This window comes from Silurus meridionalis, chromosome 5 (assembly GCF_014805685.1).
Source record: "Silurus meridionalis isolate SWU-2019-XX chromosome 5, ASM1480568v1, whole genome shotgun sequence".
NCBI classification, from domain to species: domain Eukaryota; kingdom Metazoa; phylum Chordata; class Actinopteri; order Siluriformes; family Siluridae; genus Silurus; species Silurus meridionalis.
The window spans coordinates 14,538,029-14,681,768 of NC_060888.1; the positions used below are offsets into that span (position 1 = coordinate 14,538,029).

At 36.8% G+C, this 143,740-nt stretch overlaps 4 protein-coding genes and 1 long non-coding RNA gene across 13 annotated transcripts in view; 3 read left to right on the forward strand and 2 right to left on the reverse strand.

Moving 5' to 3' along the window:
• gdpd2 (glycerophosphodiester phosphodiesterase domain containing 2) overlaps window positions 1-14,159 on the forward strand; it is a 21,060-nt gene extending 6,901 nt beyond the window's left edge. The window contains exons 2-15 of the mRNA XM_046850375.1: window positions 7,955-8,166; window positions 9,226-9,329; window positions 9,470-9,563; window positions 9,661-9,720; window positions 10,383-10,481; window positions 10,647-10,740; window positions 11,019-11,158; window positions 11,608-11,690; window positions 11,769-11,928; window positions 12,024-12,221; window positions 12,500-12,639; window positions 13,016-13,163; window positions 13,307-13,389; window positions 13,666-14,159. Of these exons, the coding sequence (XP_046706331.1) occupies window positions 8,080-8,166; window positions 9,226-9,329; window positions 9,470-9,563; window positions 9,661-9,720; window positions 10,383-10,481; window positions 10,647-10,740; window positions 11,019-11,158; window positions 11,608-11,690; window positions 11,769-11,928; window positions 12,024-12,221; window positions 12,500-12,639; window positions 13,016-13,163; window positions 13,307-13,389; window positions 13,666-13,729 (1,554 nt within the window). The 5' untranslated portion in view covers window positions 7,955-8,079 and the 3' untranslated portion in view covers window positions 13,730-14,159. The remainder of the gene's footprint in view (window positions 1-7,954; window positions 8,167-9,225; window positions 9,330-9,469; window positions 9,564-9,660; window positions 9,721-10,382; window positions 10,482-10,646; window positions 10,741-11,018; window positions 11,159-11,607; window positions 11,691-11,768; window positions 11,929-12,023; window positions 12,222-12,499; window positions 12,640-13,015; window positions 13,164-13,306; window positions 13,390-13,665) is intronic.
• Window positions 14,160-28,936: 14,777 nt separating this feature from the next.
• dlg3 (discs, large homolog 3 (Drosophila)) lies at window positions 28,937-102,265 on the forward strand. 8 transcript variants are annotated; one of them, XM_046848926.1, is made up of 24 exons: window positions 28,937-29,172; window positions 29,881-30,012; window positions 36,212-36,297; window positions 39,058-39,177; window positions 66,522-66,575; window positions 68,071-68,121; window positions 69,121-69,245; window positions 69,930-70,099; window positions 70,226-70,362; window positions 71,156-71,300; window positions 71,857-72,031; window positions 79,895-80,051; window positions 80,503-80,605; window positions 89,485-89,599; window positions 94,286-94,462; window positions 95,697-95,772; window positions 96,199-96,301; window positions 97,882-97,923; window positions 98,593-98,643; window positions 98,738-98,839; window positions 98,949-99,121; window positions 99,267-99,376; window positions 100,602-100,693; window positions 100,825-102,265. In XM_046848926.1, the coding sequence occupies exons 1-24, from the start codon at window positions 29,157-29,159 to the stop codon at window positions 100,929-100,931; spliced, it is 2,619 nt and encodes an 872-aa protein (XP_046704882.1). In that variant the 5' UTR covers window positions 28,937-29,156; the 3' UTR covers window positions 100,932-102,265. The 8 variants fall into 8 exon arrangements, with proteins under 8 accessions (XP_046704882.1, XP_046704880.1, XP_046704878.1 ...); XM_046848924.1 differs by lacking the exons at window positions 28,937-29,172; window positions 29,881-30,012; window positions 36,212-36,297; window positions 39,058-39,177; window positions 96,199-96,301 and adding exons at window positions 44,117-44,945; window positions 72,759-72,845; window positions 96,831-96,876; XM_046848922.1 differs by lacking the exons at window positions 28,937-29,172; window positions 29,881-30,012; window positions 36,212-36,297; window positions 39,058-39,177 and adding exons at window positions 44,119-44,945; window positions 72,759-72,845.
• On the reverse strand, window positions 79,319-81,235 carry LOC124385703. The gene is made up of 4 exons (XR_006925788.1): window positions 80,885-81,235; window positions 80,536-80,599; window positions 79,863-80,024; window positions 79,319-79,507 (listed from the first exon to the last, which is right to left on the reverse strand). It is a non-coding gene; the product is annotated as an uncharacterized LOC124385703 (long non-coding RNA).
• Window positions 102,266-104,015: 1,750 nt separating the features above from the next.
• On the reverse strand, window positions 104,016-118,176 carry tex11 (testis expressed 11). Of its 2 annotated transcripts, XM_046848781.1 has the most exons (29): window positions 117,758-118,176; window positions 115,607-115,722; window positions 115,016-115,100; window positions 114,782-114,861; window positions 114,501-114,581; window positions 114,270-114,389; window positions 114,059-114,139; window positions 113,881-113,966; window positions 112,108-112,165; window positions 111,930-112,025; window positions 111,188-111,269; window positions 110,866-110,944; window positions 110,629-110,780; window positions 110,237-110,322; window positions 110,000-110,137; window positions 109,803-109,905; window positions 108,808-108,932; window positions 108,085-108,170; window positions 107,918-107,971; window positions 107,533-107,573; window positions 107,295-107,381; window positions 107,123-107,193; window positions 106,332-106,448; window positions 106,090-106,162; window positions 105,830-105,979; window positions 105,612-105,720; window positions 105,398-105,518; window positions 104,568-104,735; window positions 104,016-104,225 (listed from the first exon to the last, which is right to left on the reverse strand). In XM_046848781.1, the coding sequence occupies exons 1-29, from the start codon at window positions 117,783-117,785 to the stop codon at window positions 104,154-104,156; spliced, it is 2,745 nt and encodes a 914-aa protein (XP_046704737.1). In that variant the 5' UTR covers window positions 117,786-118,176; the 3' UTR covers window positions 104,016-104,153. The 2 variants fall into 2 exon arrangements, with proteins under 2 accessions (XP_046704737.1, XP_046704738.1); XM_046848782.1 differs by lacking the exons at window positions 107,295-107,381; window positions 107,533-107,573; window positions 107,918-107,971; window positions 108,085-108,170; window positions 108,808-108,932.
• An 8,792-nt stretch (window positions 118,177-126,968) lies between these two features.
• The window catches only part of kdrl (kinase insert domain receptor like), a 42,591-nt gene continuing 25,819 nt past the window's right edge, over window positions 126,969-143,740 (forward strand). The window contains exons 1-11 of the mRNA XM_046849450.1: window positions 126,969-127,473; window positions 132,330-132,411; window positions 133,433-133,629; window positions 134,982-135,103; window positions 135,752-135,914; window positions 136,044-136,180; window positions 136,640-136,811; window positions 136,901-136,979; window positions 137,091-137,257; window positions 138,876-138,957; window positions 141,300-141,496. Of these exons, the coding sequence (XP_046705406.1) occupies window positions 127,410-127,473; window positions 132,330-132,411; window positions 133,433-133,629; window positions 134,982-135,103; window positions 135,752-135,914; window positions 136,044-136,180; window positions 136,640-136,811; window positions 136,901-136,979; window positions 137,091-137,257; window positions 138,876-138,957; window positions 141,300-141,496 (1,462 nt within the window). The 5' untranslated portion in view covers window positions 126,969-127,409. The remainder of the gene's footprint in view (window positions 127,474-132,329; window positions 132,412-133,432; window positions 133,630-134,981; window positions 135,104-135,751; window positions 135,915-136,043; window positions 136,181-136,639; window positions 136,812-136,900; window positions 136,980-137,090; window positions 137,258-138,875; window positions 138,958-141,299; window positions 141,497-143,740) is intronic.

Here is a 143,740-nt window from a genome sequence, read left to right on the forward strand (position 1 = left end):
CATGCTTTAAACAGTTCACCATTGTTCCTGTCCCAAAGAAACCCCAGCCCACTTGCCTCAAGACTATCGCCCTGTAGCTCTGACCTCAGTAGTGATGAAGGGCTTTGAAAGAGTGGTCGGAGACATTACAGCTTATTACCAGACACACTGGATCCACTACATTATGCATACCTGGGCTGCAGAAAAGGGAATTATGTGAAAATGCTGTTTGTGGACTACAATTTAGCGTTTAACACCATAATTCCCTCCACACTCACCTCTAAGTTTGAGGTCCTGGGACTCAGCCTGACGCTGTCTCAATGGATCTCCAACTTGCTGACTGACAGACCACAAGCCGTACAGGTGGGCAAACACACCTCATTCACCCTCATCATCAGCACTGTAGCTCCTCAGGGCTGTGTTTTAAGCCCCTTGCTGTACTCACTGTACACACAAGACTGTGTGGCCACTTCCAACTCCACCACCATCATCAAGTTTGCTGATGACACTGTTGAGGTGGGCCGCATTTCCAACAATGACAAGACGGCCTACCTACAGGACAATAAAAACCTGGAGAGATGGTGCCAGGAGAACAATCTTCTGAACTTCAGCAAGACTTAGGAGTTGATAGTGGACTTCAGCACGAAGCAGGAGCGGTCATACCAACCGCTAAACATCAACAGGACCCAGTAGAGAGAGTGGACAGTTTCCGGTACCTAGGTGTTCACATCACACAGGACCTGTCTTGGTCCTGTCACATCGACACCCTGGTAAAGAAGACTCAGTATCGTCTGTACTATCTGAGATGCTTAAGGGACTTTAAATTACCCTCTCAGGTGCTAAAGACTTTCTACACCTGCACCATTGAGACCGTCCTGATGGGTAGCATCACTTCCTGGTTCGGGAACAGCACCATGCTCCATACAGGACAGACAAACCCTCCAGAGGGTGGTGCGGTCAGCTGAACCTACCATCTGCACCGCACTCCCTACATTGCAGGACATCTACAGCATGTGGTTGCCAGGAAGATTGTGAAGGACCTCAGCCATACCAACAATGGACTCTCTTATTTGTTGTGTTCAGGGAAGTGCTTCCGCTCCTTAAAAGCAAACACAGAGAGAACGAGGAGGAGGAGGAGCTTCTTCCTGCAGGCCATTCGGATGTTTAAACCAAGAGACACCCAGCAACTAGTACGTGGACTTCTCTCTGTCTCACTTCCTTCGCTGTATTATTCACATTAATAGTGAATACAAATATTCACTTTTATTTGCATTACTTCCACTAGTGGAAGTCTAACTGAACTAGACTAGCACAGTGTTTACCTTTTTTTTTTTTACACAAGCACATAGACACTTTAATGGCAATTACATCACATCAAGTCACCTTAATCCGCACTTTTGTTTGCCTCCTTTAGTACAAGATAAAACAAGTGAACACAAGATGCAGTTTTTAAATTAAGGTTTTTATTATGGATGGAAAACAAAATCCAAAACTACATGGCCCTGTGTCCCAAGTGTCCCAAGTGTCCCCCTGTTAAAACTGTGGTTTATCACACCTGAGTTAAATTTCTCTAGCCACACCCAGGCCTAAATCCTGCCATACCTGTCCACAATCAAGAAATCTCTTAAATAGGACCTGCCTAATAAAGTGAAGTGAATGATCCTCAAAAGCTAGACATCATGCCGAGATCCAAAGAAATTCAGAAACAAATGAGAAAGAAACTACCGTATTTTCCGGACTATAAGCCGATAATTTTTCCCCACGCTTTGAACCCCACGGCTTAAACAACTAAGCGGCTAATTTATGGATTTTTCCTGGGTTTTTCCCGGTTTCACAAGCTTCATGCCAAAAAACTGAGCCCCATAACATTAGACCAATGAAATTGGTATTAAATTGGGTGCGCTCCCACTGAATTGGGCCGCACCACATCATAAATATGGATGAGGTTCCTCTGACGTTTGACCTGCCTTTTACTCGGACTGTCAACAGGAAATCCGAATCATTCATCACGCTGAAAACAACCGGGCATGAAAAAATGCACTTCACATGTGTTCTGAGCTGCATGGCATCGGGAGAAAAGCTTCCACCGATGGTGATTTTTAAACGCACAAGATGCCAAAAGAAAAACTCAGGAGTGGCCGGCCGACCAAAATGACCCCAAGAGCACAGGGACGACTCATCCAAGAGGTCACAAAAGACCCCACAACAGCATCCAAAGAACTACAGGCCTTTACTTGCCTCAGTTAAAGTCAGTGTTCATGACTCCACCATAAGAAAGAGACTGGGCAAAACATTTCTGCATGGCAGAGTTCCAAGATGAAAACCGCTGCTGAGCAAAAAGAACATAAAGGCTCATCTCAGTTTTGCCAGAAAACATCTTGATGAACCCTAAGACTTTTGGGAAAATACTCTGTGGACTGATGAGACAAAAGTTGAACTTTTTGGAAGGTGTGTGTCCCATTACTTCTGGCGTAAAAGTAATGCCGCATTTCAGAAAAAGAACATCATACCAACAGTAAAATATTGAGGTGGTAGTGTGATGGTCTGGGGCTGTTTTGCTGCTTCAGGACCTAGAAGACTTGCTGTGATAAATAGAACCATGAATTCTGCTGTTTACCAAAAAAAAACACACTAGCAAGTCCACCTCTGAATGGCTAAAGAAAAACAAAATGAAGACTTTTGAGTGGCCTAGAGAAAGTCCTGACCTGAATCCTATTGAGATGCTGTGGCATGACCATAAAAATGTGGTTCATGCAATGTGGCTGAATTACAACCAATTCTGTGTAAAGGAGTGGACCAATAATCCTCCACAGCGATATTCAATTCAATTCAATTCATTTTTATTTGTATAGCGAACATTGTCTCAAAGCAGCTTTACACAGATAATGTGGTGATTAAATGTAAATATGTTCTTTGTAAGTATGTTTGTCCCTGATGAGCAACTGTGGCAAGTAAAAACTCCCCGAGATGGCATAAGGAAGAAACCTTGAGAGGAACCGGACTCAAGAGGGAACCCATCCTCATCTGGGTTGCACCAAATGTCCATTTGAAGCATATATGCAAAGTTGCGGGGTACAGTGATGATGATCAGAAGCAAACTGCACTCCCGAGTCAGTGCAGCAGACCGCCGACACCGACTACAGTCCAATCCGTCCTCAAAAGCACCCGTTCTACTCCGGAATTATATGGAACCACCCAAGGTGTTGATGAGAGACCGTCCCGAGCTGCACAGAAGTGTGAAGATCCATGGAGGGGAGAGGGGCAGGAACAGTGGTCACTGGAGCCTCAGGAGCATGTTTAACTCGACCGAAAGAGAAAGAGAGAGAGAGAGAGAGAGAGAGAGAGAGAAGGATATGGATTATTAAGTGTAACTATTGGTGTATGAAAGTTAATGTCACTGTGCAGTTTGGACTCCGGCAAGACTCGCTATGGCAGCATAACTAAAAGGGAGAACCAGAAGGTAACACAGACATGAGGGATCTCTGGGATAAGAGACGACCCACCACACCACCGTCAACAAACCTGAGTGAACGTGTGAATGTGAGGGGACGACAGCATACAAATATACCAGTTCACCAAACACTCTATATCCATGCTCCCTCCAGATCTGTGCCTTTACCTAAGAAAAATCTACTGATAAAAGGCTTGACTAAATAAATAAGTTTTCAACCTCGACTTGAACACTGAGACTGTGTCCGAGTCCCGAACACTGATTGGAAGGCTGTTCCATAACTGTGGGGCTTTATAAGAGAAAGATCTGCCCCCTGCTGTAGTCTTCATTATTTGAGGAACCAACAGATAGCCAGCACCTTTTGATCTAAGTATGTATATATATGTGTGTGTGTGTGTGTGTGTGTGTATATGTGTATATATATATATATATATATATATATATATATATATATATATATATATAATTCATACTTATGGTCAGATTATATTTTAAGATTTTAAAAGTGCGAGGCGGAGACTAAACAAACTTGTAGTCCGCCACTTTATACGTTCCTGAGGGAACGAAAATTTTAACTTTCTGTTCTGCATGTTAAAAGGATTGCATTCGTTATACATGTGTACCGAAATAAAAAAACCTGTACCGAAAAGTTCAATATGAATATGTATACCGTTACACCCGTACTATACCAGCATGATAATTGCTTATCTGGACATTTATAAGCAAATACTTCTATGTTGCAGGAACAAACCTGTCTAAAGGACAATTTTAAAAATGGATATCATAATATACTTGCATAATCATCATCGTGTTAGAACAGTGGAGTTGAAATAGATACCTTTGAATTCAAAGCCCCTATTTTGTATAAAGCTCAAAAGTTTGAAAAAATGTCTGCATGGAAGCATGAAAGATGCAAGAATCCATAGCTAAGTGTAGTTTTTGAAAACAGTGTTATTTTTACTGTTTTATTTTTTTCTTTTTGTTACTTGAAGTATGCATACCATGTTTTAAAACTCTTGTAGCCTGCTTGTTATAACTGATAATTGTTTTTTGAAGGAATCCACACATGTATAGCATGCCAAACTTTTTTTGACTTACTGTAATCAAAAAATCTTTTATCACAGGACAAAATATTGGCAGTAATTCATCCCCTAAGGTGGAACGTGTCCGGTCGTATATTTCAAGTTGCTTTTGCTATTGTATGCTTAATTAAAGATAAAGATATGTGTTAAATTAAGGCATTTATTTTATTGTTTTAAGGCATAACTCTTTGTATCCACTTTTCTTTCAGCGTGTGCTCCCATACAATTATATTGGTATTTGTGTACAATACTATTTAGACCACCTTCACTTTAAAAAATGTAATGTTGCAGCCTGTTACTACAATTATTCAAATAAATTTTTTTCTCAATAATCTACACTCAGTACCCTATAATGACCCCATAAATTCAAGGCGGAGTTCTAGAAATGTCTTAAATTATTTTAAACAATAAATAAACATAACAACGTAAGTATTATGACAGAACAGCTGCTGGATCCCCTACAGTTTGCATACCGAGCAAACAGATCGGTGGATGACGCAGTCAACATGGGGCTAAACTACATTCTGCAACACCTTGACTGCCCAGGAACATATGCCCGGATTTTGTTTGTTGACTTTAGTTCGGCTTTCAATACAATAATTCCGGGAATCCTCCACTCTAAACTCCTAAACCTTACTATACCCCCTGCCATCTGTCAATGGATCACCAGCTTCCTGACAGGCAGGAAACAACAGGTGAGACTGGGAGGTGTTACCTCCGGTATTCGGACAGTCAGCACTGGTGTTCCTCAGGGGTGTGTCCTTTCCCCACTGCTATTCTCCCTTTATACGAATGACTGCATATCAAGTGACCCAACTGTCAAACTCCTGAAATTTGCAGATGACACCACGCTCATTGGACTAATCCAAGATGGTGACGAGTCTGCATATAAGCAGGAGGTGAAGCAGCTGGTGCTATGGTGCAGTCAGAACAACCTTGAGCTAAACACACTCAAAACTGTGGAGATGATAGTGGACTTTAGGAAACATCCTTCAACACTACTCCCCTCACAATATCCAACATCCTGTGTCACCTGTGGAGAACTTCAAGTTTCTGGGCACTACCATTTCCCAAGACCTGAAATGGGAATCAAACATAAACTCGATTCTGAAAAGGCCCAGCAGAGGATGTACTTTCTAAGGCAATTAAGGAAGTACAGGCTGCCACAGGAGCTGTTGATACAGTTCTACACTGCAGTCATTGAATCTGTCCTGTGCTCATCAATCACCATCTGGTTTGGAGCAGCAACAAAACAGGACAGAAACAGACTGCAGAAAACTGTTAAAACAGCTGAAAAATCATTGGTGCCCCCCTGCCCACTCTCCAGGACTTGTACCATACAAGAACCAGAAACCGGGCAGGAAAAATCATTAATGACCCTTCACACCCTGGACACAACATCTTCCAGCTCCTCCCTTCTGGCAGGCGCTACAGAACTTTGTTCACTAAGACTGCCAGACACAGGAACAGTTTCTTTCCCCAAGCAATCACCCTCACTAACAACTGACCATAATTATATTCCCTGCTCATATCTATGAGTACTGCACAGAACTCTCACTCATCACATTATCTGCATATGTTGCACACACTATTGCTTTAAGTTATAAGTTTTATAGTAAACTCTCTCATCATACCTGGCACACAATACTGTCATTTGCACTGCCATGCATTCCCACACTTTATGTACATTACTGGTCTGTATCCCTATTTAATACCCACACTGTCTATACTGTCTCATATTGTCTGTATGTCTGTATTGTCTTGTATAGTCTGTTTTTGTCTTGTTGTGTCTGTTTTGTCATGTATAGGTTTTTATTTATGTCTGTACTTTTGAGAGTAACAAACAGCTGGAACCAAATTCCTTGTGTGTGTCAACACACTTGGCCAATAAACCTGATTCTGATTCTGATTCTGATTCAGATGCTTTACTCAGTACTTTGACCACTGTTCCTGCCCCTCTTCCCTCTGTGGATCTTCCCACTTTGTCCAGGCCTGCCTCTGGATAGTCTCCTATTCGTTTGGAGGCCACTCTGTGCAGCTGGGGACGGTTTCTCATCAACGACTTGGGTGGTTCCATGAAATTCCAAAGTAAAAACGGGAGCTTTGAGGATGGATTTGGACTGTAGTTAATGTCAACAGTCTGCTACATTGACTCAGGACTACAGTTTGCTTCTGATCACATCACTGTACCCCACAACATCGTATATCTGCAATAAATGGACTATTCTGTGCAACCCAGATGAGTCTGATTTCCTCTCAAGGTTTCTTCCTTATGCCATCTCGGGGAGTTTTCCATTGCCACAGTCGCCACCGGCTTGCTCATCAGGGACAAACTTACACTTATAAAGAACATATAAATTTTTTATCACCACATTATCTGTGTAAAGCTGCTTTGAGACTGTTTGTTAAAAGTGCTATACAAATGAAAATGAATTGAATTAAGTTGAATTGAAAGTACTTAGTTTGGCTGTACTTACAGTCTTGAATCTTTATGGGTATGATACAACAAGCTTTGCACAGCTGCATTGGGGAAATTTCTGCCATTCTTCAAGACAAGTCAAAGAGTCATTGGACAGCCACTTTTCAGTCTCTCCAGAAATGTTTACTGATTGTACATGATTTAAACAACCATGTACAATCAGTAAACATTTCCATAGGTAGACTCCAGTCAAAGGTGTAGACACATCTTGGCAATGATTAATTAGTGATTCACCTGAGCTAATTTTCAAGTGTTGTTGTAAAGGATCTGAATACTTGCAAAGGGTCTGAATGCTACAATTCTGTTTCTCTTTGTCATTATGGGGTACTAGGTATAGGTTAATGAGAAAATGAATCTATTTAAAATATTGTAGTATCATTAGATCGTCTGAATAATACCACTGTGGACCACAGAGCAAGTTAATTAGTTTGCTCTGGTTTGAGGGGGCCAGGTGTACTTGGATTAAAGAAGTTTTGCCAGTAGTCCAATATTATGGACTAGGTGACCACAGGATTGTTGAATTGTTTTATGTTTATTGTATCTCAATAAAATCTAGCTATAATTGCTGGTGTGCTGTGTGTTTTCCATAGTCGATAATTTTCAGAATTTTTTTTCTGGCCATGAAATACTCTCTAGTAATGTAAACCATATACTGTAATCTGTAGCTACACAGGATGATATATAAACATGGCTTTAGATAATTATGAAATAAATGGCATGCAGATCTCTTCTAACTCATAAATTTGTTATTTGACCACCTTTCCCTGCATTATGTTGTTAAAATTAGGCATTTTTAAAATGTTTTATCTTTCATAATAGATTCATCACTATGTTTGCTGCTTCTCTATTTAACTGTTGATCCACAGCTGTATTTAGTCATTCACAAGTGTTAAGTAACCATTGTCAGCAGCCTATTAAGTTGGGAGGTGTGTTTCATTAATATATTGCCTTTCTGCCGTTCAGGTCTGGCTTGTCATTTAACGGATACCTACACAGAGACGCACGCACGCACACTCTGCCCTGAACTAACGAAGGAACTCTTATTCACCTTTCACTCTGTGCGTGAATTTGAGAAATAAAACAACGCAATGCACTCAAGAGAAGGCATCTCCAGAACCTGCCTCAGAGGGATTTACAGTTGCTCCTGGAAGCGTTCAGAAGAACGAAGACAAAAAGTGAGCACTGATCATTTTCTCTCATGTTATCCTTCAGTAATTTCATTGAATACTTCCTTAATGAGCATTCACACTGTGTTTCTTGGTTTAGCGCTCCCGGACAGATGATTTAGTCTTCATGTGTTAATTGAAAGCCTGATTACTGGAGCACGGAAGATCTTTTTTTTTTACAAGTTAATTAGAATGTATTCAGAAATTTCAAAAAGCTTATGTGTAGTGGAATGCATCCAGCATGTTGTGTCACATCACTCATGATTGAGCGAAACTCAACATGAAGAAGTCAGGGCATGGCTGTATGAATTTTTGAGACACAAACGTTAGATATTTACACAATAAAGATGAGAGCATTTTGTGAATGCCATATTTAAATAAAGGTTTAGTGGGGTTTTTAGTAGGAAGTGCATCAAAAGAGAATAGTCATTTTAGGGTTTAAAAATATTTCTAAGAGGAACGTCTCTTAACCGTGTCCCAGAAATAGACAAAAAGGCATTACGTTTATTGGTACTTGATTACAGCACTGCAAAAATGTTATTTTAGTCTATGAAAATATCTCTTTCTATAAATATCTATTCTATTTTATAAATATATTTTATAAATATCTCTTCTCTTCTCATATTGCTTTTTTTCTAGAAATAACTGTTAAAAAAATTTTATCTGTCTCCGAAATATGACTAAATCAGTCTAAATAAGACTAAAACAGGTGTAAAATGCATTTAATAATTTTATATTTGGTTTATCCTTCTTTTATATTAGAATGAAATTCCATATATTTCTGCTGTGTAGATCTTAACTACAAGTCAAGAAGGTGGAGGTTCTTTGCAGTTATTATTTAATTCATGTAACCTGAGCACATATTGTAAAAGACAAGAATGTGTTAGATAGATTTTTTTTTTTATCCATAAATTACTAATGCATGTGAACTGTTAAAAGCCAAACAGAAAGATTGACGTGTTTGTGGGAGTAATGGAGTTTACCTGTTTAGCCGGTTGTATGATTTCAAGTGAAAGTTCATGTAGAAACTTGTACCATCTTTTCTCTCATCCTTTTTTTTTTTTACAGTGTGGCTGCTGTTGGTTTGCTTTCCTTTTCTTTGTGTCCATTTTGACACTAGGCTGGATATATATGTGTTTCGTTGCCTATAATGACCATGACGACGTCAACTGGTGAAGACAGACAGACACGTGCACACAGAGACACACAAACATATATATATATATATATGTGTGTGTGTGTTTTATACACGTTTTAAATCTGTTTATCTTTACATATATTTGTTCATTATTTCTTTTTCTTTTTTTAACAGGAAAGCCTTTAGTATTTTCAGTGTTTGGGTGAATTGGTATATGATTATTACTATCCTGTCAGCAGTATTAGCTACTTACTGCTTCCTGATCCTGGTGAGAATGAAGAAGAGATTTGTAACAATAATTCTCTTTCTGTAAATGCCTGTAATGCATTGTTTTTGTTGTACTAAAAGTGGTCTACCTGTTTCAGGTGTTCGCACTGGTCCACATTTCTGTCAAAGAACCTTTGGCGTTACACTGGCTGCACAAGGTACAGATATGTATTTTTGTAATCAGCGGTCCCCAACCTTTTTTTTGCGCCACGGACCGGTTAAATGTCAGACAATATTTTTTTACAGACCGGCCTTTAAGGTGTGGTGGATAAATACAACAAAACAAAATGATACAACTGGCATTAAAAACTGGTATTTTCTAAATATAATAATAAATGTGAATCCACTGTGATGTTTTTTGTTCATTTTGCTAGCTTGGGGGGGGTTTCAATTTAGCGGTAATGTATTGTGTGTTAGCGGCCGGAGCAGCCCCTTGAAGAAGGTAGCGGATGGAGGTAAGACATGTGACCGAGGCAAGTAACATGACATGCATCAAGAGTGAGTCATAGACAGATGTGGTGGAGAGAATCCTGTAATTTTACAAAACAAAACCATTCAGAATCAGATAATACATTAGACGGAAATAATGTAAGTTATGTATTCTTTCTGTGCGGCCCCGTTACAATTGACCCATGAATTGGTGCCGGTCCACGGCCCGGGGGTTGGGGACCACTGTATTAAAGGATAAAGTTTAAATCATGACCTTTAACAATGCACTAAGTTCAGACTAGAAGACTTTTCAGTTAACATTCTTTCCTAGACAGAATTAAATGATTACTAATTGAACGACTGCTTACTATTTGTTTTTTTTACTCTGCAGGTTTTCTTGTTTGTGGGTCTGATTATAGTCGTGCTTGGTGTAGTTGCACTGAGCTTACGTTGGGATACAGAATGGTCCACTATCCACTTATCACTGCAGGTAATCCCTAAAAATTTTTTGCTGTATACTGCTCTTTATTAAAGCATTTTAAGTAAAAACTTAAGGCATTTTTACAGCTTTTGTTTGCACATGCCTAAAATCTTGACAGTACAGAAATAGAAGCATTTTGTTGTACCACTGTCTCTGTTATTCTGTATAATACAGGCCACAGCTCCATTTCTGCATTTGGGTGCTGTTGTGGCTTTGACTATCATCAGCTGGATTGTTTTCCAGAGTTTCTACAGAGCTCGGAGAACTAGTGAGTTTTTTCTCCCAATATGGCCCATAAATATCTCATGGCATTTTGTAGATTGCAGTTGGTAAGGATCTCAACAGCGTTCAGATCAGTTGTAATTACCAAGACGGCAGGGCTAGGTGACATGACATATTATATTTTAATACTGTGATTAATTATGTCACATTTTTGCGTTTCTGAGATATTTTTTTTAAATCTTGATAAAGTTTTACATTTTTCACTTTTATTGTTACTCTGACAAGCACTAAACACTGCATGTTGGTGTGTTTGTGTTGGCACAGTTTCCCAGATCTTCATAATTGGCATATTCTTGGCAGTTTTGCTCACAGTTTTCCTCAGTCCTCTCTTGATTCACAGTCCATGTCTTACTGATACACTTCCCCCGAAACCCAGTCTTGTGGGCCATCGTGGTGCACCTGTGGTAAGCACCGCTTCATTGAAAAGTTCATTTATGTGGTGTTGTATTTATTTTGACAGATAACAGTAGCCAGTATCTTGTTACACCTGCTTATACCTGACGGGCTGTTTTGCAACAGTGTATCTGTTCATGTGTTTCATGTTTAGTTATTCTAGTGTGACAACCTTTTTTTTTTTTAAGCAGTTGTCAGTTTGAAGCCTGTTAGAGTGAATCACCTTTGGAATCACTCCCAGATTGTAAGACAGTAAATCAAAGTCATTATTTTATAAGCCTGTTGTCTAATGTGGGAATATTCTTTAAATCGGATGGATTTGCAGACACGATTTGCGTTATGTCACTTACAGTAGTTGATTTTGTAGTGTAGAAATTTCATAATGAGAAAATGTTGTGGCATTATATGCATAGATTAAGAAGATTAAAGTATTAAATACATTGTAAATCTCTTTATTTAGTTGGCTCCAGAGAACACCATCATGTCATTCAATAAGAGTGCTGAGTGCAGTGTGATAGCCTTTGAGACAGACGTGCAGCTAAGGTACATCGAATCCAAGTGATATTTTTCTACTATTTGTCTTGGCTCTGCTTTCTAATTCGACTTTTCCTTTCTTTTCAGTAAGGACAATGTTCCTTTTCTGATGCATGACCATGGTAAAAAATTTCTGAAGAGGACAACTAACGTAGATCTTGTGTTTCCAAATCGAACTTACAACACAAGCAGTGACTTCACATGGGACGAGCTACAGAGGTTGAATGCAGGCGAATGGTTTGTCAAGGTAAACCAGGGGATTTTTTTCTTTTGTTTCATTACACCTGAGTGAGATGTGAATCATTTTTCTAAGAATACAAATGTTTTGTTTTGTGCATGCAGACAAACCCATTTTGGTCATTGTCGTTACTTTCGGAACGGGACAAGGCTCTTGCACGTGAGCAGAAAGTACCATCCCTCGAACAACTCTTAGCTGTTGCAAAAGAGCGCAACATCTCTGTGATCTTTGATTTAAAGAACAATGATGACTGCAATCACATACTTATGACCATCCAGAAATCTGGCATCTTAAAAAATTTGGTAAGCCGAACTTAAGAACTGTATTGCATTCATTTTCAGCTATCTGGTTTCAGAGTAGCAGATCTCTGCTAAATATCTCACATACCCGATTCTTATTTTTAGATTTTCTAGATACTGTGCATATCAGCTAATCACTGTGACAATAAACATTGTAGATCAAATCAAAATACACAGGTGTAGTGCCTATGGGCAAGCTTTTTTTTTAATTGTCTTTTGAAATCTTGCTGTGCTTTTCTAATTCTAAAGTTCTAAATCCTTCACTCTGTACTGCCTTTCAGATATGGTGGCTTCCTTCAAATTGTAGACAATATGTTGAGAAACAAGCCCCAGGGTTCCACCAAGTCTACAAATATAATGAAGGATTGGATGTACAATTTGTTAATGCAAACTACAACGCAATGAGTACTGAAAAGATTAGGTGTGTAATAACTTGCACACTGTTTGAGGCAAGCATAGACATGATCATAATAGAATGTTGGCTTGAGAGACTGTATTTTGACACCATGAGGAAATTCCGTGAGCTGTATGTAGCAGAGAAATTATTCAGGTTATTTAGTTTATTTCACTAAGCATGACGTGAATCCATTATATCTATGTGATCTCAGTAGTTAATTTTTTTTGTTTGTTCTGGAGCACTGTCATGCATGTTTTTTTTCTAGAATAAATCAGCTTTGCTCTTGTATTAAAAGATCTATTATCTTTATTCATATGAAAATTGTGAGGTTGAAATAGAGACGAAAACAGTTTTGGTGAAAAGGTATATTAAACATGTTTGTTGTTCATTTATGGTACAGAAACATCACAGGGAATAATGTGACCGTCAACCTGTGGGTGGTGAATCAGCGCTGGCTTTTCTCATTACTGTGGTGTGCAGGGGCCAGTTCAGTGACCACTAACACATGCCATCTCTTTAAAGACATGTCTCAACCTGACTGGCATTTGGTAATTTTCCACTTTACCTGTTTAATTTCTGTTTCATATGAAATTAATGTCATAGTTTCATTAGAATAAGACATCCTTATAACAAGGTGTGTATCTGTGTGTGCATGGGTCGGTGGGTGTGTTGTGAATATGAAACTCCTCAGGTTCCCAGTGTTTACAGAATCATATGGATCACTGCTGATGTGGTGTCTTTGCTTGTGATGATCACCATGTTTTTTGTTCAAGGGTAAGATTCATTTGAATGTTACACCCAAATGCATCACTACAATTTATTCGGAAATTAATTTATATTTCTTTTGTAAAAGAAAGTAAAAAAAACAAAAAAAACAATGATGCTATCCATCAAAGAAAAAAAATCCTACATGTATGAATGTTAAAACATTTTTGTGTTTTACAATTACTCTTTTTTTTTTTTTTTTTACTTTAATATGTTCAGTGAGGATAGTATAATTACACCCACTATGTGTAATTAAACACAATGTGTTTAATTGTTTGTGTACAGGAAAGCAAGGAACCAGATTTTTGTCCTGGAATCGGAAAGAACTGTCCCCCTTCTTCCCTTCTGAGTGGTTCTATCACAGAGGAATGAATAAATACAGTGCCATAATGAAAAATGAGTGCTTCAAATCAGAGGTGTAGATGGGAGCTAACAATTGGCTTCCAGTTCACAAACCCCAGTTCTCAAACAATCACACGTACATCAGCCACATAGTTTCAGTGTAAAACACAAAAAAAGGACCTTTGACCTGTTTTAGTCCTTACTATCTATTCATGTAATCAGTGAGTGGATCAGAGATGCATCTCTGCTTTACTTATTCATCTCCTTTCTAGCATATCTTTTTAAGAATTCAAATATATGTAGATGAAAGGACTTCCATTAAAACATTGATTTTGCTTAATTTTTTAATTTTTTTCAGGAACAGATTAACTAAAATTCAAGTAAAATTAAAAAAAAAAAAAAGCACATGACATTATATAACTTAATATAAAATAAGATAAATATATGCTGAGATATGCACTTAACTACTATTATAAAGAAGCCAATTATACAGAAGCAACACAATAAAATCATGTAGATACAGGTCAACATTGGGGAAAAATGATATCTTAATGATTTTAATTATGTAAAAAACACATTCAGTGAGTGACAATGCTTGTCATCAAAGGACAAGAATTTGTGGCTATCATGGATACAGACTTAAAAAACTGGATATTGAAACATAAAATAATTTTAATTTGAAATGTTTAGTTTGAAGTATTTCAGTGTGTGTGTGTGTATGTATATATATATATATATTATAAAAATGCTTTAAAATGCATATACTTTACAAATAAAAAAATAATATAAATAAATAAACAAATAGTGAATATATTATACACAAACACATTTTATATATACCAGGGCTGTCAGTCGTTTAAAATATTTAGTCGTGATTAATCGCACGATTATAATGAGTTAACTCACGATTAATCACAACTTAAACGCACATTTTTATGTTATAAATGTAATTTAAGTTTTTAATACTCTAATCAACATGGCCATGGACAGATATGGATGCTTTATGCAAACGTATGTTAATTATGAGTGAAACCAAACTCAACATAGAGCATGAAGACAAAATATTCTTGTAAATGTTTTAAAGTAACTATGGTATTTTCAATTAAGTAAATCATCAGGACACCAAACTTAACTTTTGCTGTGTTTCCATGTTTCCACATGGACGGCTTTAGTTGACTGATGTTTGCAGCATGGCAGATTTTGGTGCTTGATCCAAGACTTCAGTAAAACGAGTGTTTTTCAGTAAAACGAGTAAAACCAGTAAAAAAAATTTTTTTGGTGGATTTTTCATATATGTATAAAAATATATATATATATATATTATAAAATATACAATATATATATATATATATATATATATATATATATATATATATATATATATATATATATTATAAACATAAAAAGAAAGGACATCATAAATAAATGTTTGTTGCACTGAAGTGTTTTATTTTCACCTTTTATATATATATATATATATTTATTTATATTTTCAATAAAAATGGTCAAATAGAAATGCACGCTGCATTAATCAAGCGTTAATAGAATTACTGCCATTAAAATCAATTTGAGTTAATTTTGACAGCCCTTATATATATATATATATATATATATATATATATATATATATATATATATATATATATATATATATAATGTATGTATTAAAATATTAAAAAGGTATAAATATTTAATATGTAGAAATATTAAGTATTAATGAGCAACTGGTTACATTTTTAATTTTACACATGGCAAAAGTATTCATCCTAAATTCTAGAATAATGTGAAATTATTCCAGTGTATATCTGGATTAATCAGACGCCTCATGACACCTCATGAGTCTGCTTGTATCGTAAAACCTATTTTAGATTTTTTTTTTAGGTTTAAATGTTTAGGCGTACTCCATTCATCCATGCTTGAAAGCTGCTGTTAGGGTTTTGCTCTGAGTAATTTGAGCAATGTTTATTTTTTTTTCTCCCCAGACACCACTGGACTAAATGACTAATGGACTAAACTGCACCAAATGTTGGTGGCTTGTGGATTTATTTTTTCTATTTCTGCTTAACAGGACTTCTACAATTTTTTTCTTAATTTGCCATTAATTTATAGGATTTTTATGCCTTTTATACATTACGGTATTTTTTGAGCATTAGACTAAATAACTTGGTATTTCAGCTTGCCTATTTTTTTTTAGATTGTTCACTAAAACAATTAATGTGTTCAGAAGAAGGGCAATTTAACATGAACAGTTCTTCTGGGTGGTTTTTTTTTGTGTGCATGATCTGTGCATAGAATCATAGCTGCTGCACCTTAATGACAGAATAATGTAGAAAAAAAGGTTGAGGAAAGGTTGTAAAATGCAACTGAATTTATTATGTGTCATAAGGGTTTTTGCATCACTACATTTTCGACTTTTTCTGAGAATGATATAAAAAATAAAAAAAAATTTGTTACATTGTCTTTGTTGTTACAGTGGTATTTGTTTTGCAGATTAATTTACATTTATTCAATCATTCATGTTTAAAAAACCGTGGTTATTGAAACAGTGACCTGCTTGGGAATGTGTAAGAAAGAAAGTGTTAGTCTCCTGTCACCAATATTACTTTAAGGTAAGGTTAAACATTAAAATAAAAGCAGAACAATAACGAAAGTCAGTACACACTGACAACCCAATGATAACCTTGTAGCCGAATCTAAGCATGTGAAACGTGAACAAAATTAATACCATTCCAGTATACTCCAAAATGTTTTTTGCCTATTTTTTTACAGGATAAGTTCGAGTCTAAACACCTCGAACTCGAAAGGTTTTCTTTTAAATGCTTAAGGTTGTTTTTTTTGGTGAATATAAAATTTGTTTATTATCTTGATCTGTAATTGAAACTATTTTCTTACTGGCACTGAATCCTCTCTTAAAAGGTTGAGTGGGTGCATACAGGTGTAAGAGGTTTATTCTTGTTTTACCAGTTGAAAACCAGAATTATCTGTTGTTTTAATCAATTTAATTCATGCATTAAAAAGCCGGTTTTAATCTTAGTGATCAACACGTTTATTTTATGCCACTATTTAAACAATCTACCTGCATTTCCCAAATGCATTCCTCATCTCAAAACACTTTTTTGCAATAGCAGGGTGGAAAAAGAATATGGAACACTGAAGACATGACATAACTACACTCTGGGTGGGATACCAGTCCATTTGCAGAGCCCTATGCATACACAATCATTTTACAGTGCAACTTGGAGCCAGTCCACATACTGGAATGATTTAGGGAGGTGGAAGGAAACCAGAGAACCTAAAGGAGACCTAAAAGACATGGGGAAAACGTAAAACTCAACACAGTATCCCAAACTCAAGATCAAACTGGGAATATGGAACTGCAAAGACAATGCAATGGTATTTCTTGAGCTATAGCAAACGTGCTATGGCCCAGTTAAAGTGAAGGGAAAATCCAAAGTCATCCCATAGAATTGTGTGCCTCCAATTTTGGGGAAGAACCACATATGAATTGAAAACTCGTGTCCCAATACTTTTTTCTAAATCTAAATAAATCTTATGATACTACTACTAATACATTTTAATTCTTCAACAACACACACATTGGCGATAAACACATTTAGCACATTGATATTGACATTGAAAAAAAATTTCCCATCTTAAAGAAACCTGCTCTGGACCCATCAGACATCAACAACTACAAACCGGTCACTTCTCTCCTTTATTTCAAAATCTATGAAACGCACTGTTTATAACCAACTGTCTGTCTATCTCTCACAGAACAACCTTCATGATCCAAACCAGTCTGGGTTCAAAGTGACACATTCCACAGAGACTGCCCTTTTGGCTATTTCTGAGAAACTGCATGCTGCTCAATCAGCCAAGCTGTCATCTGTACTTATCTTCCTGGACCTTTCAGCAGCATTTGACACAGTCAACAACAAGATTTTCTTGTCTACACTGAAGAACCTCGGTATCCGCGGAACAGCATGGGAATGGTTTGCTTCCTACCTGGAAGGTCGCTCGTACCAGGTAACATAGAGGGGATCCACATCTGCCTCGTGCAGACACACCACTAGTGTCCCACAAGGTTCGGTATCTGTTCCCCTACTTTTCTTTCTCTGTACCCACTCTATTGGTGAAGTCATATCCTCACATGGGTTTTCTTACCACTGCTATGCAGATGACACTCAACTCATCTTTTCTTTCCCTCCATCAGATACCACAGCTTCCGCTCAGATCTCGGCATGCTTGACAGAAATATCTTAATGGATGAGTGCTCATCAACTAAAACTCAAACCCAGCAAAAGAGAACTGCTGGTCATCCCAGGTGATTCATCTTCAAAAAACTCTTCATGACTCTCTGCTCTCCCCTTCAGCCACTGCTCATAACCTTGGGGTAACTATGGACAATCAACTGTCCTTCTTCTCACATGTCGCTAATGTGACTGGTTCCTGTCGATTTCTTCTCTACAACATCCGTAGGATTCGACCATTTCTGTCCACACAGGCTGCCCGGGTGCTTGTTCAGTCTTTTGACATTTCAAGACTGGACTACTGCAACTCTCTGCTGGCAGGTCTTCCTCTGAACGCTATTCATCCACTGAAAATAATGCAAAACGCAGCTGCACGACTTGTGTTCAATCTTTTTGCACTTTTGTACGTCGTCTGTATAAGGCCATCTGCTAAATGCCACAATTCTAAAAGTAAATGTAAATGTAAAACTGGGCAAAAACGACAGACAAAATTTTTTAAACCAGATATGCATAACGACACAGAAACAGCAGAAGATTGTTATCACAAAGAAAGGAGAATGAGTGTAATCTTAATAAAGAATGGAATGACTATAAGTATGTACTGTGGAGTGTGATTGTGAAATTGAGTCCAGGGGTGTGTAGTCAGAAAGTGAATGTGAAAGTTTGTGGAGGTTGTTGTTTTAGTTTAGTTTTTTTCTGAAAATTGTGATTGCCAGTACATGTTTTACTTGGAGTAAAAAGCAATAGTGTTAATAAAAGAGTTGATTCAGCATTTACATTTACATTTGCGCCATTTAGCAGACGCCCTGATCCAGAGCGACGTACAAAAGTGCTTTGAGTCTCAGATTATTTTATACAGATTTTAACAAAATTGAGCTTACACTTAAATTCAATATTTAATTTAATGTCACCAGTATTATTGTTATATTATATTAGTGCCATACATAATTTTATTACATTTTGAGGGGTTTATTTTTTGGTTTGTTTTTGAGACTACCACCACTTTGGCCCTCTGTTGGTGAAAATCAGCAAAATTTAAATATCATTGATTTCAGTCAGCAAGAAACAGTGAGCCATGTAATATCAGACACAAAGCTGTTTTCACTGCTATCATCAAGAAGTGTTTGTACTGTTAATTTAGAAAGGTTCCCCTCTTGCACCTAGCATTCAGGCAATTTGATCATGACTACATAAGTGTTGGCAACACAGCATCATTGTATAGCATCATTGTATAGCATAGCATCATTTGTATGTTTTGAAAGCCATTTGGTTGAACTGAAAGTTACCGAAGTTACTGAAAAATTGCTGGCAGTCTGCACAGAAGATTACACAGAAGATCTACCTCTTACCTGATCATTTTAATCACCCCTGCTCCATACTTGGAGTGGCCACATTGCTACCTTAAAAGCAGCTTAACATGTAACATCAAATGTTTTAAAGTGATGTTATTAACATTGTACAATTTTAAATTTGTGTTAATTTATTTTACAGAAGTATATTTATTTTACCATCGGCAGGTTTGGAGTTTATAGCTTTAAATCAGTCATGCCTGAACTATCATCTGCTAGCTAGCTGACATTAGCTTATCTATTATGTTAATCAGAGTAATGCCAGTAGCTAAGCTGAAAATACTGATAAGCAGCAGTCAACATTTACACAAAATAAACCAGGACAGTTTGTTTGGAGTTTGTTTAAAAATGAGTGACTAGCTAATCTTCCCAAAGTACCAAGTGTTTATTTATGCTCACTCATGTCAGTTTGTTAGTTACAATATCAGTAAATTGTGTCTCCATCTTCAGACTACTATAGGGACACCATACATGTTTGCAGCCCTTTCTATTGCTATCCATCTCACTTCCTGTGTTCATACTCATTTGTTATATACTCCTACTGATTAGTTGCTGTTTGTTATTTTTGTTTCTGAGCATGTTGTTTTAATGAAATAATAAATGTATAAGTAGTGTATCTGTTAAAAATTAATTCCCAATGTCTTGTCTTGTTTTGTTAGTACTCTTTGTGTTGTCTTAGTGTTTCTGGGTCGTTTATTAGTTAAAATAAAATATGTCTGCATTTGCTTCTGCCTTTTGGAAAATCTTTACAAAATGCTTAGCTCACCAATTGACGACAGATGTTAGAGCGCTGGTACGGAAGGTGACAGGGCCTTAGCTGTATGCAAAAATCAGCAGCAGCATGAGAAACTGGTTAACGGTTAACAGCTTCATTGTTCAAACTGGTTAATTGTTCATTTCTTCAAGTTTTTTTCCCTTGCATGTTTCTGCATCTGGACACATCGATTGCCTTGATCTTTGGCAAAGGCAACACTGCAATTTTCAATTACAATTACAATTATCAGTCTGTGGCTCAACATGACTTTTTTTTTTTGGTACAACATAATAATAATAATTTTTATTACCACAGCTCACCTTTTCCACCTCATCATCATCTCTGCCTTCTTTGTCTTTGTTGATTTCCATCATCATGTGCATGATCAATCATTCTTTATACATTTCTCAAATACATTATGTAATAAATTTAGCTGTTTGTGAAAGCCAGGTTGCAGATTGTCCCTTTTCTTGTATCCCTGAATATATTCTTGCACCTGTAGCCTTCCTAACCCTAGCTAACCAAACTATTTGTTTAACAGATAATGGAAACACTCTTAATTTAGTAGCAGAATCAAGGGTTTAGAAACCACACATGATAACAGCAGAGCAAATCTTGAGAAATTTAACTCTTACCCTGTACACAGATAAATATTTGACAAATTTCTATTGTTATTAGAAAGTAAATGACTGCCATTTTCTATAGAAAGTACAGAAACCATTATATGCTAACACAATGTGTGTTTTCAGATTGCAATGTAGGGTAGAGAAAAGCTCAACTTGTCTCTCAGGCAACATGTGGTTTTAATCAGTGAAGTTTCTGGACTGGTTTTATATTTGGATCCTGATAGGGTTATGATATATTACTTCAGCCCCAAGCCAACTGATACGTGCAATGCAGTATTAATCATACATACAGATTTAACAACATATTTTTGCATTTCTGGCTGAAATATAACTTGGTGACTGAACATGTTTACCTTAATTTTTAAAATTATTATAACTTTCATGAGGTTTTTTGTTTTCTTTTAAAGAGGCCATTTTTGTAAATATTTGGTAAACCATTTTACAATGAGTGTATATGAGGTATATATCTATAAATCTGTAAGTTCTGTCTAAAAAAAACCTTGTTCTTATAAACATCAGGCATATTATGTTTATCCATGCTTAATATTGTTATTTCATATATTCAGCATTTTGTTGTTTATGTTGTTATATTGTGATGATATGAATATATTTCCATTAGTAGTGTATCTTCTTCGTTCGGCTTCTCCCATCGCCACTAGGGGTCGCCACAGCGGATCATCTGTCTCCATACCACTCTGTCCTCTACATCTGCCTCTTTCAAACCAACTACCTGCATGTCTTCCCTCATCACATCCATAAACCTTCACTTTGGCCTTCCTCTTTTCCTACTTAATGGTGGCTTCATCCTCAGCATTCTTCTATCCATATATACCCCATGTCCCTCCTCTGCACATGTCCAAACCATCTCAATCGGGCCTCTCTCACTTTGTCCTTAAAACTTTGTAAATGCGCTGTCCCTCTAATAAACTTGTTTGTAATTCTGTCTATTGTCGTCACTCCCAATGAAAATCTCAACATCTTTAGCTCTGCTACCTCCAGCTCCAAACCATAGAATACCATCTAACCATACAACATCGTAGGTCTCACCACAGTCCTATAATCTTTCCCTTTCAATCTTGCAGATACCCTTCTATCACAAATCACTCCTGCTATCACTCTTCTCCACCCACTCACTCTTCTGTGGTGCTCATCCTCAGCATGAAACCATACTGTTGCTCACAGATGGTCACCTCTTCATTCAGCCTGGCTTCCACTACTCTTTCCAATAACTTCATGGTGCGACTGTAAACTTTATTCCCCTGTAGTTACTGCAGGTCTGCACATCTCCGTTATTCTCAAAGACCGGTACCAGCACACACCTTCTCCATTCCTCAGTCATCCTCTCACCTTTCAAAATCTTGTTAAAAACTCCACTGCCATCTCTCCTAAACATCTCCATGCTTCTACCGGTATGTCATCTGGTCCTACCGACTTTCCATTCTTCCACAACCCACTTGTGGAGCATAAGCACTGATGACATTTATCATCACCCCTTCAACTTCCAGCTTCATGTTCATCACCCTATCAGAAACTCTCTTCACCTCCACTACACATGTTATACTGGTCGGTGCTATCTTGTGCTATGTGTATTATCCCACAACGTCTTGTGTTGTCTGTCTGTCTGTCTGTCTGTACTGTTTTTCATCTGCATTGTTAGCACTAGGTTTCACTCGATGCACTTTATGTAGCTTTATGTTATGTAGCTTTATGTTGTGTGTTGTAGCTCTATGTTGTTTGGTGTAGCACCAGGGTTCTGGAGAAGCGTTGTCTCGTTTTTACTGTGTGCCACTGTGTATAGTAGAAATGACAATAAAAGCCTCTTGACTTGACTCTTACAGTCCTCTTCCTTCAGAATCACCCCTACACCATTTCTTTTTCCATCCACACCATGAAAGAACAGTTTAAACCCCCTCCAATGTTCCTGGCCTTACATTCTTTCCACTTGATCTCCTGAACACACAACATATCTACCTTTTTCCTCTCCATCATATCAGCTACCTCTCTCCCTTTACCAGTCAGAGTGCCAACATTTTAAGTGTCCACCCGAACCTCCACTCCTCCTTTTCCTGCTGTCTCTGTAGTCATTTTCCTCCTCTCCTTCTCCTCCTTCAGCCAACAGTAGCCCAATTTCCACTGTTGGTTAACGATACCTGTGGCGGTTGTTGGTAATGGCCTCGACCGATCCGGTATGAATTTCTGATTTGTGAGCCGCATATTTTATTTGGCACATGTTTTATGCTGGATGCCCTTCCTAACGCAACCCTCTCCATTTATCCAGGGTTGGGACCAGCACTAAGAGTGCACTGTCTTGTGCAACCTTAATGGCTGGGTTCCATTAGTAGTCTATCAATTGTCAAAATGGACTTGCTTTTCTTGTTTTTCATTTTGCTAATACTTTTTATTTTTTTAATGTTTATTAGTTGGAATAATATGTCTGCATTTGCAGCCATCTTCTGGGAAAATCCTTACAGAATGCTCAGCCAACAAATGGATGCAGCAGATGTTGGAGTATTGGGATGGGAGGTGGCCCTGTTGTGGATTTTACTAGTTAAACTTCTCACAGATTATTTGTTTTGCTTGTCATTAAAATTAGCAATATATTTGAAAAAATGTGAACATCATTGTTAGAACATTGTTTACAACAAAACTTTGGAACTGCCAATAGCTTAAGGTGAGTGCTGGAAAGAGCATACCCACTCACAAAGCAGATCTGTTTATTACCTTATCAAGCATGATTTTCTTTTTCTTTTTCTTTTTCTTTTCTTTTTTTTTTTACATGTACTTAAATAATTTACACAGTTTACAATAAAACACATTTATAGAAATATTCAGGGTGATACAAAGATAAGCTGACCTTAAAATTATTTGTAAAGGTGTGAATTAAAATGTAAAGTTTGTCTTTGTCTCCATTTACCATTTGTTACATTTAACCATGCAGGGTTAAACATTGTAAAAAGTAAAAAGGTTTTATTGTCAACGGATTAGGAGTAAGAGCAAAGAGAAATAAAGAATAATACCAACTGTACTCTATGGTGGGTCAGAAATAACGTGTATAAGGTTCTGATCTTAATTAATTTAGCACAGTGTATTATACAAGAAAATTATTATATTTAGCTGTACATTCGAACTCTAAACCTTATGTTAATCTTCAGAATAAACACGTTTTGTACACAAAAAGATTGTACCTGCAAACACATAATATACTCCATGGATTCATATGAATAATAGATTTTCTGTATTAAACAATGATTCGATTATGTTTAAATCCTACAATAAAGAAGATCATGATACAAGCTGGACATCCAAAAAGTACAGTACATGGGTTACAAAGTGCTTGAGGCTCTTAAGGGTTTCTGTCATTCCACTGATTAAAAAAAAAAGTTTTATTGTTTAAAGTTTTTCTACATATTATAATATAGTTTTGGTTTAAATAATCAGTATGTCAAACCTGGAGCCAGAGCATGCACATATCTTAGATTATAATATAAAAAAAAACCCAATGTACTGTAACTACTAGTTCAACATCGAACTACCTGGGTGTTATTTTAGCCAGCAACTTGACTTTTGGAAATTATATTACCCATATCACAAAAACAGCCTTCTTCCACCTTATATTTTTGCTAAGCTAAGAAACATGTCTGATGCAGAGAAGCTCGTCCATGCATTCATGACCTCCAGACTGGACAATGCATTACAAGGTGGTTGTCCTGCATCATTAATTAATGATTTAGTTCCCACACATCTATACTCAAAACTAGTAGTCCCCAGAATAGCAATGTCCACTAATGGTGGTAGAACGTATTTACATTTAGCTACTAAACTTCGGAATAGTCTTCCTTAGAGTGTTCGAGGCTCAGTCACACTCTCCCACTTTAATGATGTATCTCTTCAAACAGGCAATAACAAAACACAGAAGAACCTTGTGTTACATCTGATCAAATGCACATTATCATCTTGTGCTTGATAATATTATGAGCAGCAGCTACACTAATTCCTTTCCACTGCTTCTATTCAATTCAATTCAATTCATTTTTATTTGTATAGCGCTTTTAACAATGAACATTGTCTCAAAGCAGCTTTACACAGATAATGTGGTGATTAAACGTAAATATGTTCTTTGTAAGTATGTTTGTCCCTGATGAGCAACTGTGGCAAGGAAAAACTCCCCGGGATGGCATAAGGAAGAAACCTTGAGAGGAACCAGACTCAAGAGGGAACCCATCCTCATCTGGGTTGCACCAAATGTCCATTTGAAGCAGATATACAATGTTGCGGGTTACAGTGATGACGATCAAAAGCAAACTGCACTCCCGAGTCAGTGCAGCAGACCGCCGACACCAACTACAGTCCAATCCATCCTCAAAGCACCCGTTCTACTCTGGAATTACATGTAACCCCCCAAGGTGTTGATTAGATACCGTCCCAAGCTGCACAGAAGTGTGAAGATCCACGGAGGGGAGAGGGGCAGGAACAGTGGTCACTGGAACCTCAGGAGCATGTTTAACTCGACCGAGAGAGAGAGAGAGAGAGAGAGAGAGAGAGAGAGAGAGAGGGTGACGGAAGAGAAGGATATGGATTATTAAGTGTCCCTATTGGTGTATGAAAGTTAATGTCACTGTGCAGTTTGGACTCCGGCAAGACTCGCTATGGCAGCATAACTAAAAGGGAGAACCAAAAGGTAACACAGATATGAGGGATCTCTGGGATAAGAGACGACCCACCACACCACCGTCAACAAACCCGAGTGAACGTGTGAATGTGAGGGGACGACAGCATACAAATATACCAGTTCACCAAACACTCTATATCCATGCTCCCACCAGATCTGAGCCTTTACCTAAGAAAAACCTAATGATAAAAGGCTTGACTAAATAAATAAGTTTTCAACCTCGACTTGAACACTGAGACTGTGTCCGAGTCCTGCTGTAGTCTTCATTATTTGAGGAACCAACAGATAGCCAGCACCTTTTGATCTAAGTAAGCGTGGAGGATCATACTGGTACAGAAGTTCACTCAGATACTGCGGTGCGAGACCGTTAAGTGCTTTATACGTCAGTAGTAATATTTTATAATCAATGCGAGATTTGATTGGGAGCCAGTGTAGACTGATTAAAACAGGGGTGATGTGGTCGTATTTCCTAGATCTAGTGAGGACTCTTGCTGCTGCATTCTGAACTAACTGAAGCTTATTTATGCACTTACTCGAACACCCAGACAGTAAAGCGTTACAGTAGTCTAATCTAGAAGTAACAAAAGCATGAACTAGTTTTTCTGCATCCTGTAACGACATCATATTTCTATATATTCTATAATATTATTCACGTGAGACTCAAAGGAAAGACTCGGGTCAATAATCACACCAAGGTCTTTGACAGCCGTACATGCTGAAACAGAAACACCATCCAGAGATGCTACGTAATCGGAAAGTTTACTTCTAGCTGCATGTGGTCCTAGTAAAAGTACTTCCGTCTTATCTGAGTTGAGCAGAAGAAAGTTATTAAGCATCCACTGTCTAATGTCCTTTACACACTTTTCAACTTTGTTAAGCTGATCTCGCTTATCTGGCTTTGCTGAAATATACAGCTGTGTGTCATCAGCATAGCAATGGAAGCGAATCCCATGTTTATGAATGATTTCACCAAGAGGCAGCATATATAAAGAGAAAAGCAGTGGGCCAAAGACAGATCCTTGAGGAACACCAAACTTTACCTCATAGAGTGTGGAGAACTCACCATTTACATCAACAAACTGATAGCGATCAGTCAAATAAGACCTGAGCCAAGAGAGAGCTGTTCCCTTTATTCCTACAACGTTCTCAAGTCTAGCAAGCAGTATAGTGTGATCATTGGTGTCAAAAGCTGCACTAAGGTCGAGCAAAACAAGTAAGGAGACAAAACCCTGATCAGAGGCCAATAACAGGTCATTTACCACCTTAACTAGCGCCGTCTCTGTGCTATGATGAGGCCGAAATCCTGACTGATACATTTCAAAAATGTTATTCATAAGTAGGTGTGAGCATAACTGCTGTGCTACAACCTTTTCTAAAATTTTAGATATAAAGGGGAGATTTGATATTGGTCTGTAGTTGGACAACTGACATGGGTCAAGGTCAGGTTTCTTAATAAGGGGGTGGATAACTACCAGTTTGAACTGCCACTTCTCTTTTTCTACCCATCCCAATGCATCTTGAGATTGGGTAAGCTCTAGTTGTATGCCACCTCATGAAGATTCTGGACTTTAAAAAAAAAAGATGCTGACCCCACAAAAATCCCGAGGCATCTAGAGGTTGTGCTAGCTACAGTTCTATCCCACCTCATGAAGATTTTAATGATTAGTTTAATGAAGATTAATGATTTTAATGAAGGAATACATACATATCCATTCGTTTTTTTAAAGGTTGTATTTGCTCTTTCAAATGTATATTTGGCTGAAGAAGGTAACAACCTTGAATGCCACACAAGGACATTCCTCTGTTTGATACATAATGTTACCCTGATGCACTGATTGTCTTGATATTGGGCAAAGATTGCATTTCAATTTTATTCTGAAATGTCAACATTATTTGTTATTTTAAAACAATAGATTATTGCATAATCCTTAAGAAGAAGACAGGAACCCTTGCTAGCCTCAAGAACTTTGCAACCTATATACTGCTCAAAATACTTTACTTGTATCACAAGTCTACAATTAACACAACTCTTGGATCACACTCCTTTCTATTGTAGAATGCAGTCCTAATTGGTAAAAGGAGAATCATAGTTTAATATAGCCAATCCCTTAAGTATATTATGTGCCTCCATGTGCATACTTTTAACTTGTGCATTGTTTGTGTGTGTTTGAAAATAAACAAAATGCTTATAGTTAAAATGTACAGCTTAATAAAATCTAATTTCCTCGTATAATACACTGTGCTAAATAAAATAAGATCAGAATCCTAGCTTATACATGTTATTTCTGACCCAATTTATACCATAATGGGTATTATCTCCTTTTCCTTTAGCTCTTACTCCTAATCAGCTGAGATTTTTTTATGTTTTCTTGGCTGTTCATCTAAATCCTCATCTCCTAACTGCACTAGGTCTACGTTTGCAGTACCCTGTTTCCTAAAGAATAAAAAAATTAATAAAAACCGGTGGATGTTCAGATTTAAACTACAAAGGATGTTAAGTAAACGTTTTCTAATAGTTAAGTGAATATAATAGTGAATATACCTTTATATGCCTTTCTAATGTCTTGTAGTTGTATTTAATATACTTTGTATTATAAAAAACATTGAATATCAGCCTCAGAAACAACCTATCCATGTGAATCCAATAATTTACCACCCTTGCTACCATTAAAATAATGGCTAAATGGCAGCCTTATTGGAAAGGTCATTCTATGATGATACACATCCCTAGAAATATGACATCACTACAAAACTCATGATGCCTTTTTAACAAAACAGAAAAATTCAGCATTACTACATATATGAGTCCTTACACTCACAAAAAAGAAAAAAATTAATGTTGATTAGGATACTGCCATTGTTTTGACCTTACAGCGCACAGACAAGTGTAGATAGATAGATAGATAGATAGATAGATAGATAGATAGATAGATAGATAGATAGATAGATAGATAGATTCATCCAGAGGGAAATTTGCATGTTGTTGGAGCACAGACAGTACAAAGTATACTGAAGCAATTTGCATAATACATGAAAGATAAGAATAAATATAGATATACAATATATAAAGGAGTATATAAGTATTTGAAGAAAAGCAGATATGGTGTTTACAGATACAGTGAGGATGGGATGTGGTAGTGCAGTATGGTGTTTGCTGAAACATAAACATTGCTGATACTAAAATTGCTTTACATTGAGACTGCCACCACTTCTGACCACTAGATGGCCCACGTGATCTGTTTATAATCTAAAACTACATAAGGTCTGCCTGGTAAACAAATTCCACCCTTAGCTCAGTCATATTTACAAAAAAAAAAAAAATGCTTTTGTTCTCTAACAGTTTCGTCACCTGTGTAAATAAAGGGAGTGAACAGCAGGAGCAAATGACTGCTTGAAATCTGGAATATCTCCATAAAGCCAAGTTGTGTTTCAAACAAAAACAAAACTATACAACAGGCATTAGACATTAACCTCTAGTAACAGGTAGTTAGTCATGTGAATCATCTGTGACTCCGTGTAGCGCACTACACACCCTCATCTCTTATAAACCACACACACACACACACACACACACACAGAGCGCTGAGCTCTGCCCCTACCTACGTGTCCGTGAAGCGGCCAGAGTGAGTGTGTTATGGCCTCAAAAGTGAAAGAACACAGTGGGAGTGTAAAAAGTGTGAGACACAGCGGTGTTTAAGTGACTCACATGAAACCTTGAGAGTTCATTTGGGAATAATAAGGCTGTATCCGAGGACTGGGTCAGGACTCTCAGGCGCTTATTTCACGATGGTCCATAAATATGGTAAGTTCCCTTCGCTAACTTTTGCCTACTGTACCTTTAACTTTTAACTTTATTTGTGTTGGGTTTTTCCTTGTATGTTTGGTGACTAATAAGTGACTGATCCTATTAAAAACTTCGCCACAGTATCGGCAATGGGTTTCTTTTCATCATTTTGCGCTTTTGGGAGAAGTTTATTAGGAAACAGGAAGTAGTGGATACATTTTCACCCCCATAATATTTCAGGATTAGTTTATATAATCCTGGATTGGTTGATGATGGAGTAGATGGTGTGGTGCTCAGAGCTGGTGTGGATGTGGATCTCTGCACATTAATGAACGCCCACTTTGGGTAAAACAGCTGGACCACGCTGTCACACCACTGTTTGCCCTGAGCAAACAAAAAACTAATAAATACAACAGTAGTGCACTAGAAATGGGTCTTCAATATGTGCAAGAGAAACACAATCCTAGTAGAACCGTGATTTGTGCATTACTAAGAATTTAAAAAAACGACTGATCCGTTGTTTTGACGTCACAAAGTTGCCCCGCCCCTTTGACCACAGCATTCTAAATCTTGATACAGAGTCATTCTGTGAGTGGGTTTAGAGATAATGAAACAGGTTGTTGATATATTTCTAGTAGTCTGGATGTATTTATGTCCACCATTTCGTGTAGATCTAAGGCTATAAGCAGGCAACGCATAGCCAAGTTTCTTTCCCTCTATTTGCAGATACTGAGAGAGCCGTTGGGCTGCTGAGGCAGTATCAGGCTAGTCTGACCAGTCCAGAGGAACAGGCTCTAAAGACCAGTGTGGGCAAGGTTTCTGCTATCTTTGGCAGCCAGCTCTTTAAGGCTCTGTTGGGTAAGATACGTCTCTAGGTGAATCATGTCTCTGGACACATTACGCCTTATCATTTTCGTGCTGGACAACACTGACTTCAGCACATTCCATGTGAAATCACTATGGTGCAAGAAAAAAAATTGGCTTTGCAAATAATCTCTTTCTATGGTATGCTCTGGTTCATAACTCAACCCTGTATTTTAGTTATTATGTAATCATCCAGTCTCAAAAAACTATTCTGGTATGATAAAAATGCCATAGTTCCACAAGCCCATGTAGCATACTGCTCATGCTTATTTCTATTTCTTCAGGTTGATTCAACATTTAGGGGTGTTTCTCTGATTTTACATTAATAAACGTGTAATTTAAAATATGTTGTATTTTGTAATATCTTATGTGCATTTAAATACAATACAATTACATTTTTTTTTAAAACCCACTAAGGAAACACAATATATTCAACTTTATTTCCTGAATATAGTTATGATAACTATACTAACCTGAATACTTAAAATATTTAAGAATCTTATTTTGTGTTAATGTGAACAAAGTTTAAAAATGTGCAGTTTAGTTCCTTCCCACTGCATGTCCTTAAGCCTAATACCTGACCACATTCACTCCTGTGGAGTATTGTCACATGGTCAATAGGAAGTCATCGGGATTTCCATAGGGATTTCCTGGAGACCATAGGAAGAAGGAAATTAAGCAGAGCTCTGTTGAGGTGTGGTCCTGGTCAAGTATAAATTTGTGAATGAGAAAAGTGAGTGCTAAAGCAGGATTGTTTGAACACGTGTGTATATTTTACCACTCATTTCCTGATTCCGACCGCCATTCACAAACCTGAGTTTGACCTTTCCCTAAACTCTATGTGTTCTATTTTTATTACTGACCGACCAAGGCTGAGCTTCCCAAAAGCACTGAAAAGTGCAGACTATCTTCTCTGGGAGAGAGATTGTTCAGAGTAATGCTTGCTATCATTTTGTTTATGAGATTTATGCTGTGATGATTTTGAAAACTCATCCCAGGCCACTTTGAAAGAAACCACAATGCCACCCCTGGAAGTACATCAATAGGTTACTCTTAATATCCTGCATCAGACGAGTGGGTGCTAGTTAACCACATTTTGTGGATTTGCCAATTCTATTTTAAACTTGTTACTTTCAACCCATGTAAGAGCAAAATGCAGCTAAAGAAGCTCTGTATTTGTAAGATATTGGACTTTATTAAACCAGACAAAAATGTTACGCTTGGTTTAAAAGTTTGTGGAAATGCTATATTTTTGATGTACCCCATCTGTCCATGTAAATCACCTGTGAAGTTAAAAGGGCATTTCTGACTCCCATAACCCTGCATACAATTTTAAGTTAATATTTTCTCATTTTCATGCTAATATTGTTTTTGTAATTAATGTTATATAATATTATATAAACACATGCTAAATCTTATGACAGCTTTTTGTACAACTGTGCCCAGACAGACTGACCCATATTCTCAGTCTCTGTCCTTGTGCATTAGCATTTTCATGAATGGCAGGTTTCTTGATATGGGTGAACACATTTATTCAATTGTTAATTGAATGTTTTGTTAGATTCAATATAAAAAAAAAAAAAAAAGAAGGTTTGATTTGAGGTTTAAGGGTTACAGTCTCAACTGTGGGTTATTCTTCAGTACATGTGAATTTATCAGATTGATATTTTCTTGTATGACTATGGGGACTATGATAAAGACAGGAATGAGCAACCTGTTCATAGGTGCTCTTTGATATTTCTTTTTAACTCTCTTCTCTACTATGGCTGCACATGGCTGTGTATTTTTTTTCCACATTATGAACCCTATTAGGAAAAAACAACAAGGCACAGTGTTAGTTGCCATGAGCCTGTAGTGATGAAGGGGACAGGTTCTTCCGTCATTCAAAATCCCAGATGACATTAACAGGTATACAACTTAGTTTTTGCCCTCACTAGATAAGATTCTGATGAAGCAAAAACACATTACTGGGTTAGGGACTTACAAAGCTGCTTTTCATATATCTATTATAACTTTTAGAATTAAGTATTTATAATAGATCCTGAGGTGCTAAGTGCTCTTGTGCTTTTTTTGTCAATAAAATAAAGACATGTGTTAAAGCAAAAGATGATGTAAATGCTCTTTGTTCATTAGCTGTATCAAGCATTTAGAAAAGACACAAGCTAACCCTATATTTAAGCTGTTAAATATTCTGCACATGGATTGTTATTTTTGTATAATGTATGGCTAGCCATTCTCTATAGGAAGGATAGAAACCGGAATATTTTCACACAGGGTGTATTTTCAGCTTCTACTCTAGTTTGGAGGAGAGCTTTAGTTGTTTCAAGTGGAGAAGAAAAAGCGGTCAAATTAGGTTTAGCTGCAAAAAAACGTGGTTTTAATCAGCGCAGTTTCTGGACTGGTGTCATGTTGGGAGCATGAATGAAACATGATCTTACTTCTAATTATATTTCTCTTTAGGTGGGTTTTGATACATTGTTCCAGGTATCAAGCCAATTGTTATAAATACCAGTGATGATTTTCATCATGCATGCAGTCAAATTACTTAAAAGCATATTTTTGCATTTCTGGCTGAGACTTTTCTCCAAAATACAACTTTGTCACTAAACTCCGTATTGCTTTGAAATTATTTCAACTTCTATCAGTTATTTTGTGAAGATGCCATTATTGTGAATATTGTATATTTTTATGCAGACTGCATAAGAATTAGTCTCTGATGTAAATGCCTGTAAATTTTATTTATCTGAACATCAGGCTTATTATTCAGTTATTCACCGTGAAGCACCTACTATGAATTATTCAGTAACTACAGTGAAATTGTTCGGGCAGGTATGAAGATATGAGAGTAAAAAATGTAAGTCCTAGGAGTTTGCATTTCTGTATGTTTTATGCAGCCTTCTGTCATAGGTGACACTGTAATTATGGTAATGGTATCGGAGAACTGCTCTCCTGGCTTGTAACAAGCCAACCTCTGTGCTATGTGGGAGGTAGGGATAGCGGCTGGGATGCTTGATGGCATGTCTGCATGATTGCGCAATTTTGAACAAAGGTTTCCTTAACGGCAGACTCATCTCTTTGCTCTCAAACACAGAAACCAAAGCGGAACGCACAGTTCCGACAAGCGAGATGCCATGGTGACTCCTGTCAGGGCATTATTGATTTGTACTGTATGGAAGAGATTTTGCCAGGAAAATATTGACTACAGCTTCTTCTAGCCATGAGGATATATATATATATATATATATATATATATATATATATATATATATATATATATATATATATGATTTTTTTTTTCTTTTGAATGAATGTAGATCTGCTGTTGTGGTAACTGCAACTGGCTAATTGATGTGGGAGACATTTGTATAAAATGTTGATTTGTGTCCAGAAATGTATGTCAGTTTAATTGGGAGTGGAAATGTGGATTCCGAAAGATTGTTGGAATTATTCATTTTTTCGTTTTTTAAGATAAACCATGCAAAAAGATTTTGCATTCGACTGTTGTGCATAGCATAGATGTATGTTTCTTGAACATTCCTATATGCAAGTAAGGAAATGTGTGATGTTTTAGCATTTAATGTATTCAGCTGGCACATGCAGTGATGAATGTAGCAGAATTACGAAAATGAGCTCATAAGAACCTGTGTAGGTACTTCCTGCCATTTCTATTCCAATTAGGGCTGAATTCATTCTCGGTGCACTCTTTCCTGGTGTACATCATTACTGCCTACAGTACGTTCTAAGACAGCTCTTAGAACTTCCCTTAACACCCATGTCTCTTTGTGACACATTTAAACATTTCTATTCATTCCAAAGCTGAATGTTTTAATCATGCTTTGTTTTGAGGCGAGCCCTGCTCATTTAGGTTGCAGTTTACTTACTTTACTTTGTCTCTCTGTCTCTTTTATCTCGCTCCCTTTCTCATCTCACTCTGGCCAGCCGGGCAACATAACTACCTCCTACACAGTGTTCTCTTCCCACACACACAGACTTACAAAGACACAACCACGATGAGTCACATAGCCCCCATTCTTCTACTGTCTTTCCTAATGCACCTCTGGGGGACATCGACACGGCCCCCAACACCCGCTTATGCACAAATAAACACAGACCACAAATCTTAGATTTTTGTTCCCTAACACTTTTAGGTCATTGCAAATGTGGCCTTTCTGGAGGTACTTTTGTAAATGGACATATTTATGGGAGTAGTAAAAAAAAAAAGCATGTTTTCACTTTATCATGATAGAGCAGCAAGGAAGACTATATCATTAGTTCTGTGCTGCTTTGTATTTTGAGTTCGCGCTTGGCAACCACATGCTATGTATGTTTAATGAGTGGAGAGGTGTGGAATAAAGATGAGAAAGATTTATAGCTTGAAATAAAATCCAGGTAGGGGAATAGTAAATGGAAAAAGCGGTAGAAGTCTAAATGGGGAAAGTGTAACGTGGCCTGGATCAGTGTCAAAAGCATTTTATTTTGGTAGGAAAAGATTTTAATTTGCTTATTGCTTATAATTCTCTGTTAATTGAAGGTCTCTAAATGTACAATGACCAAAGATATTTCTCATATGACTGTACTTCACATCTCATATGGCTGAAAACACAACTTTTCGTTTATAGACAGATGTCAAATTAAAAGTAAAAAAACAAAGAAGCATAAAATGTGGTTGTAAGATGTTGGGCCACCATGAACTGCCGGAACAGCCCCAGTGCACCTTGGTACAGATTCTACAGACTGTAAAAGAGTGGTACTGGAGGGATAAACCCCATTCTTCCAAAACATTCCCTCAGGTGATGTTTTGATGATAGTGCTGGAGAAGTACGTCTGCAATATTTCAAACAAAATCTCACATAGGTTTTTGAAAGGATTGAAATCTGGTGACTTTGAAGGCCATGGCATATCACTTACATCCTCATCAAACCGTTCAGCGATCCCTTGTGTCCAGTGGATAGAGCTTTGTCATGCTGGAAGAATGCACTTCCATCAGGCTACACGTGCACTATTATGGGATAAACTTTATTGTATCACTTTTATGGGATGACTTTAATCGCTCTTTTTTTTAAAGGACCTTTGAAGCTGAACTATACCATTGGAATTTCTCAATAGTATAACTAAGCCACTGATTTTATTTGAGTTGGTAATGTTTGTTTTAGCCTGTAATGTTTAACTGCATTCAAGCCACAATAGCAGCAGTGTGGGGCAAATAAAGCTTTGGAGAAACCCAACAAAAGGTGGCCAAAAAGAAGGACGGCACGGGGCGTTCACAAATGAAGATAAACTTGCAATACAAGTTGAACATGGTTGTTTGTTAAAAAACGTTTAACAGTGTTTTAAAAATAACAGCTGGAGTGGTCAGAATTCTGGCAATGAACTGATGAAAGGACCAGGGGCATAGCCATCATTTCAAAAGTGGGGGGACGAAATGTGTAGTGTTACCTGTTTTTTTTCCCTCCACTAAAAAAGTGAGGGGGACGAATTAACTTTTTATAAAAAGTGCGGGGGACATCCCCCCGCGTCCCCCGCGTAGTCTACACCCCTGGAAAGGACGATATACACACAGAACTAGGGACTGTACAGGCCTCTCCAGATCCCCAAATCTAGAGACAAAGAAATAGTCTGTGCATCTGATTTAGATTACATTAGTTTTGAATGGTGTCTTGGTCAAAGTAATGTATCCTATCTATATTTTTTTAACATAGGCTGATATAGGAATCAAATCGATCTAAAAAAAAAGACAAATATAAATATAAATATAAGATGTCATTAGTATTTCCAGTTTTGCTGGACCCTTAACATTTTTGTGACCTGCAGTATTGACACTGATGATTTTCCAGCTGTGGAATGTGTAGTGTACTTTACTGTTATCAGCAGTGAATCACATTATCAGTCTTTCTGTTGGTGAGTGTGACTGCTGCCCCCATCTAAACTCAGTATGGGCAGGAAATTTGGATGGAGCTCCGGATGATATTTATAGATCTGTACAATTGCAAGCCTGATGCACAGGTTGAGCCATGACTTTGTTTGTGACTTTGTTCTTGACATTTTAGTCTCTTTATTCACATGGCCTGGAAGTCATAAATGTTTAAAATTTTATCATTGTTATTGAAAAAGCCCACTCTAAAATGACTCATCTTTGACAATTAACAAACAAAGAAAGAGAAGCATGATAATATTTTGTGTTCATTATTTTCAGATATTCAGGAATGCTACGAGGTGACTCTACAGCTAAACGCAACAGAGGATGCAGCAAAAGACAATGGCCCTATGGAAATGTTAGAGGTAAACATCTTAAAAATATTGGAGAAGAGCTCTTAAAAAAAAAAAAAGAAAGGTTGTTAACAAACAGTAAACAAATAATTCCTAAACAATATTTAATACTATGACTATGAATATGCACATAACAGTCAATTTGAAGTTTCACCTACTGATTACAGGTTTATGTTCAGACACCAGTCTGTCTTGTTTTTTTGTTCGGTGCTTGTCATCTGCCCATAGAACAAATATGTAAAAAATGAAAAGGATTTGGTGCATTTCGATAATCAAAGCAGAGCGGAGAGAAGACGAACGAGAAGGAAGTAAGTGTGAAAACAGATGGAGAGCAGGAAAGAGGGAGCCAAGCATTAGTCATTTCTAGAAAAGACTGCAGTGGTAATATCTACTGCTCATCAGTGGGATGCATAACAATGTCACCAAGAACTTCAATTGTAATGTCTAGTCACATGGAGCAATATAATATTTTTAGGCACGGTGGAGAAAATAACCCCAACTTCTATTTGTAATATCTAAGGTCACTGGGGATGAAAAATTGCCGGAGTGCAGATTCTTTCCTCAGTCCACTCTGTAGTAGAGGTCTGTGGTGTAACTTCCTGTCGAACTAACTGAAACAAAACAACTCATTGCTGACCATGAGGTTTTAAAACCACCTCGAATGACCAGACAATGGTAGTAAAGAGCATTATGTATTTGTCAGTAAAAAACAGAAAGTGTGCTAAGTTTGTAAATAATAATGTTTGGATTACATTTGTATATAATTGATAAACAATATAAATGTGTGGGTTTTGGATACAAATAAGAAGAATTTGTCCTGAATTTCATCACTTTAAATAATTCATTCTAGGATGAAAATAAAATAATACTGCAATAATTTTGTTAGTAGTCGTGACAGGTCATTAGTAATATTACAAAAATCATATTCATGATTTTTCATACATTAACAGCTAATGTATGATAAAATGTAAATATTTAAAAACAATCTTTCTTGAAAATCAAATTAAAATACTCTGTTGTTTTTAGCATTATGTAATTAGTATGTAGAATTAATATTTAAAATGAATAATTTTTGAAAAATTTACTTTGAGGTTGTTATTGGGTCTAAACAGACTTTCTAAGCATTTATCTTATTCTGATCATGAATATGTACCAGGAGGTTTCACAGTTTTTTCCACACATTTGTGATTTTTACATTTTTGATTCACTTTTGATTCAGAGGTTTCCGTACTGCTTGATTGGCCCGATCTGAAGGTCTGCGCACATTTATTGCGTCTCATATTAAGACTAATTTTGCCCTTCAGTTCCACATTCCACTGTTTTCAAAAACATCAGCACTGTGTGACAAGGGCCTCCCTTCCGTGAAAATACTGCAGGGGTCACTGACTCACTGTGTTATCTGTGGTGAAGAATGTTCCAGGCGCAGCAGAGCTCAGTATGACTTTGTAGAAATGCAGAGCCGTGCTGTGGAGAGTTGCTGGCTGTTGAGTGAGAAGCAGCAGGCAGGGAGGGAGGGCTAGAGCTGAGAGAGTCCAGTGCAGTTCTTATTAGCATTCACCACACATTGTCACCTGAGTGGAGGAGAGTTAAATGAAATGAGTCTGCAAATTCACTGATTTTGTGCAGAGGTTAGAGAGAAAAAGACATCAGCAGCACTAGAGCCACCATTAATGCGAGTGTGGAAATGGTGACGTGCTATTGCTATTAAAAGGATTCAGTGTTAATCAGCCTTTTGGAGTTTTGGAATTAAAATGATTTTGAGAAGATCTGAGTTTAAATATACATCTTTTGCCTTTAAAACAAATTTGTGCACAGTGAGAACTATTAGTGTGTCTATTCACTTTACCGGCTCTTCAAAAATCACTTTGAACTTACACATTTTAATTATGATGTAGACGCTGAAGAAACCCTATTGCTTCCTGAGTGTGAAATGTGGTTAAAATGTTTTTTTTTTTTTTTGCTTAAATATTTTTTTAGCATGCCCATGAACTCTTGTTGATAGCGTTGTGCTTATTAATCTGGCACAGCGACAGTAAATAAAAAGCATGTATAAAAGCTCATTGTTGTAGTATTAGTTATATGAAACCAGTAAATGCTGCCTTAGCATTCACATGTCCTCTATGTTAGAAATGACCAGATTCAGATGTAAGCCAGTGCAAGTCTATATAGTGTTTCATTCCCAACGAAAACATACTTCATTAGACTGAATTTACTACTGTACTTACTAGTGGTATCTGAATTTTGCTTTGTTGCAGATGTTGCAGATTTCTGCATGTTTCAGGTGACTTAGAATGTTGATGTTGTTTGAGCCACATTGCTGAATAACTGTTAGTAATAAATGCTCATCTACTACTTAAGTGAACTAAGCTTATAGCAAAGAGACTCACAGTAAGGCTTTTTTTTTGGCTAAAGTAAAGACTGTCATTTCAATAATCATAAAATAGGAATATAAGCAAAGGCAAAATTGTGAATGAAAAAACTGAGATCTGAGAAAAATGAAAATAATGATGACTGATTGATGATTGATTTCTTTTTTTTTACATTAAAAACAGTTTGGAATAAATAGTAAATATAATTCCTTTTACCTCCCTTACACTAGAACCTGGTGATATCGTGTACTGAAATCCATCCAATTTTCACCACAGTGTTACAAGATGTATATAAATTTTTCATTGAATGTCTGCTGTTTGCTGAATTGTTAATTATGTATTGATTTCATTTAATGATTTAGTGGTCGTTATTTAAAGTTGTTTTTTTGTACATGTGTAGCAGAACTCGGAACTAGAGGGTTTCACGGGGGTTTCACGAGTGCGAGTGACCAGCAGGAGGAGTCTACAGAAGGTGGAGAGAGTGTCCGGGCTGGTGAGCCGTTCCCATGTGGAGACACCCAAGGTTAGTGGCAAACTGGGAGCAGTTTCAATGGATTTTGGTGGCTGTTTAAGGATTCATGGAACATCTTAAAGGAATTCAGTATTCAGTGTTTAATTTTGTTCTGTGTAGAATAATTGCAGTTTGCACAAAACATTTCAGTCTCTGTCTATGAAAGAATCAATTTTAAAGTGGAAAACCTTTTACCACAAACACTTCTGGTTTTATGATGAAAATACCCCAGATTGCTGCATGTTCATGGTTGCATAGTCACACTGTATTTTTCAAAATATATGTTATTGGTCATTGAAATATTCCTCAAATATACTCTAGCTGATGGTTTAATCTCAGTTTATCCTCTTTCAGCTTTTCCAAACAGTTACAGTACTGTAAGGCACTTGAATCTTTAGCAGTACTTAGAACATTGTGCTTGAATAAAAAAAAGAAAAATACACTTTTTGTGATTTGGGATATAAACGTAATGCAATGAATGACAAGAATTGGTACCATTTTACTGTAGATGCTAGAGCGAGGGCAATAGTACCAGCTGCTCTCTCCTCATAAAACATAGTGTTAATCACAGTGTCAGAGTTGTCTGAGATGTCACTGTTTTTTTTTTTCTTTTTAATGCTCCAAATACATCATGGTTGAGTTACACTGTATCATGGCAGACCTCATTTTCACATGCCTTCCCAATTACAACACGCCCAGAGGCACATGGCAGCACAATGCCTGCAGGCACTGGCTTTTGAGATGAGTGGAGAACTGAGCGAGGGGTGTGGGAGTGTGGAGGAGGAAGAGGAGTGTGCAGTGGTCTTTGCTAATGCTGTAGAAAGACTTTGCATGTTTTTTAAAGCTATGTCAAGTGTCATTTCTCTAAATTAATACCCTATGATGGATAATCCAAAGCATGCTGTGTTGAGAGAAAAGCTGGGTAATGCTGAAGCGCATGTAGTGTTATGTCACTTTCCATACATTGTTGTGAAAATTTGGGGATACAAGGTGCAGTGCAAGGATGGAGAGAAGCACAAATAAAGATGAAGCAGCGGAGATAGAGAGAGAAAAATAAAGAGAGAGTGGGGGAGGATAGAAGGAATGAGCCGACTGAGAGGCGAGGGCCGGTGCAGTGCAACGCAGTCAGAGCTGGAACGGACACCCAGAGCTCAGCCTTCCGCAGGTTGCCATGGAAACCACATTCCTCCCTCTGCTTGCATCCCCACAGACTGACTGCCTCGCTTGCTCTCCCTCCCTCTGTCTGTTTTCCCATCTCTCTTTCTCATCTCTGTACATTACGCAGTCATATGTGTTTACCAGTACAACATGGCCATTAATGACAATTGTCACATTTTTTGGACATGATAAACCAAATAAACAGTCCTATTTAAAGAGGCTTAACTTTAAAGACAATTCACTGTGAAATATTGTCTTATTTAATATTTTTATGTATGTGCAGTCAGTTTTTTATGCCCATTTATTTGTCCGTGTTTTACTATAAACAGATTTCTCATCATAGTTCCATACATATTTATTTCAGTCATTTACAACACTATTAACATTCTGCATGTAATAAGCTTCTCTATATGTTCCCTCTCCTCCCATTATTATGCCGGCACCTTGCTTCATCCTTTCCCTTAGCTTCAGAGATATTCCTATTAACCATCCTTTTCACATGATTCCCTTCATTTCCAGTCACTATCCATGCACGTCATATTCTCCCCTTTCCTCCATCCCTCTTTTCCTTCGTCACTATCTCTCGTTTTCTATAGCTCCCCCCTATCATTAGACTGTCACTCACATGTGCACGGTTTGGTACAGCAGCTGTTTTCTACCACCAGTTCTATTAATAGGAGTCACAGCCTTCATAGGCGCTTTTGTTTAGGGTCTTAGGGAGTGCGTAATGTGGGAGCCATGGCAGAATCTGTATGTCTATAGAGTCATGTTCCTACCTTCAGCTGTCCAAGAAAATGGAGAATTGCTTGAGCATGATTAAATTGAGGTCAGCACACTGGGAAGAAAACTGTTTAAACAAATCCTTTCCCACACTGCTACCTATCTTCTGAACACCACAGGAGGAAAGGCATTGCTATTTATATTTAACATATCTTTTAAACTGTTTTAGAAATCTTGCTGTATTTTATCCAACCTTGCCTCTGCATTTCATTCAGATGATGCTTAGTAATGGTGCTGCTGCGCCTTTAAGTCTGCCTGTGTCTCATCTTACCTTATATGGGCATGCATCCTGTTAGGCGGTTAGAGAGCAGTCACATGGCCTTCTGTGAGAATGCACAAAATTCCAGAATTTTTCTATAGATATCATTTTTGTGAGTTTGCATCTAAAAGGGTTGACGTATAAATATTTAACTAAGAGGGATTGAAATTAGGCCGTTTTCTTTTTAGATGTAAGAGCTCTGCCTTCTCTTTGAAATCATTGTATGAATTGGTAAACCTTCTATTTTGATTTATCAGGGTGGGATAGATTATGGTAAATAGTTATGCTACATCGTGTCCACATGATTTATCAGAACTCTTCTAAATATATATGAAGACCAAATTCAACCTGTGTACTGTGTACACTGTGAAACATTACATTTCAGATATTCGGAAGACATTTTGTGACTGGATCTAAATCTAGAGCTGTATGAATGCATGCCTTTACACTATACGGCTCTACTAATGGCATTATTGTTTTTAGAAATCAGTCTGTGACTGCATCTGTCACTTCTTTCTCATTATATAGTATTTTTTGTACATTAGTACTGTATACTGTGCGATTCTGAAACGTATTTTTGTGACAATCTGTTATAAGAGCTATATAAATAAAAATTATTTTATATTGTATTGAGTGCTGCTTGCAAATATACAAATATGCTAAATGACCAGAAGTTTGTAAACACCTGATATTACACCCATATGTGGGCAAGATGGAAGCAGGTGTGCAGAATGTTTTTGTATGCATTACGGGAAGAGGCACAACTTTGGGACGAATTTGATCGCAGACTGCGCAGACATCGTTGTCTGACCTCGCTAATGCTCTTGTGGCTGAATGGGCAAATCCCCACAGCAATGCTCCAAAGTCTTTTTGGAAAGAGATTTTCAAAACAGAAAATGCTTGAATCTTGATTGGGATATTCAAAAAGCACATAGAGATGTGATGGACAGGTGTCCAAAAACATTTGGTGTGACAGTAAAGCATTTTCCCTGTTGTCTGGAGATGGCAAATTTGAACCCTGATGATGCCACAGACATTTGTAACCTTGAGTCTAAGATAGCAAAATTGGCTCTCTGAGTGGGAGGGGTGGTATACTCTTTCTGCCATGTCAGTCACAGTGACACTAGCCAATCATAGCCATCTGTGGGGTCATGCATGTAGAACTGTATGATAAGAGCGTTCCTCCAAATGTGTGACGCAGTCCCTAAATGTTTGATTCAGTTGGCAAACATTTGCTCTCATTACTTCCCTTTCTCCACGCCATTGTTAAATATTACAGTTAAATAGAGCTCTAACAATTGATTGTCTGTGCTGCAAACATAAGCGCTTTTTATATTTTTATATTATGTAATCTTTGAAGGAGTAGGACTGTTTCCCTGGAGGTACTAGAAACGCCCACATGCATTCACACTCTGAAAGATGTAACAAACCCCCATGATCTAATGCAGGCATGTTATGCTTGAGTATAAGCCCAATCTGCTTCTCTATTTTCTCCTCAAATTTGCTGCTTGAGTTGTAAAGATCATGTAGATTTGAACACTGCTCTTCTATAGCGAGCTGAATTGTGCACCACTGTATGGGGTGACATCTGTAGATGAGAGCTATGGAGAAAAGGAAAGAAGAGAAGGAGTCATGTGGCCTGGGATGGATATGCTTGCATTTTAATTTGTAGCTGCAAGACACAATCTGCTTTCTGGAGCAGATTTTGTAATCAGTAATTTTTATAGAAAATTGTAATAGTAGTAGGGATATTCCCCTTCAGTCATTCAAGTAACTGCTGTTTCCTTCTTCCGTTTGGCTAGAAAGTTAATTTGAACTCTATGAAAGAAACATTTTTTTAATGGTTTGGGGATGATTTATTGTGTCTGAATGCAGCCAAACTCCCAAAAACATGACTGTAGGTGGAATGTGTGTATAATATTCTGCAATGGACTTTTGATATTCAGATTTTTTTTGCAGTCTGCAATGATTCACATGAGTGTGATTATTTGAAATGTTCACCTGACTCATTTTGATTTGGCAGCTTTAACACTTTAAGCGTTTTATTGCAAGACCCATTTATTTCTGATATGAAGCCAGCATTCGATGAGTGTTGGAATCTTTGCATCTTCATTCTGTTTCTGTGCCTGTGCTCAGTTTATGGAACGCTGCCCCTTTAAGAGCAGCCACTGAAACAACGAGTCCTGGTGGTGCTGCTGCTGAGGCCGTGCTGCAAGTTGATTGGCTGCGTCTCTCAGAGCTGAGGTGCTGGAGGGATGCTGCTACGCATCTCCCTCTCCCCCTCTCTGCCTTGCTTCCTCTCTCTCTCTTTCTCTCTCTCTCTCTCTCTCTCTCTCTCTCTCTCTCTCTCTCTTTCTCTCTCTTTCTTTCCCCCTCTCTCTCTCCCTCTCTCTTGCTTGCTTGCATCCCTCTGTATAATTTTCATCTAGGGCAAGCGAACTGAGAGGCAGTTCAGTGCTCAGCTCCTATCTGCAGGCTGAGAAAAGGGAGAGGAGGAAAGAAATCGCTTCCCACCACAGGAGGAAGATAAAGAGGAAATCTTGCTGGTAAAAAGAAGAAAAAATACAAAGGAAGATTTGGTCACGGATATCATCCATAGATATATACAAATTGTTTATTATATATATTTGTACACACGCCTTTAGATATATATATACATATATATATATATATATATATATATATATTTAAAAGGAAAAATATATATATATGTGTGTATATATACATTATATACCTGTATATAACTGTGTATTTGTGCTTGTCCCTTTATATTGATATTTTTATATGTACTTGTGTGTGTGTAAATATATACATATATAAACAAATGATTTTATATATCTATGAATTTATTTACTCATCACTGTGAAGCAAGACAGTCAAGAAGAAAGTTCCGTCATCGGGGCTGGTCTCTGATTGAGAGATCCTATACAGTATTTTCAGCTTTTCCTTCCACATTTTTTTACATTGAAGGGAGGAAGACTATAATCATTTTTGTATTACTTATTTCCTGGCTGATACCTCCTTACTTCCTTTTCTGGATTGGGAGGAACAAAGCGGAGGATAACACGGCTTAGAAGACAGTGAGATTCCTGTGATTTCTGAGCTTTTCAACCGCACTGCTGTTCTCTGAGCCGAGCAGCGTTGCGTGCTGTGTTTGATCTGAGGAGGCAGCGGCAGTAGTGAGAGACAGTGAGAGAACATCGCGTCGTGTGAGCCGGTCAGCATGCACAAACACCACCACTGCTGCAAGTGCCCAGAATGCTATGAGGTGACGCGCATGGCTGCCCTGCGTAGAATGGACGCCCCGGCATATGGAGACTGGCAGCCGGAACCCTATGGATATCCGGCCGGCTATGGAGGTGGCCAGACCTTACCGCCTCAAACCTCGGGTGGAGGAGCAGGCATGGGCGGAGGGGGAACACTGGGCAGAAGTAAAGGGAAAAAGATGTCAGCCGGGGGCCCTGGAGGCCCCACTCCCATGAGCCAATCCAAGGGTGGCCCCAAGGTAAATGGCAACAACTCGGGAGGGCAAGGTGGATGGTGGCCAGAATGCACCTGTACCAATCGGGACTGGTATGACCAGGTAAATGCATTTGTCGTGCTTGATAGACTGCCCGTGCCAGTGGGGGCGTTGAAAGGAGGCAGGTGGTGTATGTGGTTGCTGGGTTGGGGCTCTCGTTTTTAGAGGAGCTCATCCTTCTACTGGAAGTCTGTTTTACCACAGCCAAAACAAAGCCTGTGTCAAATCCCTCCTAATCAGTGGTCTTTTTTTGTAGCACAGATGTTTTCAGTGTTTGCGAATAATTCAGAGTGGATCATTTCATGGTGTTTTTTTGTGGTGGAGAAGATGGAGGAGGGGAGTGACAGGATGCTGAGTAGCTTTCTTAAAAACGTCTAAATAGCTTCACTGAATGTTGGTGCAATTCATATTTGAGGAACGTTGATATCCATGGAGCCGTGGTTCACTAAGGACGATGTGAAATATTGCATAAGATGCAATCTTGTGTTAGATGACCATTTTTTTTTACTGATTTCTATATATGTCTCTGTGAATCTCTTTTACTGCCTGTATTCTGGAAAACCAAATCATAAAAAAAAAACTGTGAGTGTGTCTTTGAGAGAGAGGGAGAGAGGGAGCAGGGGTGGGGGAAGGGTCACTGTCAGTGTAGGAAATGACAGAAACAACAGTGTGAGCAACAGTGTACACGTATGTACAGTGCATACAAACCTATGCTTGTATGCCATGCCTGTTAGACTGGGGACGGTTTAAATCTGTACGTTCTGAGTTACTCAGAAAAGGTGAGAGAGCAGACTGCAGAAGAATAGCAATAACATGGTGGTTGAAATATTTTTGGGTAGCAGAGAAAGTAAGAGAATCCACCAAGCAATGAGATAAAAACATGATGAGGGAGGAAAATGTGAGCAGTTGCCACTCATTGGCTACATCTGTCTAGATGAACATCTTTATTTTCGGCGTTTCAAAAAAATATAACCTTCATGAACACTATGTGCTTTACTAATTTGTCTTCTTTTTTTTATATATCTCCTATATATTCACTATGTTAGATTTAGGTTATGCAGTGGCATTGAGGGCAGTTTTTAGAAAGTATATTTATTGGGATTATGGAGTTGGTGTCTAAAATGGATGGAAGTTAAATACAAGACAGTGAGAGAATTAAAAAACGCTTGAGTCAGGTGAATACTGTACATTATTGGGCTGAATATCATGAGGTCATCTTTCCTGTCTGTTTTTTAGATGATGCTTTAATTAGTTTTGAAGGCCTCCTTACTTACAATTGGCCATCTATTGTGCATGTGAATTAATTAGTTTCATCTAAAAGGACAGCATTATAAAATCCATTATTATTTTGTTATATTTCAGATCCATAACAGATAAAGAATGGCAGTCAAAAAATGGCAGTGACAAAGGTGAAATGTGGGGAAAGAGAGGAATATGCTCATAAAAGCAGCCAGCCAACCAGGAGGGGGAGGGGGTTATGTAAGATCAGGCGTTTGCAGGAGATGCGTAGAGAGCAGCCATGTAGCTATGAACCAGCATCTGTCCCAGCCCTCAGTAGGGCAACAGTTAACAGCTTACTAGCTCAAATGAATGTGAATACTGCACTTGCACAACATGATATTTGCTTTTTTTCTGTTTCAGATATAGGTGGTTAATTTTTACCTTTCTTATCCTTAGTGCTTTTGGGTTATTTGAAGCTAGATGACTACAACTCCTGTCAAACATTGACACATGGGTGGGAGGCTCTTTCCCACCCTGCATGATCTATCTATATATATAGTATCTCACAAAAGTGAGTGCACCCCTCACATTTCAGCCACCATTTTAGTATATATTCTCAAGGGACAATACTAAAGAAATTAAACTGGAATATATTTTAAAGTCGTTAATGTGCAGCATGTATAACAGTATAGATTTACTGTCCTCTAAAAATAACTCAACATACAGCCATTATTGTTAAAATACCTGCCAACAAAGTGATAACAGCTGTGTCATTTAACGATGCAAAGCCACATGTGCTATTTATCATGTTCATGTTTCTGTCTGCTTGACAGGACCATACAAATTTGTGTATCTTGTATCAGAGCAGTTAAAATTTGAATCTTTAAGTGCAATTCTCTTATACTGACCACTGGATGTTCAACATGGCACCTCATGGTAAAGATTTGAAAATTGGAATTGTTGCTCTCCACAAAGATAGCTTAGGCTTTAAAAACATAGGTAACACTCTAAAACTGAGTTACAGTAAGTGGCCAGGGCCATACAGAGGTTTTCCAAGACAAGTTTCACTCAGAACAGGATTCTAGAACTGGTGACGCCATGGTGAGGAGTACCTTCCTAGTGTATTGCCTACAGTCAAGCATGGTGGTGGTAGCATCATGGTCTGGGGCTGCATGAGTGCTGCTGGTACTGGGGTGCTGCAATTCATTCAGGGAAACATGGATTCCAACATGTACTGTGACATGCTGAAGCAGAACATGATGCCCTCTCTTCAGAAACTGAGCTAAACAACAGTTTTCCAACAGAATAATGAGCCCAAACACACCATCAAGATGTCAGCTGCGTTGCTGAGGAACTGAAGGTAAAGGTGAAGGTGATGGAGTGGCCAAGTATGTCTCTAGACCTAAACCCTGTTCAGCACCTGTGGGGCATCCTCAAGTAGAAGGTGGAGAAGCGCCATTTGTCTAACATTCAGGAGCTCCGTGATGTCATTACAGAGAAGAGGATCCCAGCAACAACCTGTGCAGCTCTGGTGAATTCCATGCCCAGGAGGATTAAGGCAGTGCTAGATAACAACGTTGCTCACACAAATTATAGACACTTTGGACATGTTCACATAGAAGTACTCACTTTTGTTGCCAGTTAATTTGACAATAATGGCTGTATGTTGGGTTATTTTCAGAGGACAGTAAATCTGTACTGCTGTACAAACTAAATCTCTACCTCATGATTATGCTAAACATTTTCTAAAGACAGTTATGGGGTTGCCAGATTTTGATAATTCGAAAATATCCTACAGCTGCTAGGATGAATGTTTGTATTCACAATTAAATCTAATGCAAATCTAATGTAAATCTAATGCATCTAAGTGCATGTACATAAATTGTGTCACAATTATCCTTTTCCTGTGCCTCATTCTTATGGTAGTTTGAAATATTTAGGTGTAGCTTTCAGATGTAGTTGTACTGTAAATTTTGTTGAAGCCTTGTAAACCTGTACACAAACCTGACAGGATACACACCTTGCTGAACATGGTCTGAAATTGTTCAAAACCTAAAAGATGTTAGAATGTATGCTCTAGCTACTGTTTACTCATAAATAGTTACTTAAAAAAGAAAAATCATTAATAGTAGCCTATAGCATGTCAAACTTGATATCCTCACCAAACTTATTGTCACAAGCTGCTGCCATTCTCCCATTTCATGTTTTGACACCAGGTGGATAACGAACTTTAGTTTAAACAAACATAGTTTGCGCTGACTCTTCAGTGGCAGAAGAACCTGAGGTAGTTTAGATGCATAATCAGTCATTTACTGCTACACTCTGCAGCCTACAATTAATGTGCAAGAATAAATTAATGCCTTAAAATTAGCTGATGCTGTTCAGGGTTTAAGTTAGATTGCTTTTCTGCTTGCATTTTGTTTTTGTTTTTTGGACTGTGTAGATGCACCTATTATACCTAAATCTATTAGCTATTTATTATTTAAAATGTCTCTAAACAAAAGTATTTTTTCAATAATCATATTATATGATAGTGGAAATAAATTGTATTAATGAATTAATTTGACATGAATTAGAATTTAATAGAATTTTGTGGTTCTAGGAATCCAGACATTCATAGGAGCACACTTGCACTGACTGAAATGTAAATCTAAAAATAAATTCTACACAAAAAAAGATTTTTATTTGACACAGCCTTGTATATTCTGTATAATCACTGAGCTCTTTATTACAAACACTGGAATAATACTGGGTAGGACCTCTTTGCTGTTCATTGTGTCATGGAAATGTCTTCTGCATTTCCAAAATGACATCTTATGACATCTACTACAAGATGCTGGAAACACTCCTTTGTGATTTTGGCCCATGGTGACATGATTGCATCATGCAATTCCTGCAAATTTTTTCAGGTGCCTTTTCATATTGTGATTGTCTTTTCTTGTGCATCCCATAGGTATTTCTTTTGGATTTAAATATGGTTACTGAATTGGATTTAATCCAATTGATGAACTCATTGTCATGTTTATGAACCCACTTTTGGGAACTTGTTATAGACTTTTGCTGTGGTGGCCCATCCACTTTAAGGTTTGACTCTAGCCTTCTGGTCAGCTGGAACCAGTCTGGCTATTCTCCAGGATGAAATCCCTGGAGTTCAGTACTATAAATATTTAAACCTGCTAACAGCAGTCTTCCACCAACTTACCTGCCACGGTCAAGATAACATTTTCCCATTTTTATGGTTGTGAACATTACCAGAAGCTGCTGGCGTATATCTGTGTAATTGTATGCATTGTGTTGCTGCCACATGATTAGCTGTTGCACGAATGAGTAGTTGTACAGGTGTTGCAAAAAATAACCCTGGATGTTGGGATTTAAATTTGCAAAAGGTTATCAGCATCTGTGGAGGTTGGATTGTGTTATATTGTGTTAAATATCTAATATCTAACAGATTTGAATAATGAATGGCATAATTTTATGCTTGCTAAACATTCCTTCTGAAAAAAGCTATTGTTGTGAGCTATGTAAGCTAAAGTAGTAGTGTAGCTACTCTGGAAATGCAGGAAAGCAACTAGTGTGATTTGAAGTTTGTTGAATTTTGTGTGCTAGGGATTACATATTTGGTAGTGTTGCAAATGGTAGATGATGTTCGTCTATGTAACAAGGCTTTACTTTAATGGTTGCCTGCATTTACTTTTTCAGGTAAGGTTACAGCTGTTGTTACACAAATAAATTATTTAAAAAATGTGGGTGTGCAATGTATTGTCAACCCACTGAAAAGGAGGTTTAAGATAATTAGTGGTATGGTCACGTTGTGTTGCAACAACGTCTGCTATTTCTTCATTACGTCATTAGAAAACACCAGGGTAAGTGACACATTAGTCAACATGTCTACATTCTGTCTGAACAGTTTTTAACTCCTGCCTGAGTTTTCTACGAGAAACACAAGTTGTGCATGGAAAAATTATTTCATACATACCCTCCTAGAACAGGTAACACCCAAGATATAGGCCACAAAAGGACAATCAAGCACTTAAATGTGTAATTGTAACAGGCTTAAAACAAATACTAAATTTGTTGTGCAAAATGCAACAGATGCCAAACCAAGCAAGATATTTTATCTCAAAAAACAATATATTGTACAGTACCTGTGTCCAGACTAAGTGAGGCAAAGTATTAAATACTAAATTCAGGCATGTACAGAGTTTTCCCAATTATAAAAGACTCTAATATGTCTGCTTGTGCTTTTCTGACTTTATGGCTCACATACAGTGTTTAGTTTAAATGTTAATTTGACGTTTTACAGATAAAGTTGTGCTTTACAGTAAGAAGCTTTGGTATAACATTAATAGTAATACCAATACTGATATATTTTATTATGCATGTAGTGTGATGTATACATATTTTACTTTTGTTTACATATTTGTTCTTGGTGACCAGATTTTGTTATCAGAGTAGGTCTTATGAAAAAGGAGAGACTTATTATTATGTTCTAATACCCTCAGCCATAACTGCTTTGTAATATTTCTAGATCTTACAGCAAGGTCTTAGTATCTCACTGAACATTTTACCAATGTAGATTATTTATAAAAATTTCTGCTACTGAAAAAACTCATGTCCTTTGATATGTTTGGTATGCTCTTTGTATGAACAAGTTCTGGCTCTAAGACAGAAATAATGACCTCCTTAAGACTTTTCATAAGACCTACTATGTCATCAAGAAAGGATACATCAAACTACATTAGACTACATCCATATAGAAATCCTGTAATCCTTTAAAAATCATTGTATATTAGCATATTAATGAAAGTAAGTACATTAGACCTGCCCAAAATGCTATTTAACAAATGACACCTTCCATAGTAATAATACATATAATATTCGGATAAAAACGATATCTGTGATAAAAATATAGCCTGCCAATCATATACCACGTACCACGTGTTTTCAAAAAACATTTACATTTTCATTATGACTATTCAATATAAGATGATAGTCACAGTATTTTTGTAATAAGCATACAGCGTGCAACTTGCCATGCATATGATTTGTGCTGGAGAATATTTTATATATCATTAAAGAAAGCATGAACATGTAAAGAATGATAGACAAATCATGTAAGGAATCGGACAAATTAAAGGGAATTTAATTTGTGCCTATAGTTAAAAAATGCTCTCAGATATGACACTGCAGAACATATTTGCATGTATCCAGCACATCTGCAGCTTTTTTCATGATTATTTATTCATCATTTTAACAGATGATCATTCTTTAGGTGTCTCCTTCCTTACAAATTTTCAGTCAACTCCACAATCAAGCTGTGCTCACACAGTACAGATTTAACAAATTTTTTTAACTATTTAATTTTTTAAAGAAGTAATAATAATAAATGCTGTAAAAAATATATTTTTGTTTCCTAAACTTGTTAGCCCATTTTTCATCAACTTCAACTTTGTGCCATCTGGGCATTTCTTTTCGCTATGTACATTACTGCAAGTCATTTGGCTAAATTAAGCAGGCATTTTTATTGATATTTTTAATTAATGTTGTTTAAAAGGGCATGATGTACTTTTGTAAGAGCCAGTGCTCTGAGCTAAATGCTAGTTGTGAGATATATGTGCATATAGGAAACATGTATTTGACTCCTCCAGTTCCCCAACTGTATCACTGAAATGTTATGTTAGCAAACACCTATACTTTTAGACATAAGACTCCATTTGGCATTAATGTCTTGCATGTTCATAGCACTGCTGTATCTATACATTCTTGGTTTTTCCCTTCCCTGACCACTTGCTAAATCACCTCTCCCTTTGTGTTCTGGTACCTCATGTTTTTCAAATTAAGCAATGTTTGTGGATGCATATAAATGTTTCCCCTTCTTCCATGCATGACTGATCCACCAGTATCATTGTGGGGTTTTTTCTCATTCCTTTAGAAATGTGTTTTTCCTCGTTCCTGCCCAGAAACTTACAGGCACCAAGCCGACGTTGCCATGGTGACACAATGGAGATCAGAATTTTAGTGCGGTTTGATAGTCTAGCGTTATGTTTTGGTGTAGTGACTTTGGTATGTGCAATGAACTTTCCACTGGCACAATAGCTACATATCTGGGTAGCATATATAATGTACTATGTATATACTATGTATACTATGTATATAACACGATATCTATGTAGCATACAAGAATTTGTATTTTTTTTTTCTGCTGTGGTTTTACACAGGAATCAGAATGGAGTGCCTTTTAGACCTTGGAAAAAAACGTTTGTGGTTGTATTTTGCTGATAAGTCCACAAAGTTTACTTGGGTTAATGTGTGATTATTTTGTTCCCTGTTTTGTTGAACTGTTGAGAGAACTAGCCTCACTAAGAAATGTTATTTTACAGATTACCTGGCTGCCCCCCAAAAGTGTCTAGAGGTTCACATGTGTACAGCTCCCTCCAAAAGTATTGGAACACCAATTCTATTGTTTTTGTGGGGTTTTTTGCTATACACTAAAGACATTTTGGTTTGAGGTCAAAATATTATTTTGAGATGTAGAAACGTTTTTTTCTGTTCTTTTCATCTAACAACATCTACCTTTTGAAACATGGTTCCTCTTTTTTTAACGCAATACATTTTTTATAAGGTCAGAAATATTGGAACATGTGACTAACAGGTATTTCTTGTCCTATTAGAGCGATTATTTAAACAGTTAATAGTGCTGAATATCTGCTGTTGGGTGGAGGTGCTTCAGCAAAGTAAAACAGTTGTTTCTTAATGGAGTTTGGAAAGAGAGGAATATAGGTGTGAAAAAAAAACACCATTCACCACTATACTGGGTGGAAGCACTATGTGTCAGCACTTTTTTCAAAGGTCCACTTGGCATCCTAGGTGTGAGTAAGAACTCTGAAGCAGTTGGCAAACAGGAGGTGGGAATACCGGAAAATAAATGCATTCGATTTCACAACTCACATTCATACAGCTGCAGTCCTGGTAGGAAGGTCAGCCATTTTGCAAGTTTTAATCTGTAGTAGCTTTTGATGGGTCCTCCACTTTTGCTGCATAATTCAGGCTTCAGCTACTGAGCAAAAAGTGTACAAACATCAGCAGTTTAGATATTATCATTACAATTAATGAATTGAAGTGCCATCGAAGTGTGAAAATATTGCCTACATCAAAGTACCTCATGCATTACAGAAGTATGTGTTTAAGGAAGTTTAAAATGGTTCATTATATGAAGTTGTTGTTTCAAATGTCATTGTCTGAACTTTTATTGTAAAAACATATGAAGGCATGCACATATGAAATCAGACTTTGTAGCTACATATTTATATCACATTCTTCTCATAATATAAATATCAGAAGACCATGGGTTTAGTGTGTCAGTGTTTCGGCCCTGAGTATTTTCTCTGCAGTATTATATACATATTAAAATGATCAAATCCTAAAGATTATAGATTTTATCAGTAGTTCAGGAATCTTAATTAGTGCACCATAAAAAATTTTGTCTAGCAACTTTGCTCAGTTTTTAGTCTTGTAGTCTGTTGTATAACACTTACAAAAATATTTTATTTAGTAGTAAGACACAAAGGACTAATCATATTCTACCATCCTGTCAAAGATTTTCATAAACAGGCGCGCCTGGGATCTGAGATTTGAAAGAGGCTCCCGGGCAAGATTATGAAAATTAATTGAGCAATGCAGAGGGCTGACATGTGATTGACTGAGCCAGGACAGCGTTGCCATGGCAACCACTGCATGCTTAGACTCCTCTGGTCATATGGTAGCAGGGCTGTCTAATCTTATTTATTAGTATGCAAGTCTTTCATAAATATTAGTATTGAAAATGTATATATATATTAAAAAAATAAAAATAAAAATTATATATATATATATATATATATATATATATATATATATATATATATATATATATATATATATATCCACACACAAGGTCCACACTACAATATTTATTCCTGCAGTTAAAGAAATTGCCTTATATCCACTTTGAGATTGGGTAAAATGTCTGTTCCTGAGAAAATGATTACAGAAAATAGACTGTTTCTCAAATGATACAAGAACGCTATGATCATGAATGTAGTTTCTTTGCTTCAAGTGTTAAGTAACAGAAATACATCTATGTACTTGTGTATATTTAAATCATAAGGCTGTCCAGATTAATTGAAATCTAACTGTGCAGATATTATAACTAATAGTTGTGTTTGTATATTTTATATAGTGTTTTTGCAAATGGTAAAACAACTGCCTACTCCATGTTTTGTTGGATCTGTTATGAGACAACAGGCTTCTTCTGGGTTTTCTGGTTTCCTCCCACCACCCAAAACATGCCAATATGTGGTTTGGTTAAGCTAACGCTTGAACCTAGGTGTGAATAGGTGTGTGCATGTACTGGCATCTGATTCAGTTTTTGTTTTTTTTAATATAGGGTCCCATCCATAATGGACCCTGATGCACAGTAAACAATCAATTTTTAAATTTGCATACAGTAAGTGCAAACAAAAGTAGGGACAACCAGAAGAACAGAAGCTCAAACTCATTAGGTAACTGGCAAGAGTTTGAAACAAACCATGAAGTGAATAGCGTTTATATAGGCAATACAGTCCTGCCCTCCACATGAGAATAATTAGTAACCATGACAACAGGTTAGAGCACTGCTAAATGAGACCTCTGGTGGACTGGCCTGGAAGTGCAACCATTTTGATTATGATTCAGCTTTTGATGCTTTGACTATGTTGACAGGAAAAAACAGGTGTGCATGCATGTCGATAAAAGGCCTTTATTTTTTGGCACAATTACAGCTTTTGCGTTATGGCATCCCATCTCTTCCACCCATCAGTTTAAAGGTTATCATCACAGTGAAATATTGCACCAGGTTCAGACCAGCAATGTGCTGGGGATTCATCATCCTATTTTGGATACTGTTTATACTCCAGACTGTGGCAGGCTTCATATAAAATAAATGTGCATCTGCTTCTAACTGTATCATCGCTCCCACAGTTGCATTTGTTGCAATCAATAACACTACAGAGTGTCCTTAAAACATTCCTCCTCTTTGCTTAACACCTCTTCAGCTTGTGGGCGTCTGTGGGTGCTTATGCTTTGCTGAACTGGTCACAATTCTAGGGTTTATTTTAGACATAAATTTTTGTTTTATACTTTATTCAACCATTTAGTATATGTACAGTTGAATTTTGTTTTCCTTTTTTTGTTTTGCTACTTCATGTAGTTGATGTAACTAAAATCATGTACATGAAATAACAGATTATTTATTTTTCCTTTGCAAATATATATAGGTATCAGGATCACTCTAATAATTATAATAATAATAATTCTTTGGTTTTTATATATATACATTACTGCACAGTAAAATGAAATTCTTTCATCTTGTTAGTTGGGATCAGAGCAAGGTAAACTTTAAGATGTGGCTCTAAAGCAAAGCGGGTTAAGGGCCTTCTTCAAGGACAAAACTCACCAGTGCTGATGCTTGACCCCTTGCTCTCCTGAACATTAACCCATCACCTTAACTGTTAAACCACTCATGTCTGGCAATTGTAGGTTACCTGATAAACTGGTAACTCACTTATAAGTAAGTGTGTGTGTGTGTGTGTGTGTGTGTGTGTGTGTGTGTGAGTGTGTGTGTGTGTGCACTATTTGCACTATTTTCAGACACCTGGTGTATTCAAGACAAAATGAACAAGCCTGTAACAGTACATAATGTGAGATAGATAGATAGATAGATAGATAGATAGATAGATAGATAGATAGATAGATAGATAGATAGATAGATAGACAGACAGACAGACAGACAGACAGACAGACACATACACAACAATGCCAGGGGTATAAAAAATAAACTACAGTGAGCGCAGTGCCACTGTGGCTACTGTATTTTGTATTGGATTTGCTTGATTTGTTTTGCACATGCATGAAACGGCTAAAGAATCCAGGAACCAGGAAGTGTCATCGTCTCAGCGGCTAACGCTAGTGCTATGGATTATTTAGTTTAACAGTATGTACAGCTTCAAGTATTTCTCCACATACCGAGGAAGTGAATGAATGAAGGATGGAAGGCATGAAGACATTTGTTAAAGTATGCTGAAATAAGTAGAACAGTAAGATCATATCTTTAGAATATTGAATGTAAAACAAATGTAAAATTTAATTAGATTAATACATAAATTAAAAATCCATTAATCCATTAAAATTTATAAAATATAATTTTTGCCAAAGTAATCAAAATAAAGTGTATTGCATTAATTTTATTTATTATACATATTTTTGTTATAAAATATTATTTTATATATTATTTAACTAAGCAGGCATTTTAGTTTAAATTGTTTTAAAAATTGTTGATGTTCACAAATGTTATAATAACATAAAAGACGACGGGCAATTTTATGTTTTGCATTTCTTCCCCTAAACCGTACTGAAATCGTACTGAAACGTGATTCAAAAATCGAGGTATGTACCAAACTGTGATATTTTTTTTTTGTGTTACACCCCTGATAGATGATAGGTAGATAGATAGATAGATAGATAGATAGATAGATAGATAGATAGATAGATAGATAGATAGATAGATAGATAGATAGATAGATAGATAGATAGATAGATAGATAGATAGATAGATAGATAGATAGATAGATAGATAGATCTAGATAATAAATTACCAGTACAATATAATGTACAGTTTCAGTCTACACACACATCGCAGACTTACTCAACATGTTAATTCACCACATAACTTCAGAGAGATGCAATTTAAGAGGGCCATCTCTTGTCTTGGAGAGTCTCAGCTGCCGGCACTTACCGTGAGAGGATTGCGGTATGTAAAGTGTAAAGATTACATGCTAGATTAGCATGCTGCATTATCAAAGCTTTTCCGCTTTTCATATATATATATATATATATATATATATATATATATATAGTTGCAATTACATCTAAGCTTTAGGGCTTTGATTGTTTTTGTAATTGGCAGTCATAAATTAATTTTTAATTATTGCTCTTCATTTTGGATTTTTAATTGTTTGGTTAGTTTACAAGGAAACACGTATATCTTTGTACAGAGGGGTGAATTAAAGCTGGTGGCCATGTTATGCCTATGGGGCATTTTGTTCTCACTATAATGCAAAGTAATTGATACATACAACTAATTGATCAATTGGCCATTTTTATTCTATGATAATACATCCCATTATTAATAGGATGAAAGATGATAGTATCCCATTCACAATGCATAAATGGTTTGACGAATATGAAAATGATGTAAATCATATGCTGTGTCCTTCACAGTCACTATATTTTAACCAAGTTGAATACAGATCTGTGTCACCACCATCAACACAAATCAATAACTTTGGCAAAACCTTTTGGAAGAATAGTGTTGGTTTGTACAGCACAGTTCCAGACTTCCAAGGTACAGTAAAGCTGTTCGGGCAGGATGTGGTGGCCCAACCTTAACTACCACTCTATCACTTTTAACTTTTCTTTTGCTTTGTCTCTTGTTTTTGAGATTCTATGGCTCATGAGCGCACAGTCAAATATGTAAGTAGTTAATAATCACACAACACTTTATGTGATTTCTGGTGTATTTTCTTGTGCATGTGGAGAAAAAAGTAGTTATGTGATATTAGTCATCATGACTTCGTGATTTGTGGCATTGCAGAAAAGCAGGTAATAACATACACTGTTAAGATGTTGTTACAGCATGTACCACACAGGGTTTGTGGTTGCCTATTTAGCCTTTTTTATGTGTGTAATTATTTGTCCTGGGTGTTATGAGAAGTACATCACGCATCTTAATCATGCAAACCTACATCACATATCACAAACACACACACAGTTTCACATTAATGCTGCATCCACTTTGGTGCTGGGTAGGAGGGAAGCTTTGCCAGACACTGCTGTTGTTGCCATGGTGCAGTCTGAATTGAACTTCGTATTAGCCTCGCTCTGCCTAACAGGAAGAGACTGCAAAACTGCATTCTGGATGTGTACATGAGCACGTAAATAAGATTATAGCATACGGTATATTGACTTTTTATACACACAAGCAATGATGTTTATCAACAGATAATCACGTGTTATCTCCGCTTTTTAAGTAATTTATCTTGGGTGGGTCTTCTGCATCATTGTCATGTGATACTTGTGTAACACATCACACTATGAACAGATTGATGAATCCAGATAGTAAAATCCCAATACAGGTCCTTTGTGGATTAATATTTGCCATTAAAATCCTAATTATGTAATCAGTTGATTCCAAAATGCTGTTAAGGACGTTGTCAGTGGGTTGGGTGATGCCCTGGTTGAGAGAGAGAGAGAGAGCGAGAGAGAGATAATGATGCAACCAAAGGCTGTTCAGACTTTACTCAGATTTTTTTGTAATTAGTTTGCTTACTTGCTGCGAACATCATGGAGTTAAAATATAATACTTATGTACAGCATTTATATAAAAGATGAAATCTATAGTGAAATTAATTTTGATCTTCTTTAAAATATGTAAGGCATCTCAAAAGCACCTTTGTAATGCACAGAATATGTAAAGCACCTTATACTTAGTTGTAGTCTGTTTGTAATAGTTGTTAAATGTACATTTCTGAACTTCCATTCACATCTAGTTGATTACGTCTCTTCTCCAAACACTGTTTAAAAATATTTACCCTCTCAATCCTGTCCTGGGGGAATATGGATTGTGCAAGAGTCATTTATGTAATTACCTTGGGTGATTTATTAAATTAAAAGTTAAAAAAATATCAGATTAAAAGAGAAAAAAAGACGTAATACCATAAATGCTGTCTAAAGCAGGACTAGACATAGATGTCTTTGTCCGGTTAAATAAAAATAAGTTTGTGTTTAAATAGATAAGGGCATTTACTAAATATTGTTAATGTGAATTTAAACTTTATGGAATATTCCTAATATAAATGTGCAATAATTTGTGCAAACTATGAAATCTGATGTTTTTTAAGTCGAGGTTGACTTTAGGTTTTCTACCTTAATCGGCTTTTCATGCCATATGCCAGTTTCTTGTGCAAATGCCCGAAAGAACAGTTTACACAGCAATGTTTGTGTCGAGTTTGATAAACGTGGCTCAAGAATGTGAAAGTATAAACAAAGGAAATGGGAAAGCGGGGAAAAAATTCAGGATTTGATTAATTGGAGTGATAGACCAATTATGTGCATACTGCCTCATGAAACTAGTTTGTACCTCACTCACTCAAAAGGCAATATTCATGCTATGTTGTGCAGTGTTTGTCTGTAATCTATTTAAGCCTGCATATTGTACACTGCAGTGGTGCACAATCTCACCTAAGTTTCTAGTTGTGGAACTAAAAAAACGTAGTTCCTATTATCACAGCATCTCACTCACTCTTTATTTTGTTCTCTATCTCTTTATTTTTTTAATTAACACAGTGCCATTTTATCAAGAAACCGGACAGTGTAACTTTCCTGACTGGGGAAAAAATGATTAAGATGATACTTAGACTAAGAATGACTACACTTTATTATGTTGCATGGCCACCATACTGTGTCATTCCTGTCGATGTTTTGTTATATAGCAAATTGGAAACAGATCACTTGAAATATTTAAATACTTTTAGATGAACATGTAAATATGTAAATCACTAACTTTGTGTGCCCATGTAGATTTATAGAACTAATGATTGCTGGTCATAAAATTTCTCAATATTGTGTTTTGATCTCGGTTGTATCAGGTGATCAAAATACACGGATTATATAACAAAGTACACAGAGAACACAGATTGAATTGCAGTAAATGTAAATGTACCCGGTAACAAAATACCTGCATTGAAAGTGACCAGATGTGATCCTTTTGTTCTCCAATGTGTAATATAGCCCTCTAGCAAAACCTCTATGGTGTACAGTACAGATAGATGTGAGTATACATAGCAAGGGATTGTGAGATTACATTACAGGAAATGAGAGATTTTGGTCTGTATTCTGTAACTGTGACAGTAACAGTAATGTGTTCAGGAAAGTTCTTGCAGCACCTTCTCTAATGTTGAGTGAGCAATAAAAAGAAAAAATGCCTTGGTCCATGTATTATTATAGTGCATACTAGCATGCTAGTTTGTCAGTACACTTTCATTAGTATTGAAGCATACTTTTTAGAATTATATGGTTTGGGACTCAAATAGCCCTAAATTTTCTCTAAATGGAGAAATTGCATTTTTTCTATTCAGGGCGGCAAAATTTCTAAATCCTACATGCAGGAGATTTAATATAGCAAATCTGAATTAACTGTTGGTTCAGTGTTGTTAAATACTGAGTGTTCATGTGTTTTGAGTGAGCAAAACCATCATTTTCTAGACAATGGACATACTTATGTATCTACAAATTACACCACAGATTTGACAAATCAGGAGAAAATATAACAGACTTGTTTTTAGTAAAAAACAAAGTAGACTGAGTCAGAGCTTCTTCAGTAGGTGTTTTAGAATACATATGCAATATACTTTACACTCATTAACCACTTTGATAAGTATATGAGCAGGTGTTCCAATTAAAATGTACAGTCAATGTAGAATAAATATGCAAAAAATCTGTATAAATTTTAATATTATTATTATTTTTTTTAAGGGATCTGTGTAAAATTAAATCAGAATGGTACCTGAAGTTCTGCATGGTCTTATGTAAGTAATTTTTTCATTGCCAGCTGGTTTCCGAAAAGGACTACCACTCAGAATTAAATAAATAATTTTCTTTGTTCTTGGTACATTGAATTATCACAGCTCTTCCTCTCTGACGGTGACTGTGTGAAAATTGTCAATCTGCGTGATTTCAGATTGGTGGGTGTGATACTTGTGTGTGCCTCAGCAACACGCGCTCTGGTCTTATTGGATATACGTACATGCTGTAGGCTTGTGTTCTGAGGCTCTTCTTTCCATTTGAAGGTGTGCAAAAGAGACTAAAATCTGGCCCCTCTATGGGAGGCAGATTGTTTTGGCAAAATCTGATCTGACACAGATATCTAAAACAAAAGAATTCTTTGACCTTTTGGCAGAAAATATGCCAACATATGGATGATCCATAATTTTGTGGAGAAAAGTAGTGGCACAGCTCTTATTTTCTGCACTTTTTGGTTGCCGTTGTCCTACTTACTGTAAATCTTCATTACTTTCCACACCTACACAGATTTGTCAGCCAAACTCAACACAAGCACACTGAGTGAATGGAGCTATGTGGGTGTGTTGGAGTGAAAGGATGGAGAGCAAGTGCCTCAGGCATGTCAGGAAGGATAGAAGAGATGATTGGGTCTTTCTTCCATGCTAAGAGCAAGACATGTCCCTATCATCTGTGCTTGTTTGTTTTAATAGCAGATCCCATAGAAGCCCTCTATGTTTTGATGACCTGCAAGCTGCTTCTGTCTGCTCGCCTGCCAAATGTCTTTCTGTCACTCCCCACACTGCCTTCAGGGGGTCAGAACCATTTTTCAGGAAGGACTGAAAGTTGGAGTTTTTGAATTCTGAATTATTTTATATATATATATATATATAAAATTCTAAAGTAACATACATGTGTTAAACATGCATTACTGATTACACATAAAATGACCAGTAAAAAATGATGTAATTTGGAACAGAAGAGAACAGAACGCTAATCCAAGGTGCACTCAAGCAACATTAAATAAGGGGGAGAAAAATACCGATATTGTAGACATCCTCTCAGTAGTCACTTGAGATATTATATAATAATTCACTTTCAGTGGTTTTTACTTGCCCTAATGTTTTGTTGCCATCAGGAGGGGGAAAAAATGACATCTTCTGTTCTTGGTGATCACCAGAACCAGCACAGAACAAGCAAACAGTGCTTTTATCCTAGCAACCAAGGATAGCAGCCAAATAAGAAGCAACATGCATGGTCTCATATTCGTATCTTTACAGCCAGACTGTTATAGTCTTAAATATATTGTCTTATTTTGGCCGCTTCATGCTTAGTGTCTCTTAAATTTACAAATAAATGAAATATAAGGAAAGCAAACAAATTCAATCTACATGAATTGATTATATATCGCTGTATGTCATTGAAAATCAGGTTCAGGTTCTGCTTTGTGTGATGAATAGACAAGCAAAACAGCACGATGTTTTATTTTAAATGCATCCTCATTGTAAAGCTAGAGATGATTACAGTGTTGCTGCTAATGGTTAAAATAGCATGGAAGCAGTGTGATCAGACATGGCAGGGTAGATTATTAACTCAGAGAGAGTCAACATGCTTCATATCATCTTCGGCCAGGCTGCTTGTGACAAATATCGTAGGAGCTCAGAAACTCAATTCTTCTATAAAAAGCCTGTTGAAATTATTTCAAGGTTTCTTCTGTATTTACCTCAAGGTCAAACCAGTGACGTTTTTGAAGTTAAAGCTCTTTGGAGTACACTTCATTAACATTATACGTCTAAGGGATATGCTGCTGAGGAAAGCATTATAATTACCAAGAAAATGTACTTTATTTTTTGATTTTTCTTTTAATTACTATTAGTTGAAAGTGTTTACTTTTAAACCATGTAAATATGGTTCTTAAATTAGGAATTATAATTTCAGGAATTATTAAGGATGTTGGTGGGTTTGTGGGAAAACTGAGATTAAGGCATTAGCTAGTTTCAAACCTAAGAATTATACGTTCTTCAAAATGACATTTTTGATTAATTCCTCATTTATTTCTCTCTCTCTCTTTCTCTCCCTCTCTCTCCCTCTCTTTCTCTCCTTCTCAGCAACTATGCCTCGGCATGAATGGGATGTTGGGTGCATTGTAATTGGGTCTTTATTGATTGGATTGCAGTGCGGCTTATATGAAATCTTACTGAAAATAGTCTCTCTCTCTCTCTCTCTCTCTCTCTCTCTCTCTCGCGCTCTCTTTCTCTCTAGATATATTTGTCTATATATCACAAGAAAACATAGCATGGAGGCTCAAGAAGCATGGATATAACTACCTTCAAATGATACTATTGAATATTACTTAATATTATCTAATAATCCAGTATTTTGGGGTTGACAGCAAAATGTCCAAACATTTATGGACCTGCCTATAACCACTTTTCAGATAAGAAAATTATAACATTTAAGAGTTAGATGTGCGGTTGTTCTACTGAACTGATTTATTTTGGTCTGGCCCACTTAACACAAGGTGAAGTGTGATGTGGCCCATTACCTAAATTGTTTTTGATCAATATTACAAAAGAAATGTTCTAGTTTTGTACTGCAAAATATGTGGGCTGATATTACTTGCAGTAGCTATTTTCTTTTTATAAAGCATGAAGCCTACATCCTTATTTAGATCGATATTTTTAGAATAAAAAAAAAAATGTCAAGTGTGCTTTTACACATGGAGTGCTGCTACACCCAGAAGGTATCTGGCAGGAAACGTCGTCAACTGCAGATGTCTAATGGGTAGTCGCCCTTACCTGACTATTGTGTAGCAGCTTTAGGGCAAAGTTGGGTGGATGTGATACAGCTGGCCTGGCAGTGTATCACATCAACAGTGATGCTTACCCCAGAGTAAGCCTCCACCAATTCCACCATTAGCAGCACTCTGCAGTGAAAGAGACAGACAGGGAGGAGGATTGTATCCATTTCTCCACAGAAGCCTGGGTAGCTGTTACCATGGGAACACATTGATTATTTAACAATTTGGCTATGGCACGTCCCACCATTCACAAAGGTTCATTGAGAGCTCACATTGTAATCCCGCGGGTCTGTAACCAAGTCCAACTGGGAAAGGCAGTCAGGGATGGGCGCTAGTATTAATTCATTTTCTAAATAAGCAGCAGCTGCAATAAATCAAATAACCAACCAGCATTTTGTGGGTATGGCCCTGATTCCTGTACTGCAGCTGGAGAGATGTGAACAGTGACAGCTGGCCAGAGAATAGCCTCTTAGCATTAGTTTTTGAATTAAAAGGAAATTAAGGGATTTATGATCATTTTATCCAGATTTGGTTAATTCCACCCATGGTCCTTCTCTACCCTTCTGCCACATCAGGACACCTTCCAAAATTGTACTCATTGTGTTTTCCTTGGTAGGCAATGTAGTGTTGGCGATGTGCAGCAATGTTCTGACCATGTAAGCTTCATACCAGGTCATGGCCTCTCTGTGTTACATGTTGCTCTGGTAATGCTGACTGCTCATTCACCTTCTTCCGAGACAGATACAACCCACGCTGGTATAACTTATGTATTGCAATAAAGATCTAAAATTTATCAACTGAATCACAGACTAGGTTGTTGGCTTTTACAGGCATGAAATGATGTGTGGTTTGTTGGATAATTTCATAACTAATGAGCAGGCTGGGCCGTTAACTCTACATTTTTCTTTTGATGCGCAAAGTGCTGTATGCTGAAGTACTATTCTTGGAGAATGTCAAGAGAGAATAATGTTAGAGAAAAAATTATTGTTATCAACCATTAGAGTGCGGCTCATTTAAAACAGGTAGAGTGATGTTCAGACAAGCATCAGTTTGAAATCTTATATATTTGATGAATAGTCAATTGTGTGGCTCTGGTCCATATCTGCTTTCAAGTAAGCATTCACTTTTCTTAAATCACTTAAACTTTTCATTCGTTGGTTGATTGAAATTACAATAAAAACAAATCTTAAAATAATATGAAATGAATGAGAAATCAAATGAAACATTAAAAAAAGTTTTTTATTTTTATTTTAACAAACTGCTAGTTTTAGTGCAATACTCAGTTCACTTATATCTAAGCCTATGCATTTTAGGAATCATGTCTCCTACAGTATTTTAGAGAATGTAATTGCAAAGTATCACACTGTTATACTAAACTGACTGCCTTTGGCCTTAACATGATCCTTGTTTGCAGAGTATGATTTGAATATCTTCTAAGAAAGATTGATTAGAGACATGAAACTACTAACTAAAATACATAAATTAAAATCAAGGTCATGAAGTCTAGATTTAACGCACTGTAGCTTGTTACACTATTTATGAAGTATTGTAGGTGATAAATAGTGGGTATTTATTTGGTTTGGACAGTCGACCTGGTAATCAGATTATCACCAAGGCAGTTCTGTGGTTGTACATTAGCGAGGAATCTTGGGACGAACAGTATGTGATTGTGCTGATGTACCTGTTAGGAAACAAGAGATGGAAGATGACACTAAAATCTATGAGACAAAAAATAGTTTGAGAAAGGGCTATTGTATTTCATGTGGCTATTGTTATGATGTGAAGACGTTATTGTGCAAAACCGAAACTGGAATTACAAAGAAAGAGAATGTGAAGGGTGAATGTCTATGCTGAAAGGTAAACTATGGTGAAAGGTGAGAGTCTATTGTGAAAGGTGAATGTCTTTGGTGAAGGGTAAAGATTTTAGGTGAAAACTTAACTATGGTGATAGGTGATTGTCTGTGATCAATGGTGAATTTTGGTGAAAGTTGAAAGTCCACAGTGTATGGAAGTATGTTGTATTTCTGTAATCCCACATGATGTTGTTGCACTTTTTAAGGGTTGAGTTGTTTTAAAATTGTTGCTTTAATAGTATAATGATAAATATATAATTGTTTAGAAAAATGAAGCAGAATTTTATTAGATTAGCAATAACTGGTTAGCAAATATTGAATTATCTTTATATCTTGTTCCTACTTAGAATCTTGCTTTGTAGTTTCTGTATAGTTCTTGTTGGGAAAATGACTAAATGCAATCGTGTCTGTGTAGACAGGGCTTTCTTTGAAACTAAAAGAAAAAGATGCATTGGAGCTGATCACTCAGCAACTCTCACTATATATGTCAGATCAGTGATAAAAACAAGACGAGGTTTACTTTTATAGTTCCATGAAAGCCCTTGGGATGATTTGTGTCTAATGATTACTCTGAGGATACTCACTGATGTAGTCAAAATGTTAGTTTTTGGCTTGCACATACTAACACCTTTGGTATCACTTTATGAAAGAAGATGCAAGAATGGAATCGTGTCGTCCAGATGGGAATTTGAACATATAGTAGCATATTTCTTTTGCTATAGGTGTAGTTTGTTGACAGAGAACAACAGGCCAATTTAATCCTAACACCTCCAGTCCTGATTCCGCTCTTCTCCCTACGGCATCACACCTTGGTGATAACGTACCATGTTTCATGGAGGCACACTGCTGTTTCCATGGCGTGGATTTATTTTTTCCTTGCTCATGACAGTGTGTATGAGGGTGTGTGTGTGTGTGTGTGTGTGTGTGTGTGTGTGTGTGTGTGTGTGTGTGTGTGTGAGAGTGTGTGTGAGAGAGTGTGAGAGAGAGAGTGAGAGAGAGAGAGAAAGAGAGAGAAAAAGATAGAGAGAATGAAAAAGCGAGAGTGTGTGTGCGTGTGTGTGTGTGCGAGAGAGCGTGAATGTGTGAGAAGCTAGCCTCACACACTGAGGTAATGTGCATCTCTTTATTTTGCAGGCAAACCCTCCTCCCATCATTGTCAATGCAGACTCACTAGATGCAGGTCCTTATGTAAGTATCTGCTGTTTCTGAGTACACAACCAATAGTTACTGCCTCCCATGTGTGATTATTCTCTTCAATCTCAAATGAAATGCAATATACGTTTAAGACGACTGTAGATTAAGTTAAATTAAATATTAAGTAATGTAAGATCAGGTACAATCTAATATAGGAAATCTCCTTATAGACTAAACATAGTGCCTTAAAACCTAAAGATTGTTCAGTTGCAAGCTTTTCAGTCATGATTTTAAAATGTCTAACAACAAGGGACTTCTGAGGTACATTGCAATTCGGATTGAACTAAGAGCAGCATAGAGACGATTCTTCACCTTGTTTAGTAATTAACATGAATATAAATATCCCTACTCACGTGAAAGCTTTGCTGCATTTGTTTTTCTTGAGCATACCAGACAAATGCACTGCTCTTAATTTATAGTGAAATACTAGGAGCTAATGTAAGAATTTAACAAGTCAGGTGGTGTCTACATTTTTTAACGAGAACTCTGACAAAGACATTTTGAATCATTTGAGTATTAAAGTACTCAGCTCTGCTAAAAATAAAAATATGGATGAGCGTCTCTTATTTCTATATAGCTGGCTATGTTATACGAGACATAGTACCAGTAATTGATTTGATATGATGACTAAAACAAAAATAAGAGTTCATTAGGTTTCAGAATTGTTCTTTTGACTTGAGATGACTGGAGCCAAGATGGGAACCAAATCTGTCATTTGTTTTATCCTTTTTTTTTTAATGAACAGTTTTATTACATTTTATTTTAGCTAATGTACGGTTTTCTATTTGGTAATATGTATGATAAACTGACTTATGATTAGTGAAGCCATCACTTTTTGGTGGGAGAGCTGTTTCCATAGTCTAGGAATATTTTATGATTGATGGTGTCAACGACCTTGTCGAGATCAGATAGTAGTAAAACAGATGTTCTACCAAAATCCATAGTTGGCATCTTTTTGGATCATAATCCTGACAGAAAAGTAGCTATTTATTTTTGGAAAGTAAATTATTTTATTCAGTTTGACAGTTAAGGTAACTTTAAAACAATATGTAATTTTATAACATATATCTGTGTATCAAAGGCAGGTACATTTTTCATTGAACTGGAAGAATGCGGGGTATGAGTGAGATATTTGTAGAGCTCCCAAGAGATTTCAAGCCTGCATGTTAATATAGAGGAGAATGGTTTTGGTTGTCCAAAGCCTCAAAACTGCAGGTGGATTTGAGGTGCCTCACTGTTTCTATCAGAATTTCATAACAATTTGCCCTTTGAATGATAGAATGTCTTTGCAATTTAAAATTTTCATCTGTAATAATAAGTTTCTAAAATCTCCAGTCTTGGATGCATTGCATGTACATGTGTTTATTGTTTAGAATTGAAAGTGATTATGTCTTAATCTTTGTTTTATTGTTTAAAACCATATGTGCAATTTATGAAAACACATTATATTGATTCAGTTTATTTATTTATTTATTTTTGTTAATTACAGGTAAATGGCAGTGATGGCATGTACAAGTATGAAGAAATAATTTTGGAAAGGGTAAATATCATTTATTTTATTAATTAAGCAATATTACATTTTGTTAAAAATTGTTTTAAGTTTCATGTTCTTTTAAGTCATCTGTGCACATCTGACCACTAGATGGCAATAAATGGTGAGCCCTTGAACTGAACGGGAGGCGCAACTGTGAAATGGCTTCTCTATAAAGTGAACAACTGCACTCCTTCTCCATTTATAATTTATTCAACTTCTCCAGCTGCACTCATTAAATACAACAAGATGGTCTCAAAGAAGAAGCTCTTTTAAGTGAACACTAAGCATATGACTGAATAAATAACCTTCTGGGGGCCGAGGTTTTTTCCGAGTTCCTCCATTTTGTATAAAGCAATAAAGTTTCAATCGGATAGTATATAGCACCTTAAAACAGCATTAGCTGTTGCAGAAGGTTCAGTGCATGCCAGAGCACTGTGTATCTCCCTACAGGTCTAGATGCATCTCTTGGCTTTCAGGATAATTGCAGGGCTGCTTCTCCACTAAGTGGAATTTCTCCACACTGAGGCCTAAATAAACTATTTAGGATCGCACAGTAAAAGGTCTGTGGGTGTGTAACAACTGACAGTGGGTCTCAGTGTGCCTGCTCTGGCTTTAAGAGCCTGCCTCCATAACTGTTCCTCATTAATTATAGAAAATAATAAAGTGGATCTTTTCTCTGCTGTCTTCTTTGGGGCCCATCTTGCAACCATGTCTGATAGACCATTGAGCTTTAAGCCACAACACTGGTAATCAAAGGGGAAATGAGTAGTCTGAGGAGTAGCATGAGCGGGAGTCAGTTAACAAGAATAAAATATTGTGTTATTACCTCAATATTACTTTAGTTTATGTGTTTTACATCTGATTTCCCAGCAATCTTGTAATGTTTTTATACCTGTCTTCGAAAAAACTTGCGTGCTTATTTACCAACCGGAGACAATTCAAATCTCCATAAGAAGAGACCACAATATGCTAGTTTTAAAGACTTCTTTCTACTGTACTGTACAGGGAAACTCTGGGCTTGGCTTCAGTATTGCCGGGGGGATTGATAATCCACATATTCCTGATGATCCAGGAATCTTTATCACTAAGATCATCCCTGGAGGTGCAGCAGCCATGGATGGAAGACTAGGGTGAGTCTGCACATGCTCTTCTGTCATTTTTTTTTTTTCCTGAGTTAAATAAATGAAATGCTGCCCTAGTAAACCACTGCCTTAGAACCACTGCCCTAATTTTTATTATGCAGTCGGGGTTTTTGTGTATAGCTTTCTGAACCCCAGTATCCTATTTATTAAAATGTGACCATTTTTCAAAGCCGTCACAATTCCCAGGTGGGTAGCATAGAATATGGGTCAAAAGCTTGTCTCATAAAGATAGTAAGAGTAAAATAAAAAAGGACTAAATAAAAACAAATAAAGAAAAAGAACAGTCAGTTATAAATGTGAGCACTGTAAAGTCAGTGATACATGGTTTTCATTTCGGTTGAGTCAGGGTGGTTTAGTTTGTTACTGACGCAGCTAATAACATGCCAGGGAATATCACCTTCCAACCACGGTCACTTTATTAGTAAGCAAACTAGTAATTTTGAACCATAGTCTCAATTGTCTCATGTTGTTACTGATGCATCTGTATTTATTTTTAATGAAAATTATTTAGTGCTCTAGAACACTCTCAAACAACATTTCCTCATAGAAGACATGCATTGGAGTAATGTAATTTTGGAGTATTTTGATTTTAAACTAGATCTGGTGTACAGTGAAATTTAGACATGTTTGTCATGCGACACTGACTGACTATGCAGTGTATATGTGCATTAGGGTGAATGATTGCGTACTGCGTGTAAATGAGGTGGATGTGTCAGAGGTGGTGCATAGCCGGGCCGTGGAGGCTCTGAAGGAGGCTGGCCCTGTGGTCCGACTGCTGGTGCGCAGGAGACAGTCTCCACCTGAATCCATCCTGGAGGTCAACCTGCTTAAAGGACCTAAAGGTCAGAGCAAACAAAAAGCGGAATCTTTTACATGTACACCCTCACTGTATTTTAAAAACATTTAGCATTGTTATGGCATCAGACCTTCTCAGTACTTGTTAATGGTTATTTCACATCCCACTGTAGGTCTGGGTTTCAGCATTGCTGGAGGTATTGGAAATCAGCATATCCCTGGAGACAACAGCATTTATATCACAAAGATCATTGAAGGAGGAGCTGCACAGAAAGATGGAAGACTGCAGACAGGCGATCGTCTGCTGGCTGTATGCTACCATGTCTACACTGCACTACGCACTGTACACACACTTTCACAAGTGGTTAACTTTAATTCTCTCAGATGATTTTCCCTTCACATAGTTTACAGCCATTTGAAATCCCAACTAATATAGATATGTTTCTTTAGATAAAGCTTTAAATAAAGCTTATGGCTGATATACATAAAGCATAATGTAGTGTAATGTTTTTTGACAACATGACATGACATTCCTCTGTAGCTCTTTGTAAAATTGTTATGTATGTACATTATACACCAAGAGTTTAATATAGAAAAGGAAACTGTTTTTCCCCTTACCCGGCTGCTGCGTCTCATCTTTTTCCTTTTGTAGGAAGTCAATCTAAGTGCAAGGGGCCACCTGGCCTCCTCTCCACAAGCATTTCCTTCCTATTGCCTCAAATGCAATGTCACAGTACCTGGGGTCAAACACCAGACTGTGTGTGTGTGTGTGTGTGTGTGTGTGTGTGTGTGTGTGTGTGTGTGTGTGTGTGTGTGTGTGTGTGTGTGTGTGTGTGTGTGTGTGTGTGTGTGTGTGTGCAGAAGGTATTTATTGCTTTGTCAGGACCAAATGATTCTTTAACAATAGGCACATGTGACATAATGTTATAAGGATGTTCGGATATTTCAAATGAATTATTTCAAGCAAAACGATTGCTTGTTATGTGTAAAATAAAAGATCTATAGGGTACATTGTAGCTACATTATGTATCAAAGTCTATTGAAATACCTGACAAAGATAGTAAAATCTAAATTATTGTGTGTGTGTGTGTATGTGTGTGAAGGTGAACAACATCATCCTGCAGGATGTGCGTCATGAGGAGGCTGTTGCTGCACTGAAGAATACTTCAGACATGGTCTATTTGAAAGTGGCTAAGCCAGGACCTGTGCACCTCAACGACATGTATGCACCTCCAGATTACTCTAGCAGTACGTACCTTCTTCTGCCAGTCTCCACCACAGACCACTCTAAAACGTACATTTTCAATTATCTTAATCTTCAGGAACAAATGCAGCATGTGGATTATTGGAAATTTAGTTGAATGGCAATCAGCAGTTCAGATTAAAACAACAAGTGTTATACTTGGTCAGGTTTTAAACTTGCTCATGCTGCCCATTGACTTTACATTGCTTTTAAGAGACATTAGGATATACTTTAGTGTGCTGCTGTGTAGTTCTGTAACAGTGCAGAGGTATAGCAGTGGGCGTACCGTGTCTGCTCTTATTCCAGACTCCCACATGCCACAGTGCTCTACACATAGCCCTCCTCCACTCTCTCTCCTGCTGAGTGAGGAGGCGCACACAAATCTGTGTAAAGTCACACCTAAAGATTCTGCCAAGCACCAACTGGGCTAACACACACATACACACATGCACATGTTCACATGCTTAATCTCTCTTACTGTCTTTTAATCACTTTCAAACATGCACATACATACAGAATTAACCACTTCAGGACTAATCATCTCTCATTTTCTCTCTACTGGTCTCGCCCTCCCCCCAGCCTTCCCCACCATGGTGGATAACCACGTCAGCCACAACTCAAGCATGGCGTACATGGGAGCCATGGAGCCCAAGCCTGTGTACCAGCCTCCTCAGGTCAACCCCTCACGATATTCTCCAGTGCCACGGCACATGCTGGGGGAGGACGACTTTACCAGGTCAGCTCTTTACATTTTTTCTGCTTCTACAAAATCACTTATTGTGTCACTGTGAAATAAAAGGACTCTCACTGCTAGAAATCTCGATACACCCACATTCACCGGGATGGAAATTTTATATTTGTATTTTTATTTTTAATTTTTTTGCCATATAATCCTTGTACACCACTTTTTCCTTGGTATGTACATTTGATTTAACTTTAATTGTTTAATTTGATGTAATACTATGTGATAAATATAATTCTTAATTTAGACTGAACAGAAGAGACTATTTCCAGATAGGATTTCAGCAGTAGAACATCTCCATGTTCTTCCTTTGTGTGGTGGTGTATTGTGGTATAAATAGTAGCATGCAAAATAAATTAAGCCTCTTCAGGCCTGTGGGAGCACAGAAAACACTCATGGAGAAGATCTGATTTGGTGAATTGACATTTAAACATTCAGCCTTCAATGATGAAAAACTGCCACAGTTGTTTGAATGAGATCAGCCTGTGAGTCAGTCCAGGCCTCACTGCTGCCAGTTTGTCCAGGGACATGAGAGCCCTCGAGTCTCCTCTGTTGAATGAGAAATGTATACATTTGTACTGATGCATATGTGTGTGCACACAAGCTTGTCTCTGCATGCATGTTTAATGTACTGACCACGCCTCAAGTCTCTGTCTGTGTGTCTGCTGTCTCCGTGTCTGAGCCAGCCCCATTTACTGTGTGATTTCTGTACTCTCACTAGGGCCGAGCCTATTTACAGTGTCATCCAAAAAGCTCTCAGCGATATGAGCCCTCCCTCGCCCCACCTGTACAGAGGGGGGACTGGCAGGTACTAACCCACTGCTTCTTGCTCTGCTTAGTCCACCCCAGCATAGCTAACCTGACCTGACAGTCACCCTTTCTGCACCCTCCAACAGCACCACCTTACTTTAGTCACATAAAGGAGTGTGTGGTGTGCAGATATGTGAATATACAAACTATAAAGTTATCAGAACTAAAAACAACGAGGTAGTGGCTCCAATAGTGGTCCAACATGAAAGCTTTCTCATTTGTTAAGATGTTGAGTGTTCGAATCCAGATGATGTCACAGCCATCCATGGCAGGGAGCCAAGAGAGCAAAATTGGCCGTGCTCTTTTGGTTGGAATCAATGCTGCTTCTCTGTCAGTCATCATGATGCTACTCAAACATAGTTGTTTTTTAGCTTACGCATGCAGAACAGGGTAGATTTTCTCCGAGTGTATTACACTGCCATGTTTGCAGCGTGTTTTGAGGGAAGCACATGTTATTTCCTTAATAATTGGTAGTTGTCATATGATAGGAGAGAGGTTCCTAAAAGGAGGGGTGAATTAGCCAAGGCTAATTTGGACAGAAGATTTTGAAATTCTTACTAACAATACTTGAAGCAGTCAGTCAAGTAATTAAATATAGATATAAGTTAACAGCATCCTATAATAATTAAACTTAGAAAAGTGCTTGCTTAAAATTATTTTAGTGAAATCTGATTACATTGAATTAAATTATTTTTTATTAAGTCAAAAGACATATAAAATAGATTTACACAGGATATGTATATGCATATAACATATATCCTGTTTTGATATATGGAATTTCAATTGTGACACAGATATTGTGAGACTGAGCTTTAGGTTTTGCTTGTTGTTTATTTAACATTACACTCTACAGAATCACAGATTCTCTCATCTTCTCATTTTCAGCCTGTAATAATCTTTATTGCCTTCATCATCTTTAGAGTCTCCTCTCCTTTGATATGTTGTAACTTGCTGTGTATTATTCTTTTCAGCATTGTGCATCTGTGCTCATTGATTATCTGTACCTGTCCACTACTTCTTTTTCAGTTTTACAGGAAATATGTTGCTTCTATTCATGCTATTTTTATTTGAATATTTTAACTGTTTATTTGCAAATATAAATAAGTATTTATTTGCTTGTTTGTCCTGCATGTACAACAAAAAAAAAACTATAGAGCTAAAGAAACTATAGAAGTCATGTAATGGGCTGGAACTAAACAGGAGAAGATTAACTGAAATATATATGCTGAATTATAGTCTCTGTCTGAGGAAAGGGGTAGTGCAGTGGTAAAAATGTTGGCCATCTGAACAGAAGGTCTTGAGTTTAAATCCCACCACCACTAAACTGCCACTGCTGTGATATGCTATGACCACAACAAAGTTGCAAATATAACACCACAATCTTATGTGTAATGAAATCATATTTGCAGTTGTCTTTAGATTCACAGAGATTGTAGATTTTACCAGAAAACACACACACACACACACACACACACACACACACACCACAAACATGTAAATGTGAGTGTAGACAAGCAATAACATGCACCATAGTGTTATCACAGTACTTTTGACCTCAGCATTGCTATCATATCATAATACTTCATACCAAAACAATACTATTGTAAAAATTATTTGATAATACATTTCCCTATCTGACACTCAGTACACTGTGTAATGAAAGCATTTTCAATACTTTATGAATTTGTAAAGCAATCAGAATTTATATAAACTATAAATCTATATTCTCAGGTTACATGTGTGCATGTTTATTCAGGTTACAAAAAGGTTTATGAAATATGCAGAATTATGTATATAAATATGTGGTTATTCCTTGTCTGCTGCCAGTTTGCTTCTGGAGTCAGTGTATGTGTGTGTGGTTGTGTGACACTCACTGAGTCATAGTTGGGACTTAGATCAGCGTTTTGGCCATCTGTGCTTCCCGCAAGCCTGTCACTGATACATTTGCATGTCTATCTGATCCACCTTAGAACCACAGCCGCTGCCAGATGCATATATTAAGGAGATTCATTGGAGATCTTCTTCCTACCCCTCGATGGAATGGCAGCCATTTTATAGCAACATGCTACATTTCTTCATATCAAAGACACAAATCTTCAAGCATTTGTCCTATTAATTTGGACGTGCGTTTTTTTTCTGGGGAGGTTTAACATTAAGATATAAAAACCTTTATCTACAAAGCAAATAAAATGACCATGTAAAACCTTCTTCCACTGAACACAGCGTGACTCGACTCTCCAACAAACCCAAAATTAGAACTATCTCTGTCCTGACCAAATGTGTCACGTTCCTGTCCTGCGACTTTCTTAAAACGTCCTGGTGACTGGTGATAGGAATGAGGAAGTACAATACTACATGACAATTAACAGATTATACTGGAATGAAACCAAGCATGTTTCATTTTAGATAAAATGTGTGTGGCATTTCTCCCCGCATAGAGTGAACCAATGCAATTTAATTTTTGTGTGTTTCGCAAGAATGGTAGACATTTAATCTTTTTGCAAATTGAATAAGATCTTTAACATGATGGGACCCAACTAGTCATACCCATGTGCAACAAAATAACTATTCTTTAGTAAAAAAAAATTAAGTATTTGGTGCAAGCAGTTGATTAACTGTCTTGACAAAATGATTTTACAGTAGATTAAATGTTAGGTGCTGTGTAGCATGCAAAGTAGATACTGTAGGGAGCCATTTGGTATTTAGCCTAACTTGAAGACTTGAACTTGAAATCAAATCAAAACTTATTTTAAATGTTTGTTAATGACTTCAAAAAATTTAACTGTTGAATAAAATAGTTGGCTTTTCAACGCCTTTGTCAGTTTGTATTAATGAATAGTGATTTCTTGGTGCTAGTAGAGTATGACATAGAAATAGACACTGAAAGTATGGATGGAGGATGGAGACATTAATTTTGTTCGTCTGTGACGACTGTCCGATCAATCCATGATATGCACTATTTTTAGTTCCACTTATATGTCTTGGTTTGCTTAATACCTGGAAAGAAATGTAAATAAGTCAGAATGGGTATGTGTATGGAAGAGCTCACAGAACGAGGGAAACATTGACAGCATGCAGGATACCCAATGTGCCAAGCCAGTGGAAAAGTGTTAATAGACTGTATCTTTAAATTCTCATGATCAGACATGGAGCCTAGAAAATTAGGCTATACGTGTTAAGTCACAAAAAGAGAATATTTTATTAAACTAATTCAACCATTGGGAAAGTACAATAGTTGGCATGCTTACATCCTTATGGCCTAGTGTTCTGTTTTTTTTCTTTTGTTTTTTTTTCCCATGCAGTTTTTTTGTTCTACAGTACTGCCCATTAAAATAAGAAATACAAAAACCCTGTTGAGGTTAGCATCACCAAGGTCTATGTGGGTAAATAATTGGGTGATTGGACATCACTGTTTGCTTAGTACACATACAGTGCATAGTAGACTAATCACTAACTTTGCACTGAGCCGACAGTGACTTTAAAAAGGCCTTTCTTTTTCATAGCCAATAATCTAAAAACTATACTTCTCTATGTATCGTGGGACTGCTAAGTCACTGTTGCCCCAATTAAACTACAGAGTGCTTTTTTTTGGCAACTTTAATCAAGCTCCTGATTTTAAACTGTTAATCATTTATCACACCTAGTTTATTCTTAGCTGCTCCAAAAGGCTTGGAATATCTTGAACAATCTGCTGCAGAGTCACATTAGGAAAAAAGATCATGTGCTCTGTGGCAGAGAACTGTGGTACAGTATTAACTCAAAACTTTAATAGAAAGAAGAAAAGATAGAACAGAGGGAATAAAGAAAGGGGTACGTGGCAACCATGAAAGCCACAGACCTGTGATCGTGCCAAATAGAACGTGTTTCCCACATTGCAGTGTATGTGGGAAGACGTGTCAGCTCTGTCCACCATTAATCACCCAAGCAGAGACTGTGAACACAGAAAGAGATAGAGAGAGAGAGAGAGAGAGTGTTGTATTGCACTGGGACACTATGACCTAATAAACAACCTCACAGCTTCATCCACAGTAGTGAGGTTAGGGAATTTCAGCATGTTCCCCCGAAAGACCAAGAGGAAGGGGCCAATCACCACAAACATTATCAGAGGGAGACAGACAGTAATGTACCAATAGGAGCAATGGAAACAGACTAAGAAAGGGAGACAGATAAAAATGTTTTCTCTTCTTAGTGCCAAACTGTTTACATTCTTAAACAGCATGAATACAGCGAGGGGATGCAGGTTTCAAGATATGGATGAGCTCTAGTGTTCATAATCTTTTGAAATGCACTACTTTTTTTTGTTTGTTCTCATGGCTTGAATTTTTCTCACAATGAACCTTGTATTTAATGGGGAAACATCTGAAGAAACAAAACTTCCTGTTAGCTAGTTAATATATTTAAGAAGTGTGACATAACACATGCATGATGAGCACTTGAATGCATTTTTCATACACAGAACCACAGAATGACTACAAAGAATTTAAATGCATTAATTTAAAAAAAGTCAATAAGAAGTATTCGGTTTTTGCACAAGATAGTGAATGAGGGTGTGTAAGAGTTAAATCTTACTCTGCTCCTGTTAAAGCAAGCGTCTGACAGCCAAAACGGAGCTGTTTTCTGTCACAACTTTACAGTCATAGATTCCACAAACTTGCAGACAGACACGCTATACTAGAGAACGGACAAAGAAATAGACAGATTGGGGATAGCTTATAATACTTTGTGGAGGCTGTGTGGAGTAGCTGGTGTCAGGCACCATGTTCACCGTGAACATCTCCTCATCTGTGCCATTGGTGAGCTTTAATATGGAGAGACAAAGTAAGAAGCACGGCTCCTTCAGGACCTGGGACGGGATCTCTAGGTAATCACACGCTTGACTGAAAAGACTGTTTCATGTGCACGTCCTGGCTTTTTTTTTTTTTTTTAGATCTTCCATTCCAGATTTCTGCAGAAATGGATGTAAAAGTTGATATACAGTATTTGTATTTACAGTATTCTGTGAAAACAAAGGAAGTTTCCTTAAATACGAATTAAGTATTGAATGACACATTTTATTACTACACCTCATATTTTATTATATTTAGTCAAGTTATATTTAGTCACTAGACAAGAATACCTATGATGGCATTATATATTGTGAAATGTAAGGGAAACAATAAGTCGGAATGATTATGTGTAAAGTAGTGACTGCCAAAGATGTTGTTGAGTGATGCACACAATCATAAAGTATTATATCTTGTTATTTTAATATTACAAATTGAGTCTGCGATAAGTATGTTTTAAAAAATGTTACATTATTGCCTTTAAACTTGCATTCAACCCTTGCTAATTGTGTGATTTTCTCACCAGTGAAAGTCACAGTGATTTTGTTACATAGATTCACGCTTTTATTGTCATTCCAACCATATACAGCACAGTACATAGTAAAGCGAATCAACATTCCCTCAGAACCAAGGTTTCATAAAACAACATAAATTAACAAAAGGTAACACAAATCTCAGAACCTCGCGAAACTTACTTGGACACTAATAAAGTATGTGCAACATTTAGCGCAAAAAAAACCCAACTTAAGCCTTTGAGACAGTAGACACGGCAACACAGGAGATTTGTGATAGTGCAAATGATTTGCCCATATAATAATAAATACTGTACATGTAAACACTGAATTGAATTGTTTTAGCAGCAAAGATCATGCAAAACAGAACTGGTGTACTGATATAGACATGGTGTTCATGAGGTTTACTGAAATAGACAAGATGTCTATGATGCATTTGCTTCATCACATCATTATTAAAATAACGAAGAGTCCTTAAACATTCTGTAAATATAAAAGCATTTTTAAATGATGTATTGATTATCTCATGTTTTCCACACACAAATAGGTGCAAACAGAGATGTACTTAATCAATTTGATGTACTTAATCAGTGATGATTAATTTCTAATGGTCAAATTCTATTTGGTAGCAATGTAACTTTTACATATGCAAATGATGCTGAAAATATAGAGGCAAGAATTGCAATAAAAGCTTCAAATGCATTTTTTTTCGGGGTTTTTTAAAGGTAGCCAGAAGTTACAATGCTTTAACTTTACTTCTGATTAAGATATGTGGGAAACCATGCAAAACAGGATGCGAGACATACAGTATAATTTCTAAAATCCAGTGTTAAATATACAGGCATACATTTTAATATAGTCTCTTTTTTTTCTGTACAGATACCACTAAGCAGTTTACTTTGTTAGTAACCTTCATATATCTTCCCAAACATTTAGTATTTTCTGCTTTTGTTGTAAGCAAAATGATTATTTATGGTTTTAAGATTTAGAGAAGTAGACTTTCAATCAGAAAATACCACTGATTAATAGTTTTTTTTTTAGCAAAAGGGAACCACAGGCTACAGGAATCATATGGGGAGAGCTGATTTTAAAGCCAAGCACTAAACCCTAAAAGTACTTTAATGAAGGTACTTTAATGGAAAACATGAACAATACATTGAGGAAAGCAAAGTTTTGAGGTGTCTGTGGTACATTTTAAGTTGAATGAATGTCTCTGGTTACTGCCTTGTGTATGGCTTTTGATGGTTTCTGAGTGTGGCTCAGGCTCAGGATGCCAGGACTGGGCAACCTGGAATGTTTCTCTGATTGCAGGCCAGTCACAGGAGCTAAAACAGAAGTGGTCAAGCATGAGGAAGGAACGAACTGTGTTTAAGCATGCAGTGCATGAGAGCGAAAAAAATTATTGTATTTTTAAACGTGTATAAATGAGGGATTGCCACACACATGATTACTACTGAATATAGTTCATATCTTAAAACATATTACCTTCATGTGTTAAAGGCTATATGTAATACAGGTTTTAAATAGAACTTATATATTAAACATCATATAGAATAAGAATTCCCATCACTGTAAAAAAGGGGTCTGCCTTTTTTTTATACTTTTAAAACACGTATAGAGTACACCATCTAAAACAGAGTTACATATAGTTTGCTGTTGGTTGGCATGAGCATGTCCTACATGTCCTAATGGTTTTGCTCCATTTTTTCTAGGGAGCCACGGAAGGTTCTTCTGCACAAGGGCTCCACAGGACTTGGTTTCAATATCGTGGGTGGGGAAGATGGAGAAGGAATATTTGTATCGTTCATCCTGGCAGGTGGACCAGCTGACCTGAGTGGCGAGCTGAGAAGGGGAGATCGCATTCTTTCAGTCAGTAACTCTCTGTAACACCGATGCACATCAGAAAAACTCAAACATCTCTAATTTATACTTGTAAAAAAAAACAAAGGGGCTATCTAATGAGTGCTATATGCACATTCATGAATTTTTTAAGAATGTTCTTAAAACTTTAGTGTTTGGATGTTTAGAATCATTGCAGCAAATAGGCCTTACTTGTTCATGCATTTGTTTAAATTCATCATCTTTACATGGATTTTTGATAAACCTTTAACCTTCAAGTATGTTTGAGGTGTGGGTCAAAATATTGCCTATTTGGCTAACATTTTACACTTGTGGTTTAACATTTATGAGGCAGCCTATATAATAATTCACTATATAATTGCTCACAATGCTTGGCTTTTATTTAAATAATTTTTATAAAAAAATAAAAAAATAAAATACAAATAAATTGAACTTAAATTCATTAAACATCTTGTTTCAGGTGAATGGTGTGAACCTGCGAAACGCCACTCACGAGCAAGCTGCTGCTGCATTGAAGAGGGCTGGTCAGACTGTCACCATTATCGCCCAGTATAGACCTGAAGGTACAGTACAAAAGATTTCAGATCTACTTTGTTTTATATTTGAAAAGTCATGTGCTATATATGTGGCATAATGAACAGAGAGGTGACACATGAGCTGATCTCAAGCTTAGCAGTGATCTAAAAGCTTACAAAAGACTTTTGTTTAAACCCCACATTGGTGAGGTGGAATGGTATGTGCATTATTTATGAAAGGCCATTTGAGAGCTGGTGTGTTGTGAATGCGAGGTCTCATCTGGAATCCCTGCTTCATTTTGGTTTTGAGAATAGATCTGCCCTTACAATACTTTGGCTGGATTGTTGAATGAATGTCACCGTGCTGGAATAAATCCACGTGGGGTGTTTCTTTAAGGGCAGGTAGACTCGAGCCTCGCCTAGATTATTAAAAAGGAAGTCTGCAAACGAGGACGTAGTTGTTGGCGGCTGATTGGCTGCTTCAGATCGAGTTATTATTATCAGCGAGCTGCTGTGCTGGTGTATTGTGTACTGAGCGGCCTGGTGCACTTCACCATCTGCCTGACTCATGGTCTTCTCAAGGGGAGGGATCTCCGTCCAACTCCTGCGGGACTTTACAGCGGAGAGAGAACGAGAGATCGGAACAGAGGACAAACGGCTGCTTTAAACCCACTGATGTTTGTATGTACAGCGTTTCTGTTTGGACATTAAATTGGTGTGGGTTTTTTTTTGGTTTCCCGCGTGATCTAAACGCCAGCATGAGATCAACTCCCGCGCTGCGAGTGTGATCCTGTCCGGCTTGAGGTACTGAGCTGAAGGGAGGAGCAACCCAGAGCGACCGAAACTGTTTCAATCTTCTTTGATTAGAAACTCATTCAATGCGGTGGCGAACAAACAAAAGAGACAGGATTTATCTCGATAACATGGTCCGCTGCTAGTTTGCTTTCCATCTCGGTGCTTTTTAAAGCTTCTTTATGATTTCCCGAGCGGCTTGAATAGGGTGTGTGTGTGTGTGTGTGTGTGTGTGTGTGTGTGTGTGTGTGTGTGTGTGTGTGTGTGTGTGTAAGTAACTTGGCTACACCAAACACAGGGAGCTCCAGCCGGGCGGGCGAGGAAAACTCAACTACTACAATACAGGATTAAAAGTGGTTAGTCAGTGTTTCATTATGAATTTCTTGTTGATAAGTTAGTACTGAGGCAGTGGTGTGTGTGTGTGTGTGTGTGTGTGTGTGTGTGTGTGTGTGTGTGAGAGACGCGGTGCTGTGTGATTACTCTGTGCTCTGAGCTTTCAGTCAGGGTTCAGTTTTTCATTCTGTAACGCTCTGCTTCATTGTTCGGCGAAATTGAATTGGCTAGTTCTGCTGTTTCACTATTCGGGTTAAAGTAATGGTCTTTTTGTCATTTTACTATCACTTTAATTGAGAATTGTGTTTTCCAAAGCTTATCTTTTTTGCTGTTATAAGTTTGAACTTGTCCAATAAGTAGTATTTTTCTTCAGCGCTAACAACTTTAACCGAGTTACTGTAGTTTTGTAGCACGACGCGTTAGCTAGTCCCTGTAAACGGCTTTCCTTAAATATTTGCCTGTTAGCCTTTATGCTATCTACAAATATGAATATACGTTGTATTCTATTTTACTGCACGATTTAATGATTTAAGTGTCTATAACGTACGCGTTTTGGTTTGTTATTTTTAATGTATTTTTTTTTTAAAAAACGACACTAAATGTACATCTAGCTGGTAGACAGAGCAGGTGTTGTAGACGTTCAGGTGTGTCAGGAAGTGACCTGATCAATATTTTATATATAAAAAATGTATAAGTGCATTAATGGATTATCTGTTTGTGCTACTATCAGGTTTCTTTTTGCTGTTTTATTTAGAGCACTACCTGTCAGATCTGTAGAGCGACATAAACAGCACTTGTCGTGTCAAACGCCATGTTTCATGTTTGTTCAGTAAACAGTTTGTATGGTAGAGTTTGTTGGTGTGAAGTCTTTGGTGTAAACTATGAGTGGAATGTGGCATTAAGTTATCTGTTGCAGCATGCTCACTCTGATCTCAATAGTCATATGCAGCTGAAATATAATTGGACTCTCCCAGGGGCTTGAAAGTCTGCATAGAAATAGAAGTGACATATTAATTTAGGCCAGAATAGATGTAGGACTCGACTATAGGCCATCTTGCATACGGGGATAAGAAAAGGGCCGGAGCTAGTGCTGCTGATAAGCTTTCACCACATTCGTTTTGTGAGAGATATGCGAGAAATATGTAAGGAGTGAAATAACGTGGTATATGCTGTCGTAGGAAAAAGGGCCACGTCAGGGTGGTGAGATGCATGCAAGCATAAAACGGATTAGTTTGGCTCGTCCCTTGTGCTGTGACTATACTAGCCTTTGTCTTTGTTTTTTTTTTTTTCTTTAATACGTTAATAAACAAAAAAATATGCAACTTATTAAGACCTTTGTCCTGAAAACTTTTCCTTGTGTGGAAGCAGGAGGCCTCTGATGACTGAGGACAAGGTGACTATACTGCTATGTATTGTATTAATCTGGTTAGAGGGTAATGTATAACAAGTTTCAACGATGCGAATGAAGTTGTTTCCTTTGTACTCTATCTTTGAATATAAACTTCCACCGGTAGTGTCACCTTTTCTGACCTAATCAGCACGTCTCGTGTCTGACTAGTGTCCTGTTATATGGTTAAAGCCACTTGCTCACTGAGCAGCTGGGGTAACAGGAGTTGCAGAGGTTCTTCAATAGTGCCTTCTCAGATGTCTTCCTGGGCATGGTGCCTAGTGCTTCTCTGCTGGCCCAAGCCTGGAAATGTCCCCCTGACATTTCTAATTGAAGTTCAATACAGAGGACTTAATGAACTCCACAGGAAGTCAGTTTTGTTCCATCTTTCCATTCATTACTTAGTGCTTTCTTTCATTCATTTATTTGCTCCTGCACTCAGTCATGATGGACAACTGTTAAGTTTCTTTGTACAAACTACCACTAATAGCTTCAGATATAAATTTCCTTCTTCCACATTAACCTACTTTATACTGTAGAGCCAAATGGTTTTGAGCTTGTAGAGTAACTGTTCCAGTGCAGTTTCCATGGGGACACAGTTTGGCACAAACGTTTCCTCTGAAGAGTTAAACAAGTTTGTCTGGAAGTTTTTAGCTTGGTGATGGATTGAGGGATACTTGTCTTAACTTTTTTTTTTTTTTTTTTAATGGTTTCATAGAGTCCTTATTTGTACTAACCATTGGAAAAACAAATTACCCTTGTCTTTGAGATTTGTATAAAATATTTTGCTGTATAGATCACATTTGTTGTTTTAAAGCTAAAAGAGAGTGGGTGTGAGGAGAGCAGTGCATTTTGGGGGAAAAAATAAGCAGTATTTAGTTAGCACAGCAGTGTAAAGTGCTGCTCGACTAAAAAGACACACATTGCATTTTTTTTGTCTAATTGTTGTCAGAACTGCCATGCTTTTCTGTGTGTATGAGAGCTGTTGTGTATGAGGAAGTTACAGCCGTGCTAGGAGTGGCAGCACAGGTAGTAATGTAATGTTTAAAGCAGTACTAGCTTACACAGCAATGGGGTAACAAAATCTAACCTATATTTCTGGAAATTGCAGCAAAAAAGAAAATAAGAGCCACTGGAATAAGTCATTTGTTTGAAAAGGGAAGACGAGTAAAATTGTTTTGAAAAAGTAATTGGCGAAGTAACCGCGATTGTGAATAAATGTGAAATCGCAAATACCTTAAGGACCGACGTGTACGGATTTAGTTTTATATTTAGCACAACATTTCTGAATAAAAAGCAGTGTACAATACACTGGTCACAGAAACGTAGTGGGACCAATAGTGATTTTGTAAGAGCAAGGCAGACTGTTATCAAAAGTTGCTTTTGGGAGTCAGAATCGGAAATGTGTTCATAAATACTTCTATCTTCCTGCGTATTGTTGTATTAGGCTCCTTTCCAAGTCGGCAGAATATGTACAAGACACTGGTGCATAGAGGAAATAAGGAGGGGTAATTGGTCCAAAGAGTTCGGACTTTCTAGTGTCCATTTGATCTCATCTACGTAGCTAACTATCATATCGATGAGCTAAATTACATCATACATGACATTATGAGCAGCTGCCTAACATTGTGTTGGTCTCCTTCTGCTGCCAAAACAGTTCTGACCCTTCGAGCATTAACAGCATTAACTTCTTTACCAGTTGGAGCTACAGAAGCTCGTCTGTTCGATCGGACCACCTGGGTCAGCCTTCGCTCCCCACGTGCATCGCTTCACCACTTTTCCTTCTTTAGACCACTTTTGATAGATACTGACCACTGCAGACCAGGAACATCCCATAAGAGCTGCAGTTTTGGAGATGCTCTGACCCAGTCGTCTAGACACCACAATTTGGCTCTTTTTACACTCCCTCAAATCCTTACACTTGCCCATTTTTCTCCTGCTTCTAAAACAAGTTAGAGGAAAATGTTTTTACTTGCTGCCTAATATCTCCCAGCCATGATGACGAGATAATCAGAGTCCTTCACGTCAATGCTCATCATGTTATAATTAGGGCTGCAACTAACGATTATTTTGATAATTGATTAATCTGCGATTATTTATCCTCTCTCAATTAATCAGATACAGATATATCGGATGTTTTGCTTATTATAACTATATAAAAGCCTAGTTCAGTGTATTTGTGTATAAAAGTTTACTTAAAAAAATGCTAAAGCCACATAGTGAGTTTAACTAGCTTTAATTTAGACATTTTGAAACCTATAGTGGTTGCTTGTTGAGGAATGCATGCGGGACTTCTCCTTTGAACAAATTGTTTCTTTCTGTAAAAAATTTGAGTATGAAAGGTGAAGCAATTTGCATAAATAAACATTTGTATTGTATTTGGGCAGATAGCAAGTTTACAACCATGCTTAAAAAAATCAATCTAAAATGTAATGTGCTTTTTTTTTTTTTGATAATTATTGTTTTAAAACAAAACATTTTGTTTAGTTGTGAAAATATAAGCATCTATAATTAATACAATTTTGTATAATCTTTAAATGATTTATGCATAAATGAAATATACCAACATTAAAAACAGCATTTAAATGTAGTAAAGCCGCTGTAAATCACTTTAGAAAAGTTATTGTTGTAGTAGACAAATGCTATAAAAAGAGAATGGATGGAGAAATGCAGCAAGGTAACAGGCTTAATTAAAAAAAAAAAATGGAAAGAAACTTGCATTGGTGAACAAATGCATAAGCATTCACTGAAAACCACATCGGTGACTAAAAATGTACTCGTTTACCGCTGTTATTTGCTGCTTTTAGATTTAGTGATTGTTCGCGTCGTTTTAATTGAATCCATCACGACGTCACGAGCGACATCTTGAAGTTAGCAAACAGTTTACACAGTAGCACGTCATTAAACTACACCATTTTCACATGATGAGGATTCTACAGTTTGTGCTCACCGTGCTGATGTTCCTCCTTCATCCATGACACCGGTGTGTTTTCTTTTCATGTGCTCGTGCATCCAGTGGCACTTCCATGCCACACAAACTCCGCTTTGCATAACTTGCAGGTTTCACAGTCTTGCAGCATTTTAATAGAAAATGCTCTCTGATGACTTGGGCGCACACTTTTTCCCGCTGCCATTTTCACAGGCAGCTGTGTTATCCTGCCGTCACGGGATGCTTTGCATAACTTGAGCAGTCCAATGCTCGAGACGATAACGGCTTTCGTTGACAACGAATTTCATATATATATATATATATATATATTATGCCTGATCAGTGTGTGTTGCTTCAATAAACCTATGTACCTGATGTAAAAACCACATAAAAAATATTTGCTTATAATGAAAACTTCTAGCTAGTTACAAACGACGTTGTGACTCTTTGGGTCGCATCCTGGACACGATGTTGCCATCGTAATACAGTACATCTTGAACGAGTTGTAAGCATAGAAAGCTGTATACGGTTCCAGTTTCTCTCGAGTTTGCGCTTAGAGATGTTATGAGGTGTGTATGATTATTTGGTAATTGCAGTCTTATAATGATTTTGGCATAATATTTGGCTCTAACACCAGAAAGATCTTCTAGAGTTACATTGTTTGTGATAGTTTAGCCAAATATCTCTCTCTGGCATTTCTTGCTAGTCCATTATAATAGGTGAATAACATACAATACAATTCATAACAAGGACTTTTTATTAGATTCTTCAGTCGTCTTTTCGACCAAGGTTGCAGGTTGTGCGTCTCTTTTTGTACACAAAGTCAGTCTGTAACTGGTCAAGAGATTACAATTTGTCGTATGCAGATGCCTCCCATAACCGTATAATGTGAAACATATAGTCTGTATCAACAACTTTTCAAACGCACGCAGACTCTCCACTCATTAAGAACAGTTTCTAGCATTTTAATGCCCCAGTCACTAGGTAGTCTGTATTACTGAGCTAGGAGTTGACAGCTGTGCGATATCTCAATGTTGGTTGGATTTATATTGAATTATTCTAATCGACGAATGGATAAAATTTTGCACTTGATTTGAAACAGGGCCAAGATCATAGCAAGGTCAATTTCTGAACTAGTTTTTCTTCTGTAGCTTCCTATATGATTTATATTCTAATCTTATTTCTGGCATATATACAAATTTGAGTTTTACTTGTTTATCCTGGATTTCCAGTGTTCCTGTGAGTACCAGGGATCATAAATAATTAAATCCATTGTCTTGATTTTTTTTATTATCTAAAATATCACGTTTGAATACTAATATGAATATTTTATACACTAAACAGACTGTGATCATGACAATGCATTACACCCCTGCTTCAGAGTGGGTGACCTGGGGAATTGCCAGTGGGCTTTTGTTAAAGTTTGAGCCACTGTTACAATGTTGACCAACACCTTCACTTTTCTTGATGAGTAAGGAGTAGAATATTCACACTTTGCTGAAACCCATTGTCTCTGCTCAAATCGTCACCCAGGGATCTCTGAATATATTTCAGAATAGAAACAAATGCATAAGTGTTATTTAAGGAATATATAGTGTGTTTAAGAAATATGACAACCTTAATTACATCCAGCACAATGTCTTTGCTGTGTTGTGTGTTCAGACTGTTTACTTATGCGTTTATCTCAAGGTACCGAAGTGGCTTCCTGCTTACATGTACATGGTGTCAGGTTGCCCCACATGTGATGACATGCTGTGTACTGTAGATGTGTTTTGTACAGTTGTATAGTTTTTAGCTGATATGCTTATTTTATTAGGACTTAAATGGTTGTAAAGAGGGTTTTTTTTTATGTTGTTTCAACAAAGCTTCTTATGCATATATGAAATGAGGTTCCTTATCAGTTGTAACTGTATAACTGTACAAAATCTGCCAAGAGTATCTGTTATTGTTTTTCCTACAGTTTGTTCGTGACTGCCATTTTTTTTCACAACTTTATCTTACTTGATGTGTGTGTGCACGAGCTGATTGAACTAATGACAACAGTCAACAGATTCAACACATTTTAATCACAAGCTCTTGTAGTCTCGTGCTTCAGTGTAGATTTAGAAATAAAATGTATTAGTCTCCGAAACATTAGTTCAAGGTCTTCATTGCGCTTCAAGAAAGTGGGTGTATTCAGATGATTCGGTATGCATACTTTATTACCTGTCCTTAACTCTTATTCACTTGTTTCTGAAGTTGTTCATCAGTGTGCAGTCAACTGCAGGGTTTTACCTTTTGTCCTGTGTGGCAGGGACTTTAATTATCCTGATTTGCATTTAGGGGGTTTAGTAATACAAAGATTTTAATGTTTGTTTTGTACAAACTAGCAAATGTACATACAACAGAATGCATATTAAAGTGGGCAGTTCATCATATTTAAGCTCACTCAAACCCACTTTTCCTCAAGCTGTCCCTTGATCTAAAATCCGGATGGGCTGTAGTGGTTTTCAAAAGAAACATTTTTCCTAAGCATGCAGTATTAATGAGTAAATACAGCCAGCAGGAATAGTAAAATTCCCTTATATTTGTAGGGTATGGTGTATTGGAGCACCTTTGCTTCTGGGTATATTACAACACTGACAGCCGGCGAGTAGTGGACTGAAACATTAGTGTACCGAATCGAATACGAATAACGAATACGTTCACAATATACCGTGGAATAAACTCTGCTGCAACCTTTAATTGCTGATTCAGTTCCGACTAAAGAAATCACTGCTGGGATTATATATTTAGAGTGAAAGAAGAAAGCTCTGGGGCTAATGAGCTATGTGACTCTGAGGGCACAACAGCAGAATGGAAAAAGCTCCAAGATTAAGCCACGCCCCCAGAAGGATGCAGTTAAATGTTAGGCATTTTTAATTGTGAAAAATTCAAAAGCATAGCTTTTGTGTTGATGTGCTGTTAAGAGTCTGAATGGACCATGTAATTGTAGGTTCTTTAGATCAGGCAATGGATCATGCAATAGTAGATTCTTTCTGTTGCTAATTTGTGTAAAAAAAACAAAACAAAACAAAATTAATTATAATAACCTGGAAGATTTTGTTGAACATGTTTGAAAAAACTAAACAATGCCTTAAGCTGTGATCTTAGCAAAAGTTTCTCAGACATTCAGCAGACCACCATGGGGGCAGAGCTTCATAAACATGAGTGGGAATCTTGGTGTCAAACACAACTTGTCATTGTAGACCTTATCCTGGAAAACAAGTCTAAGCTTACCTAATGCACCTTTTAGTTCAAGTTATTGTACTGTACATATTATTGTTGAATGTCGTAATCCATTGAAAATGGAAACCTAATGCAAATATCCAGGCAATGTTTCTTTTCGCTGAATCAAAATATATGGACATGCCACCTAATTTAGATTTTGTGTATCGTTACAGCCTTATGTATTCTTGAATTAATTATTGATGTTTGTTTTTTTTGTTTTGTTTTTTTTTCGGGCAGAGTACAGCCGTTTTGAGTCCAAGATCCACGACTTGCGGGAGCAGATGATGAACAGCAGCATGAGTTCTGGGTCAGGTTCCCTACGCACCAGTGAAAAGCGCTCCCTCTATGTCAGGTAACAGATGCATATAAAGTTCATCCCCCTACGGTTAATAGTGACTAGTTGTAGAAAAATCAATAAGTTTAATCCGTCTCGTGCTGGCGAGTTGCTGAGGAAGCCTCTGTGTGGTTGAACATTTCATTTGCTTAACCTTTGTACCTCACCCTGCCTGATAGTGTATGTCAGACAGCTATACCTCATACATCAGGTATTTGTAGTCAAGCAACACTTTTATTGACCGTACACACCTTTTTGGTGTGACTGGTATCATTCTGCTTGAGCCTGTTTAGGTCACGGTAAAATGGATTAAATTAGAGCTTTTCACATGTTTCTATTTCTTGAAAGCCCCCCTCCCTTCCCTTTTCATCTTCACAACTATCTCTGACTTGCGCGCACACACACAAGATGTGGCACTATTTCGATATTAGTACAGCAAAAGTCCAGGACACGTGTCATTTTAATGGTGTTTGTTTACCTCTATATAAGCAGCATATCACTATATAGTGTGATGTATATATTATACCTATATATATATATATTTTTTTTATTCCTTCTAAAGCGCTAAGCACAAGCAAAGTCAACAAGCCTATAGAAACTTTATCAAAAATAACTGTGTTCAGTAGTCTGTTTATCACCCCCTTATTTGTGTGAACAGTTCTAACCACGTGAGATGTCGTATGTTTGCACATTTTGTCATGAGAACACATGCATTTCCGGTTCAGTGACTATCTTTGTCTAGGAACGATTACAAGGTTGTGGAACCTTTTACGTTCTTAAACAAAACAAAAATCACCCGTGACTGCTTTCAGTGGATTAGACTGACTGATATCTGGAGAGAGGAAAAAATGCAAATAGACTTAGTCTTGGACTTAGACTTAAATATACTCTATGGATCCTGTGGGGGAAATGATTGCGTAACAGCAGCAGGTTACACAAACGGTAGTAAGGTGGGGGGCAAAATATAATTCAATAATTGTAACTTCAATAAATACAATATTGCAGATGATGCAACATAAAAAAAGAATGCGAACTGGCAATTCAAAAAGAAAAAAAAAGAAGAAGAAATGTAAAGTGCAAATTGTAAGCATATATACGTGTGCGTAAAGCGACAATTAAACCGATGAACACCTAATGTGCAAATAAAAGTATGAAGCAGTTATTGGGCTGAGGCTAAGACTGTATTTGAATGTTTTCTTATGGTGGGAGTGCTACATGTGTAAACATTCAAAAAGAAGGTTGTTCATATTTTGTACATTACAGATACAGAATGATGTCTTGATTGCAGGGTTTAGTGTGAGCACAGGCCAAAGTGTGAACAAAAGCATCACTTTGTGTTTATTATTCCAGTTACAAGAATTCAAATCATGTTAACCATGCCCTGGAAGTATATCATTTCTTACATGTTCACTGTTTGCCCTCTGTCTGGATTTTTTATTTATATTATGTTTACATTATATCGCATTACATCTGATTTAATAGCAGAGTGCAGTATCCTATAAATGAGTCTGGCATCTGAATGGAATTTACTGCAGACTGTGGCATCCATGACTAACCAAGATCATTATAAATTGTCTTAAGTTTGTCAAGAAACACCTAGATGATCCTCCTGGAGAAAATGAAAGAAGCTTTTGACCAGCTATTCAAAAAGCTAGTTATTTGAAGCATGAATGTGGGTAGTAATGGTTTTAGGATGTGTTGCTGCTTCAGAATTTGAAATGTTGGCAAATAAGAGAATTTTGAGTTGTGCTTTATATTAGAAGAATGCCAGGACATACATCGACCAGGCATCACATTATGATCCTATAACACTGGATATATATTAGGCTGCAAAGTGAACATTTTGTCGTCAATGTTAATGTGTTAGACGCAAAAAGATATGGCCATCTCCAAAACTGCTGCTCTTGTGGGCTGTTCCCAGTCTGCAGTGGTCAGTATCTATCAAAAGTGATGGGCGGCCGAGGACCATTGATGCACTTAGAGAGTGAAGGCTTGTCCGTGTGGTCCGATCCAACAGACGAGCTTTAGTAGCCCAAACTGCTAAAGAAGTTAATGCTGTTAATGTTTGAAGAGTCGAGACTGTTTTGGCAGCAAAAAGGGGACCAACACAATATTAGGCAGGTGGTCATTATGTTATGTGATTGGTGGTCATAATGTTACGCCTGATCGGGCGCATGTCTGAGCTGAAGCATCTTTGGGTTATGAAACACGATAGTGATCAAATCACACAAGCAGGTCTACCCCACAATGATTAAAAAGTACGAAATGTAAACATTTGAAATGCCCAGGCCAAAGTCCAGACCTAAACCCGTTTGAAATGTTGATGAACCTGAAAAATGCATTTAATCCTTAAAGGTGTTTAAAGGTCACTGATTGGAGTTTTAAAAAAAACAAAACAAAAAAAACAGGTGTTTTCCCACAAGGAGATTAATAAAAAAATATATATAATTAAAAAAAAAAAAATAATTCTATATATATTATTTATTCCCCATTATCTCATTCAGTGTTTGAAATTCCAGAATTCATATGTGGGCGCAAATGCATTTTAATGGCACTGTATAATTAGATTTTTTTTCTTGTATTGTACATGAGAAGATACATATATGCAGGCATGAAGACTTTTGTTTCCTCTTGTGCACATTTGTCATAACTGTTTAACTCTGACATTATATTGTCTGATTAATGAAATCATTCTGATCATGTCAAACATTTCACAGTGTAGTCACTAAAAAGAGAGCGCATGGAACACATTGAACATACAGTGAATGTGAGTAGAATGTCAGAGGAACAAAAACCAGTGGAGCAGGTCTTCCTAGTTATTTCAGGGTATTACCAGTCTGACGAGGTATAAATGAGAGGCTTACTGCATGACTCTTTGTGTTTTTCACTTGACACCTGGAATAATTTGCTCAGCAAAGGAGAACCTACTGTTGTGTTACACTTAACCAAAATATATCATTCTTTGCTCAGCTCCATAAGTCCCAGCATACAGTACTTTTTCAAGTGATTGTTAGGCACATATTCAGTAATCATATACAGTTCAGCCTTGTACAATGGTACAACATATCACACTGGTGTAATGTTTATGATGAACCATGAATCATTTCTCCACACAAAACAGTTTCAGTTCAAATGTATTTTGGGGCTCCAGCTTTTTTTAACACAAATGTTTGTCCTTTTCATCTGTTCTCTAGTTGATTTACGTGTGTGTTTCGGATCATTGTCCTGCAGCACCCAAACTAAGCTTGAGGTCATGGACTGTTACTCTGATCATGGATGTTCTGTGAAATATCTATTCCTTGTTCAATGCATCCATGAGGCAGCAAAGCAGCTGCAAACCATGATTCTCCCTTCACGGATGGGATGAGGGTTTTGTGCATGTCCAATTCTTTTAGTTGAATTTTATTCAAATGCAGCATTTTTGCAAAAACGTTTGGAAAACTTTGTTTCTCATTTGTGCATAGAACCTTTTTGTTTCCAGAATTGCAGTGGAATATGCTGTTGATTTTGGGGAAATGTAAAGAAAATAATGTTTTTGGGCAGCAGTGGTTTTCTCTGGTGTCCTTGAATGACACTCTTGCTAAGTTTTTTTTTTTTTTTTTTTTTTTAGTAGAGGACACATGACTTTCACAGAGTTTTCTGCCAGTCTTTTTGTTGAAACCCTTTCGATTCTTTTTTCACCTTCCAGTATTACCTCCTGTTGTGATTTTTCCTGGAAACCCACTTCTATGGTCCAAAATGTTCTCTGTTTGTGGACAGTTTGTCTTTTCATGGATTGATGAACTGCTGATGAATGCTTTTGTCACCCTTTTGTAATCTGTGTATCTCTCTTATTTTTAAATTTTTTTTTCTACAGTTCTATGAATGTTAGTGGGGTCGGGACATGTTTCACACAAATCAACTCGGTTTATGTTTATTGTTCCATTTGACTTTTGTTACAAATGTGACAATATGGTCCCCTGGTGGTCTAGTGGTTAAGATGCAGCGCTCTCACCGTTGCGAACCGGGTTCGATCCCCGGTCAGCGAACCATCCCCAGCCACTCTCAGTGCCGGTCCCAAGCCCGGATAAATTGGGGAGGGTTGCGTTAGGAAGGGCATCCAGCGTAAAACATGTGCCAAGTCAAGCGTGCGGAGGATCAGCTGTGGCGACCCCTAACGGGAGAAGCCGAAAGAAAGTTTATACAGTGTGGACATGAGAGGAGATTTATGGGCCATGTTCAAAAAAACAAACGCGAAGGAAGACTGATGCAATAAATGTAAATGGCACTCTTCCTCCAGCATACATGACGTATAAAATCTCATTACAAATGGCCATTGGAGGTGCGTTCAAATCGGCATTCCTTAGATGCGTTTCCACTGTCCATTCGAAATGTTATATGTGAAAGGGCCTTAGGTCATGACCAGTGCTATATTTTTGGGAAAAGGTTGTTCATTCCTGTAGTACAGTTGAAGAGACTTTGTGACTGTACTGTTTGCAGTGGCCCACCATCTTAGTAACTCACCTAAATATTTCCTTAGATTGTGCACCCATTTGTGTATATTGAATATGTATCAAATTTATCCTGAAATAATAAGTGGTCATTAAATCCTATTTTTATTTTTTTTTTTTTACTAACTATTCCTAATTCTGCCCACTGAGTCATATATACACTAATAATGTTCATAAACTCACTAAACCCCCACCAACATCTTTTTTTGTGCAGGGCTCTGTTTGACTATGACCGTACCAGAGACAGCTGCCTCCCCAGCCAGGGCCTGAGCTTCTCATATGGAGACATTCTACATGTCATCAATGCCTCTGATGATGAGTGGTGGCAGGCACGACTTGTCACCGCCCATGGTGAAAGTGAGCAGATAGGCGTCATTCCCAGCAAGAAAAGGTACTGCATTACTGATCACACATGACAAAATCTATTAGGTTAACTTTCAAGTTAGAAAATGTGTGGCTAATTGATCATATTAAAAAGAAAAACTTCAGATGTATTTAATAGCCAACAGATCAGTAAGTAATAATCTAATCTAGTCTATTAATTTCTAACCTGTAATTAGTTGTTGAAAGACGTTGAGAGGGTGAGGAAGAGAAGTAGAACATAAAATGCTGGTATAAGATAAAAAAAAAAAAGTAAGAAAGAAACCTTAGAGTAGAGACCTGCACCGATGCAAACGAGTGCGGCGCGGGACCAGATTTGACGGGTGAATGTGGGTTTGGGTGGTAAAATACTCGTGTGGAGAATAAAATCATTTGCGGAACTATGCAAAAAATAAAAAAAAATACAAAATACAAAAATTACTAAAGAAAAACTTTAATGTTGAAATAATGAATGTATAAATGAAAATATAATTATTAATTATAAAAGGAAGTAAAATGTTACAGTACTGTATCGTATACATAAAATATCATTTTCGTCGTGGCGTCCGTTTATCGCGTGCATCGCGTTTAATAGATCACTGTACTGCACGGAAGCAACAATGGCCATTTAAAATGAAATAAAGCGATTTACAGGCACGAGGTCGGAAGCGAACTCGTGGTTCATGCGCGATAACTACTAGAACACACCGAGGCACAATGTCTGAAGCGCAAGACAGAGCAGAATCGCTGAGTGCTACAGAAATTACTCTGTTATTAAAGAAAGAGAAACACCACAACAAAACCGTGGACTTTTTAAATTTTTATTTATTTTATTATTTTTTTATAAATAAGATATCGTTTCCGTTGATGATCCATGTTCTAAAAGGTTCCTCATCCGTGTTCATCGTTTACACAAAAAGTCAAACTTAAACGAAACTACTACATTTTAGCTGCAGGCTTTTGTGGGCAGGAGCAGGACTGAAAAATCCGTCCTGTGCATGTCTCTACTTTAGATTATCATCCAGCTCTGTATAAGGTACAAAAACAGTCGGTTGCGTTTCAGAGAACACAAGTGCAGAACGTAAAGACAATCTTATTTATAATTCATTTCCAGTGTAGTTTATGGAAAGTGTAAAAGCATCGACAAAACAGTGTGCGTGCACACAGTAAACAAAGCCTGATACTGGCATACTATTTGTTGAGCCAGTTGTTGAGAAAGCAGCATAATTATTTAACAAAACACAGCTTTTTTTTCCTTTCTACAGGGTGGAAAAGAAAGAGCGTGCTCGATTAAAAACCGTCAAGTTCCATGCTAGGACAGGCATGATTGAGTCCAATAGGGTGAGTGTGGTTGAAAAGCACCTTAGCCCCTTTCTTCCCTCCCTACCATGTCATCATGTGCAAACTACATGTTAGATGATCCACCTGATTGTGGGTATGAAAACACGAACCATTTTACTATAGTCAGAGAACATGAGGCTGCTCATCACTGGTTGCATAGAGTTGGACCGACCCCCATACGCACATCATCCTACTCTGTGGTTTTCCACTTGTACTCATTCATTGTTCAAGATGAATGCCTCTGATACATTACTTTCCATCAGTGGTATGATTTTTATTATTTTTTTATTTCTTTGTTTATTTGTGTATATATTTTTGCATGCTTGTGTTTGCTAGCTGTGGGTGTGCTGTTGACTATTGAAACCCATTTGTTCTGTTTTTTTTTTCATCTCTCATTTCCACTCCCATCATGTGGTCACCTCCCAGCAGCCAGTCAAAGTAAAGCGCAAAAAAAGCTTCAACCTGTCGCGCAAGTTCCCGTTTTACAAGAGCAAGGAGAATATTGTGCAGGAGTTGGTGGAGTCTGAACGTGAGTATATGTATGTGTGCGGGGTTTTAGGGGCTCTGTTGCTTGCTGTCCTTCATGCTCCATCCTCCTTCATGCTTACTTCTCGGACAGTGTGCCGGCTGGCTTTTGGTGCCTCATCATATCTTTAAGTCCTTCCCAAGAGGCAGCGGGACCAATCAGAATACAATGTCCTCTGGCCTCGGTGTGCTCCGAGTGAGGTCTCGGATGTCTGCTGCTCACTGGTGTCGAGATGCACTAATACTCCAGGGCTGTGCTTAGTCCTAGTCCTATTCATTTGTCCGCAAAATCTGTTGCGTTCCAAATTAATGGTTAAAGCGATGCGCTACAAGGGAACACTTGTAGACTAATCAGTGCATCTTCTGTTACACTGTAGAAAAGGAACAGAACGAGAGCACAGCCAGTTTGTGTTAGTCTTCCTCCATCCCCAGAGAGCACTACACCCCTCTTCTCGGCCTCTCACTAACATCTATTTCTTCCTGTCTGCTCTCTTCTTCTCTTTGTTTCTGCTTTCACCTTTCGGGACGCTCAGGACTTCCCAGGGTTAAGCGATGACTTTTATGGATCAAAGAGTTTGAGTAAGTGTGTGGTTATACTTATCAAACAGCTGCCCAATGAGCTCAGAATGGCTGTGCCACACACACAAAGCTTTTCTCTTTCTTCCTCTCTCTTTTTTTCTCCCTCTCCACCAGCCCCTATCCCCCAATCAGAATTGAAATTTCTAATATGAGAATTGATTGTAATATGAGACATTGGCACAAAGCCAACATCCAGTTTGCTTTCTAACAAAAAAAAAAACTTATTGCCCTTTTCCTATCTCAAGCTACAAGATTTCTATAGACATGCTGAGTGAAAGTGTACAGGATCTTAGGATCTTCAACGTGTAAACATGGACTACAAAGTAAATTATATTCAGTTAAATTGAATCGGACAGGCATGAGATAAAGTGTCTCCTTTAAATTCTTCAATACTTTTATTGAATTGAATTGTGAATAGGATAAATATAGTGCAGAAGGTTCTGTGTGAAATGTGTAAAACAAAAAGTGTATAAAGGCACAGGCCAGAAGCCTCACTGGCTCTTCTGTTTTCCTTCATTCTCACACCCTTGCTGGTACAGTCCAGAATAGTGAACTGAAATTTTAACTGTTAATGTAAAAACTTGAAGTAAAGTAATAGGGATTTTAACTACACAAATTTCCAAGCAAAGTACGAATCACGTCACACGTTTATTCGATGTGATTTGCGTCCACCCTTTTATTTAATTGTCAAACTGAATATCAGCTACTTACACTGGCATGATTTAAAGTACCAGTTTCTCATGTAGTTACAAAGACCACAGCCATAGGAAACACTGACCAGGGAGTGGAGGTCATTTGGGACTTTACAGGAGGAAATACTTAATTAACTTTTATTGCCACCTCCTACCACTGCACTGTAATGGAACTGGTGGACATCTGTGTGCATGTAAAACACTTGTTTTATCTTCTTTTTTCTCTTTCTTCTCTATATTATTATGTATTTTTTTTGCTAGTCCGTACTAATTTTAAAACTGTTTACATGGCAACTTCCTTTTTTTTCTGCAGAGTGTTTGACTTCCAATACCAGCGACAGTGAGAGCAGTTCTAGTAAGTGACTTAAAAGACCATTGTTCTATTAATCATTGTCATGTTAATATGCCTTGCAAACTGCAACTAGAGTGATAATTCAACAGTCCTACTATTACAGTTTGATTTTTGCTAAAAGTTCCCACCCTCAAAACAGTTGTTTTCCTACTAAAAGTAATTGGATATTGACCCGTGCCCTGGGAAACAACAGCACTGAGTCTTGTCTTGTAACAAGGCTGGGAACAGTTGATGTGCAGCATGATCCATAGTTCAAATGTTGAAAGATGCTTTTATGTTCTGTTAAATTTGACTCTTTAATGCTATTTTCACTGCTTTATATACAGGACCTTCAGCCACAGATAGATGTAGCGTTATCGCAATTTTACTTTGTTGTTGTAATAATTGGGAGTCCATAGAGTGCATTATTATTATTATTATTATTATTATTATTATTATTATTATTATACCTTTTTTGTGTGTGTGTTTATTTGGTAACTTTTTAAAATAAGATAAGGACACTGTATTTGTCTATTATTAGTGAACACTAGATCCGCTTGTGTATTTCAAAATGGGGATAGTTTTTTCGTAAGACTTGGATGCATTGTTAGTTGTCGCACTCAAATCTACACTGAAGGTTTTCCTCATTTCATGTGTTTATTTTTTTGCATTATTTTTATTTTATTCATATAGAAGGGCAAGAGGACACAATTTTATCTTATGAACCAGTGATTCGACAGGAGAGTAAGTATTCAGTTTTGCAAACGTGCTCTAATGTCTACAATGCGGGAGAAACCACCTTGAGTTTTACATTCGATTTTTATTCCTGCTCCTCTAGTTCATTACACAAGGCCTGTGATCATCTTGGGTCCTATGAAGGACAGGGTAAATGATGACTTGATCTCGGAGTTTCCACATAAGTTTGGATCCTGTGTTCCACGTAAGTGTGCCAAATTCAGCCAGAGACAGAGCATCATTTAAAGGTTCCTTTTGTATTTTGTCTGTTCAAAGAAGCACGTTCATGGAATAAACCTAAAGAATTCCCGCAGATACAACTCGTCCACGGCGAGAGAATGAGATGGATGGACAGGATTACCACTTTGTGGGTTCAAGAGAGCAGATGGAGAAAGATATTCAGGACAACAAGTTTATTGAGGCAGGCCAATTCAATGAGAATCTGTATGGGACCAGTATTCTGTCAGTTCGGGCAGTGGCTGAGAGGGTTCGTAATTGCTTACACATGCTAATGCAAACATCATGCAGCACCATAACCTGTTCCTTAAACAAACTCGCGTGTTTAAAACTGATAAATATTTCATTTACCAGGAGTGTGGAAAACCTAAGCATTTTCTGTCTTCGTGTTGTAGGGGAAGCACTGCATCTTGGATGTGTCTGGGAATGCTATAAAGAGACTCCAGCAAGCACAGCTCTATCCTATTTCCATTTTCATCAAACCAAAATCCATTGATGCTCTAATGTAAGTTCTTCCTATTTCAGTAAATGCCTTATGTGCTGGTCTTCAAGAATTTAAGAGTTTAACATGATAGTATGAAAAAGTGTTTGTTTACTGTGTAAGGCACATCAGCAGTTTTTGTGATTGAAGGGCCATAGCCAAGACTATTTTCACACAGATCATCCTTAACCTCAAAACTACCTACTACTACTGTGTAGGTCCCATGTGCCACAAAAACAGATCTAACCTGTGGAGGAATAGACTCCACAAGGCCTCTGAAGGTGTGATGTGGTATCAGTCACAAAGATGTTAACATCCTTACCCAGTCATCTGATCAGCTACAACATTGACAGGTGGTTTACTCATGCTCATATTCCTTTACAGCTGTGGTGAGCAGTAGAGCATCTCTCCATCCACAAAATATTGAACAGAAGACCCCATCAGGCTCACACATCTGTCCACCATGAACAGGAAGTTAAGTCTTGTTCTTGGAGGACAGGAATGGAAGCTGATGCGGTCTTCCCGTATTGTAGCTCTGCTCGAGGTTTGATGTGGTGAACATTCAGAGACACTTTTCTGCTCTCCGTGGTGGTAAAGAGAGATTCTTTTAGTTACTATAGACTTTCTGTCAGCTCAAACCAGTCTGATCATTCCCCTCTGATCTTTTGATTGAAGGTTTTTCAGCCTGTAGACCCTATGCTCACATTTGACCATTTTGTGTCAATTCCAGAGCTTTTGAAATCCTCAAACCAGCGCTTCTGGTACCAATATCCATGAAATGTTAAGTCACAGAGATCACACACTTTCTTGATTCTGATCTTTTGATGTGAACAGTAACTAAAGCAGTTGATCTGTATCTGTACCTTGCGTTGTGCTGATGTCACATGATTGGAAGTTTAGATATTGCTAATGTTCAGGTATTCATACATTTTTTTTTATTTTTTTTTATTTTTATTTTTTTTTATTTTATTTTTTTTTTAAAGTGGGCCGAAAGTGTACATTCAAGGGCATGTTACGTAAGATGACTCGGGTATCACTTTCTACAATGTACAAAGTACTGCAATACATAGTTTTTATATTTTTATAAATAAATTACTGGTTAGAAACTAAAATAAATAACGTGTAGCAAGTACTGAAAACCTAGTGAAAATTACAAGAAAAAAAAAAAAATTCATAAGAACCCTGGGTGAAATAAATATTTTGGTTTTGAAGTAATATTTGGTGGAATGTGTTCATTTGTATCTTACAGGGAACTGAACAAGAGGCAGACTTATGAGCAAGCCAATAAAGTCTTTGATAAGGCAATGAAGCTTGAACAGGAATTTGGAGAATATTTCACAGGTAAATTTATTTATTTATTTATTTATTTTGTGGCATGTGTTTAAATCATAATGAAACAACTTAATTACGCCGCATTATTTTACATGAGATTGACAAAATGATCTGCTTGTATGCCCTCTCTTATTTCCCAGCCATAGTCCAGGGTGACTCACTAGAAGAGATCTACAATAAAATCAAGCTGATCATCGAGGAGCAATCAGGCCCCTACATCTGGATCCCGTCCGCAGAAAAACTCTGAGTGTGCAGCCTCCATCCTCTGCACGTATGCGGAGTAATATACCAACCCCTGCCCTGCTCCAGCCCGAGTCCTCTCCTTCCCTTTTTACTGAAATGTTTCATATCAAGTTTTAGTGTCATCATTATGTTAACTCAAATTAAAAGAAGTCTTATCCCCTATTACTGTGACTGTGCACACCCCTGCATGAGTTTCTCAGCAAATCCATTCAAGACTAGGAATTTCATTACAAATTATTTTTGTCTGGTAAAACAAAGGGAAAATGAACAAATCATTTGTGTTTGGATGGACTTCGGAAGCCAGTGTCTCGAGACATTGGGGTTTGGCATTTTAACGTTTTTTGGAAATGGAGACTGATCGAAAAGCTGGAATCCTGTATATGTTCATTGTTGCATTGTTAAAAAAAAATTGGAAAAAGCTGAGCAGAGACCAACAAGGTTTTCTACAAGGACTAAACCAACCAAACCTGCTGAAGGTACTGTTCATGGATCACTGACCATGTTAATAGAAAATTGGTGGAGAACCCGGTGATCTTCAGTAATCACACAGCAGTTTGCTATTTGGCTGGCTGCCGCTGCCAGTTGCTGATAAAGAAACCACTGAAGGCAGAACAAATGGAAAACAGAATATGAATCTATACATTTATATTACTGAAATCACATGGTAACTAAAATCCTATGGAGATTTTACTACATAATATTATGCTATGGTACACATTTTACACTTCACTAGAATTGTCTATTTGGAGGGCTGTTAGTTTTGTCTTGTTTTTTTTTTTTTTTTTCTTTCTTTTTTTTTTTGTTTTTTTGTTTTCTCTTTCCAGATTTTTTAGCTGCTCTTTATTAAAGATTGGGTAGAGGGGTGTAACTGGGCTCTCTGCAGAACACCAAACTGCCTTACAATTAATAAAATTAGTTAATTCTGAGGGGAAGCTTCAAATTACTCAACTGATCAGTGCTTAATGGAAGACTCAATCAAACCTGTGTTCTGAGTTTTCTACTGCATATTGGAGGCCTAACTTGTGAGTGCAATAGACTTAAGTGTCTTACCTCTTTTAAATCCTTATTTCATCATTGCTTATCTTTTAGTAAACGGTTTTTTGAATAATGATTTTGGCAGCCAAGGCTCCTTTTAAGCTATTGAACAGCAGCTAGCCCATTTGCACTTTCTCAACCTATCAAGTCTTTTCTCTTCAGACTGAACGGTAACATGGTACTGTCCTGTATGCTGCCCAACTGGGAAGCCTTAAAACGGGTAGAATTAAGACAATAACTGTATTGGATGTCCTTCTCAATATTAAAAGTCAATAGAGCCTGTATTGGCCTAAGTTCCCTAGACCTGCCAGATGTTTTTATTAAATTGTTTAAGATATTTTTTCTTTTCATTTCGGGGTTTATGTGACAACTGTATTTATCGTTATAGCGGGGAGGGAGCTCAGAGATCTGGTGATCTATTCATTTAGCAGTAAACAAGCTGCAATGACATAATTGAAATTAAATGTGTCAATAGAATATTTCCTAAAAGGAGTGAAATGTTTCTGAGCATCTAACAACTAGTAGATATTTGCAGGATTATTCCTTCCGGTTCTTTGCCATGCATTGGAAATGCTGCACGTGCGATGACCCTCCTGTATACAGTCTGACTGAACACGAGGAAAAGCCCACTGCAGTTCTGAGCGTTACCATTCTACATGAGAAGAGACTGAGATGGTTTAATGATAAAGGATTTTTAAAGTTTGCTGGACGAAGTTTCATAATTTTTGGAGTACAAGAACCAGTCCAGCATTTTCTTCCTTGGGCGCAAGACATGATGAAAGTGCTGTGCCCTCCATTCTCCAACTACTCTATCTGCAGGCATTTCCTAAGCAGATGTGACCATCTGCCAGACATCGTCACTTAACCAGCTGTCATACTTGTGTCAAAACCAGAGTTCAGGGAATAATCGAAGGGAACAGAGCCATTTATAAACTGCTTACAGACTGTTTCAAAGGGTGTTAGCTGTAAAATGTAAATATCCCCTCACTTGTGCTTCATGCATGTGACACAGCTGGGACAAATGTTTTATAGATCACATGTCAGGTAAGTAAACTGACTTATTCTGAGATAAATTTCCATACAAATGTGTAATGTTGGTATTTCTCTAGACAAAAATCTTCAACTGCCTATCAGAACACAGTTTCTAGTCCATTGGGGATTGAATTCCCCTAACTAGAGCCTGTCTACTTGTGATATCTTGTGGAACTTGTCTCAGTGTATAAACAAAAACTGCAAAAAAAAAAAAAAAAAAAGGTAATTATATATATCCACACAAATTTATATATATATATGTATATATATATATATATGTATATATATATGTATATGTATATATATGTATATATGTATATGTATATATATATATATATATATATATATATATATATATATATATATATATATGTATATGTATATATATATGTATATATATATATATATAAAATCTCAAGAGAAGTAACCTGTAGAAGGTTATTAAAGTAAACCAGGCGCATAACTAATTCATTTATTGTACAACTGGTCCTCTGGTGTTGAGTAAAGGAACAGCTGACTGTTGATATGTCTGGTGTCAGTCAGCCATGTCAGTAAAAGCCCAAAGAATTTTCATTCATTGTATTTTTTTCTATAAAGTTTGAAGAATCCTCCATTGATTCTGAATGGCTGTGTATACTGATGAGGGTATCAGTTTTTGCTCCAGTGGAGAAGTGGTTAAATAAACTTTTATGGGTGGGGCACAAGGGTTCCTGTTTGTCTTCTTGGTTGATGATTAGTTACAAATGTGAAAGCACACATATATTGATTGTATAAGAGTCCTTTTGTAACCTCAGTAATGATCATGATGCACATGAAAACAAGTCTTCTATCCTGGTTAGGTGGAAACAAGAGATCGTCAATTCTACAATATTTTGTTTGTTTATTTTTTCCCCTTTTTTTCTTTTATTTTTTGGACTGGACAAAAGTTTATTTGTTTGGAATTAATAAAAACTTTGGTTCTGTTGAGATTTGAACATGGGCTTTTTCCATTCCCCAATTAAACAACAGTCTGTATGTAATATTAGGAGAGTATAGGATAATATAGTATGTTGCATCTGCAAATTTTCAATAAGTAAGGTAGTGAACATTTTCCAATCATATACAATTCAGTGCAGTCTTCACTTGCTACTGAATACAAAAGCTGTACCTAAATCAGTAATTACTCCTCCATTATGGTGTTCTTTTTGGCTTTGTCCAGCCTATCAAGCACCTCACTATACAGACCAGACATCTAAAAAAGAAATGACAGTTACATATTGGTCAGTATAAAATTTGTCACTGATATTAAAATCATATTATAACTATAGGTATCATGACCTTGCATGCTCGGCCCTGATGCTCACATTAAATACAGTATGATTAGCATCCGACTATTTGTTTGGTAGCTAAAATAGTTACAATTGTTGCTGTCAGTAAAAAATAAGTATTACATTGGGAAGTGTAATGCCAGCATTAATTTTCAGTAAATCCAATAAAGTTGACAAATAAATGCATATGATCCCATACCTAGGAAGAGAAAGTATGGAAGTATTGCTTTAACAGCAGCAAAGTGCATCTACCAGCAATATATTACCTGAGTCTGATAGCTGTCCTGCATAGAACCCAGGTGCTGTAAGAAGCTTATGCCTAAACCACACCACTTCTCAGCCTCAGCATACTGGGACAGACTGTAGAGCAAAATTCCTGTGTTCCATGCTCGAGTCAACAGCCATAAGATCTCCAGTTCTGGAAAGTCTTCAGACTGGAGGAAAACAGTAAAACTACATTATAAAATAACATGGGGAGAAGCAAACAATTTTAAAATCGAATGTTTCTGCTTGAGGGCATCTTTGTTTTCACCTAAGTTAGTACAGCTACCTAGAGTTCTGAACTGCCTTTAAACACTGTATCTTTGGATCAGACTAATACAAATAGGTAAAAGAATAAAGCAAAACTAGTTGTTCTAATACACTAGAAGGATTTTGATTTGTAAGGATTTTTGGCGAGTTTGTGAGCCACAATTCAATACAAATTTATTCCGATCTTCTTATGTATGATGAAACATCTTTTGAAAGAATGTTGCTATTTCCAACAGTACGGTACAGGTGGCCTATCACCTTAATAATAATAATACACAAATACACTTACATTAGCTAAAAGCAATTGAAATTTAAAGTAAAAATTTCTGTTAAATGTTTTAATTCAGTTTAACTCAACCAGTCAGTTTTTCTAAGCCAATCAAAAGAACAAGTGCTACAAAAAGTCTATTTAGCAAATTGGCAGGAAGTGAATACAACATCTGCTAGCTGAAATGTAGCTAAAAACCCATCGACTGAAACAGGAGATTCTTTATGAGATGGCGAATAATTGCTGAGCTATAGTAGTTAATGTGTGATGAGTGCTGAGTCATGCTGGCCGGCTTACTGCAGTTGAAATGATGGACAGGGCCTCCTCATAGTAACCCCACACTTCCTCTAATATATGAGGCTCCACTTCACACACACCACTGGGCAGTGACAGCTGGATCAGAGTGTGCAAGCAGTAACTGTTGAATGTGCACATAAAAACACATTTGATGTTTTAATACTTTATATATTCAATATAAAGTTAATTCCATATATGGTATCAGGGCAATTACCAGCAGCGTGTCAGATCTGCCTGTGGGGCTTGCTTGTGTAGAGATAGGGCAATCGTTAAAGCCTTCTTACACACCACAGGAAAGTGGGCTGGGGCTTTCATTGCTAAGGCTGCATATACAGAATTGGTGTAGAGCCTCATCACATTACAGCACAAACATTTGTAGCTTTCATTTAATATAGACAAAAAGATGACTTGTATCAGTAAACAATATCTTACTGGCAACTGTCTCCAAAATCTTTGTGTCAACGGTTTCAAGCTCCAGGACTGACTCAAGCACTGACTCAAGCCTGGGATCATTTAATTTGGCTCGTGCCTCAAACTCGTAAAGACACAATAAAGTTTCAGTTGGATCTCTGGCATAGTCACCTAATAATAAATAAAGGTTTGCAATGTCTGTTATATTTGAAAATTTGAGATAACACTGGAATAAACTCTATGGGTTGCAGTATCACTCGAAATGACTGAAAATTAGGTACCTAAAGCTTTTAAAACCCTCCATATTTCCCAGCAGCTCTGAATGTGCTCTAAAGCTTGGATCAGGATCTCGGTCTAAAACACAGTAGTTGAAGGTATATTTAGCATATTGCACCCTCTAGTGGATTGCTCAGAGAAAACTGACAATACACATTCACTTCAAACACACATGTGGCTAAAAAAAATACTTAAATGTTTTAATATTTAAAGAAAAATAGTTCTGAATGGTATATGTTGCATCTGCCTGTTGTTCAGTTTGAGAAGTCATGCAGCAGATTTCCAGACAAGCAGCAGCAGCCATCAGCAAACACGTCTTCTGTCCCATCATCACGCCTCTATCTTGAACACATAGCTGTGACAGCTGACCACAAATGAAACCAAAGAAACCAGGATCCAGAACAGAAAATGTCAAATTAAGGTTTCATATTAAAATATATATTTGTATCAGAAACGACTCCTCCAAATCATAAAGAAATACATTTTCCCCTAAATGAATGAACTTGGAGGGATTGTTTTTAATTTTCTAACCTACACAAAATTGATATGATCTGTACCCTACTGTTTAACATTTCCACAGTTGAGCAATATAATTTAAAATAATATAAATTAGATGTATTTCATTTATTGTTGTCCTTGTGTACACCAGCATTGACACCTAAAAAATACACTGGGCCTCATTTATCACACTGAATGCAAACTGATTTATGCATAAATTGTTCAATTGTACAATTGTTTACACAAATAACAGCATGGCAACCCGAGTTTGCAATGAAAAATCAGGCTGATTTTGATTAAAATTTCAGTATATTAAAATTTGAATTTAATTATATTAATAACATTTTTCTCAAGAGATAAAAACTTGTTTGCAAGCAAGTTCCATTTACCAAATATCGATGAATGGAGTATTTATTTAATGTTTGGAAAGGACATAGTAAATCTTATCTTATTAATTTAAAAATTAATAAACCTTAAACAAAAAAACTATTGTTTATCATCTTCACTCTAAAGCAAATGTTATGCATGCTCTGAATTTACCTGGTAGCACAGAAGAAAGTAATCCTTCATTCGAACAGAGCTGCTCTCACACTGCAATGCTGCATTCCATGCTGACAAAGCAAAAGCAGTGTTTAAAGTACGTAATTATGGCACTCACAGTATATCAAACTTAATATAATCACACATGACAGATTAAAAAGTGTAATTAAACCTATCCTTCTAAACCAGTTGGCTTCATCAGAGCAAATGTCCCCTCCTTGGCCAGGTTCTTTTTTGAGTCGAGACACATTTTTAAGTGCTGTTCAAACACACACATGGAACATATTTGGCTAATTTTTGCACAGATACTTTATCAGGTGACAGAAGAATCCAATACAAAGTGATATCAATACTCAAAGGATTAAATAAAAAAATATATATTTCTATTTATCCAATGTTATCACACCTACCCATCTTTAGATACAACAAAAGTGCATCTTGACTGTCATTCCTATAGCAGTTGAAAGAATAACTTTGTCAAAATCAACATTTTTCTACGTTTTATAAATATATATATATATATATATATATATATATATATATATATATATATATACACACACACACACACACACACACACACACACAAACACACCCGACTACCAGAATAGCTGATATAAAAATTTGACTCTTAAGAAATATGTCCTAAACTGTCAAATTTGTTCAGATTCCAACACATCGATTACAAAAAGGGCTGTTACTGCCTAAAATATCCCCTTCACAGAAGTCATTGTAGTTTTAATGCTATAACTGTTCAGTGCTTGAGTGTGTGTTTGTGTATTATGCCCTACTAACCTATTTTCATTGTGTGCATTTTCCAATGTTGACAGGACAAGTCGGATTAAACACCTAAATAAAATTATTTGTCAGTAGAATTTGCTGAGGGGTTGTTTACTACACTACAAGTACATAGTTTTCACAGCCTAGCATTTACAAAACAGAGGTAATTTTTCTCTACAGACCTGAGAGCAGTAATCACTTGGACTACATCATCTGAGAGTTTACAAAAAAGTTCCAGTGCTTTCATCGCTGTGTCCTGCTGTTTATTCTGTCAGAAACAAAACTACACTATATGAAAGTATGTGGACACCTGACCATCACATCCACATGTGGGTCTTCCTTAAATTGGAAGAACACAGAACGTCTTTGTATTCCATGATACAATTCAAATTCACTGGAAGGTATTCAAACCTGTTTTAACATGGCAATACCCCTGTGTACAAAACAAGTTCAATAAACAAGTTTTGCTCAAGTTGTTAAAGAAGAACCTGACTGAACTACACCGTGCCCTGACCTTGACCCCACTGAACCCTTCTTTGTTGAACTGGAACACAAACTACATGCCAGGACTTCTCACTTAACATTAGTTCCTGACCTCAATAATGCTCTAGTGGCTCAATAAGCAAACCCACTAATCTTTTTAAAAGAAAAAATCTAAAGAAAAATCTTTCCAGCTGAGCAAATACTATTATAACAGCAAAGGACTGGACTAAATTTGGAATGGGGTGTTCAACAGAACAAAGTTGGTGTGTTAGTCAGGCATTTACAAACTTCTGACCATACAGTGTATTTAGGATACCCTGGAATAATACAATTATTACAATGCTATAATTATAGTTGACTGGTAAAAATATTACTTCTTATTAATAATAGGTAAAATACTTATATGCTATGTTATCACTGACATCCAGAGCAATCTGAGCAGCCAAGCTGAGAAGGTTTGCTGCTGCATTCTCAGTGGCAAGAAGCTTATCCTCATTGGACACAGGCATCTGGGCTAGCACACCAATATCTTCTATAGCCTTAGCAGCTAAGGAGCAAAATCATTCATAAAGTTCAGATATATTCTCCAAAGGTCAAAAGAGGTTACTGTTAATGGAAAAAAACATAAATTAAACATTGTGTTTATAACATTTCTATTCCTAGCTTTATTTTCTTTTGAGAATTTTCAGAATAAAAGATAACCTTGAAGGTTTTACAGTTGGTCATGTTACACACATTTAGTACACACCAATCAGCCATAACATTAAAGCTACTGAAAAAAGTTAATATTGGCTAGGATAAGATGTCAGAACATAGAGTGCGGCATGGCTTGCTGTGTAAAGCGCTGCATAGACTTTGACATCACGTAAATGGCCAGGTGCATTTGGTGAAAACCTTGGGTCCTGAAATTCATGTGGAAGTTATTCTGATACATACAACCTACCTAAACATTGCTGCAGACCAAGTACACCTTTTCATGGCATTCATGGTATCCCCTAAGGACATTAACCTCATTCAGTAGTATATTGCACCCTGCCACGAAGCAGATATGTTTAAGAATGTTTTGAGGAATATGACAAAATATTCAAGGTAATGACTTTGCCTCCCAATTCCCCAGATCTCTTTCTGTTTAAACATCTGAGGAATGTACTGGACAAACAAGTCCAAACCATTTAAGACCCCACCTTACAACTTAGACAACTTGAAGGATCTGCTGAAGAGCACAGAAGGCATGCAATGTTTATTCCTAGAAAAGTCAGAACTGCAGAAGTGGCACCTATTCAATATTGGGTGGGTGGTTTTAATGTTATGGCAGATCACTTCAAACACACACACACACACACACACACACACACACACACACACACACACACACACACACACACACACACACAAATCTTGTATAAATGCTACAAACCCTTCTTTGTATTGTTCTCCAGAATTGCAATCTTGTAGACACTAAAGTGTGTGAAGATGCTGTTTGGATCACATTTAAGTGCCTCTGAAATCGCGTCCTTGGCCTACAACAAATACTAAACATTATTCCCTTTTGGTATAAAAATCATAGTTGTGCATATCAGTTTGTTTGTGCATGTATTCTTGTATATAAATTACCTTGTCTAGTTGCTGCAAATAAAGGAAACAGGAAGCTCTATTTCTTTGCAGTTTGGCCAGGTTCTGATCCAACTCACCTGCCTTGTAAAAACTTAATGAATAGTTGTACCACTGCAGAGCCTCATAATAGTTTTTGGCCTGGGCAGTAATAAAAAGTATTGTAGTATAATTATTATTATAATGATGTATTTTAAGACATTTAGTAATATCTGTAAAATAAGGGGCTACTAAAAGCACCTCAATGCTTTTAGCAGCTTTATCCCACAGTAAAAGGTGGAGAGAGATAAGATTGTGTGGTGATAACTTCCTTCCTTTGTAATGACCTAAAATAAAATCAGACCATAATAGAGAAGGGACATGTCAACACAGTAACATTCAGTATTTTCAAGCCATAAGTTTAGTGTCAACCCTATAGGAATCTTTTATTTGTCACATACATTACACCACAATAAATAAAACTTTTCTTCTCATATCTCAGCTTGTTAAAGTCAGAACAAAGGGTCAGCCATGATCAAGCACTCATGAAACAGAGAGGGTTAAGGGCCTTGCACAATGACCCAACATTTGTAGCTTGGTAGTGCTGGGACCTTTAATCATTAACTATAGTACATAATGACAAGGCAATGTACCTGTAATTGCATCCTCAATTTTCTGTTTGCATAGCAGTTCTCTGCCTTTTAGCATCAGCAACTCAATATGCAACAAAAGTGCAGAGCCCAGCTCAGGAGAGGATTCAAAATGTTGGCAAATCATGTTCAGAAATTCAAAGGCCAATGTTTCTCTGTAGAAATCAGTTTAAGATTGACACAATGGCTAACAATAAATAATCAATTTGAAAAGAAACATTTTAAATTAAATGTTGTTACCTATCCTCTGCTATCAGCAGTTTGGCTGTGCTAAGACACACATCTAGCTGAACCTCAGAGTCAAGTAATTCTTTGAGTTCTACCAAACAGACACAGAAAATATAAAGGTATTGTTAATGCAAGAGTTATGGCAACAATTAATCCTGGTTCATTCAAGAAAGTAAGTTAAAATATTTAAAGTTTTGTTTGAGAAGATTAAGCTTTAAAAAATTGAGAACGCAAGCTCTGCTACTAAAGTGAGACTTTCATAACTATTGGCCTATTTAACTGGTTACAGTACTTCTCAAATACAAAGTTAATTAGTTAGAGTCCTCTTACTCACCAGATTTTACAACTTCATCTGTTGTTCCACTTTTTAGCAAAATGCGGATCTTAAGATAAATACCCTGTGGTTGTAAGCATTCCTATTTAATGAGAGAACTTATTATAGTATAATGGACATCTGTCCTTTTATGCACTAATAAAAAAGAACAATATAACCAGAATTTTTTTAAATCCACTGATCAATAATGTTACAGACAGGCCCCTTTAATTACTGGTCAGAAACATGAGAATTTTAGAGACTTCAGTGCTAAATCAGTGCAAAACAGATACTAAAATACTATCTGCTGCAAAAAATAAAAATCATAATTAAAAAATGTATTTAAGATATATTTGGAAGCTGCTATTTCAGAATTAAAAAGACCATTGACCTTGAAGTGGATTGAATTTAATTGTTTACAGTCATAAACTGGTACCTTAATAAGTACCTTGTGATAGGAAAATAGAGCAAGTGAATCAGGTGAGCTGCAGCAGTTTCAGTTGATGTACTAGTCTGTTTTTTGGCAAAGATCTTTGTTTTCTGCACCTACTGTCAAGAGCTTGGGGCTAGCTAAAAGAATAGGACTAAGTATGCATGGGGATAAATTTGTTTCTTTGCAGCTATGCTTGTGTTTGAGTAAGAAGCTTGAAAATCTAAAAGCATCTCATAGTAGATGTGTTCTTTTTTTAGCACAGGAGAATTCAGTAACTTTAATCCAGTGCACAAGTCTGTATTAACAAAGCTTGAACATTAAGTAAAATACCTCATTTGCCCGGCACACAGCATAAAGAGCTTTATCCTGATACTTCTGACAGTCTAACTCCAAATAAACTTTAGCAAGTAGCCTCAGGACTTTGGCCTAAAAATAAAATGCAACAGAGGGTAACATTTTCAAAAAAACTAACAGAACTGTCAACCAAAGGGTCTTTACAAAAGCTTACTTGCATTTCTGGCCCTTGAGAGTACTTTGGATTCATCTTCCCTATATCATAACTTTGACTGGAAATCAAAATAAAGTGAATGATTATTTGAAAAGCATATGTATAAATCGAAAGCTAAAGGAAGTCAAAGTTATATCACCACCAACTGACAATAAAATAAACCATCTAATCTAATCTAATCTAATCTAATCTAATCAATGGTGGATGAAGTACACAAACCATGTAGTTGAATAAAAGTACATATACAGTGGGTAAAATCATGTAAAAGTGCTCCATTTAAACATTCAATTGAGTAAAAGAACACCAAAAGTATCCAAGCACTATGATTTATTATGGCTATAATGTCCTATTATAATTTTAATCATAAGACTGTTGCTAAATGAACTAAGTTTATGTGAAAATACTCTAATGTTACTTTCATAAATAGTCAAACACTATTTAATATTTATTAAATTATCATGAGCCCAAAACCTTCTTTTTAACTACTTCAACAAAACTGTGCAAATAAGGCTGCGGTTGTTATAGTCAGTTTATTCATAATTTATTCCTTTCTAAATGTTCTGCATGATTGTGAACTGACGCTGAACTGTATGTTCATGATAAGTAGATATCACCAAGCGGCGATGGCGGTTCAAGCTTAAATGAAGCCCTAGGTGAACCACACCACGCCCCAACATCTCCCCCATTGATTAGTTTCAGCTTTGAAAAGCTCCTCTTTGCTTCAGCTACTGTCACTGGATGAGTAAGACATATTCTCAGAGCAATCCACAAATTTAGATACATTTCTGAGAGCTTTATTTCATGTAAAATATTTATTGCACAATTAAATACACTTCATTTTGCTAAATTTACCAAACTCTCAGAAACAAGAACCAAACAACTCCTTGTCTAAGTGTAGCCATAATATACATAAATCATCTATATCCTTATAATATACAGTATGTCTTGTAAAATAGCCTTTTAAGTTGCACTGGAGATTCCTCCTTACTGATCTCAGTTCCGGAACCATACCATACAATCACAGAAAACCTTTATGACATCACCTCAGTTAAAGGTAAACAAATCAACAAGTGCTAGTTTAACTACAATCCAACTAGACTAGTTAGGTTAAAATTGTTTTGTTGCAAGCTACACACATTATGATAAACTACATACTATATATTATATTGTTATGCAAACTAAATATTGTTGCATAGCAGACATCACAGCGCAACCTAAGTGATATACCGTTATTAGCCTATTTCGTTAAATGCATTAGCGTTTACTAGCCTCATAACGAGATGAGCTGCATACACACCTTCAGATTTTGCACGTTTCCCCCCTACTTTTTCTGAATTAGGCTCCTCAGTGTTTAGACCTTTTTTTTTGCGATCCATAATTTTTATTTGGATTAAGCTCTCCTTACTCACGTGATGTCACCCAACTCCCACTTATTCTTTCTGTATGAGGAAGGGAACTTCTCCGGGCGGTGAGTCCCGACCAGTTTCATCGACCATGACATGAGATAAAATTGACGCGACCGTGCAAATGAACGGTTAAAAAAGCAATCAAAACAAGTTCAAAACAGAGAGCGGGCTCTAACCTGATTGGTGGCTTGCTGCGTGTTTGACCAGTTAAGTTTTTATCCACTCAAAAACAAAAAGGATTTTTATATGTATAAATTTAGTAATTATATATATTATAATAAAAGTTTATGTAACATAACCAATACTACTTATATACTCACAAACATTATTCCTTAATGTAGTAAGAGTACTAAGAGTACAGTCTTACCTGAGCCACAATGAACTGTCCTCAAGCTTCTTTTTATTGTATGCATCCACCCCAAATTTATAGCAAATTATGGACAGATATGCAGTCTATAAAAAAATTCCCCAAATACAACATTAAACCAAATACAGCAAAAAAACAAACAAGGCAATACATATAGTATTATTTTACCACAACACACCTCCTTGGGAAGTCTAAGAAGCATTTCTTTACATCGGTCTACACAGGAAACAGCCTCCAGTTGGTTCTCCTGGGCAAGTGCCTAAAATGACCAGACAACACCATGATGTTTGGTAATTCCCGTCTCCAGCACATTAATGATTTGTGAAATTATCACTATTTTATTTTATGCATAGTGCACATTAAATTTATTAAAAGTGCTTCTTGCTCACTGATTCAGCTTTATAAGAAAGAATCCGCAGCAGCTCCTTCTCAGCATCTGCTTTTGGAAGGTTCATATCAGCACCTTCGTCTCTTTGTGACATCAATCTGCAATAAAGAATCTCCAGGCTCTGAAAAATAACACAAAACATGAAATCACATCTACACAGCTGCATTTGTATCCCTTATGCATAGTGCATTTTTTACACTGAAAACATGCATTACTCCAAAATGACACTTACAGTTACAGCCTGACTGAAGAAAACATCAGCAAGCTTAGGATTTTTACAGTCAAGCCATGTTCTTCCAGTTTTACTAGCCATCTAAGAAACAAAGATAACAAAATTTAATAACAAAATATATCATATGAAATCTGTAAATAGATGTAAATGTGCACAAATAGTATATTAGAATCAGCAGAAATAAAACAATAAAACAAGTTATGGGACAAAAATAAACAAATATATATTTAATGGCAAATAGAGGTTCCCACGACTCTGTAACAAAATGTTGATGAACAAACCAAAATCTGCTTGCGAATGGTATTTTCTGATGGGTTCTCAGGTTCACATAAATACAGAAGTCGGCAAGCTATATGACGCACTGAAACATAAGAATACACATATTTTACAACTGTGCAATACAAAAGTTTTTTTTAAAACAATAAATTGCATGGGGAGCATGGCCTATTTTTGCACATTTGCTTGTACATATTTATGCAACAAATATTTAGCAATTCACAATACAGTAATTAAACCTTTGGCTCTTTGTTCCTCACTGATGGCTAAACCAACATTTTTAGTCACAGCCCAGTTCCATAATTGAAGAACATATTCTTCAACCTACAAAAAGAAAACACAAATTTTAAAGATTGTGTCTTGTGTCTTGTTGTCAAAAATAAACCAAATACAATCCATATCCATTTTAACAACCAGATGATTGAGGAGGGCATCTTAAATTTTAACAAATCTGTCATAATTCACTTTTGCATAAAATAAACAAAAATAATCAAACTCCACAAAATACACAAAACAATGCACAGTCCTGGCTTTTAGCACTTTATTTCACAATTACTCTTTAGAGGACTTTATCTCACAATTACAGCCTAAGAGACTTGGTTTGAATTGGAAAATAGACCTAAAGATAAAACAATCAGGAGTAATGTTGTCAGACAAAACCTACTTTCTCTTAGTGATACATTCATATAAATTTTATTGACAGGAAGTGCAATAGGATTTTTTTAACTTGCTAAACAAAAAAAAAGGTTTGAATACTACTTATCCATTTTATCTGGATAATTCTATTGAATACAGCAAAGTAACAAAATATGCATGAAATATGTATTTACCTGTGAATCCTGAATTTTAGCGCGTTGTTCAGAGGATCCAACTTTATCAAATAGCTGCTCGATAAATTCACTCACGCTCTCATTACTTTGGCTATGCAGGAGCTTCGCTAATAGATCTAAAAGTAAAATGTATTGTTTAGCGTTCAAAAAAAAAAGTGCAAAATAAAAAAGTTTCTGAAATAGTAAAATGGACATAAAGATTAATTGACTCAGTTGCAGACTCTTTTTGAACTCCTTACTAGTTTGCATTCAGTGAGCACACACTGCTTCAACATCAACAAACAGCATTAATTGAACTTCTAACGTTAAATAGAACTTTTGAAAAACTTTCCATCTTTTCTGTAAACATACTCTAGATCCTAACAAATTGCAAGCGGATCCCATAGGTTTTAATGCAAGAGGTTTTACATGTAATTTTACAGGATTTTAAATAGGCTTTGGATCTGGGCTCTGAGCAGGCCATTACAAAACATTCCTCTTTTTTTTTCTAAAGCCATTCCTTTATTGGTTCAATTTGTTCTTAGATGAAATTTTATTTGAAGTTAAATAAAAAGTTAAATATTGCTTTCCTTTTGATTCATGTTATGAATTATATATACATATGCACATATGCTCTAAACATGGGTCAAAGCTTCCTCAAATATACAGGCAATTTCCCACCAGGCATTTATAGGTCAAAGTTTCGGCATAAAAGGTTGCACACACACATGTTGTTTTTAAATGAGACCCATTATAAACGCTCTCAAACCTACATCCAGAAACCAACATCTTTCTGAAGCAGAACATTCGATGTAGAAATCCTTGTTTTGAATCAAGGGATCTTTTCTTTCAATGTCTCATTGTTTATGGGAGAATAAATTTCTAGGAACACAGCCTAACCCATGTAATCACTGCCTGTGGAGCAATGTGTTTGCCTGTGAAGTCCTGCCCAACCTAATAAGGTAAATGGAAGAAGGTGCTTTGAGTGAGCTAAAAGTGTGATTTTATGTAGGGCTTAAATGACATTGTGAAAACCTCCCTAAAAATATCCCAAAATAAAAAAACATCATGTACCCTAATTTGCAATTTCAGACACTAATGGTTATATAAAAATACGATTATAAATGTATAAGTAATGTGCAAATTATTCCAAAAGTCATCTAACTCCTAGCTACTGGAGAAGTGGTTTTCATCGTGATATTTATTGTAATTAATAAATAATTTAAGGCAGATAAGTATCAGACATGTGCAGTCAGGAGAGGGTTAGGGTTACATTTTAATTCAAAATAAATGTGATGAAATGTGAAATTATATATATATTTTTGAATAAACATCATTAATCTTTGTTTAAAAATTGATTCTGGACATTTTTATTGTGAAAAAAGCCAATTTGCAGAGTGCAATGAGGTGACGAAGCTCTGCATCACCTCAGATTGCACAATCACATTCACACTGACCTAAATTTAGGAATAAGTAAGTGTATTTGTGTGAATATCACCAATACACTGATTATTGCATGTTACGTCCCATTGGATGTTCGTGTGTGTCATCGCCTTCTATAATCTGCGTAATTTATTTAACATGGTTATAAAATATATTTAAGCGTGTTGCTCTTAATAAAACTGCAATAAAAAGTACCATGAGTCAGCATTACCCCTGCCGCATAGGGGCGTGCAAGAGCCCAAGTACTGATAACATTGCCTTATCAAAATAAGTTATGGGGAATTTAATAATTAAATCTCATTGGTGTTCATATATGTATAAATTTGGCTGTTTAGTGCCTCACCCACCCTGTACCTCACTGTACCTCACAGATAGGTATAGTACAGGAGTGGTAAGTAAACTGATTTACCTATATAAGTTGACCCTTTTTCTGTAGCATAAATAGAAATGATAATAAATATAAAATATTTAAAAAATAATAATAAATTAAAGTAGAAAATATGTCTACATTACGTATCAAGTTCGACTGATGATGGAGTGTAACATGGATATTGTTAGGCCTTAAAATGAACACATTTAATTTAACATGTGAAAATGTTAAGTTTAAAGCTGTTAAGATATTTATCGTCTGAGTGGTGTGTGTGAGATAAATGTTATATGTAGACATGTACTACACGAACACTAGCAAAACATGCTAAAAATCTGTCTTTTTGGAGTATGGATACTGACCTTTCACTGTAATGGAAAACAACTCCATGTTTATTAAGAGACGAAAACGTTTGAGTTTGGTGATATTATAGTAGAATATATATATATATATATATATATAACCGACTATTACGTAGTAACTGTATGTTCTGCTTCTCCACAGATGTCGGTACAAACGCGTTCTTCAGCCTGGATTCGCCCAACAAACCGCGTCTCGCGTACAAGGAGGTGTTTTCGGCGCGAAACTGATCTGAGGCGCGCGAGCAGTAGAACTGAAGACAAACGAGAAAAGTCACGTGTCACGGGAAATTTTAGGATGTTTCTTTCTATGATTCTGATGATTCGGTCGATTTACATAGTTCGCCTCTAAATCCCGTCAAGGCGCAATGACGTACAAGAGCCGAGAGCTCTGGGATTGCGGATTGCGTAATCCAATTCAAAATGACATGGGCGCGTGAAATAAGCGCGTGATCGGGACTATTTGTGTGAATACAGTCGTCGTCGTCGCGTATTTTGGACACGCCCCCGCAGCCCCTATGGTACCTTAGTAAATTAATCTAAACATTAAATCACCTTAATACTACAGAAGCGCATTGCATTCACAAAGAAAAAAATCACAGAAAGGAACTCATAATTATGACTTGGTATTTCATAATTACGACTTAATATCTCATAATTATCAGATCAGGATCTCATAATTATGAGATACTAAATCGTGATTATGAGATAGTAAGTCATAATTATGAGATCCTTTTTGTGATTTTTTTTCTTTGTGAATGCAATGCGCTTCCATATAATACATAAATGTGTTTTAAATATTTTTTAATGAAATTTGTTATTGAAAACAGAGTTTTAAATATTATCCCTAACGTTCCTGAATTTTAAGATAATCCGCAACTTGCTGTTATTTAGGTTCCAAATGAGAACCCGCGAATTTTCCAAGCCGCGAATTCTGAACCGTGAAATTTTAGCAATTGGCAAAAATGGAAAAGCACACAAAACTGCCTGTAGCTTAAACTGCTAACAAAAGTAATGATTTATGGGGTGATACTGTAAGAAGGCACAGGATTGGTTAAGAGTGCATGTGTAAGCAGACAGAATTGGGTGAGAATTTCTCTAAAGCAGAGATGCCCAGGATAGGGTCCGGTGGTCACAATTGATTTGGCCCACTATGTCATATGAGAAGATAGCATTACACAGATATTTATATTTAATTAAAAAAAATTTGCCTGCAAAAGTTTTGATAGTTAGCATTGAGCTGACTTTTGGTCTGATGAAACTGAATAAGTGTAAACTGAGAAGCAAACTAATTGACTCTCACTTACATAATGTCCAGACTTTGTTAGTAGGTCAGCTGAAGCTCTAGTTGGTGAATTTTTGGAAAAACATTGTATTGCTTATAAATTATAGCCATTGAACTGTATTGTACTTGTAATTAGATTTTTATTTTTTTATTGTGCTATAAGTTCAAATTCAACTAGAAAACTCTGAAAATAATTATTTTAATTTTGAAACAAGATTATAAAATCATAAATAAGCGGAACCATGGATTTATTTTGAACATAATACAATTTAATACAGTTTACAGTTTTGCCCCTTCATAAGAAAATGTTTAAGCATGTCTGCTCAAGAAAGAAAAGAGCTCACTTTAAAAAGAGTTTATGTTATAAAGCAGTTTTCATTAATTAATATGTTGCTCAAAGACACATAAGCATCATGCAGAGATTGGAAGTAATGAAATACAAATACCTCTTTACTTCACAACATTTGACTTTTACTCATGACATTTTTTTGCACAAATATCTGTACTCTATACTTCTTACATTTTCAAATCAGGCTTATTACTTTAGTTTTAATCTATTTGGTGTCATGATCAATATTTTTTCATATTGTTCAGACCATCAACCTATTTCTTGTCATTGCATGGCTTTTTCAACCTCACACAGGTATATCATGTCCTGACTATCATGTACCACATATGTAGGCTAGCCTACAAAGCTAACAACAAGCACGGCAGAAAGCAACAAGAAGTATGGCTGACGTAAATGAGACAGAGGGAGTCAGCAAGTCACCTGATCTCCTGATCATCATTATCTTTGCTCTTCTTGGGTTCTCTATGGTCGTTGGTCAGCCTGGATACGTTCATTGGATAACAAAATTTGTATTACTTTTGTATTAATATATTAATATGATGTGAGGTCCAGTTGTGACACTAAAACAGGCAGTAGTAATGGCTAATTTTTACTTAAATACATGTCAGAGCCCAGACCTTTCTACTTTAACTTAGGTGAAAAAAGTATAGTCCGCACTTCAACTTTTACCAGAGTATTTCAAAACACGAGTATCTGTACATCTACTTGAGTGTAGGATGTGTGCACTTTTGCTGTTTTTGAAAGTGAATAATAATAAGAAGGACAAGAATAAGAAGAACACTGATCAGGAATCGACCAGGAATACTTATGAAGTATACATATAACTTATAATTATACATTTATTTCACTTCAATTGTTTCATCAAATTATGTATCCGAACAAGCAGTCTTCTATTTGAACGTCATTTAAATTTTGGACCTTGGGAAAATGTCTTCTGGAGTTCACCGCCCTCATGAAACTGGTTGAAAAATACCAATGTGAACAAACAACAATTACAATTTAGAGTCACCGATCCACATATTGGCAGAGTTTTGGGAGGTGGGAGAAACCAAGATCCCAGAGGAAACCACACAGGCACAGTTTCCTATGGGAAAGGTGGAAATTGTTGATTTTTTTCACAGCAAACTCTGTGAATTGTCTAGAAAGAGAGCTGCAATCTTACTTTTGGCCAGAAGATGGCATTTTATACAAAATGTTGTGGGAGCTCCAATGTTTTTATTATTTGTTGTTAACCAACTGATTGCAATAAACGATAAACTAATGAGTTAAAACTAAACATATAACTTGTTTGGTTGTTTGCTATGTAGTTTGGTTGGTTGTTTCTTACTTGTTTCCTATATACTTGGATTTTGACTTTATTAACTGCTATATAAATACTGTTGCTGCCTTGTGAATGTTGATAGAGAAGAGAAGGTCAGAAGAGTTGCATTGTCTGTGGATTCGTAGAAAGCATACGACAGGGTGCCAAGAGAGGAGTTGTGGTATTGTATGAGGAAGTCATGTGTGTCAAAGAAGTATGTGAGGGTGGTGCAGGACATGAATGAGGACAGTGTGACAGCAGTAAAGTGTGCAGTAGGAACGACAGACTGGTTCAAGATGGAAGTTGGACTACATCAAGGATCGGCACTGAGCCCTTTCCTGTTTGCAGTGGTGATGGACAGGTTAACGGACGAGGTCAGACAGGAGTGTCAGTGGACTATGATGTTTGTGATGATATTGTTATTTGTGCTGAGAGTAGGGAGAGTAGGGTTGAGAAGAGCCTGGAGAGGTGGAGGTACATGCATGAAGGAATTGAAAGTCAGTAGGAGTAAGACAGAGTACATGTGTGTGAATGAGAGGGAGGGCAGTGGAGTGGTGCGGTTGCTGGGAGAAGAGGTGGTGAAGGTGGAGGAGTTTAGGCACCTGAGGTCAACAGTGCAAAGTAATGGAAAGTGTGTTAGAGAAGTAAAGAGTGCAGGCAGGGTTTAGTGGGTGGAAAAGAGTGATAGCAGGAATGATTTGTGATAAAAGAGTATCTGCAAGAGTGAAAGGAAAAGGTTATAGGACTGTGGTGAGACCTGCGATGGTTTAGAGACAGTGGCATTGAGTAAAATACAGGAGGTGGAGCTGGAGGTAACTGAGCTGGAGATGTTGAGTTTTTCATTGGGTGGGACGGCGATAGACAGAATTAGAAACGAGTCTATTAGAGGGACCGCGCATGTAGGAGGTTTTGGAGACAAAGTGAGGGAGGTGCGATTGAGATAGTTTAGACATAGGCAGAGAAGGGACATGTGGTATATATCGTTAGAAGAATGCTCAGGATGAAGCCACCTGGAAGAAGGAAAAGAAGAAGTGAAGGAGGAGGTTTGTGGATGTGGTGAAGGTGAGGGAAGACATGCAGGTAGTTGGTTTGAAAGATGTAGAGTACAGGGGAGTATGGAAATGGATGATCAGCTGTGGCAACCCCTGATGGGAGAAGCCAAAAGAAGAAGAAGAAAAGGAAGAAGATATGGATACTGTTGCTGTTTGAGTGTAAAGTAATTAGTGGAATGAGTTTTAAATGTGCATGAGGACCCTGTCAAAAAATAATGTTAATGAAATCTTTAAATAGTTAAAGTTTTATCTTTTACTATATTATTGTTATACTTTATGTAGTTCTCAAATAACTTTTACTGATTTATACATTTCAATAAGATTATAAACACTAGAAAAGAGTATAATGATATCGGAAAGTTTTGTTAAAGGTAGTTGTAAACAAATCATTTTGATGTCATTCTACTCTCTTCTAATGTGTGGCAAAACATCCTGTAAACGACAGTTCCGTAAGCCTGTAATGCCTAGCTGATTAGATTATTTAGTGAAGAATGATCAAGAACTGACCAGAAGGCAATTGATAATTTAAAGTACTCTTTACTGTGATAAGCAGGGAAACGAAAGATACAACAAAGGACAACCAGAACTGTTCAGCAGCTAGAATCCTGAATCAGACACATATGGGACAACACTCCTCTTCCAGTCTTCTCAGTTTGCAGATTTATATGGGCAGAAGACGTGATGCTACTCAACCCACTCAAAAAAGCTGGGACAGGGCAACAAAAGTCTGGAAAAAGTAAGTGTTATCATAATTAAACATTTGGAGAAATATCTCGCAACTAATCAACTTGACAACATTGACAACAATTCAGTAAGATGATTGGGTTTAAAAAGAGGCAGAGGCAGAGTCTCTCAAAAGTAAAGATAGGCAGTGCTTCACCAGTCTGTGAAAGACTATGTCTACAAATTGTATACAATTTCAGAATATGTACATCAACATAAAATTGCGAAACAGTTGAATATCTCATTATTTACAGTACACAATACCATCAAAGGGTTCAAAGAATCTGGAAAAATCCTTGTGCACAAGGGTTTAAGGGCAGAAATCAATATTGGATACCAGTGATCTTTAAGCCCTCAGACGGCACTACATTTAAATCAGTCATGATTCTGTAATGGAAACCACTACACGGGTTCAGTAACACCTCCAGAAATTATTGTCTGTGAACACATTCTGCCATGTCATTCACAAATGCAGATTAAATCTCTATCAATTGCTGCCATTCTCCCTGGGCCAGCTCGCATTCAAAGTGTAGTGAAGCAAAATGGAAAACTGTTCGGAGGTCAGATCAATCAACATTTTTAATTTATTTTTGGACTCTATGTCCTCCGAACTAAAGAGAAAAGGAACAATTTGGCTTGTTGTCAGTGCTCACTTCATAAAGTGCATTAGTGCCTGTGGAGATGGCAGCTTGCACATTTGGAAAGGGTCCATCAATGCTGACCAGTATATACAGGTTTTAGAGCAACAAATGCTTCCATCCATCTTTTTCAGGGAATTCCTTGGATATTTTAAGAAGACAATGCGAACTGCATACTGCATCTATTACAACAGCATGACTTAGTAGTAGAAGTATTTGGGTGCTGAACTGCCCTGCTTACAGTCTAGACCTTTCACCCTTTGAAAATATGTGGAGCATCATGAAATGAAAAATACAACAAAGGACACCCAGAACTGTTCAGCAGCCTGAATCGTTTATTAGACAGATTTGGGAAAACATTCCTCTCCGCAGCAATTGGCCTCCTTAGTTCCCAGATGTAGACATACAGACTGATGCTAGACATGTGGTAAACATGTCCCTGTCTCTAATTTTTTGAGAACTGTTGCAGCCATGATTTTTTTTTCTCTTAAAATGGTACATTTCCTTGGTTTAAACATTTGATATTTTTTTTTGTTGTTGTTGGTTTATTGTTTGCCTTGCTTGTCCCTTATCTAAACCTCTGCTGGTTAATGTTGTGGCGGATTCAATCACAGGAACATTCACCATGGACACACGTATTAATGCCATTCTATACCGACAGCATTTTATATTAGCTTTTCTACATTCTAAAAAGGTGGAACCAAAGACACAAAAGAAACTGGATGAAATCCATACAAATACAAGGAGAACATGCACAGGAACTCTACACAGACAGTAACTTTAAACTCGGACACTGGATCTGTGAGGCAACAGTGATAATTGCTACCTCCACTGACTTTTTATGAACATCATTATAGAACAATAACTATGCAACACATTTTTTATTGACACTGAATATTATTTTTGCACAATAATTGCACTATAAATTATGTTGATGATAATTATACACACTAACGGGTCAAAAATGCACCATCTGGTAACTAATTAAATAGGTAAGAGCCTTCTATTTGATAATTACTGCAGTTATTAATATGTTTCCAGGTGGCAACAAGTTATTTACCCTTAACTGATGCAGTGATTAGCTGCACATAATTTAAACAATCAAATTGGAAATGTTACTCCAGAACAGACAAATTATTGCCCAATTCTGCCCACTGCTAATTATTGCAGCATTATGTGCCCAAAAATAGGGTCAGTTGACTACCTGAATATACTGAACGATCAGGTTTTTCCATAAATAGATTTTGAGTTCCCTGATGGCACAGGTGCATTCCAAAATGCCACTGCAGGCATTCATGGGGCTCAAATTGCCAGGGAGAATGAGACATCATTTTCACACATGGATTTTCACCACAGGGTCCATACCCTTTAAGAACCTTTGTGATATGCTGGAGAAGACTTTATGCAGCAGTCCGGCACTTCCATCATCAAAACAAGATCTTGGAAAGAAATTAATGCTCTGGAGAGAATACATTTTGTGACTTTGGATAAGCTTATGGATAAGGATACCATAGTGAATAGGTGGCAAAATGTGGTGCAATAAATATTAGTGTGTGACTTTTTTTTTTTATTTTTTGCCAGATGGTGTATAATTAGCCAGGTAGTCCGGAAGAATATTTTTTTCTAGGAAAACACAAAGCCGTATTGCCTTTGTACTCTTTACTGTTGAGTTGAAAAATCCTTTCTATGGTCTTGCGTATTAAATGGATGATTTCTAGTATTCATAAGCATTTTGTTATACATTTATTCATTCATTTTCAGTATACCTGAAAGCTCGAGCGTGTCTTCCAGGGACACTAGGCAGGAATGCTGTTGTCGTTTGTTTTGTCCGTATTTTATACATATACAAAAATATAGTGATTTGTGGATTTTTTCCACTAAGTATTGTGGTTCTGTGGTTCTCGCCAATAGAAGCTGCAGTGTTGCTGTCTGACCACAAGATGGTATTGCATACAAAATGTTTAATTTGGAACAAACGTTAATCTGGATTGTCAGAGGTACTGTAAACTTTTTTGGTGTTTTTTGTTGTTTATATGTTTACATGCATATCCATTAATCTGACTTGCGTATAAAACAATTATTATTATTTTTTTTTAAACGACTTATTTGCAATGCAATGCGCAATCTGGAGTCTTTCTGCTTAACTATATGACATAAACCCCAATGAAAAAGCAAGTTTAACTAGACACATACCATATGAAGTGCAAATATGAAGACTGGCAATGTTTAGGAGCAGACCATAAATAAAATTTTAAACCAAAACTTTATTTTAGTTAAAAAGAAAATTTTCTTTAACTGAATGCTGCATTTATATAGCAAACTAAAAGATAAGAGAGATTCCCAATGCTGCAGTTGATGTTAAGGGAATAAGATGTATGTGAATAAAACAAAAGCAATTGATAACTATAATTACCACCACAAACAAGCATACATTTTAGTGAATTCCATTTAAATCTAACCTCTTAATTTTTGAGCAAGAGCTTGTACATTATAATAATATAACAGTATATTTAAGGTACTATTTATTTCATCAGTTCTTGTTGTTTCAACCGAGGTCAAGCTGAATACACACAACTGTTTAAACTTTGTATTGTTTTTTGCACATTAGGTAAAAAAAAAATCTAAATGTCTTAAAAGGCCACTCCTCTCAGATCTAAACTTCCAGCAATTGTTCCCATTCAGCTCTTATCTAGCTACCCTTCTGACCTATGGTCCACAGCTTAAAAACAACTAAATAGCAGAAGAAAAAAAATGTTTATGTGTGTTTGGTGTTAAGGATGTAAAATTAACTATAATGTAGTGGTTAAATGAAGTGCACTAACCTGAAAAGGGCTTTCAGTATTTGTTTATTTGGTCCAAATCTTTTACGAATATATAATTAGATGGCATAAAAAGCAGGTATAATTTATATATATTTAATCAGCAATAGAGTGGCCTCCCAAGTTCAAGGCTCATTTTCTTTGCCACACAGTGATTAAAATAACAAACTGTGTATCACTTCTAGCAAATTGCTACCAGATTTGGCCGCTCAGATACAAAACATCCATCTTAAGCTTTTGAAATCAAGGGAGTGAATGGGGATTCCTCTGCATGAAGTGTGTTATCCCTATAGCATCAAGGTGAACAGTTTATTGATCTTGCAGACACCATGGGGATGAGGGACAGAGTTTACCATTGATTATTTACGTTGATATAATTTAGGTGTGTCCTGTTTTTTAAAAGATAAAAATAAACCCCGGACTTTGTTTGTCCAATGCATTTAGTTTGATAGCATTTTACCTACTGTGTAGAGACAAATGGATCGTGTAACAATTAAAGTCGACCGAACGCGTGTAACGTGTTTGTTTTGTTGAGTGACCCGATACCCTATTTTAATAGTGTAAATTTAAAAAATTCAAAAATAATGCAACATTGGGAGAGAATATAATGGCGTCAGAAGGAGTTTGTTATTGGGGTTCCACTATTAAAAAGTTATATTTGTGACATCTCAATAACATCACACTATATCTGCGCAAAGGAGAAGGATATAATGAGATAAAGATTTTTGGATCATGAAATTACCTTTACTGACAATTGGTATGACAGAAAGAAAGGATTCGTCATTAAAAAAAACCGTCTGTCTACAGTAGTTAAGACGTTTCTAAATAATACAGTTTATGGCGCTGGAGGTGAAGTTTTTCGATTCATATGGCAGGAGCAAATTAAAATAATAACCTGAAATATGAGTAAATAGACTCAATATGTGAAGCAGATGTACGTTTGGCTGCAGATGCAACAGCGCGCGCTACAAGTTCACTGGACTATGACGTTGCGTCGTGTTTCCTATAAAACCTGCAAGCGCGCGCAGCCAACGCAGTTTAGAGAGCACTGCCTCGTTCAAGAGCTGGTGCAACATCTCAAGACTTTAATTCATTCAAACTTTTATCTTTGATGTAATCTTTTACCCTGGGACTTCACAGCCTTTTCTTTACGAAGCTTCCGAATATAATTTGTTTCCCAAATTTTGTTTCTATTTAAAAAGAAAAAAAAGAAAAAAAAACTCCAAACACTCGCACCTGTGCGTAATTCTCATCTTGAGAGCAGTTTGGGACGCTTCTCTGCTTTATGGGATGTACCTCGTCGGATCGAATACTTTGAACTTCATGCAAATATGCTCTTATCATAGGGATCTTCACTAAACAATACCATTGACTGGTTTTTCTTCACTGGAAGGAGGCACGTCCGCAGTTTGAACTGATTTACGAGTAACTTGTTTCTTGGAGTGAGTGATACTGCAGGACACCGACACCTTCTCGAAACCACCTGAAAATGACTCCGAAAGAAAGAGCGGCTTTCATAGTCCTGCTTTTTCACTGCTTGATGCCAGCGAAAGGTAATTGCACATCTTTTAAACCACTCACCCGTTTATTTATCCTACCTGTGTTTAGAATGTGTGCCTTACTTTGCAGGCTACCGAACATCTCACAGCTGTTTATATGCAGACCAGTAGACCAGTGGACGAATTTTAGAATAAATCTTAAGTGCTCATCAATGCTGTCAATAAACAGTTGCTTATCTATACTGGGCCACGAAGAGCATCAAGACCATTTTTCCACTTTAACACCTGTGGTACTTTGTGGCTGTTTGGGTTGATGCGCTCTGCCTGGTACTGCAGTTCCTTTTAATTGCACAGGAGGGAGTTTAGTCACAGTGAAGCGCTGATCCTGCCGCTGTGGACCTGCTGAGCTTTGAGAGAATCACCAAGCTGCTTCTTGATATATTTAAAGTCGCGCGTGTTTGCTTCAGCTGGTTTTCATTTAAGTGCTTGCGGGTGAAACATTGGTCAGCAGTAAGAGGCATGCTCAACTGTATATGCTCCAGATATGAGTAAGTAATGCACCTTGTATGCACTGTCACTGGAGTGTGGTCCAGTTGGCATTTATGTAGGCTCACTTGTTATAGGTGAAAGTCTGCTTAGTGAATATTCTGCATTGTTTACCATCCACAGTAGGCGTAGATGGTTTGAAAATCTCTTTGTTTTCAGGATGCAGTTGAACCCAAAACAGTAGGATTGTGTGGAATGTCTAGTGTGAAAAGAGAATTTCTGTTCTCAGGAGAAGTAGTTAGAGGTTAGTTAGTTGCTATGTGGCTGCTTTTCTGTCTGGTTCTCGGAGCCCATAAATAAATACGCATATAAAGGGTGGATGTTGCTTAAGATGCTGCAGATACACATCTTCCTCTGAGTATCCAAACAAAAAGAGACTCCCTGCTTAGATCCTAACAGAGGAAATGCTACTCCTCCCACCTGTAGCCATTTTGGTCCTCACGCTTTGTCTACAAGGTTTCCATGTAGACTTCCTTCACTGTCCACATGGCAAGCGTGGGAAACACACATGGAGGAAGTGGATGGAAAGGCAGGAGGCACCCTGGAATTGTTCTGGCCACAGAGGTCAGGGAAATGTGACACGCTACCTGAATAAAGATTCCTTCCCCAAGATTCTTGTATGCCCAGTTAACTGTGACTATAGCTGAATTATTTCATACAATCACTGGGCATGAAGAGTTATGCCATTGTTTTATGAAGGCCAAAAATGCATTGTTGCACCATACACCAAATACATAATCAAAAAAGGTGTGCAGTCAAGGTGATTGTATAAGAAATAAGGGAGCTGTTCACCACCTTCAGTTGATTTTATTGCAAGAACTTAAAAGTGCATAGAATATACAACAAATTAAAATTTCTAAGCTTAATAACTTATGTTTTAATAATGTTTTAATGTACTATACAATAATGTGGGGTGCTCTTTGCTAAAATACTTACATGGTTAAAGGTGGTCAATATTTTAACAGTCTGTGATCACTAGTGAATATAACAAGCACTTTACTTGGCTGGTGAAAATGGAAATAGGTTAAATTGAGATTATTGTCAATGGGTCTCACAAAATATTAAAAACATTATTTTATAACAACCTCATTATGGTTTATCACTATGATTTGTAATTAAAATACCATTCTTTTAGAACCATGAATGCTCAAGCAGAACAAGTGCATAAAGTGTAATGCTAGAAAATGTTCTTTTGAGTGAATTTACAGCATAAGTGAATAGGATTTCTCTTAAATGACTAACATTAGACACAGACCTTACTTTTAGTGAATATTCAAGTATTCTGATATAGATCGAAGGTAACTGCTTTGCTGTGTCTCAGTCACAGATGTAGTATTTCTTGTTAAAAAACATGTATTTTGCATTTTCTGTCAGAAGTCTTTCTGTGTGCATCATGGAGGAGATTCGAGGTGCACTAATACAGGAAACTAATAATCATCCAGTTGATAGAGTTCAACCAAGTGCATATTTGTCGTCTTTTAATAAATGAGTGGAATGTGTGAGCTGTTAATATGGTAGTCAGTAAATCACAAAAAATTATTACTATTTCACATGCATCCTTTAAAATGAGCCTAAATACTGGGCATGGTGCCAGTCCCAACCCCATGTCCTATGATAAACACATTGGTTTCAGAGCGAGATATAATGCATTTTTATACTTTTATATTGCAATTTCAGGGTGAATGTACTTTACCAGTCAATGCAAATCCTGTGGGATTTAATGCATATTATGAGAGCTTATGGGATTCTATTCCACTTTTGAAGGATAAAATAACCTTATTTAAGTGGAATTACTAGTAAAACCTGACGGTTAAGGCACTATTTGGCCATGTGTTTTTCTACTTGCATTTATTAACGACAGGAGAGGTGGACAGTTACACAATCTCTGAATTTCGAGCTAATAAAAAGTCTGGATTTTTTTACATTTTTATTGTTTTAACCTTGCATTTTGGCAAAAGAAAAACTAGTTGGAGCACCACTGTTGTGCTTGTGTATGAGAAGCACTTATTATATTTAAAATGTACAAAGATTTTGAACAGTTTTTGCAGATCATTTTCACTCGTCCTTATATAAATGCCAAATGCCATGCCATCAGGTACTAAAACTTGGGGTTGATTACTCTAATGGATAGTCATTCCCTTGAAACCGCAAAATGAATATGCAGTAAACACAATAAGGGTGGTCATTCTCTATAGAGTATCCAAGGACAAAACAATTTATGTGTGACATTTACTCAGTTTCTTTCGTGAGGTCTCTAACTAATTTTTACATTTTTTTTTGTTCTTTAGTGTCAGTGAACCTTGTACCAAGGCTACAGGAACTATGATTCTCTATTGTGTGTGTGTGTGTGTCTGTGTGTGTGTGTGTGTGTGTGTGTGTGTGTGTGTGTGTGTGTGTGCACTTAAAAATTATACCCTCCTCAGAGACACCTTTACTGGCATACTGCATCACACAGTGAGTTGACAGGAAGAACAGGGAGTCCTAAATTAACTGCAGTGAAGGGAATTCCGCAAATTATGCCATTGCAATATGAGGGCTGTTTGTTGAAATTTTCTCATCACAGACGATCCATGACTAACCCTGTATGCCTGATGTAGAGTTCCATTTGTCTGAGTCACTTGTTTGTATACTGGTTCTAGTTACTCAAATTAATATAAAAAAAATGTCAATTTTTACAAGTCAGTAATGTCTTTTATCTTTGCTTATTTTTAATGCTTCATTGAAAAGTAATGATGTACTGACTTAATAGTTTTAGAAGAAGAAGAATCCATTAGACGGAGGTATCTGAGAAACTCATGTATTTGGCAAGTTAATAATTGGAACTATAGCCAAAGCTTCAGTTTGCTAAATCCTGCATATGTACCCAGAATTTTCATATATTTTTGTCTGTTACAAATTTTGATTGGGCTTCTATGCAAATGATGATCCAGACCCTCCTTGTACCACCGCAAACTCTATTTCTGGCATTTTTTAGATGCTGATCTGAGAAATGCAAGCCACAGCTGTTGAAAAGGGGGCGAGCTGCTTGTTGAGGTCAATATTGGGCAGGAGTCAGTGGCAGGTGGGGGTGTAATATGGCAGCACCTGGGTGCAGTGAGACAAATATGATGGAAATGTATAAGAAAGAACGCTTTTAAGTACTGCTGGAGGCCCTGAACAGGCCAGCTGTGAGGATGAACACTGAGAGTTTGTAGATTTTAAGTGCTGGGTGTCTCACCAGTTTATGCACACAGGTCCACATCTGTGAGAACATACTCAAGGGAGAGGAAATGTGTGCATGTGCATAACCAGCTGATGCCAATATTAAAGGAATGCTGCAGACTGATTGAAACAATTGGCACATCTCATTGTAAGGACTAAACTCATTTAGCCACACTCCGGCTACTGAGATTTCTCCTTCAGTCACAAGCAACCTACTGTTACTCTAAATTTTAATGAGTATGCCTTTTATCAGGTTTTAATAGAAAATGTTAAATAAATTAGAAATAACAAACAACATAAACCACCAACATAATATTGAAGTTAAACATTTTACTGAGCAAAATACAGTGTTATTATTTTATTAAATTTTTTCTCATTCCACAAACAATTTTTACAGAGGAGTTTTATTTTTAAACGTCATTTAAAATAGAATGGCATCTACACTTGTGGGGTGGTTAACTACTACTTAACTAATAAAGTAGTATTATTAATTAGACACAATGTGGTATAACAGTTTAAAGTGGTCAGTGAATATTGAAAGACTGCAATAGGGCAAGTGATAAGTTTTAGTATAGCATGCTATACTGATGTAGCTGTGTTGAAGGAGTTTTGGAAAAAGGGTAGCATCGGTCTGAAAGAGGTGAGGACACAAGCAATATCCCTTCCCGTAAACTAACCTTGAAGTAAAAAATAACAATGATGTAATAGCAGACACGGAGGAAGTTCTTATTAAGTAGCAACATTGGTGGGTAAGTTCATTCTTCCAGTGCAGCTGTGCTTTTATACTTTCTTTCACAATGCACAAAAGAGATTTTATTGGGTTTGTATGTTTGTGTGTTTGCAAGTGTGCCAAACAGAAGTAGGGTACAGTGATTAAAAGAGAGGCATAATAGTGAAGCCTAATAAAGCTTTTTTTGGACAGAAAGTAGTAAAATAATTAATGGGAGAGTTTTTTTAGAGGAAGAGAGAGAGAAATTGTGAGTGATGGTAATTCCTGTTAAGAACTGCAGGCATTTTGTCTTAAAGGCCACCTCCAACAGGTTTGGGTCTGGCTTGATTTGAAGTGAGAAATTCAGTAAATTAAGCAATTACTTTCATTGTAATTACAATGCTGGTAGAGGAATAATATTGCTGATTGTCTTCGCTGTGTTGTGTTTCTTTAGGGATGGTGTTAGAGCCACAGCTGCATCCTCCGAAAGACATACACCTGCAGCATGCTGGAGGCTCCCTTATACTCATTTGCAGGTACTGTATTCTCCTCCTGCACACAGCTGACTAAGTCTTGTTTCTACTGCTTCTGTGACTTCAACTATGGTTGTAGTAGTAGCAGCAGAGACACATCTGTGTCCTGTAATGTCTATGTAAGTTTCATTTAGCTGACCCCACAAATTGTGGGACATTTAAAACCAAATGGTGTTTATTATATTTGTGATTATGGGGATGATAAATCAATCCTTATCTATATGTATTGCTGTGAGGATATAAGTAATCAGGCACAGTTCTGTAGAAGGATAGTTGGATGTCCAGAACCATTTTTTCTGACTGTGTTAATCCTAATGCCTTAAAATCTCAGCTTAATATCCCTTTAGCCCGTAAATTAAGAAATCATTACATTGAATTATTACATATTCATTGACTCTATTTATTAAATCGTATGGTCTCATTTATTCAAATCATTCTAATTGAGAAAGTGGTGGTAGTGTGAAATGAAACATGCATGTTTATTGAATATTTAAGGAGACTTGCATCATGTTGCAATCATCTCAGGAATGTTAACCCCTCATGGTGATGCTTGTGATGCTTCCCTAAAAGGTCATGTGCTTTGTCTCTGATTTGTCCATTCTATCTGGCTCATTATGAGGGACTAATATTTTTTGTCCTCCCAATGTGGATGCAACCCACTGGTATGTCAAACATGGCATGTTTGATGCTCTTCTGGGATCTGTTTAATGTGATCTTGTTTGAAAAATGTGTTGTTAGAAAAGTCCTCCAAGAAAAGCGACTTTCCCATGTGAAAGCCAGACTTCTAAGAATGCATTTAAAATTAGAAATTAATTTATTACCATTTATGAATGTATTAATGTGAAATGGTATAAATACAAATATGTGATGTGGCATTTAAAATAAAATTTCATAAATGTTGAAATGTTTAAAATCAAAATTATTCTACATTAAAAAAGTGAATGAGGTGGATTGTGTTGTTTGTGACTGCTCTTATGCTGAATGTTATTCATTTATTAATGTTTATTATCGATCTATGGATTAGAGGGTCGACCCAAGTGCATTGGCGGCTTGCCAATAGGAATCTAAGATCTGAAGGGGTCCACATTGAACCATGCGAGCTAACTACAAACTGCAGCAAGTTAGTGATGCACAACCTGAAGTACACTGACACAGGATACTACACTTGTAGTCACACCAATTCCAGAGAACTTCAGAGTTCCACATACGTCTTTGTCAGTGGTAAGTTATCTGTTTCATAGGTCACTTTTCAAAGTCAGCTCTGGCTAAACACTATATAATTCGGATGATCATCATTTGTAGTTTTTGATACAGTAATCCCTCGAAACAAAAAAAAGTGATAAAAAGATGGCAGACCAAAAATGCTTTTTTTTATTATTGTTTAAGAAGTAAATCATCCCACACACTTTAAACACACAGAAAACATTTGCAAGAATATAGCGAGATGAATTTTGTGTAAATTCATAGAAATACAATACACTTTATCGTACATTTATAGTGAGTACATGTACTGTAGTATTGTAGCCTATGCATAGTTTCTCTGTTTGTTTATTGGTTGAAGTATACAACCAGTGTATATATTTTCAGCATCCCCACAACACACTTTTGGAAACAACACTGCCTGTTCTTTGTCTCTTGTGTAAATGTATGATATATGATGTACAGTATTTTATGTATACAGTACTGTACTGTATTAACATTTAACTCAATTTCATAATTAATAATTATATCATTTTTAATAAATTTCATTATCTTACTATAAAACTCCATAAAAACAATTCCCTATAAGTTTTTTGGTCTATCGTTACTATCGCTAAAACCAGGAAAATCAGTGAAAACAAATTAGTTATGTGGCAAATGCAATTCCACGATAAACGAGATTTGAACCGCGGTAAACCGGGGGATTACTGTACTGTATGGAAATAAGAGATCCTCAGAAAACAGTTTTTTTTATTGCTGTTAGCCTTATCAAAATAATTTTTTAAATATATTTTATGTTGTTTTTATGAAAAGTGTAAAAGTTTAAACATTGAAAGTTAAAAATTTTTTGTACAAAGTCATGGTAAAACCAAATACTAAAACAATTGCAGCATTTACAAGACAATAAATCCAACTAAAATATGAGTTCTTGATAATTTATCCATTAGTAAGTGACTGTGTGATACCTACCAATTGTGATACTAACCAATCTCCAATGCTTTGAAATATGTAATGTGTGCCCCCACTGTGGAATTCCTTAATGGATAAACAAAAGTATGAAACTGCCAACCTGGCAATGAGGAAAATACATTATTGTATCAAATTAGGCAGACAGAACTTGGCTGTTTAGAGACAAATGTAGAGGGACAGGAAGGAATTTGTACAGGGCTGGATGACTTTTCGGAGACGGAAGAGTGCGATTGTGTTGGAAGCATTCACTATTGTTTCCTGCATGTTTTTCCATGTTCTTATTGGGTATCACAGTAGTAGTAGCAGTTGTATGTAAAAAAGGTTTTAGCAGAAGCCTCATCTAGTTAATCACATATGCATAAATACATATAGTACTCACAAACTTATGTATATTGTATGAACAGATCATCATCATCCATTCCTGGAGACTTCGAGGGAAAAAATCATTTATATATACAAGCATGAAAAACTTCTGGACATCCCTTGCAGGACAACATCTCCTGGTCTAAATGTTACTTTGAAAACAGTGAGTATTTTTGAAGGCTTGTATTTCACACACTGTGGAACAATTTATTAATACTTTTTTCAGTGGAGAAGATTGAGAAAGGTTGTGGAGCCACCCAGTTTAATTCCTTTAAAAATGGAAGGTGGTTGTTGAATATTTCCAGCCAGAAAAGTTTTGACTATAAATTCGACCATAATTTTTTACATCAGGGTAAAAAAAGTAGTAAAAGAGCTGGAAAAGGAGGTTAATGAACTAAAAAGATTATGCATGTTCCAGTATGTGTATATTGTCTATGTGCTCTTAAGCTGTACCCTAAGCTACTTTGCAAGTGACAAATAGTTCTCTGTTAGATGTTATAGATTGCTGTGTGACCTTCCTGCTGTTGGAACATCTGTGCCATTCATCCTACCCATTTCCTTCCTTCCCTCTTTTTCTAACTTCATGATAGTACAAAAGAAACATAATAAACAAACAATGTAAAATGATTCTCAAGACATGTTTTACATTTTACCACAAAGATAAAGTCCTACAGACCTTAACTGCTTGTTATGTGATTTGCTCTTATATATTAACATGTATTGACAGTTTGATCAGTATTACCTAACTCAATATTACAGAAAAAGAACTGTGATCTAAAAATGTTTTTATTTTTTATTTTTATTTTTTTAGATGTCCTCTATGAAGGACTCTGTCAAAGCTCGTATATCGTGGGATCCAAAAGTGGGTTTTAAGATTCCACTGGGTCCTTTTAAGAACAACACCAAGTTCACATGTGCTACCAGTGTGAATGGCAAACAAGTGGAAACAAGCTTCATCTTACTATATCTTATGAGTGAGTGCTTTTCAACATGTTCTCAAATATAAGTTTAGTCAAATACAGCAGTTAAAAATCCAGTGTCTGTGCATGTATTGTTAAATGTGTAACAGTATACATTTGTGTGATGCTCAACACTCTGTATAGGCAATGTTCCGGAAAATGTGCAAATCACCCCTGAGCATCCAAGAGTTATGGTTGGAGACACTTTGGTCCTCACCTGTTCAGACAACACCACCTACGATGGCAGGATTAAATTTGACTGGCAGTTCCAAAACAGCCATGTAAGTTTTTATGATAAACCAAAGGCAATTATTTATACATCATTAAAACAGTGAATGTCAAGAGATCAAGAGATTCTAAGTCTTTTTGTTCCATACACAATGTGGCCAAAAATTACATTACATACAGGCATCTATTAAACTCATGTTCATCCACACCAGCCTTAGCAAACCATGTATTTATGAAGATCTTACTTTGTACTTTGGGGCATTTTCATGCTGGAACAGGTACAATTGCTCATAGCCATATTCCAGTATATAGCATATAGCAGCAAATGGGAAACAACTCAATATTAGTGTCTATGTTTTTTAGTTAGATGTTGAATAATCATGTGCCTACATACATTTGGCCATATCGTGTATAATATTAAGTTAATTTAGGTAATATAGTAATATAAATTCTATTTAGGGTATCATTAAAAATAGTAATGACCATAAACAAATTGCTTATCTGTATGCCAGATCAGTAGGACTCACAACACTTATTTGAGAAGGAGTGGGTCTAACAAGCTCGTTGTAATGAGCAGTGAACTTATTATACCCAATGTGACCATGGAAGACAATGGCATTTACGCTTGCAGAGCAACAGTGAATGGCTTGAAGAAGCTTGCTTCAGTCGAGGTCACTGTACTTGGTGAGTATGTGCTGGACATATTTAATTATATTACTTTTACTATTGTTTTAGTGAATAAGTAATCTGATTTTATTTGTTGCTGTATGTAGAGCATCAGTCTCTCAGTATGACTCATGGAACACATGAAGATGTCAGCGGTGAAGAAGTGGCACCAGACAGAGAGTTGTGGTAGGGGCATAAAAAAGTTTTATATTGAAGAGTGATATCTATGTACTGAATAACAATCAGAACAAGTGAAGAAGAGATTCTCTGAATAATCCTGTAAAAAAATCTTTACAGGTACAAGGCTGACTTCTCCACCCATTCCCCTTTATGCTATGAGGAAATGGATCATGACTTTATCATAAAGGATATGAAAGAAAAAAATGCTGGAGTCTTTACTTTAGCTTTTACCAATCAGAAGAATGGGTTTCACAAGAACATAAGCTGCAGAATTTTTGCCAAAGGTGAGGTCACTTGTTTACCTCTTATATTTTGCCTATATCTATAAACTGTCCTGCATTGATCCTAGGAAGCATAGCCCTAAACCCTAAGCTTGGGGTTTTGCTAGCAATTGTTTTTTCCATTAAATAAATACAAAGTTCTGACTTATATCCATTTCTATCTTAATGGGAGTATCCAGACTCAAAAGGGGATCCCATCCTCATTTGGGTGATGTCAAGAGTGTGACTATTACAAAACACCGGAGAGTGAGAACTAACATAAACACTGGAATGTACGATTATGAGTAATATGCCCTCTACAGTCTTATACTGTCAGTTGACGTTATAGAACCAGGAGCTACTGAGCAACTCATTAAATAGCTCAACATTTGAGATCATCATAGATCCAACACCAGCTTCTCCATGCCAGAGCCTTTAACCACTCAAAGAGGTTCAATGTCCCTAGATGGTCGGGGTTGTTTGCGGGGTCGGCATCAACTTCTTTAAAGGTCCATAATCTTCATGAGGTGGGACGTGACTGGAGCTGGTGGAACCTCAGTATGCTTTGGGATGGGTAGAGAAAGAGAAGCAGTGGAGAGTAATTAGCATAGCTGCTGTTCATAATAATAACAAGCACAAGTTGATAATGTGCATTTGATCAGATCTACTGGAGCACAAGGTTATGATATGTGATATGTGTTATGTGTAGGACTCGCTAAAAAGATCAGTTTTTAATCTGCTCCTAAACTGGGAGAGTGTGTCTGAGCTTCCAAAGTTTAGGAGCTTAATATGACAATGCTCCTTTGGTAGACTTTGCTATTCTAGGAACTACTAGAAGTACAGAGTTTTGAAATCTCAAGGAGCATGATGGATTGTAGCATGTTAGAAGACTGGATAGATACATGGAAGCCAAACCATTTAGGGCTTTGGGGTAAGTAGCAATAGTTTGTAGCCGATTGGAAACTTAACAGGTAGCCAGTATAGGAATGATAAGATTGGGGTTATATGGTCATATTTTCTTGTATTTTACCTTGTGAGAACTCTGGCTGCTGCATTCTGGACTAACTGTAGCTTGTTTATGAATGATGCAGGACAAACACCTAGTAATGCATAACAATAGTCCAGTCTGGAGGTCATGAATGCCTGATAATTTCTCTGCATCAGATGTAGACATGTTTCTTAGCTTAGCAATATTTCTAAGGTAAAAAAAGGCTGTTTTTTTTTTCAAATACAGTCAACCCTTTTCACGATGTATAACTCACGGCTTGGAAAATGTCTGGGTTCTCATTTGGAACGTAACTAACAGCTAGTTGCGGATTATCTTAAAATTCGCAGGAATCCACAGCATGACCGAATGTTAAGGAACGTTAGGAATAACATTTAAACTTGTTTTCACTAAAAAATATCATCAATATTTTAAAAAAAAATTATTATATTAAAGTGACATAATGTCTAGATTAATTCACTAAGGTACCATAGGGGCTGTGGAGGGGGTGTCCAAAATGGCTTAACCCCCACGAGTTCCAGGGACCAATGTATAGGTGATATGATATGAGAGGTTGCTGTCTAAAATAACTCCTAGGTCATTTACTGTTGAACTAGTATTTACAGTGCACCATTGGCTGTGTTGTGTTTGCTGCAGGAATGGTATTAGAGCCACAGCTGCATCCTCCCAGAGACACGCACCTGCAGCATGCCGGAGGTTCCCTTATACTCATCTGCAGGTACTGCATTCTCATCCTGCACACATTCTGCAAAGCTCAAATTTCTATTCCTACTGCCACTATGGCTAGTGTGACAGCTAATGCTAATGGCTACTAAGATATTTATTTTTCCAGATACTGCAAAAAATGCCAGACATTACTAAAGGTTTTACTTCTTCGTGTCTAAACACATCATTTTGGTATCTTATAGTGTTTTCAAGGAGATTAAAAATCACTAGCAAAGAGCGATATTGGGTGGGAAACCATTTTTTTCTGACTGTGCTTACTCCTATTGCTCTTAAATCTCAGACTAATTTACCCCCAGCAGTTAAATTAAAACTGATAAGAATGGTATTTTTGCTTGAGGGCATTACACATTCAGTGATTTTTGGAACCTTTCAGTTTGGTCCAATTTTTGTAAATCATTCTAATTGCTGGAGAAAGTTGGATGTGGTATGAAATAAAACATGTTTATTAAATAGTTGTGGAGACTTGCATCATGTTGCAATCATGCCAGGAATGCTAACCCCTCTGAGTCTATGGAGAGTGACACTTCCCTAAAAGGGCATGTACTCTTAATGTCTCTGATTTGTCCATTCTATCTGGCTCATTATGAAGGACTAAAGTTGTTTGACCTCCCAGTCTGGAGGCAACCCACTGGTATGTCAGACATGGTATGTTTGATGCTCTTCTGGGAACACACCATCAAAGAAAAAGCATGTTCCCATGCGAAAATCAGAGATCAAAATGTACAAGAATAACAAAGTGGATTTCCAAAACTTAAAACTATAAGATCATTAACACAATATATATTGATTACTCTCCAGATGTATAAATGCATTAACTGATGCTTTTGGATTACCAGTACTACACAATGCTATTATGAGTGTCCAAAACATAGACCTCAGGGAAATTTATGTTTAGGTCATCTACAATCATTAATGTGATTTTGAGTAAGGAACTCAAAAATAGAATCGTCCTTCTCAAATTAGGACACCACTGATTATAGACCACAACCCACGCTTTAAGTTTTTGACATTCTAGAAAGGTCCATAAAGTCTGCTGTACACTTAAATGCAGTGCTGTTGTAAAAAAATATAATTAAATGCTTATACTTTGGAGATGACAGAATACTGCCTGAGCACATTGTTTAGTTTGCATAGGCTCTATAGATTGGTGGGTCTAGAAATAAAAATGATTTATTTTGTATTTTTACAGAGTAGCGCACCTCCGATTAAAACAAAACTTCTGTTTAAAAACTAGCTTAAAAATACAGTAAGTTTGTTTAGAACACATTATTTGTTCAATCAAAAATGTTTTACAATTAACATATTAATGCATTAATGCTTGTAATGTATTACAATTACAAGCCAAAGAAGTAATGCAGCATGGTATGTAAAATATACCCGTGACATTTCTACATCAGTTTATAACTGGTCTAATTTAGAGAAATGCACCTTCTTAACTGCTAAATTGTGATATTAAAACAAGCTAACTTAATACAATATAACACCGTAATGTTAATAAATTCGTGAAACTTCAAACCTCAATAGTTTTTTTTTTTGGCCTTCTATAGAAGCCAGGCTTACTCCTGCATATTGAACCATTTTACTGAGGAAGGGCCAAGGGCACTGATCCTAAAGTTCCATGCTGCTGTCTGGGGGCTTATCCATCTTCGATTGTACATGAATAGCTATAGAGCACCATAGCATGAGAATGTCCTGGTTTTTTTTTTCTTTGTTTTTTTTCTTAAGTAAACTGATTGGATTTTAAACTGAACCTATGCTGATAATGTGAAGCATATTGGTTGAACTAGAAAATAAGACATTCAAGATTGTATAGGGTGCAAAAATTTGTAAGAATATATATATATTTTTAACTAGAGTATAACTATTCAATTTAAATGCTACCCAAATAAAGTGTATTATGCAAATGATGAACTTGATCTATTTTTTCCACTTCACTTGTTTAACTACTTCTTCCTTCACAGGAGGCAACAGTTCTTAGCCTACAAAACCTTCTGTAATAGAAAAGCAGTATGTTGTTATGGTTGCCAATAGAGCCAAGAAAATGAACTTAAAGAATTTAATTTAGTTTTTATTTACATTTTACCATTTCAGCTTTGGGTTTCTAATAAATTTTTTATTATTTTTTTTTTGCAGAAATTATACCATTCATTGAGTTGATATTTCTGTATTACAAGTAACAGCATTGAAAATCTCAGTTTTACATAAAAAAAAAAATAATAATTTTTAATATGATTTTATGGTGATATTACTCTTGACATTCAGTTAGGCCATTTGTGTTATCTGCAGATGTTCCTATATGTTTTTCTTAATGTTCATTATTGATCTTTCGATTAGGGGGTCTACCCAAGTGCAGTGGATGCTTGCAAGTAGAAATCTAAGCTCAGAAGGGGTCCACATTAAACCGTGTGAGCTAACTGCAAACTGCAGCAAGCTAGTGATACACAACCTGAAGTACACTGATACAGGATACTATACCTGCAGTCACACCAATTCCAGAGAACATGAGAGTTCCACATATGTATTTGTCAAAGGTAAGTTATCAGTTTTATGTATGTCAGTTTGATGGGTTTTTATTCTTTTTGTTTTGCAATATGCCTCAGATTAAAGAATAATTAATTGGCACAGTAGTGACTTCTAAGGTTAGATTTAGGGTTACTGTTCAGAGTACAGTGTCACATAATGAAGCTGAAGCGGATGCAAGTGAAGAAATGTATTGATAAATTGCAAACCGAAATAACACAAAAAATAACAAAGAAGACTTTTGATACTTTAACAAAACAAAAAGCAATCAAGAGCATGACCGTAAGCAAGATGAATGAAACCTGACTGTAAGATAAATAGGCAACATGAAACATGAATCAACGCAAACAAATGTGTGACACTGAGTGAGTTCTATGTGAAACACAGTCCCAATCCATATCCTGACCCAGAAGCCTCCAGAAACTTCTCTTTAAATGCTGTGAGCATGTATTATCAACATTATTACGGTCTGTGTGTGATAAAATGTGAATGTGATAAGAGATCCATTGGGATTAAAGAAAATGTGCGCAATTTACTTTGTGTCTGATGTGTTTGCAGCTGTTTATCTGTTTTGTGCTGTTTTTTTGTTTGCTACATTCCACAGCACAAGTGTTTGTAAAAATAAAAAGGATCTTCAGAACTTAATGGTCCAGTAACTACAGCATTTACAAAGCCAGAAAATACTAACATATTAGTAACTGTGATTTTCTGAGTACACAAGCAGTCAGTAAGTGACCGTGTGATACCAGTTGTGGAAGATCTCCAGTGCTTAACATGTGGCTTCATTTTGCACTTCACTGAGGTTTCAACAAAAACATGAATCAGCCAACCCAGCAATGAAGCCTTTTTGTAACAACATTTTTATGAAAAGACATTTATAATGTCAAATTAGGCAGACAGAGAGACAAATGTACAGGGACAGGAAGATATTTGTATAGGGCTGAATGACTTTTGGGAGACAAAAGACTTGTGATTAAGTGTGATTGTGTTGGAAGCTCTGGTCATGACCATTATTTTCTGTTTGGACTCCTGTTTTTCCAGTTTCACCAAATGCTTTAACACATTTCTTATGAAAATTTACTCACTAAGCCAGAGTTTATTTTCTCATTGCAAAAGTTTGAGACTCAAGACATGTTAAACCATAGAACCATTTTCTAAAGGAGCAAAAAAAAAAAAAAACACTTTACACTATATACAGTATCTCACAAAAGTACACCCCTCATATTTTAGCAACCAATTCAGTATATTTTCCCAAGGGACAATACTATAGAAATGAAACGTGGATATAATTTAGAGTAGTAAATGTGCAGCTTTTTTATTTCACTTAACCATGCAAAGCCACATGTCATATTCATCATGTCCATGTGTTTGTCTGCTTGACAGGACCATACATATTTATGAATCTTGTATTAGAGCAGTTAAAATTTGGTGCTTTGAGTACAATTCTCTCATACCGATCACTGGATGTTCAACTTGGCACCTAATGGCAAAGAACTCTATGAGGATTTAATTATTAGAATTGTTGCACTGACAAAGATGGCCTAGACCAGGGGTGCACACACTTTGCATGTGAGCTACTTATAAAATGACCCAGTCAAAATGATCTACTTACAATAAATAAATATCTATTTTTTAAATGTCTTGCCATCTACCCACACTACCTTTGTGATCAACCGGTAGATCGCGATCGAAGTATTGGGCACCCCTGGCCTAGACTATAAGAATATCAGTAACACCCTGAAACTGAGTTACAGTACAGTGGCCAGGGCCATACAGAGGTTTTTCAATATGGGTTCCACTCTGAACAGGTCTCACAAGAGTCGATCAAAGAAGCTGAGTGATTGTGCTGTGCTTCAGATGCAGAAACTGGCTTAAAAAAAACATACACATGAGTGCTGCCAGCATTGCTTTAGAGTTTGCATAAGTGAAAGGTCTACTTGTCAGTGCTCAGACCATATGATGCACACTGCAACAAGTCAGTTTGCATGTCTGTCGTCCCTAGTGAGCCAGCCTCTTCTAAAGCTGGCTTACAAGAAAACCCGCAAACAGTTTGCTGAAGACAACCTGTCCCAGAGCATAAATTACTGGAACCATGTCCTGTGGTCTGATGAGACAAAGATAACTTGTTTGGCTCAGAAGATGTCCAGAATGGGTGGCGACGCCTTGGTGAGGAGTACCAAGTATAGTGTGTCTTTTCTACACTCAAGCATGTTGGTGGTAGCATAATGGTCTGGGGGCAGCAGCAATCATATGAG

What these genes read in the sequence shown, in the direction of transcription:
- dlg3 (XM_046848922.1), top strand. Translation starts at nt 44,586, where the DNA reads ATGCACAAACACCACCACTGCTGCAAGTGCCCAGAATGCTATGAGGTG. An exon ending in TACAGAGGGGGGACTGGCAG is followed by an intron (nt 72,846 to 79,894) that starts GTACTAACCCAC and finishes CATTTTTTCTAG; the next exon opens with GGAGCCACGGAAGGTTCTTC. An exon ending in GGGGAGATCGCATTCTTTCA is followed by an intron (nt 80,052 to 80,502) that starts GTCAGTAACTCT and finishes ATCTTGTTTCAG; the next exon opens with GTGAATGGTGTGAACCTGCG.
- tex11 (XM_046848781.1), bottom strand. Translation starts at nt 117,785, where the DNA reads ATGGAGTTGTTTTCCATTACAGTGAAAG. An exon ending in TGAGGAACAAAGAGCCAAAG is followed by an intron (nt 114,862 to 115,015) that starts GTTTAATTACTG and finishes CTTATGTTTCAG; the next exon opens with TGCGTCATATAGCTTGCCGA. An exon ending in CAACTGGTTTAGAAGGATAG is followed by an intron (nt 107,194 to 107,294) that starts GTTTAATTACAC and finishes TTGCTTTGTCAG; the next exon opens with CATGGAATGCAGCATTGCAG.